Below are 117,695 nucleotides of genomic sequence, written 5' to 3' on the forward strand. Positions count from 1 at the left end.
GCCTCGGTGGCAGCAGAGGCAGTTACAGAGTCACCAGATGTGGGGCATTTTCCCTGTCAGCTACCAGCTGTGTACTTCCCTATGCGACCACTCGCAAACCCCTTAAAAGTGTCCGTCACGGTTCTCCCAGCAGCGCCTCTTGCTCTTCTCTTGCCTGTTCTCTCTGTGTGTCTGTCTGTCTGCCTCTCTCATGTCCCCATACACACACACTTACAAACCCCGCCCACCCACTTACACTAGATCTGTTGCGTGTGGCGTTTTCTCTCAGCTGTGTACCTCTCTAGCGCCCCCCGCAGGTACCATTTCGCTGCTTTATCCTTGGAGGAGTTATCGTTTTCACACTACCCTTCTTAAGTGTTAAATGGGATTCCCGGAGACAAAAACAGGTGAACAAGAGCAAAACAATTAGTAGTTTATTAACATATAAACGCCATGTACACACGAGAGAAAAGTACAGAAAAATAAATAAATCTCTAGAGTAGATTGCAAAGAAAGGGTTTAAGCCTCAGGTTTAAATAGCTTCCTTGCCAAAAACAAAGGAAGACTGGTGTGTGGAAAGGTCTTTCTTTTTTTTAAATGGTTAAGAAATGGGAAGGCAGGCACCTTAAACAAAAATAAGGTTTGCTACGCATAGTTCAGTCAAACTTTCCTTCGGTCTCTGGAGGTCTTGTTATCATTTTCTTCCTGGTACAGAGGGAGTGATCACCTCACAAATGACAATTCCCTTTATAGGTGCAATAGCTTTTCAGAGCTACAGCCTAGTCAGAAGCGTCAGCTGAAGCCTCAAGACTCATAAACTTGGCTGCAGTCAGTTTAGTGAGATAAGAGGTGTGTTCAGGACTAAGAGGAGAGGAGTTGGCCAAGGGTACAGATATCTGAAGATGAGTGTTCCAGAAAGAGGAGACTGATAGAACAAACTCCTTCTGCAGCCCCCACTAGTGCTGAAAGACTGCTCTTTGCTCAAGGGTATTTCCTCCTTCTCTTCCTCCTCTTCCTCCTCCTATCCTCCTGTCCTTCTCCTTCTTTTCCTCCTCTTGTTCATCTCCTCTTCTTCCTCTTCCTTATTCTCTTTCCTCATCCTCTTCCCCTCCCTCTTCTGCTCCTTCTTTTTCTCCTTCTCCTTCTTTGTCTTCTTCTTCTTCCAGACAGAGACTCACTATCTGAAAGTGATAACCTAAGTTGGCCTGAAACCTGTGTTCCTCCTAACACAGCCTTTGACTATAGGAATCAGATCTGATTTACACAATTAACAATATAGAGACTTTACTCACATCTACAACCATTCATATGCAAGTTTTTATAGTATTTTTGATTTACCCTTTTCCTTTATTGTAGCTGTTAGTTCACAAACTGCAGAAGCGTGTACCTGCTGCCAAGTACTGAGTATGGGCCACCCTGCCTGTGAGTCCTACAACCCAGGAGACGGCCGTGAGCAGAGTCTATGTTAGCCCTCCTGAGAAGGATCTCAGGAAGAGCTCTGCTTTTGTTTTGTTTTTTTTTTCTTCCTCAGCTTAACGTCGCATGGCCTTTCCTTTAACTTAGTGACATGATGATGTTTTGTGGCCTTCGCTCAGCTGATCTCTGCCTTATGGTCATCCATTCTCGATCTCCTTTGATCCACTAGATCAGGCAACACCTTCAGGCTTCTGGGAATGCTATTGTCCACAAGGCATAGCCTTGGACCTCTACGCGTTAGATCTTTCTGGCTGCCATTCCAATCTTGCTGTAACTAACGCTAATTGCATCCACTTTGCCTTTTGCTGTTAGGGTCTGCCAAGTGACCCCTGCTGGTTGGGTGCTGTCATTGCCAGTGATACTGTGGAGCCTCGTTCCTATTCTCTCAGCTCCAGCCCCTAGAAGATAGCCATTGTAAAGCTTCTGGTAAAGTGTGGATCTTGACTGTCCCTGAAAACCTGGTACGCTCTTCAGGGGTGGTGGAACCTTTAGGAGGCAGAGCCTAGTGGAATGGGACCAGACCATTGGGCATGCATTGGGTCTCTCCCCTCTTCCTCTCTTTTACTTCTCGGCTGCCACAAAGCGAGTAGGCTCTTGACCACACAATGCTATGTTATGCTGCCTTGCTATTGGCTCAAAGACAACAGGGCCAAATGACTGTGGACCATACCTCTGCAGCCAGGAGTCCAAGTAAGTCTTTCCTTGCAGGTTGTCTGCCTCAAGTGTTTCATACAACAGAAAATAGAATAAGTCAATACTCTGTCTTGCATATATTTTATTTTAACACAGCTTAATTTTTTGATAAAATAGTTACAAGCAGAAGTTGAAACATTTTTCATTTTATATTCTAAACAATTATTTAATACAATTATTTTAGGTAATGATGTATACATAGAATATGAAGAAATGATATAAAATCCAGCCACAAGGGGCAGCGGACGACTGTCCCTAGTCCATGGTGCTGAACCATTGTCGAAGACTCCTTTGTAATACTGTCTTCTAATCTTTGAGTACTCAGGACTCTTGTCTAACTTTCCCCATGTTTATGGAGCAAAAAGAAAAGAGATTGAGCATCATCTATTATCCTAGCCCTTAAATGGTATTTCACAGGACTAAGCTAAATATTCCCACTTTTCCATGCCAAAGGAACGAGTTTCCTTTCCACAGAAAGCAGACTGAAAATACAAAGGAGTGGGAGATTGCAACAAGTCTTCTTTTCATAAAAATAATCTCATTTTGCTGTTGAAGAAAAAACCCAGACAGGAAGGTGTTTTGAAAAGATTCTAATCCTCCTGTTATCATAATTTGATAACCTCATAGCCAAAAATGATTGAAAACAGGAGGAGGGATTTCTGTCAAATAGCATCATACAATGAGGTAGTGAGCCTCCAGGAACTTACGTTAGCAGGTGCCTGGCTCCTTCAGCGACTGTTGGCGGTGGGCTATGAGGGCGTACAGTCACCCCTGGAGGGAGATGTGGAGAGTCTGCAAAACATCGGCCGATGCTGTCACAAATCATTGGTTCGGATGACTCCCATAAAGATGATCGAGCCTGCAGTACTTGTTCCATAAATGATAAAAGAGGACGTTCTCTTCAAGTCTCCAGCCAGCTACATTTCAAATGAACGCAGCCTGGAAAGTCAGAGCGGTGTCAGGACTGTTGAAAACTGGTTCCATTTTTCAGACAAGAAAAAAACTCGCTGATAACGTAGAGCAGCACCTGCTATTGACAATTCGACCATAAAGCCATTAGAAAGCTTAAGGTAGCACAGCAACTTTCTGTAGAGCGTTTCGTTGTTTTAATTTCAACAATTATTTTGGTTTTTTAATCAACGGGTAGAATTTGTATGTACTGTGCAACACAATGTTTTGATATGTGTACGTGATGAAATGACGAAATATTTACTATGCATTGCCTCATATGTTTGTCATGTTTGTGTTTATAATATACAGATATTAACTGTAAAACATATATGTCTGTGTTCATGTGTGTGCAAGGCCATACATGTGGAGGCCTTGGATATCAGTTCTCAGATGCTATCCATATTTTTTAATAGAAGATCTCTTTTTGGCCTGGAACTCACTGGATTACATAGAAAGGCTTGGCAGTGAGCCGCAGGACTGGCTGTCTACACCTTCCCAATAGTGGTTTATAAACTACTCATATCAGACTTCCATCCTTCCTTTCCCCTTCTTCCCTCCCTCCCTCCCTCTCTCCCTCCCTCTCTCCCTCCCTCTTTCCCTTCCTTCCTCCCTCCCTCCCTTCCTTCCTTCCTTCCTTCCTTTATATATTTTTGGTTTTGGAGACAGGGTTTCTCTGTGCAGCCCTGCTTTTCCTGGAACTCACTCTGTAAACCAGGCTGGCCTCGAACTCACAGAGATCCACCTCCCTCTGCCTCCCAAGTGCTAGGATTAAAGGCATGTGATACTACTGCCCAGTGACTTTCAATTTTTAATGTGGTTTCTGGGAACCAAACTTAAGTCTTTATGCATGTAAGACAAGTACTTTATTGACTGAGCCATCTCTCCAGCTCAATTTTATTTTCAAGGCAGGATCTTACCCTCAAATTTGCAATTGTCCTGCTTCACCCTCTCAGGTACTGGGCATTCAGGTATTTACCTTCAAACTTGGTTGTAACAGAATTCTTGGGCTTATTCCACTGCATAACTGACTTTTCTTCCTTTTGATCAATGTCTCTTTATGCCCTTTACTCCTGATCTCTGGTTACAACCTCTGGAGGCCATTTAAAAACTTTCTTTTTCCTTTCTAAAGCAGTATATCTTGGATTATTTGGTACCCTAAAAAGTGAACCATCTGTTTGTGACTATCGGCACCATTGCTAAATTTGATGCTATAAATGATATGCTAAAAGTTTTCTTCAATTTAAGTTTTAATATAGAATTCCATTTCGTAAATATTTAATGAGTTCTGATGCCTAAGAATTTTCCAATCAGTGCAAGGTAGAGAGAGGAAGATAAGCCAATATTATCATATTGTAGAGTGCAATTGATGTATAAATTTAGCATCGTGTCAGCACACAGAGAAATACCTGAGCCTACATACTGAGGGAGGGCAGGCTTCCCAGATAAGATGGGAATGAGCTGCCTCCAAGGGTAGCAGGCATTAGGTAAGCAAGCCAGTGGTAGACAGGCATTCTTGGGAAGAAAAGCCCTACGTACAAAGACAGTGAGGTGCGAGGCAGTGGAGTAAGACCCAGCGATCCTGGGCGATTTGTTAACGTGGTGTGAAGGGTGTGAATAGGAAAAGGGCCACGTAGCACATTTCGGGGGATTTGGGTTTCCCTTAAGAGTAACGGGGAGTTGCTTATTTGCCTTCTCTTCCAAAGGTCATGACAACCACATGGTGGCTCACAAACATCTGTAACGAAGTCTGCTACCCTCTTCTGGTCTGCAAACACACAGAGACAGAATATTGTATACATAATAAATAAATAAATATTTAAAAAAAAAGAGTAACGGGGAGCTACGGAGAGAGCTAAGCATGGAAAGGGGAGAACATCATTTGCATATTAAGAACATCATTCTAACAGCAGCGTAAAGAGTAGATTCACAGTCTCCCGAAGAGGGAGATATTTTTGGAAAATTACTGAAACTATTGAGCTATCAACAAAATCATTAAAAGCAAAGATGGAGAGATGAGAAAGATTTAAAAGCTATTAGCTTATAGAATCAAGGCACTTATTGATCAACTTCGGGGAGAGAGAGAGGGGGGGCAGAGAACAGTTGCAACAACAATAAAGTTGTTGTCTCAGAGAATCCCAGAGGGCTGTGTGTGTGTGTGTGTGTGTGTGTGTGTGTGTGTGTGTGTGAGAGAGAGAGAGAGAGAGAGAGGAGAGAAAGAGTGTGTGTGTGTGTGTGTGTTTGTGTGTATGAGAGAGAATGTGTTGTGAGAGAGAGTGAGAATGTGTGTGTGTGTGTGTGTGTGTGTGTGTGTGTGAGAGAGAGAGAGAGAGAGAGAGAGAGAGAGAGAGAGAGAGTATTAGGAAGCCAGAGATTGACTACATTCATCTATAACCCTGATCCTGGGGTGCTGCTGATTAGTCTAAGTGAAATGCAAGCTCCAGGTTCAGTGAGAAACCTTTTCTTAAAAACAAGATGAGCTTGGTGCCGAGATGAAGGGATGATCTGATGATCAAGGGAACACAGGAAGAAGAAGACTAAAGCTTTGTGAGGAGTGGACACGTGCTCTGAGCAACAGTGGGTCATTCAAGCAGAGACGTCCAGTACGGAAATGTGCAGCTGGTTTCGGAGCTCTGAGGATAAACTTTGGTTCAAGGTACATGTCTGGGAATCTTCAGTGGTAGCTGATGCCAAGGGGAGGACCCTCAAAGAGACTGTAGAGCAAGGCTAGAGCCGGCAAAGGCTCTAGGGGAAGGTATTTGAATAGCAGTTTTTTTTTTTTTAAAAAGGAAATTTTGAAAGGTGAATAAAGCTGGGGAGTCAGAGCTCCCAGAAGAAAACCAGAACAGGGTATCATGGGAGCTGGTACAGCATTAGTCTGAAACACTGAACACAGCCTACAGTGAGGAGAAAAGACAGAGTCTGTGTCTACTCCATTGTCACTTTACCAATTAAAATTTTGCTTTCTTTTACATATAATAGCTATTAAATTTAAAATACATGCTTAAATAGATACATAGCTACATTTTATAGCTATTCCTAGCAATTATGGCCATGTAAGGTATATTGTTCTTTTTGTATTCTGCAGTAATGCCAAAGGCATTTTTCTAGTCATACTGGAAGGAAAGCCTAGAACCATATAAAGAAACTGTTCCTGAGATTTCCCTGTGTAGACATGAAATTTTATGTTAGAGAAATGAACTCTAATATGTGACTGAATGGGTTCTTTTGAGAGATAATTTATAATGCTATAATATAACTACTTTATACCCACAAGTTCAGCCATTCAGTTTTTATATTTGTCATAATGTCAGAAATTACCCCGAGGTGTCCGGAGAGTAGCAATACTTTAAATATGATGGAAACCTGTTCAGAATCTCAACACTGTCGCATAAACATTAAGTCTAAATAATTGAGTGAGAAAATACATTTAAAAGGTTTGTTCCATGCATTAAGTCTACAACATTTTATAATAACCTTGAAAAGGATGGAGAATCTAAATCTCAGATACTAAAAGTGCTAAAAAAAAAAAGAAAGAAAGAAAGACAGAAAGAAAGAAAAAGAAAGAAAAGAAAAAAGAAAAAGGAAAGTCAGTTGAAATTTGGAAACTTCTGTCTTTGGTGTGATGTGCATATGTGTGTGTAGACATTGGGTCAATGCTGTATTTTGGGTCCAGACTGACCCAGAAGCAAGATGGTGCATAGATCTCCTTCCCTAAGAGATCAAAATTTTATAATAGATAACTCTGTTATTTAATATCTAGCTATATTAACCATGATTTTAATTGAATGAAAGTCAACCAATTTATTCACAGTTAGTTAATGTACTAGAAAATAAGTACAGGTTTCACACACAGGGAGAGGAAGCTGGTTTCCATAGACCACCGTTCACAAGCAATGGGAGGGTTGGTTCCCCCGCCTTGTTGTTTTAAAAAAAATAATCAGAAAAACAAAAAATATGAAATGTTTGTAGTATTTTGAATAAGAAGTGTCCTTTGTAGACTTGGGGATTTGAGCACTAGGTCCTCGGTTGGTGGCACTGTTTGGGAACTTAAATGGTACCGCCCTGTTAGAGGAAGACTGTCACGGGGGGGGGGGGGGGGGGGCAGGCTTTGAGATTAAAGGCCTCATGCCATTCCCAGTTCACTCTCTTGGCTTTATGCTCATAGTTGAGGGTGTCAGTTCCCCGCTTCCTGTCTCAGTTACCACGCCTGCCTGTTGCTATGCTGTTCCACCACTTACGGACTCTAAACTTCCGGAACCATGAGCCTAAATGAAGCTTCCTTCTGTAAGTTGTCTCGGTGAAGCAACAGAAAACTAACTATTTTATACTGGTGGGCGTACAATTTTAACCTAGAGCCATCATTTTGTGTATTTGGTCACAGTTGCTTTATCAGTCTGCATGAAGATTTAGGGGAATAAAACCTCCTAGGTGGTACTGTGTACTTCCCATTGCCTGCTTGGCACATGATTGGTGATGTACACTTTGCTCGCCTGATTAAATATCTGACAAAATGCTACCTTAGGGAGGAAGAGCTATTTTGGCTTACAGCTTGAGGGCATAGTCCATCACAGCAGGAGAGGCATGACAGCGAGATACTGGCACTCAGTTGGCTTCCTCCTTTCCCCCTTTTAATTCAGTCTCAAACCGCAACCCATTGGATGGAACTACACCACATTAAGAATGGGTTTTGTCTCTTTGGTTTAACCTCTCAGAAAACGTTCTGACAGGCATGTCAGAACCGGGTGATTCCAGTTGATAATGAGGATTGGCCAACTAACCGGCTAAGCCGGTGCTTGTCTGATTTTCTTCATCACCTGTAAGCAGTCATGAGAACACAGCTAAGGTGAGGATTCGAGCCCTAGTCCTCATTTGGAAGTTGTCTTAGAAGCACGGGTTCAGGGGAGCCTGTGATGGCCAATCTTAGTTGTCATGACTACATGACTACATCTAGAATCACCTAAAACCTAAGTTGCAAGGCACAATTGTGAGGGGTCTTTCTGAACTAGGTAATTTGAGGAGGGCAAACTGGGGGTTTAAATGAGATCGGCACCATGGGCTCATATATTTGCATGCTTAGTCCTAAATTGATGAGATGTCAGGGAAGAATGAGAAGGTGTGGCCTTGTTGGAGGAGGTGTGGCCTTGTTGGAGGAGGCGTGGCCTTGTTGGAGGAGGTATATCACTAGTGGTGGGCTTTGAGGTTTCAAAAGCTCACTCCAGGCCCAGGTGCTCTCTGTCTTTATCTGTCTCTGTCTCTCCCTGTCTCTGTCTGTCTGTCTGTCTGTCTGTCTCTCCCTCTTTCTCTCTGCCTGTTGCTGCCTGTGGATCAGGATGTAAGGCTTTCCGCTACTGCTCCAGCACTATGCCTGTCTGTAGGCTGCTGTGTTTCTCACCATTCTGGTTCCGGACTAACCTTTTGAAGCTGTAAGCAAGCCTCCAATTAAATGCTTTCTTTTATAAGAGTTGCCTCAGTCCTGGTGTCTCTTCACAGCAACAGAAACCCCAACAAAGGCAAAAGCCCACTGTAAATTGGAATCACTTGAGATCAGAAGACCCATCCTGAATCTGGGCCACACCTTTGGGTGGCAGCCTATATTAAAGGACATGGAGCCAGGCAGAGGTGGCACATACCTTTAATCCCAGCATTCTGAAGCAGAGGCAGGCTAGTCTATGTGAGTTCGAGGCCAGCCTGATTTACAGAGGGAGTTCCCGTACAGGCTCCAATGCTACACCAAGAAACCCTGTCTTGAGAAAGGTTCTCATGATGTCATTCAGGGTCTACCGCTCTTCTCGGAGACTTCCTCTCTCTTTATTCTGCCCTTTTGCCTTCCTGATAGAGTTCATCTTTGTGGTTTTCTCCTGCACAGTCAAGACCATGGCAAAGTGAGTGATTCTTGGGGGAGTCTTAGGAACACCTGAGGACCATGTAAGTACTGACTCACACTTTTCAGTTTCTGCTAGGTGAAGCACCCACCAGATAGATGACCCTCGTTGGGACTGACAGCCCATAATATTTGACTCTGGCCCCCTTTCTGTTTTCTATAGCTTCTCTTGCTTCCTTCATATCAGTTTGTACAGAGGCAGTCAATCCAGCGGTGTGAGAAACCGAGCTGCAATAGCCCTGTTCTGGCTTCTTCACGCTGTAGTGGAAAACGGCAGACCAGTGAGATTGGCGGCGATTCCTGGAATGAAATCACCTCGTGGACAGTGGCAAAGACACAAGATCTACATCATTTGCTAGAACAAACCTTCTCTGGGGAAGGGGACTGTTCAAACAGCACACTTAGTTTTTTTGCCCAGTAGTAAACAAAGATTGAAAGACAATAATCTTTATGGGCTGGCGTGCTGAGAGTCTGGCCAAAGCCAAGGAGAGTGGCCAGTACTCTCAATTTTCCATCATTTGCTCAGATAATCATCTTCACCCTGTCTGCCACCTATCTCGTTGGGTTGTTGTGTTAGGACGGACGCCCATTCGTGGTGTGGAATCATGGATGTTAAAGCGAGGGCCAAGGCAGTCAGTCAGTTGCATGATTCTGGCACAGTTCTGGGTGCAGACAACGGGGCTGGTGGGCATCTGTTCATCTCCAGGTGACTGTGATGAAGGGAGGCAGGAACTGCAGTGCTAAAATGATGGCTCACAGATTCTAATCTAAGGGAGAAATGCAGAGAAAGGGACAGGCCAGAGGAGGCTCAGAGGTGAAGCAGTCTCTGCACAATAAAGGTGGGACATGGTAGAAGTCCCTGACCAGGTGGCGTTGACACTAAGAGTTTGTGGCTAGGAGTCATCTGTGTACAGTCACATAAAGGGAGGGCAATAGTAAAGTAGGGGGAAAGGAAAGGGTTAACCCGTAGCTCCCAGGGGAGCCAAGTCACTGATTGGCAGGAGTGTTGGGTAGGCATCATTTGTGTAGATAATGCCGCTGTCAAGACGGCAAGCTGAGGCTGGGTATGAGGGTTAGTGCAGAGAGCAGGAGGAGGAGGAGAAAGTGGTACTGATGGATGCTGCGTGGCTCAAGGGAGAGGCCTGGAACGTGGCGCTATCCCTTCTCTATGGAGTTCCATCCCCCATTTCCATACCCTGTCTGAGACATAATTTCATTATGTGGTATTGGCTGGTCTGGAACTCTGAGAGATCTGCTTGCTTCTGCCTCCCAAGTGCTGGGATTAAAAGCATTCACTACCATATGTGGCCTGGATCCACCGAATCCCCATGGAAGCAGAAGGGCTTCAGGCTCTGCTACCTATTCATGTGGTCTGGGATGCATATCTTAACTTCTCTAACCTCAATTTGCTAATCTGAAAACTGTGACTAACAACATCCCTACTGAGTTTTGTGATAAGCAATTGCTACCTCACATAAAGTGCTCAGCCAAGTTAGTGACAATGACGATTTTCACAAGTCAAAGTGTTTCTGATATGTGTCTGCTATAGCATGTTAGTTTTGCAGATTCCGGGAAGGGAGGATATCTACAAGGATAGTTTACCAGGAAGGTGGGGTAAGGTGTGATTAGTAAATAGACAAAGGTACTTTAAGTTTCTGACGAAAGGCACACGTAATAAAAAACTTTTTTAATCAATTTGCATTCTGGTGAACTTTTAGCATCCACTTGACACAAACTAGAATCACTGTCCTGATTGGTAATTTATGTAGGAGGGTGCAACCTCCTGTGGGCAGCACCATCCGTAGGCAGGTAAGTCTAGACTGTATGTAAGGCTAACTGAGCATGAGCCAGGGAGTGAGCCAGTAAGCGGCGTTCCTCCACAGTTTCTGCTTCAGTTGCTGCCCCAACTTCTCTCAGCGATGGACTGTGAAATCCGAATAAAAATCCTAATTTTCTGTTGGTCGTGATATTTATCACAGCAACAGAATGAAACTAGGGCCTCTATCTATCTATCTATCTATCTATCTATCTATCTATCTATCTGTCTCGGGGTGGGGGGTAAGACTATTAAGTCATGTAAAGGGTGAACCACTTCCTTGAAAAGTCCGTGTAACTTGCTGCATAAACAGACTCTGCCACCATCAACTTTATGACCTCCAAGCCACACCTATGGTGCTTACTCTCTGCCAGGCACAGGAAGCTTCAGAGGTGAGCATGTCACATGTCAGTTTACAATAACGTAAAAGCACACAATTATTAATTTTTGTTGGCATCAGACCTTAGTACTGAAGTAGCACTTAGCATGTGTCATACTGATTTTTATGTGATTACTAAACTCATTATTTCCCTCAGACATAATCCTCCGTGTGATGGCTGAAATAACAAAGAATTCAACACAATGTGTGTTATTGTCAGAGAAAACCCTGGTAGATTTTCAGCGATTATCACAGTTGATGACACAAGTCTCAGTTTTGAAATGTAATCCAAATTCTTTGAGGCTTCTTCAGTTTACCTCTTGCCCCATGACAACAATGGTTATAGTAATAATAAACTTTGTAATATTATAGAGAAGTCAGAAGCCTATACTGGGAAGATAATTCTATAAAGGAGTCAGGTTCCCGTTATGGCTAGGAATAGAACTAGAATGGGAGACTCTGCCTGCTCTTTTGTTAGTGTCTCCTCATTCTGAGGCATCCAGAGCAAGTCAGCCAGTAAACCTCAAAGACCCTACCTGCTCCGGGAGTTAAGATTTCTACCAACTGTAGAAATTCTGCAGGACAAATCCTGATTACAAGAATCTACAGATGCCTGGGAAGTTTACAGATGTAAGACAGAGTGTAGTAAGAGGCCGCTTCTTTGTTTCTGGCTGCCCAGACCACAAAATAATCACTCATAAACTATATTATTTAAATCACTGCTTGTCCTATTAGCTCTAGTTTTTTTTTTTGTTTGTTTGTTTTTTTGTTTTTTTTTTTTTCGAGACAGGGTTTCTCTGTGGCTTTGGAGCCTGTCCTGGAACTAGCTCTGTAGACCAGGCTGGTCTCGAACTCACAGAAATCCGCCTGCCTCTGCCTCCCGAGTGCTGGGATTAAAGGCATGCGCCACCACCGCCCGGCTTAGCTCTAGTTTTTTATGGGCTAGTTCTTAAATCTTAAATTAACCCATTTCGATTAATCTGTGTATTGCCACATGGAGGTGGCTTACCAGGTAAATTTCCAGCACATCTGTCCCTGGTGGCAGCTTCTCTCGACTCCGCCTTCTTTCTCCCAGCATTCAGTTTAATTTTCCCCTCCCCCCATCTAGCTCTACTCTGCCCTATCAGAGGCCACGGCAGCTTCTTTATTAATTAACCAATAAAAGCAACACATACACAGAAGGATTTTGCACATCATTTCTCCTTTTCTGTTTAAATTAAAAAGAAGGTTTTAACTTTAACATAGTAAAATTATATACAACAAAGCAGTTATCAAGCAAGAATTATAGTTACAAGCCGGGTGGTGGTGGCACTTGGGAGGCAGAGGCAGGCGGATCTCTGTGAGTTCGAGGCCAGCCTGGTCTAGAAGAGCTAGTTCCAGGACAGGAACCAAAAGCTATGGAGAAACCCTGTCTCAAAAAATCAAAAACAAAAAAAAAAGAATTATAGTTACAATATTTATATCTACTTTATCTTTTATCATAACTGAGGAAAACTGTAACTCTATTTTTCAACTCCATCAAAGACTCCAGAAGGATATAATATTACCTAAGTAAACAGGAAGTGCATTGTAAGCAACTTCCAAAATTCTAGAATTGACAGAGACATTTTGCTGTCTTGACAGTCACCCAAAGTTCTTCTGTAATGTTGGAGCATTCATATTCAGCCCACAGGCCCATAGTATCTTTCAGACTTTCCCATGAAGCAGGAAATTTTGTTCAAAGACAGTTTCACCTATATTGGCAGTTTTTCAGTCACTTTCTTATGTGTCCTGCAGAATGTCTGGCAATCTCTTTCATAAAGCAGAAACCCCAAAGGACTATCTTATCTTCCTTAGGCAGCTTCAGCAGTCATTTTTCTTTTCTTTCTTTCTTTCTTTCTTCTTTTTTTTTTTTTTGTTTTTTTGAGACAGGGTTTCTCTGTGGCTTTGGAGCCTGTCCTGGAACAAGCAGTCATTTTTCTGTGGGTCCTATAGTCCAGTTTATACAGCATAACATCAAGCAGTCCAGGCAAGAGGCTACAAATGGCTACAAACTCCATAAGGAACCTCTTCAATGCCCATCATCCTCTTGAATTAGATTGGTACTGCCAGGAGCAGATGTGTCTCATTGTCATGAAAAGTCCTAAGCTCTTAAACATTTTAAGTGCCATATTCTGAAGGTCTTTGAAAGATTTGAAGAATCCCTATCTAACTGAAATATATCTCTATATATCTAGAAAGTATAACTAACATGACCACAAACTGGGCTATTATAGATAACTGTCTATTAACCTGTATTTCTTAATTATACATTACATTTTTAAATGAGCTGCACAAATACAATACCTTAATCAAAAGCAGAAATACATTAAGATTGACCTACAATTTGTATCAATAGACCAAGATCCATACCAATGCAAATCATTCATATCTCTAGTATACCCCCTTTAAATGTAAACAAACATTTATAAATAGTATTTGAGAATTTGGGCATATTTCTCTCCAAACTGCTTCCTGCTTTTTGTTGGTTGAAGTATTTTGGTGGGGGGGGGGCATTTCACAGAGACATTTCAGGTAGTCTTGGTTTATCAAACCACGGTAGTCTGAATGAAATCCATAGGTTCTCATCTTCTGTGGAAATAAAAGCAGAACCTCTTTTCCAAACCAACAATCTTTAGACCCAAATTCTGAAGTCAAAATACCTCTAAAATATATATATGTTGGTTTAGCTTAGCAGCCTGTACAATGAAATGTCTCTCTGTGTTTAGCTCATTAACAGTCAAAAGTTAAAGAAAACACAATAATATACATAATTTAGACTCTCTGTGTATATCCATGTTTATGTGGCTTGTTTTTCTTACTCTATTAATTTTTCTACAAGTTTAATATTTATTTTATTATCTTTACTCCTTTAATCTATGACTGTCTGTACTCTTTTATATTACACTTACTGTCTCTTTACCCTTTTTCTTCTCTCTCCCAAGACTACATACATTTTTTAAACACACGGTGTCTCATTTAGAGGTCTTTTATTTCTGAATATGTCCTATCTTGTATCTGAAATCCTTTTCTGTCCAGGAGTGTTTTTTTTTAAATATATTTATTTATTATGTATACAATATTCTGTCTGTGTATATGCCTGCAGGCCAGAAGAGGGCACCAGACCCCATTACAGATGGTTGTGAGCCACCATGTGGTTGCTGGGAATTGAACTCAGAACCTTTGGAAGAGCAGGCAATGCTCTTAACCTCTGAGCCATCTCTCCAGTCCCCCTAGGAGTGCTTTTTAAGATGTGAAGCAGCATTATTAGGACTAAGACTGCTATGCCTTTTGGCTCCACCCAGTCCAACATGGCAGAGGTCCATTCACTGCCTCTGAGAACTATTTTCTCTGCCCCAGATCCAGGGTCGGGTCACAGACAGTCTAAGCTGCTATTAAGCAAATTATAGCAGTCTGTTCATAAACCCCATTTAGATGTTCCCTAGCTGGACCTCCTGAAAGAGTCAGAGTTTCTGCTAGCAGCACAGCGCAGAAAGCAGCTGCTTCAAAACCACGTGTTTGTTTCCTACTGCTGAGTCAGGAAGACCTCTCTTAAAGGAATAATGCCTCTGCTTGTTTCTAGCAAATAGACCAAGAAGCTGTGTTAAACTTTTATTTTACATGGATATAGTCAAGTAGGAGGGTGCTTGTTTGTTTCCAGCTGCCTAGGCCACAAAATAATCACCCAGAAACAATATTATTTAAATCACTGCTTGGCCTATTAGCTTTAGGTTCTTATTGGCTAGTTCTTATATAAATTAACCCATTTTTATTAACCTGTGTATCACCACGTGGCTGTGACTTACTGGGTAAAGTTCTGGCACGCCTGTCCCCAATGATGGCTGTATGACTTCTCTCAACTCTACCTTCTTTCTCCCAGCACTCAGTTTAGTTTTCCCCTGCCTAGCTCTACTCTGCCCTATCACAGGCCAAGGCAGCTTCTTTATTCATTAAGCAATGAAAGCAACACATATACAGAAGGACTTCCCACACCAGACAGTGAACTGTCTAGAAATCATATGGAAACCATGTCTTTGCGTATGCCCATTGTTTTCAGAGATCCAGAGTCAAGAACTGTCATGTGGTCCAAATCACTTTCGAGATCTCTAGTGTTTACTTCAATAAGGGATGGAAGCTGATCATGAAATCCCTTGCTATTTCAGCTCTGTTAGTAGTTGGTAGAATGTTGTGACAAGACAACCCTCACCTATGAGAATGTGATAAATCTAATGCATGTTTTCATAGGGGTGTGACAGGCTTTATATTCTCCTTGCATGTGGATTCAGCCTTATATTTGTTCCATAACATCTGATGAACGTTCATTTCTATAACCTATGTCATCCCTGTAGTGAATGTCCAATAGACACACACACACACACACAGTCACTGTTAATGGCTCTTAGGCCTCAATATGTGTGAGAAATGAAAACTTCCAGTTGATATTTCATTTTGGTCAATTTGGGATCTCTGAGCTTGGGACTCTTTATCATGTAAGTGACATGGCTCCTGATACTGGCCAGAAGTCTTTACTAGGAGATAACACATGTACAAGATGCTATTTTTTCATTTCGGGAGCCCCTCTTCTTTCTAAAACTAGCAGACACGTAATTTTAAAATGTTATTATTAAAGTTTAAAAAGGAAACTACACACTGAAAACTGCCCAGCATGAACAAGCCTCTCGATGAATTAATCATGTAGGGGCACACTGTGTCATCAGCATCGAAGTCAGCAAAAAGGACTCAGCCAGCTTCCCCGGAGACAGCTCACTCCATATCTTTCCAATGCAGAGACCCCCTTTTTCTCCCTAAAGATCCCGCTAGTTTTGCCTGCTTTTGAATTTTATATATATGGAATCATGCTATTATTTTGAGATTTAGAGTCAATTTGTAGACATCATACCAGTTAGTTTAGTAGATTTTTTTTTCCCCTGCTGAGGGTTGATTTTAGGGGCTCGTGTGTGCCAGGCCAGCACTATACCAACTGAGCTATACCCTAAACTTCAAAAATAAGTTAATATAATGATTTCTAATTGGGTGTTGAAGAACTGTGGATACAAAAAGAGATCCATGAAGACACCAAGTTTAGGACACAATCATCGCCTCCAGGGATGATGAAACCTAGGAAAGAAGCTGGAATTGTTAACATTTAAAAGACAAAGGGAGAGACACTGTGGAGGTGAAACTCGGACCTCTAACAAGATGCAGTGATGGAGGAATAACTGAGAACCAGTCAGAACTAATGCTATGAGAAGGTGTGGTCCTTCCTCTTCCTCACTTGCAATTTTTTGAGAGAGAGAGAGAGAGAGAGAGAGAGAGAGAGAGAAAGGTGGGGAGGAGGCAGAAAAAGGCAGAGCACAGAAGGAAAGGTGGGCTTAATGATGTAGAATCTACTATCTATCTGGGTCAGTTTTCTCTGCTCTACATAATGCTTAACCATGCTGCCTGATGAGTCAGTGACTCATTAATCTTTATTGCTATATAATACTGTGCTGCATTAATATAGCAATCTTTTCTTTAGCTTTTAAAAGATTTTATTTTTAGTTGTGTGTGTACATAGAAGGGAAGGTCTGTACATATGAGTGCAATGCCCATAGAGACCAAGAAAAAAAAAAAACCAGGCGCCGGGCGATGGTGGCGCACGCCTTTAATCCCAGCACTCGGGAGGCAGAGGCAGGCGGATCTCTGTGAGTTCGAGACCAGCCTGGTCTACAGAGCTAGTTCCAGGACAGGCTCCAAAGCCACAGAGAAACCCTGTCTCAAAAAACAAAAAAAAAAAACAAAAACAAAAACAAACAAAAAAAAAAAAACAGGCATCGAATCCCCTGGGGCTAGAATTGCAGATGGTTGTGAGCCACCCACCATGGGTGCTGGGCACCAAATTCAGGTCCTCTGTGAGGGCAGTATGCACTCTTGACTTCTAAGTCGTCTCCCCAACCCTTGGTTACCATTTTATTGTTGATAGATACTTGTGGGTTATTTTCTATTCCACACAATTATAAATAATAATGAGAAGAGCTATTCTTTTTGTTTTTATTGAGCTCTACATTTTTCTCTGCTCCCCTCCCTGTCTCTCCCTTCCCCTTCAACCCTCTCCCAAGGTTCCCATGCTCTCAGTTTACTCAGGAGATCTTGTCTTTTCCTACTTCCCATGTAGATTAGGGTCCTCATTGTTGCCTAGGTTCTCTGGAATTGTTATGTTTAAAAACCACTTATGAGTGAGTCACTTATGATAATTGTCTTTCTAGGTCTGGGTTACCTCACTCAAAATGATGTTTTCTAGTTCCACCCATTTGCTCTGAGAAGAGCTCTTCTTAAACATGTTTCTCGGCATGTGTGTGCTTTTGCTTATGTGGATATGGCTAGAAATGAAATTTCTGGGTCATAGGGGTTACTACATATTCAGTGTATCAGGTAAGGCCAAACAGTTGTCCAAAATAGCCCCAAGGGGCCACTCGCACCTCTGACACACGAGAGTGGCCAGCTTCTGCTCATGCAAGTCCACCCTCCCTACTGTCACTCTTCTCATTTTAGTCAGTCTATCAGGACAGCGTCATGTGATTGGATTTCTAATTCTCATTTCCTTGATGAGACTACTGACTATAGTATATATTCTATATACCATTTCATATCGCCCTTTGTAAGGTTGCTACTAAAATATCCCGAGTGGGTTTGGTTTGGTTTGAGTAGACTATCTTTTTCTGATCATTTTGGAAGACTTCTTTGTAGATCTGAATGAAGTCCTGAATCAGTTATGTAATATGCTTTTTCTTTGCTCTGTTGTGCCCTCCATTCTTTTAATAAAAAAAACCAAAATTCTTCTGTGGAGGTTAGGGAACAGTTTTGTGGATCATTGCTCTCCTTCTGCCTTTCTCTGGCTTCTGGGGGATTAAATGTAGGTAGCCAGGCAAGCACCTTTATTTGCTGAGTCATTTTGTTGGTCCCAGAACATTCTTCATTTTAATGAAGTACAGTGTATCATTTTCACTTAATTATCTCTTATTTTCAAAAATATTTTCCTAAGACCAAATCATGAAGTCATTTTCTCCGATGACTTTGAAAACCTGTGCTGTCCAACGCAGAGCCGCCGCCCATACCGGATGATTTCTGTTGACAGTAAATCCATGAGCCATATACAATGAGTGTCTAAGTGCATTAGGTAGCGTAGAATTAATCCGAGAACATTTCCGCCACTTCAGAAAGTTCTACTTTATTGCTCACTTTTCGCATTGGCTCCGCAACCCACCTGGATTTAATTTTCGTGCCCGTGCTTGGTAGTACCCAGGGTTTAACTCTTCCCATATGGTCTTCTAATTAACCCAGCGCTCTGTGCTCTTCTTCCCCACCGTTCGGCAGCACTAACTAGCAATTTAGGAAGTTTCCATTTAAAGTGGGCCTGTTTACGTGTGCTCTCTCCTGCTCCATTAGTCCATTCCTCTACCTGCGTGCCATTAAGTACCACATGGTCCTTGTTAGCATCCTTAATAACTCCTGATGTTCAGTAGCACAACTAATCCCGACTCGTTCTCCTTTGACTGCACCTTGGCTCTTCTTGGGTGTTTACACTGCCATAGGTATTTTAATTTAGTTTAATTCTTTTAATGTTCAAACAATTTCAAGCTCAAAGAAAAGTTTCAAGTACGGAACAGAAACAACTGTTTTCTGAGCCATTTTGGAGTAGGTTGTGTAGTCACTCTTGGGCATTTCAATGTATTTCTACCAAGGACACCCTTGTATAACCCACAGCCAGCCAAATCAGGAATTCAGCTCTGGGATTTGATTGTCAGCCAGCCTCACCAGTTGTTCCAAGGACTCAGCTGAGGGCTTTCGTGTCTCTGTTCTTTATCAGTCAAGAACAGCTTCCTCAGCTGTTCCCTGAACGCTGTGTTCTTGACTGCACGTGACGACTACAGTCTAGCCGCTCTGTCAACTGCCCAGCGACATAGATCCGTCCTTGTTGGATCTTGTTTAGATTTGGGTTATCTGTTCTTGGTAGAAATATCACAGAACCAGTGTCAGCGCCTGCATCGCATCCTCTCACACAGGCCAGGGTTTCAGGGTTCGCCACAAACAGTGATAACAACATCGACAAGTTGATTCATGCAGTGTCTGTCAGACTTCTAACTGTGAAGTCCACCACTGGCTTCTCAGCTGTTCTCAACCTGTGGGTCTCATATCAGCTGTCCTGCATATCAGAAACTTATTACAAGTCTTACAATTCATAACAGTATTTTATATAATTTAACAGTAAATTACCATTATAAAGTGGCAACAAAATAAAAATAAAAATAATTTTATTGGTTGGAGGTCACCACGCCATGAGGAACTCTATTAAAAGGTTGCAGCATTAAGAAGATTGAGATCCACTGATTATCAGGTGGCCCTGGGATCACGCTTTGGAATGAAGCACATTCCCCTCTGTCTTTGATATGCTTTCAAGTTATAACAGTTTTTCCCATTTTACTTTCCCGTTTTACTCAGTGGAGTGTATTCAATTACTATTGTTACTTATTTTGAGCTTTGTGATTGGGTGTGTGTGTTTGTGCGATTGTGCGTACAGAGGTGGACCTGTAGCCCAGAAACCAATCTCCTGTGTCTTCCCTCAGGTGCCATCCCTTTCGCTCTTGAGAGAAGGTCTCTCAGTGGGACCCTTGGGCTCTCCAGTTAAGCTAGGCTGGCTGGTCAGGCAGCTCCAGCGTTTCTTTGTCTCTGCTTCCCTGTGCTGGGATTACACCCCTGCACTGCCATGTCTGCTTTCGTGCATGGGTCCTGGGGATCTAACCTAAGTGATCAAGCTTATGCAGGAAGCAACTTACAGACTGAGCTCTCTCTCTCCCCAGGTGACTTTTGCTGTTTAAATGGACCTACATTTGACGAGATTAGAAATAGCTATGTAAATGTGGATATTGTATTCTCAAGGTTTGTCACCTGGAAAGATCTGGGAACGGAGATCAATAGTGGTATCTGCCACATCCTCGATTTTGGTAGAGCTAATATCTGTCAGCATATGTATATTGAAAACAAGTTCACATCAACATCCAGTTCTGCATATATTCCTCTTCTCTGTCAGTGGGAAATTATGCAAAAGGAAGGGCAGAAAGGAGGAAGAGAAGGGGAAAAAAGAACTGTCTGTCAAGATTGGTGAAGGTCGTATTGGGCTTCTCATTGGCGCTGCATCCACTCCAAACTTCAATGAAGAAGAACTTATATCCTTACATTACAGAACCTTCCAGCCCATGAATATGGCGTAAATTCCTTCATTTATTTCAAACCCTTTTAATCTACCTTGTAATGGTTTTGGTTTTCTATATATTCATCCATCCATTCATCCATCCATCCATCCATCCATCCATCTGTATATCTATCTGTTATCGATCTATCTGTCATCTATCTAGTTATCATCTATTATCTATCTATTTACATCTACCATCTATAATCTATATATCTATCATCTATTATCTACCTTGTAATCATCTATCTGGTATCTCTCATCTATCTATCTAGTTATCATCTATCTATTATTTATATATCTATTTGTCTGTCTGTCTATATACCTACCTACATATTTGGCGTTTGATTTCTTGTTATTTATTTTACATAGTATCTTTATGAACTTTTTGGGTATTTAAACCAGTTTTGTAAGAAATTCATATTATTTTTATAAATTGCTTTTATTTCCAACATTTCTAGAACATTAATTTTTTAAAATAAATTTATTTATTATGGATACAGTGTTCTGTCTGCATGCATGCCTGCATGTCACAGAGGGCACCATATCTCATTATAAATAATTGTGAGCCACTTTGCTGGATTGTCTGACCATTTACCTCAGGTATCCCCCTTCCTTCCCAGCAGTGAGATTATGGGGGGGGCACAGTCCCACCTGGCATTTTTACATGGACATAGAGGATTTGAACTCAGACCCTCATAGCATTTTTATCCATCAACTCACCTTTTCAGGCCCCTGAAAAGCTTTTAACATTAGAATTCCTCCCTCCTTCCCTCCTTTTCTCCCTCGCTCTCCCTCCCTCCCTCCCTCCCTCCCTCCCTCCCTCCCTTCCTCCCTCCCTCCCTTTTCTTCTGAGACATGGTTTCTCTAGGTAGCTTTAGCTGTCCTGTAACTTGCTTTGTAGACCAGGGTGACCTCAAACTCAGAGATCTGCCTGTCTGTGTCTCCCCAGTGCTGGCAATAAAGGTGTGTGTCACCATTAGCCAGCTAACATTGGAATTTCTTAATAAAAATAGTATCTTAGTTAGGGTTTCTATTGCTGTTACGAAACACCATGACCAGAAGGTAAGTTGGGGAGGAAAGGGTTTATTTGGCTTACACATTGCTATTCATCACTGAAAAAATTCAGTTCAGAACTCAAATAGGGCAGAATCCCAGAGGCAGGAGCTGTTGCAGAAGCCATGGAAGGGTGCTTCTTACTGGCTTGCTTCCCATGGCTTGCTCTATCTATTTTTCTTATAGAACCCAGGACCACCATCCCAGGGATGGCACCACCCACCATGGTCTGCACCCTCCCTCCCCCATTGATCACTAAATGAGAAAATGCCTTACAGCTGGATTTTAAGGAAAGCATTTCCTCAACTGAGGCGCCTTCCTCTGATGACTCTAGCTTGTGTCAAGTTGACACACGAAACCACCCAGTTACAAATGTCAAATATGGATCAATAGTCTTTTTTAAAATTTATTTTTAGATATCTTTATTTTATATGTTTGAGGTTTTACTTGCACATATGTGTGTGCAGCGTGCATGTGAATGGTCCCTGAGGGGGTTAGAAGAGGGCATAAGATCCCCTGGAACTGGAGCTACAGATGGGTGTGAGCTATCATATGAAGGTTGGGCCTTGAATCCAGGTCTTCTGCAAGAATAGCACATGCTCTTAATATCTGAGTTCTCTCTCCAGCCCTAGACCAACATTTTTAAAGATGATTGGTCCAGGCGAGGACTCCTGCTCTCTTAAAGCTAACCCTGCAGCTATGATCTCATGGAATGGGTCTATGACCCCAAGTTAATCATTTTCATAAATCCTTCTTTTGAAAGGTGAGAAAAGTAAATGCTTTGTGGAGAGAGGAATAGAATTTCTTGAAGCACTGTCTTTATGAGTTAAAGGACCAAGATAGATAATTACAAGAATTTTTTTTTTTATAGCAATTCACCCTGTAACCTCTTCTTCTCCTCCTGGTTGACTGTCTTATTTGAGTCTTATTGATGCTGACTTCTTCCAGAAATACTCTTGGTAACATGTCCTGTAATTTATTAATTGTTCCCGAACCTATTGACACATGTCAATAATAAAAATCCCCCAAACAGCAGTAACTCGACAAGCCAACTTTTGCTGGGACCACCCCTTGCCACCCTTTCTTTCTCTTTGAGCATCCCACTCACCCATCTCCTTACACACTGGGCTGTTTCAAGAGTTCCCTTTATATCCAGTGCCCAAAACTTTCACGCCTACTTCAGTGGCTATGAGTCGATGGCTGTGGGAAATGTGGATGGGGAGAAGGCTGACTTGGGGACTGTACTCAGGTGTCTTGATGGCATCTGAAAGAATCTCCTCTCTAAACAGAGTTTTGGGGTCTCTATAGACTTTCATCCATAGACCAGGCATTTTTCTTCCTGTCTGAGAAAATGGAATCTTGCAGGGCTGGGGGTTATAGTTCAGTGGGTAGAGTACTTGTCTGGTATTTGTGGAACCCTAAGCTTAAGCTCCAGCACCTTGCAGACCATGTATGGTGGCCTACACCTCTAATTCCAACACTTGGAAGGAGAGGTAAGAAGATCAAAAGCTCGAGGTCTTGAGGTGGAAACCAATATGTGAGAACTTGTTTCAATAAATAATAAAATAAAAAAAGATAAACTGTTTTCTGTCATGGTGGTTCACACCTGTAATTCTTAGGCAGGAGGGCTGCTGTGTATTTTAGCATAGCATAAGCAATGCAGTGAGGGTCAGGCCAACTCAGGCTACAGATTGAGAGCCTGTGTTTGAGAACAAAAAAAAATGACAATAAAAACAAAACCAGAAGAGGAAAGAGAAAATCTTGAGTCTCCATTCCACCTGTTGCTTAAGCCAGCGATGTGGGAGTCATTCTGTCCATTTCTTCTCTCTCCACCTGGTCTGAACCAGCACATCCTGTCTTGCTGGATATCTGTAGCAATCTTATATCTGGTCCTCTTCTCTCTTGTCTTCTTACAGTGGCTGGATTCTCATTCAGAATTGTCTGAACCAGGACATCCTGTCTTGTTGGACATCTGTAGCAGTCTTCTATCTGGTCCTCTTCTTTCCTGTTTTTCTACAGTGGCTGGATTCTCTCTCAGAACTGTACACTATGCAGCCCTCTCATGGTTCCATTCCTTCCTTCAGTGGGCTCCCTCTTATGAGAATACTCAAATCTCAATGCAATGGTCTGAGTCCTACACCTCTTTAGTTCCATTGCCTTGTCTTCCTTCTGGATTGTTGTTATACCTTGTGGTAGTTTGAATGCAACTGGCTCCCATAGATCTATAAATAGTGGTACTATTAGGTGTGGCCTTGTTGAAGTAGGTGTGCCTGGTTGGAGGAAGTATGTCACTGTGGGGGTGAGATTTGAGGTCTTCTATGCTCAAGCTACACACAGTTCAGTTCACTTCCTGTTACCTGTGGATCAAGATGCAGGACTCTCAGCTCCATCTTCAGCGCCATGTCTGCCTGCATGCCACCTTGCCCTGCTATGATGATAATGGACTAAATCTCTGAACTGTGAGGTTGTGGTCATGGTGTCTCTTCACAGCAACTGAAACCCTAATTATGACACATCTTTCTGGATATTCTACTTTGTGCCAGGAAGAAATCATGTTCTCTTCAGCCTCCATGTACCAGAAGGAACTCTTCCCTATTTTACAACCCTTTCTATAAGTCAAAGTGCAGTATGAACTGTTTTCCCAATAAGGATATCTCTCCCCTGATCTTGTAGTTACTTGCCTATTTCTATAATTAGAAACCATGATCAAGGCAAGTTATAGAAGAAAGAGTTTATTGGGGACTTAACATTTCAGAGGATTAGAATTAATGACTTTCATGGCAGGGAACCTGACAGCAAGCAGACAGGCATGGTGCTGGAGGAAAGCTCAAATTTCAGTCTACAAGTCCCAGTGAGAGAAAGCTAACTGGGAATGGCATAAACTTTAAAAACTTCCAACCTTGCCCCCACTGACACACCTCCTCCAAAAGGTCACACCTCCTAAGCCTTCCCAAACAGTTCCTGCTGTGGGACAATGGTCTGTACCCTGTCACTTGTATTTTAAATAAATGCGGATTGGCCAGTAGCCAGGCAAAAAGTATAGGCAGGGTGACCAGAGAGGAAGTAGAGGCGGGGCAACGAGAATTCTGGGAAGTGGGACGTTTCAGTCTGCAGCTGTCACCCTGACACAGAGGAAGCAAGATGTGACTGCCTTGCCGAAAAAGGTACCAAGCCATGTGGCTAACACAGACAAGAATTATGGACTAATATAAGTTATAAGAGTTACTAAGAAACCTGAGCTAATAGGCCAATCAGTTTATAATCAGTGTAGACTTCTGTGTGTTTCCTTGGGACTGAATGACTGCAGGACCAGGTGGGACAGAAGCCTCGGTCAACAAGTTCTACCAACCTAGGACCAAGCATTCAAATAGATGAGTCTATGGGGTCTATTCTCATTCAAGCTACCATACATGCTGAAGGCAATCTACCCAGTCTGTTTTATTCACCAATGCATACCAGATGCTGTATAGGTATTAGATTGCTACTAGGTACCTTTAGAATGTTGTAGAGAAAATATTTTGAATTCCTCTAACATTCTTCTGGCCCTCAATCATGTACAAACCACATCTCTGGATCGGGGGAAAGTCACAGTCTCTTTCCACAGTTAAATCTAGATCTGGGACTTTGGGCAATCAGGGGAAAGGCTAGAGATTTCCATAGAAAGCAGGTCTGAACTGTTAAAAGTCCAGATCTCGGCTTGAACAACAAATAGGGAAGAAGACACTGCAGTAAAGCTATTCTCTGTCAAAAACAAAACAAAATATTCAAGGGAGTAAGAAGTTTATGTCAAGAGATTGAGGGGCAGGAAGCAATTATTCTGTAAGCATGGGTGCTGCTGTTTGCTTCCTGTTAGGACAAGAAGTGAGAACAGGGACCCAGAGTGTTGTCCCTTGAGCCAGTGTGTGTGTCGGGGGGGGGGATGGTGTTACAGCGAAAGAGTGTGGGAGATGACAACTATAGCTGCACAAGGGCTTGATCCACTGACCAGCAGGACCAGACAAAAGGGACATCCGGTAGGTTGAAAGGAGGGAAGTTCCTGATCCTTGAGGGACCCATTCCATCTTAGTAGGTCTTGATGTCCCCCACTGGAGAGACAAAGAGGCCATGTACCTGTGTGTGTTTACCCTGAGGACCAAACTCCTTCTCCCTGAAAATACAATATTGCCTTTCATTGTGTATGCGTGCTTGCATATGTGTGTGTGTGCACGCATGTGCACACACGTGCGTGCATTTCTCTTCCTGGCTAGAAAGAGGTGGGGAGGACAGTGCTTTACCAAAACCCAAAATGACAATGTCCACATTATTTTTCTAGGTTGCGTCAGAACTCTAAGGAGAAGTTGGTGTAAGCTCTAGAGAAGTCAGAAAACGGACATCCGTCTGCCCGCCTGGGCTTTGTGGCTTCCAAGTGCGGCTCAGACTGCAGATGCACGAGTGCCTGACACCCCTGATAGCAGGAGCCCCGGCTTCCCGGAGGTCCAGCTCTGACAAGTCACTCCTGCTAGGTGGATTTCCCTGCTGCTAAAGGTGATTGGACAGACACCTGGGAGGGCTTTTGTATATACGTTTCCATGAATTTCTAATACATCCACCATATGGCATCAAGTCTTCCATCTGTTTCAGAAATGCTGCAGCCTCACAGAGTGCTTTTCCCAGGACCACTGGACATAGTCTGCAATGGCTTTTCTCTTTCATTCCTGCCGTTGACTAGCTTTCCCTATAGAACTTCTCTTTTTCCTTTCTTCTTTCTTTTTACTTTCATTTTCACAGACAGAGTCTCATGTAATCTAGGTAGCCTCAAACTCGATATATATATATATCTGGGTAACCTTGAACCCCTGCTTCTTCTTCCACCACCTCTCAAGTGCTAATGTCATAGGTATTATGACTTTATATCATTTATTATTGTATTGTACATACATGTATACGATGTGTGGGGCGGGGCATGCATGGCCACAGTGCCTGTGTGGAGATCAGGAAACAACTTTATAAAGTCACTTCTTTCTTTCCACCTTTATAGGAGTCTCAGGCATCCAACTCACCTTGTCAAGCTTGAGTGACAAACACTTCTAACCTGCTGAGCTGTCTTAGCCACTCCAGGACTACAGATATTATTAGGTTTGGTTTTCTTTTTCTGTTTACAAAAAATAATTAGCGTGTCTGGCAGGAGCAGATCTGTTGCACCCATGATGCCCAGTGGAACATCGGCCACAGGCGGACTGGCTGGTCTGTCTGTCCATGCGCTACTGCCATAGAACAGTCAGGCGGAGTCATTTCTGATAAATCAAAGTCCATTCGGCTCGTGATCGTGAAAGCTGGGAAGTTCAAGACGGGATGGGTGCATGTGGCAAGGCCATTCTCATTAGTGGGACCTCTACAGAACCCCAAGGGAGCCCAGGGAATGTCATAGTAAGACAGGAAGATGACAAACTTGAGTCTCCCCCTTTCATAAGGTCCCTAGTACCCCACAGTCACGGTCTCATCTAACAGATTTAACTACTTCCCAAAACGTCACCTCCAAACACCATTGCCAGAACTTGGTGGATTAAACCTAATTTCTTTTATCCCTTCATTTTTAGGGCTGGGGGTTGAATCTGGGTTCCATGCTTGCTAGGTCAGTTCTCTGTTGCTGAACTACAGCCTCACCCCTCTTTTCACTTCTCATTCGAAGGCAAGGTTTCTCTAAGTTGTCCAGACGGTCCTCAAACTTGAGATCCTCCTGAGTCAACTTCCTCAATAGCTGAGATTACAGGCCCATGCCACCAGGCCTTGTTTGGGGATTACAGTCCAATATTCATTTCAGAGGGAACAAATACCCAGACCAAAGCAGTTGCTGAGGCCACCACTTCCCGGGTGTGGTGTCCAGATTTGATTTGCTTGTCACTGGCCTGCAGCAAACTATGGCTGACTTATGGCCAGCAAGGCCCACTGGGTTTGTGTGTTACCCCATTACTGGTTTCATGAGGTCCTTGAGCCCAGCGTGTTTTTTTTTAACCTTCTAAAATGATCAGCTGGGTGGTGGTGGTGGTGCACGCCTTTAATCCCAGCACTCGGGAGGCAGAGGCAGGAGGATATCTGTGAGTCTGAAGTGAGCCTGGACTATAAAGAAAGTTCCAGGACAGCCAAGGCCGCACAAAGGAACCCTGTCTTAAAAAAAAAAAACAAAATAAATAAATATAAAATGGGTAAAATGAGAGCCTAGGAAGACAGCTCAGTGAGTAATAGAACTTGCTCTGCCAACATGAGGACCTGAACCTGAATCCTCATCCACCGTGTAGAAAGCTGAGCATGGCCTTGTGTACCTGTAACCTCCGCACTGCGAGGAGTCAGGTGGATCCTGAGAACTCACTGGCAAGGTATCCTAGCAAAAATGCCCAGCTTCCAGCTGCTGTTGAGATGCTGTATCCAATCAATAAGGTAGAGAGCAATAGAGAAAGATATTTCATATCCTGCTATGGCCACTGCGTGTACTTGCCCTGGCAGTCACCTGCAGACACACACACACAAACACACACACGGGGTGGGGGGGGGGGTAACATCGTACGGAACTCATCTTTCAGTATCCAAGTTCTTCTGGACACACCACTGTCTTTTTTTCACCTTCACAGCTTTTACAGGACACCAGTAGGCCTTAGGACACACCTGACATTTATATGGCCCTAGCACCTGCCACTTCCTGCGGCTCCTCCCTGGCCCTCCACCTGCAGTTTGTCACCTTTTGCCTAAACGTGGGAGTTGCAGGTGCTGGAGACGATTCCTACAACACGGTGCTTGTGAGGATTGAAGGAGCACCAGAGTGTGGGCCTCTGCCTGGAATGCACCCGTCTTGAACCTTCTCTCTTTTCCTTAAACGGTCTTGGAGCACAGCACAGAGAGATGGCACCACTAAGTTCTACCAAGGACTGCCTTGCACTAACGGGCCTCCTGGCAGTGTTCAGGCGTCCCTTCCAACCCAGACCCTCTCCCACTGATTTGACACGTCCCTGGGATGCTGCGCAGAACAGCTGAGTTTAATAACCGACGGCTGGTAATACCATCTTCAGAAACCCCCGAGTTTACTTGACGGTGGTTCCCGTGGATCCAGGAGACGAAAAGACAGGGACTTGTCTCTCCAGGATGCTAGAATTCTGAATCCTCCCCCGAAGTGACTCTTGTGCCCACGATCATTCTGTGTTCGTCCGGCCACTAGAGAGCACTTTGAGACTAACAAAGTCTGGGCTGTGTGCCCAGGCCTCCTTTGGACTCTGCTGTCCTTGTGATGGGGGTGGAGGGGTGCATTTTCTCGCCGCGCGCTGCGCCCTCTAGCTTCCAGCAGCGGCTCACAAATGGCCATCAAGGCTGACGGATGCACTCTGCGAAGCTTAGTGACCTGTGGTAGTGATAATGAAGTATTCTGATGCGCAGATACATTTTATTCTGTCACTATGGTTTTCTGCCTCTGGTGACATCACCTCATTTGTCCTGCTTTACGGCATCTTTGGAAGGCAAGCATTTTCACTAGGGCCCCAGCTTCCTTATTGCTCCTATTCTTTTCTGTCAGATTGAATTTCTCTCAAAGAGAAAATATTGCTCGATATTGATTCCCGCGCACGAGATAATTTCAGGTTCTCGCTCGGCGGTTCAGCCGAAGCCCCTTTAAAATCTTGAAGAGGTTTTTCAAGGCTAAGAGGCACAGTTCAAAAGAACAGTTCTTAAATGTGTTTAAAAGACCCTTGGCTACATTTTTTTCTGATGGTCTCATCAGCAGTTTGCACTGATACAGTTTCCATTGTTATCACAACTGAACCGTATCATAGGGAGTTGTACCAGCAAGACCATCAAACTCTCTCAAAAAAAGCTATAAAGCTTTGATGTTTTCTGGCCTATTTCTTACTGTGCTCTTAAAATGTTTAGCTTCTGCTGAGCCAAATATGTACTTGCAAAGGCAAACGCAGTGAAAAACTCTTCAAGCATCCTGGGTACCGCTGTAATATCCAGACGTACAGCAGGAAGATGAGTCTTTACTAGGTTGAATGGAGGTGGGGGGAGCTCTCCGTGCTATGCTTTGGGAATGACTAATGCCGACCTTCAGCTAGGCTTTCGTCCATCAGTGCTGGGGTCTAGCTGTGGACACAGTGACGAATTCGCTTTGCTGATCAGTGCTTATGAACATATCCCAAGGTCATTCCATCATGGCCTTAGTGTTTGCATCAAAGAGAAATCAAAGACATCAGCTCTAGCCACGACTCCTCCACAGATGGAGGCGTTTCGAAGGATAAGCTTTCAGTGGGGTTCTTTGATGTTTTTTCTTTTAAAAAAAAATCCTAAATAATTTTTCCCTCTTTTGAATGACACTTGACTCTCAAGTAGAGAATATTTCTGCACGTGAAATGTCAGCTCCATCTAATAATAACCCACTTAAAATATGCCACAAAAATGACTAATAGAATTTCCCACCATTTTATAAAATGAAATTCTTTTCCTCTGTGCCGGTACCCGGTTCCTAGAAGCTTCTAGAATGGTAGCTATTACAAACACAATGGATTTCTGCTCTGAGATGTGAACTCGCTTTCTCGCCCATTACCAATAGGTGCATGAAAATAGCAAGGGGCAAACTGGCAAACAGGTGATTAACGAAGACTTGTGAGAAAAACACACCTCTGGGTTTCTCTGATGTTTCATGACTATGAAAACATCCAGGGAGTGGGAGCTGAGATAAGAACTGCTCTCTAATTGTAAAGCCATTCTTGGTTTTCAGCAGCCAGGCTTAGTTTTTAGTTATCGGTCTCTAAGCCAAGTACAGCCACTTTCTTCCGCCAATCCTGGAGGCTGAAGGGTGGGCTACCTCATACTCTTATTTCTTTATTGCATGGGATAGCTTTTGTGTGGGTGACAAAATAGTAGTCATCTATTGAAAGGTAATATTAGTTCTGGCATTTCGACAAGGCTGGAATGAGGCTGTGTGTGTGTGTGTGTGTGTGTGTGTGTGTGTGCGCATGCACGTGTGCATACGTGCTTGCCGGCCGGGCTCTCCATGATTCTCAGGAGCTATGGTTGTGTGAACACTTACAGGGGTTTCCTCTTTAAAGGATGCAGAGATGGTATGTGCAGCTCTTCATCCGGGTTTCATTCCAGAAGCAAAATGGATCCCTGCCAGTGGAAATCTTTTTTTTTTTTTTTGAGTTGTCCAGGAATTGAGTAGGACAACTTTTGTCTTCCAGTTATTTTTATTTGTCCTCTCTCTTGGAGATAGTCTTTCTATGTAACCTAGGCTGCCTTTAAATGAATTAAGTAGCCCAGGGTGGTTTCACACTCATGATCCTCCTGCCTCGAGCCTCTTGAAATTACAGGCATGTACCAGCACAGTTAAAACGTGAATGATCTATATGTCTGCCCAGACGCCTATTCTTTTTGTCTTGTTTATTTTATACATACCCACCCCCTCCAGTGAAGGTGGCCTATGAACTGGTTAGGATGCTGAGGAAAAGCAATATCGGATGGAGGAGGGATAGCCCTGTGCTGTTTAGATAGGAGTAGGGGCTTTGTTTTTAGGGCAGAAGACAACCAGAACCTCCAGGTAATCCTGGTCTGTTTGGGGCCAGCTCTTCCATTGTTGTCTTACATTGCCACTTAATCATTAATATTGCAAACACATTACATAGTTTTCTGAGAGAGAGAGAGAGAGAGAGAGAGAGAGAGAGAGAGAGAGAAGAAAGGCTGATTTGACCTTGCGTTCCTCAAAGTCTTCACGTGGCTCCTTCCACAGGGGTGTTTTCAGGAGAGAGCTGTGGTTTGATTCATAGATTCGACGAGAGTGTGGTGGGAGAAAAAAAATCTCCCCAGATCAGTTGTGTGGACTGTAGCAAGCCAAGCAATCTTCCAGGGCCGGTATTTCCTCATCTGTAAAAAGCAGGGGCCGGACTCCATGATTGCTAAGGTCACTTCCAGCTCTGTAAATTCTATGCTTTTAAAAACTGCTCATCTCCTGCAAGGAGAACATCTTCAGTTTCTGGACAATGGCGCCCAGGGTGTATTTATGCTGACCTCCGACCACATTCTGACTTTCGACTCTAATGAATCTGGGCTTATTCTTCGCTGAAATGGCTCAGCTCCAGGAGCTCTTGGTGTGAGTCTAACACTGTGTAGATATTGATTTTTCTTGCAGGCTAGTGGTTACTATAACCACCAAACTATTAAATTCCACTCGTTTCTGGAGGGAGGATTCCACAGGTGCCACTGTGTCCAGCTGATATTTAACTCTCAAATCCGGCGCTCATCTGAAGGCAGCATTTTACTAGGATCTCACTATCTTAGCCGGGCGGTGGTGGCGCATGCCTTTAATCCCAGCACTCGGGAGGCAGAGGCAGGCGGATCTCTGTGAGTTCGAGGCCAGCCTGGTCTACAAGAGCTAGTTCCAGGACAGGAACCAAAAGCTACGGAGAAACCCTGTCTCGAAAAATTAAAAAAAAACAAAAACAAAAACAAAAAGCTTCTTGGCGGACAGCTGTTGTGGGAGGTCCTTCCGCTCCTCCAGCCAATAGCCGCTGAGATACCAGCCCACTGGGGGCGTGGTCTCTCTCTCTTTAAAAAAGCAGCCACTTCCCTCCCCTTCCATCATCTTAGAGTTACCAGACACTGCCTCCGTCAGAAGCGACCACAGATGGGACCTGGGCTCTGTTGGCTATGTTTTCCACCCCCCTTCTGTGCCGGAGCTTAGCGCCTCTCACTGTAAATAGGATCGATGGTTATTCAAACAGGACAGGCTCCCTTCACCATTTTGTTTGGTCTTTTGGCCTCCCCACCCAATGGCATTGGTTCCCTATTGTTGTCAGGGCACAGATGTCCTTCTCAACATACACCTCTCTGGGGAGCTATGACATGAAAACATTAACGGACTCCTGCCTTTTTATTCGAGTTTACCCCCCATTGAGGTCTCCAGCGACTGAAGAAAAGGCCCAATGGGGTATACTAGCCGCTAACTTCTACATAAAATTTAACGGAGCTTTCATTTCAATAATTCTTAGGAGGCCGCCTTGCTAGTCCAGCTAAAACACACACCACAGCGAGAGTGGTGAGGGCAGAGTCGATAGGAACTCCACACACAGAACCGTCTCTATTTCCCTTCAGAAGACTCTGCGGTGACCCCAGAGCAGAGCGCGTGTGTAATGAGGTCGTTGATATTTCTACAAAACCAGCAGTCTGATCAACTCTCTCCAGGTAGGCGCTTCCACAGCCGCAGCCTAAGTGACGGTTCCACATGAACACCATCTTTCCCGGTACAACACAGAAAGCTTACGCGCCCGCCTGACACATCTGAATTTTAAGAAGTGGGGTGATTGGCACTTGGTAACTTACACAGAAGTAAAAAGTGGTACAAGAAAATTGCCCGTTTCTTTTAGATCTACATTTTATGTATTCTTTTCCCCTTTAAGAAGTGGTAAGACACGTAATTTCCATCAGCTTCAGTCAGCTATGTGTGAAAGAGGCTACAGGTTCAGGTCTGCAGAGGAAAAGCAAGCCACCAGGAGAACTGGCACAATGCAAGAAGGCAGACAACCTTCATGGCTGCCTTCACTTCTGGGGCTACAAATGGCTAGTTTGGGGCCAAGAACAAAACCTCAGAGTTGGACTCTTTCATCTTAAAAAATAATTCTGTTTTCTCTTTGTTGCGTGACCCAGCAGCCCCAAAGTCTCACCTGCCAAATGCCCCTCCATGTGCCAAATGCCCCTCCATGCGCCAAACGCCCCTCCATGTGCCAAACGCCCCTCTATTAAAGGTAGAAGAGGAGGCAGATAGAAGGATTAACTAAAGTTTGCAGTTTTCTTTTATGTGTTGGGGACTACATATGGTTTTGCAGAAAGCAATTCTTTTCTACTGATTTATTTCATCAGTCAATATTTATTGGTCAATATATTTACTAATACACAAACAGAACACAGTGAATGGCTACAGACTGTTGTAGATGAAAATCTGTTATATTTTATTTAGAAGTTAAGGGCTAGTGTAGCCTCTTGTCACACTGTACCTTCCCTTAACTCACTGGCAAGACCTCTCTGGGGTCTATGCCCCATATATAATATATAGTTATTTATAGATATGTTTTTATACATACATATATATGCACACACTGAGAGCAAAGCATCTTCACTTTGCAAATGCCAAGTCAACCTTTCTCCACTGGCCTTCATTATAATTATAAAATAATGAAGGTTAATTGGCAATCTTGAACTCGTCACAAAAAGTCTATTTCTAATAGGAATATCCTGTCATTCCAGCTGCTACTTTTTCTACCTCTCATTGAACACATACATACAATAGACCTCATGCCTGAAAACACATATTATGTGTGTGTGTGTGTGTGTGTGTGTGTGAGAGAGAGAGAGAGAGAGAGAGAGAGAGAGAATATACTGAGTTTCTATGTTATCACCACGTTGCTGGTTGTTTTGTTGTTCTTGTTGCTGTTGTTGTTTTTAACTCTTGGGACCCTGCTACCCAGCTCCCAAATAAATACATAGAAACTTATTCTTACTTATGGATGTCTAAAGTTGGGTGGTGGTGGTAGTGTATGCCTTTAATCCCAGCACTTGGGAGACAGAGGCAGGCAGATCTCAGTGAGTTTGAGGCCAGCCTGGTCACAAAGCAAGTTCCAGGACAGCCAGGACGGTTACACAGAGAAACCCTGTCTTAAAAAAACAAAAACAAAACTAATTTTCCCTCTGGGCCTTTTACCTTTCCTTACCCTCTCTCTATATTTCTTTCCTTCTTACACCCTGGCTGGCTGTGTGGCTCGCTGTGTGGCTGGCTGTGTGGCTCGCTGTGTGGCTGGCTGTGTGGCTCGCTGTGTGGCTGGCTGTGTGGCTCGCTGTGTGGCTGGCCCCTGGCATCCTCCTTTCCTTCTCCTTTTCTCACTCCTTGTTCTCCTCCCTAGATTTCTCCTTCTATTTATTCTTTCTGCATGCCAGCCCCACCTATTTCTCTCTCCTGCCTAGCTATTGGCCATTCAGCTCTTTATTAGACTAATCAGGTATTTTAGGCAAGCAAAGTAACGCAGCTTCACAGAGTTAAACAAACACAACATAAAAGAATGCAACACCTCTTTGCATCATTAAAGAGCATAAAAGAATGTAATACATCTTAAACTAAAATTCCAAGCATCATCAACCTTTTTGTCATAAAAGGAGATAATATAATCATCCCTTGCAACCCATTCTAGTTTGGACTGCCGCATGGAAACATAAAATAACCAATCCTTCAAAAACCAGGAACACTGGTACTTATATACACAACGGTTGGGTCATCAAATGAAACACAACTAGGGAATTGGGAATGTAGTTCAGCTGGTGGAGTGCTCATGTGATTACACACCTATACTCCCAGCACTGGGAAGACAGAGGCAGAAGGATCAGGAGGTCAAAGTCATCTCATCTACATAGTATGTTATAGGCCAGCCTGGGTACGCAAGACCCTTTCTCAAAATAAATAGATAGAGATAGATGGTTGGATAGAGAGGTTAGGTAGGTAGGTAGATAGATAGATAGATACATACATACATACACACAGAGATACACAGATAGATATATAAATACATACATACATACATACACAGACAGATGCATAGATAGATAGATAGATACATACATACATACATACATACGTACGTACACAGATAGATACATAGATAGGTACATGCATACATACATAAACAAATAGATAGATACATACACACATACATGCACATAGATAGATAGATAGATAGATAGATAAATAGATAGATAGACCAATAAACTCAAGTAAAAAACAAGGATATTCTAATAGGCTGCTTAAACACAGCATTTAAACATTAAGTGGGTCAGCAGTAAGGCAAGAAGTGGTTTGTTTATTGTGATTTTTACAGCAAAAGTATGTAGTAGAAATTAATATTTAAAGAATGATTAAATGTATATTGTTAATTCAACAGAAGCCCCAAGTCAGTACATTTTGAAGGTCACCAGGGCACTATGAAGTAATTCATAGTCTGGCCTGACTAAAGCCCTATTACCTCCCTCTTGGAACAAACTTGATGCGTGTATTGACTGCTTCCCATACTCAGGCTTCTGTTTCTTTAATTAAAAAGAATTTTCCTTCTCGGCAAACATAAGAGGCAGAATTATTAGGTGATATCTGGGTAGGGCAAATTATCTATGGATGCCGTCAAAGTCCCTTCCAGGGGAGCCTCAGAAGAATTTTACTATGACTGGTCTTTTCAATCTGGGTCCCCCACACTCATGAGCTACTGAAGTAGTTCTAAGTAACGTAATATACATAGATAACCTGACGTTCCATAAGACGCAGAGTGGGCCAAAGTCTGACAAGAGCCTTTACGACCATATTGATGCTGTCTATCCCTTGTGACATCCCCTCATTTTGCCTAGGGAGGTAAAACCTAGATATGGCTGAAAGTGTAGCAAACTCCTGTACCTGTGGTATTAAAGCAAGAGCCTCAATTATAAGCCAAAATGAAAGGTATTAGCGAGAGATTTAACACTTACATTCACACTTGGAGTTACAAGGTGTTAATGAGCAAGACGTCGGAAGGCATGCATTTTTCTCACTTGGCTGTCTGGTTTTACTGTTGGCGCAGAGAATTCGAAACCTCCAGTTGTGAAAGCAGGAATCAGGAGTGTTTCCTGCGTTATGAATGATACCCTCGCTAAGATGAGGGGCTTTTGGGGGGAATGCAGGGAACAGCCAGGGTCACTGTTTGCAGCAAGCAGGATCCGGAATTTATTGCAGAGGCAGATGTGTGAACTGACCAAAATGGAGAACGATGAGAAGTAACTAAATTATGTATGACAGCCTTTACACGGCCGAGGAAGGAAGAAAGCTTAATGATGCTGTGGTTGAAGGACCAGCAGCAACTGGTGATGTATTAGCTGTACGTCGGCAAGAAGAGGGATGAACCCACCAAGACCCGAGGACTACAGATGACGGTGACAGAGACCAAGCTGTGGGTGGGGGAGAGAAACCACTTGCTCAGGACATAATGAATTTTAGTGGCAACATGATAGTCAACTAAAGTTAACTTGACATGAAAAATCATCGCTTTAATCTATGTGGCTCTTTCAAGCCTGTGTTTTATCAAGGCAAAAAAAAAAAATCTATAGTTAACAATGAAATATTTTCCCTTCTTTGCTTTCCTGGCTTCCACCAAGAGCAGTACATAATTTAATTATGGAATCTACAGGCTGGACCATGGAAATGAAGAATGATGTGTCTGGGCTAGTGAGAAATTAGGTAGCCCCAACTGTTTATTCTCATCATTCTTCCCTCTGTGAGGCTAAATTAATAGTTAACAAGCTTTTGTTTGGATTAGCAGTTGAGCTGTGCAGATCAGAATTCATGATTACTACAGTAGCTTTTATTTATGGAGAGATTAGGGATGGAGTGTGGGTAGTAGCCGGTAAGATCCACGGGTAAGACAAACATGGACGCTTGTTTTTGTGTGCCGGAACAAAAGTTCCTCCAGACTGAGGGAGTCCAGTAAAGGACGTGCAAGGAAATGGATGTAGTTCCTTGGGGCATTTGATCTCCACAGACTTTACCAGGGGACTGTCAAGCCAGCATGTGTGCACCTTGACTAACTGAAGAAGGGTCCTTTCGCAGGACTGGAGTAGAAACTCTAACCCAGGTCAACCAAAAGGCGATGCAAATTAACTTTCGAAGTATGAGGCCTCAGGGCACGGCTGCACGCCCTACATCCTCCTCATATGAAACGGACAAACCACCGCCTAGCTAGGAGGACTCAAACTTGGGGCTTATTATAGAGACCCAAACCAAGTCCCTTCATTGCCCGCCCCTTTCAGGTCCGGGGCATCAAGAATCTTTGGGTCTTTTATTCACCTTTCTGTATTTATAGTAACTGCTTAAGAAGGGGGTTATGGGTTCAGAGGACTGGGAGGCGCACTCATCATCAACAACTAAAAAGATCGAGCTCTCAGGCCCGTGGGTGCGGCGAGGTACGGTCCCTTCCTGAGCCCACTCCTGCATCACCAGGGCAAAAAAAGCCCAGTGCAAACCACAAAGGTAAACGCAAAGGTGACCGCAACGCTGGGGTCCCCCGCTGGTTCCACGCTTGTCAGTCAGACTGCCGACCCACTGTGCATCAGGACCCACGGTCGCCGCACCCCGGGGTCGCCGGGGGTCGCGACCGCGCGGAGGTGCTCGCCGCGCTCGTCCCCGCCTCCCCTTCCGCTGCGCGCGGGCTCCGCCTCCCTCCCGACTTCCTTCCACGCGGCGGCGGCGCCCGGGGTCGGGTGGTGCGAGCGTGTCTCCTAGCCCCCTCCGGAGCGGCCGGCCGGCTGTAGCGTCCCCTCGTGGAGGACTGGGCTGAGTGGGCGGCCACTCGCGTGCTTGCGGGCTCGCCGCCGAGGAGGGAGGGTGCTCCCCGAGTCGCTGCTGGCGCGCACGTGGTGGGGAGGATGGAGACTTGAGAACCTGGCGCAGAGTTGGGAGAAGTGGCCAAGACTCTGCGTCCTTTCCCGGCAGAGGTGTAGCGCTTTCTCCCCGGACTGGTGACATCTCAGCCTCAGTTTCCTCGTTTCTGAAGCTGCTCGTGGGTGGGTACAGAGCCCCCAGGGAGTTTTAGTTTGTTTGTTTGTTTGTTTTTTCGAGACAGGGTTTTGGAGCCTGTCCTGGAACTAGCTCTTGTAGACCAGGCTGGTCTCGAGCTCAAAGAGATCCGCCTGCCTCTGCCTCCCAAGTGCTGGAATTAAAGCTGTGCACCACCACCGCCCGGCCCCCCAGGGAGTTTTAAAGCAACCACAGGGCAGCCCGGGGTGGAGAACCAAGTCCTCTCTCGCTGCCTTCCCTTCCCCCTCCAACCCTTAAAGCAGGCTGGAAGGCAGTCCAACCAGCAAGTCTCCCTGTTGAGCAGGGTTGCAAGGGCTATTGTTTGTGGCTCCTCATACCTACTTATCCACTGCTAGATATTGCCCTGAGTCTGAAGGGGAAGTTTGGGAAATGCCCACCTTAAGATCTCAGTAAATGGGGTAACCCTGTATTGCCGTCCTTCCCTAGTTTATTTTTCAAAGGATTCTTCTCTTGGCTGAAGTTCTGTGCCTCCGCCCACCCATTATAGAGACCTCTCAACCTCTCCCCCATTGTAAAGTCCATCTAGGCCAGGTCCTAAAGCCCATGTAAGAGAACCTGGCTTTAGTATTAGCATTTTCTTATTTTTTTTCCATTTAGTTCACTTCTCATAGTTGATCAATTGATTTATTTGAAGAAACGTTAGTTCCCAAACTGACCCCATTTAAAATTTTATTATTTATTTATTTGCACTGGACTTAGAGGGCAAATTTCCCAAACTGGCCTCATTTCAATTTTTTTCTTTCTTTCTTTCTTTCTTCCTTCCTTCCTTCCTTCCTTCCTTTTCTTCCTTTCTTTTCTTTTCTTTTCTTTTCTTTTCTTCTTTCTTCATTTGCAGTGGCTTAGCCGTCAAATTTCCTGAGTTCTGGTCTGTAAGATGTGTTGCTAATGCGTGTTTTAGCTAGACGTGAGGGTCTTAAGTGGATAGGACCCCTGTTTTGTGGTTTCTGCTTAGTGAGTACAGCTGCCGTTTTGCCCAGGGCTCAGGATTGATGCATTTACTTGGAAAGCAGATTGACAGTTGTTCTTCTCCGTGTTTAGGGGCCTGTGACTTCGAGACCCAACATGAGTGACATTGCCTGCAAAAAGCGGGATGACTATCTGGAATGGCCTGAGTATTTCATGGCGGTGGCCTTCTTATCGGCCCAGAGAAGCAAGGATCCGAATTCCCAGGTAAATCGGTTTTGCGGGCGGGTGTTCAGTATTTCATGGTGGTGGCCTTCTTATTAGCCCAGAGAAGCAAGGATCCGAATTCCCAGGTAAATCGCTTTTGCGGGCAGGTGTTCAGATACTTGCAGAGATGTACACAGAGAGCAGGTGAGGAAGTGGGTGCCTGGCAATGTAATTGCAGAACCCATCTGCTGCCCTTAGTGCCCAGCTCCCCCATGCTTCTGCGCCACCTCCCCAGCGGCACACACACCGGCGATTCGGAGTTACCAGACCCTTGGGTGATGTTTCTCTCTAGGTTGGAGCCTGCATTGTGAATACGGAAAACAAGATTGTTGGGATTGGGTACAACGGGATGCCAAATGGGTGCAGTGATGACCTGTTGCCTTGGAGGAGAACTGCAGAAAATAAGCTGGACACTAAATATCCGTACGGTAAGGCATCCGCAGGCTTCAGCCTGATTCCTGTCATAGCTTAGTGAGGGCTTCATTGAAAAACAAAAACGAGGGCTGGAGAGATGGCTCAGAGGTTAAGAGCACTGTCTTCTCTTCCGGAGGTCCTGAGTTCAATTCCCAGCAACCACATGGTGGCTCCAAACCATCTGTAAAGAGATCTTGAGCCCTCCTCTGGCGTGTGGAGGCAGAAAGTTGTATACATAATAAATAAATTTAAAAAAAAAAAAGAAAGAAAAACAAAAACGAGTCTTCCTTTTTAGTCATCAACAGATGGAAAGGGGAAAAAATTTGTAGTGAATTATCCTATCTTCCTGTTTCCCCTTTTTAAGGCAGTGTTTTAATTAATTCTTTGATAATTTTATCTTCTTTTAAGATTTACATATTTATTTTTATTTATATGCCTGTATGTGCCTACATGAGTTTATATGCATCATTCTATCTCTTTTTTTTTTTTAGTTTTTCACCAGCCAGCTCCCGAATCACTACAGAGAGACTTATTAATTATGAAAGCATCTCTGATAGCTTAGGCTTATATCTAAATAGTTCTTACAACTTAAATTAAACCATATTTTTTAATCTTTGTTCTCTTACATGGTTTGGTTACCTTTACTTTGTAAAGCCCACACTGCTTGCTCTGCAGCCCCTGGCATCTCTTCATAACTCTGCCCTTCTTCCCAGCATCCTCTTTGACCTGAAAATCCTGCCTAGCTATTGGCTGTTCAGCTTCTTATTAAACCAATCACAGTGACATAACCTTGCACAGTGTGACCGGGTATCTCGCAATGCGTAGGTACAAGTGACAGCAGAGGCCAGAAGAGGGTGTCAGGTCTCTTATAACAGGAGTTATAGGCATCTCTCCAACGCCACACTCCTGTCCCCATCTCTTAAGTTTCAAAGAGCCACCGATGAAAGCACGGTACTGTTCCACAGACTGGCCCTGAGGTCCTGCGCCTTTGTGGGTCTGGTGTGCTTCACAGTGGTCTGAGAGCCTAGAGATACCAGAGCATGCAATGAAGGCCTCAGCCCTTTGCAGAGAGAGCAGGGTCACATGTGGGGCAGCTCTGTGAGTGGTTTCTTCACTTTGGGAAAACCGAATCAGCTTGCCGAGTGGTGTTTCTGCTAACCATGCAGTAATCCCCTTGATGTGCTGAGAAGCAAGATGGCATTCAGCCTCATGAGGACATGAGTGAAGTTCATCTCTGGGAAGCTGGTACCAGACTGATCTGGGCATCAGGAAGTGGATGGTACGGCTCCATCTCCGTTGCTTGGGTCTCTAGTCCCACCGTGGGCTGTGCCCAAAACCAAAGGCAGCAGTATATAGAAATGAAGCCCTTTGCCTTGGCTCTTTTGCTGTATTAGTTACTGTTTCTGTGACAGAAATGACTTGTGAGCAGAAAGGTTTATGGGGGCTCTCAGTTTAAGAGGGATTTTAGTTCATCATGGCGGGGTTGTTTTGGCTCTGGGGATGGCTCTGTCCTTGGTGCAGGAAGTGTAAGGTAGTGTCTGTTCACATCCTGTGGACCAGAAGCCAACTGCAGAACTGTGTGTGTGGGGGGAGGGGGTAATAGCCTTTAAAGGCTCACCCTCAGTGACTCATTTTGTAAGGTAAACCCCATTTCTTAAACCTGTACACTTGAAAATTAGCTTCACAAGCTATGGAGTTCAGTGCTCAAAACATAAGTCTGTATGGGACCTTCTAGATGGGAACCTGTAGACAGAAGTTTCTGTCCCACCCAGTCCCATGGCATTTAGTCCCAAAGAAACACACAGAGGCTTATATTAATTATAAACTGTTTGTTCTGTTTGCTCAGGCTTATTATTAACTAGCTCCTACAACTTAAATTGACCCAAATTCTTGTCTATGCTTAGCCACTTGGCTTGGTACCTTTTCTCAGTGAGGCATTCTCATCTTGCTTCCTCTGCATCTGGCTGGTGGCAAAATCTCTCTGCCTTTTTCTCTTCCCAGAATTCTCTCAGTCCAGTTGCCCCTCCTATACTTCCTACTTGGCTCCTGGGGTATCAGTGTTTTATTAAACCATTATGAGGGACAAGTCTTTATAGTGTACAAGAGCTTTCTCCCACAACAGAAACCGTAGCTGTCTTTGCCTATCTCAACCCCAGTGGGAATCCCTCCAGAGATGATGTGGAGAAGGAAAATTTGCTTTGCTTTTCCTCCTGTTTTTCTGTCTGGGTAGGTAATCCCAGAAGAGAGTCACATTGGGTTGTTCCTGTCCCTTTCTGGCTTTTTGTCACGTTACACCTGGTATTTATGTCTTAGAATGAACAGATCGACTCTGTAGGAAGCCAAGTAGATTAAGGTCAATTAAATGGGAAGGATTGTGCCTTCCGGGAGTCGGGTTCAAGGTGTCAGTGTAAGACCTGTCTTGTTTGTTGGCTCTTTTGGTAGGCTTTTTCTCTAACTGTTTCTCCCGAGGAAGTCCATGTCTGCCTTTAGTCTAATTTATGTATTTTTCACTAATGTTCTTGGACCTTAATCTTCTTAAGTAAGCCCTGGAAGTTTCTTTTTAAACTGCTTAAGGGCAAATCCTGCATGTTTGAGAGGAAAGGGAGCAAGGTGCCTGAAGAAGAGAGGGAATTGAGGAGTAAAAGGGTAGAGACCACTGCAAAGCATCCAGGGTTTTCAAGGGCATAAAAAATAGTTCCATGATTAAGGGGATAGGAGCAGCTAGAGCACAGGGAAATTGGGAGAGTATGGAACTCTCTCTCCCGAGCCCAGTGACGGCTTGTGGTGATGAGTTATGTGAACAGTATGCTGGCATATTTTAGAAGCGTTGTCACCCTGGTTTCCGTAAGCCTCTGATGGGAAGAAGAGGGGGAAATGATCAGTTGTTTTGAGGTCTATGCCAAGTGATTTTTCACAGTCCAGTTCGATGTCCTGTATAAAAACAGCCAAAGTGAAAGGGTCGATACGTTGAAGATCTGCATTGAAACATGACACTCCAGTCAATGTTTCTCTGCGTCAGGACAGTGACGTATGGGTCCTTCCTCCGGGGAATTTTTTTTTTTTTTTTTTTTTGATTTTTCGAGACAGGGTTTCTCCGTGGCTTTTGATTCCTGTCCTGGAACTAGCTCTTCTAGACTAGGCTGGCCTCGAACTCACAGAGATCCGCCTGCCTCTGCCTCCCGAGTGCTGGGATTAAAGGCGTGCGCCACCACCGCCCGGCCCTCTGAGGAATTCTTATACAGACTATCGGTCTGTGGTACTCAGGCTGGTTGCTAAAGATATCAGTGGATAGAGGGTGCAGCGTTGAAGGTCGCCAGTGGTCACTGGGCACTTCTCGATGTGGGCCTTGTGCCTTCAGTCACTGAGAGGCCTGGGAGTGTTTGTAACAGTGTTATAGAAACCAAACCAAAGACTGAATTACATTCTCACACCCCTCTCCCCGCTGCTTGGTCTCTGTACCCTCAGAGTGGCCGGCTTTATTCTAAAGCTGCTGTCTTTTGTCAAGGGTGGGGAGAGTACCTGTGGAGCGGCTTCCCGGGTGGGTGGAACTCAACCTAAAAGGCATTTGTCCAACCCACTGGTTCTCCTTTACTGAAGAGCTGCTGAGTTTCTGAGTACTGGTTGTCTGTCTACAGGATTTTTTATCATCTATGATACCTTTAGGTTTTCTGAGCTCTTTGCCCTCACTTATCAATTATTCATTTTTATGTGTAGCTGGGTGAGAACGTAGACAATTTTCGCTCACGAGCATAACCTTGTAATTTGATGTACCATAAAAATTGTAGAAGGTATTAAATGGTTTTTAAAAGGCATTTAGTATTACTACCGTCATAATATATACGTAATGATGGGCTTTACGTCTAAATAATGACGGCTGTGCGTGCGCAGTGCACTCATTCCAGACTTTCCAGGGCTGTTCGGGCCACCGAGAAGGGAATGTTCAGATTGCCTAGGATCTAGGAGGCATTTTTTAAAACTTCTGTTTTAAGCGTACAAACTTTAATTTAAAAAAAAAATGAGGCCATAACTGGGTGCTCTAACTCTTCTCTTCCCTCGCCTGTGTTAATGTTGCCCAAGCTAAGAAAGGATGAAACCCTTAGAGATTTTTTAAGAGCTCAATTCTTTGGTTCTGAGTTGCTAAGTCAGCAGGTCCTGAAGACAAATTTCTGTTGTCACCTTGTTGGGGTAAGAGAGACCAGAAACTGTAGTGAGGTACACCTTTGGGTGTGCCTGTGAGGGGGGCTCTGGAGAGAACTGAGAGGGTTAGGGCTCGCCTGTAATGTGGGTGGCTCCTTCTCATAGGCTGAGGCCCTGGCCCGAGGAAAGGGGTTTCGGGGTAGGGGTGGGACAGGGGCTGGATGGACGGGAGGACGGACAGTGGACAGCGACAGACTGAGCCCCAAAGTGACTAAGCCGGGCAGCCTGAAAATCATGGAAATCCGAGTTTACCAATAGTAATGCAGCTCAGCTCCCCATTATTCATTCTGGGAGCTTGGAGTCGTCAGCCTTGATTGACACTTGGTGGGGAGAAGGGAAACGCAGAATGCTTGTAGCAGAAGAGAAAGGCAGCCTTCTCTGGGCTGTCTCTCTAGAGAGGCATCATGAAAGGGTGTTTTTGTTCTCCCAGCCTTAGGATCAAAACTTCATGAAGCTGTTTGATTATGATTAAATTTTAATATGGAAAATGAAAATTCCCCCAGCTAAAGAAACTACTCTTCCATTCATTCCCTTCCCCGCCCCTGAAAAATCCAAGAGTTAGTATGACGTCTGTGCCAGTCAGTGGCAGGAAGAAGGCAGCCTTGTTCAAGCAAGCGCTTCCCGGGTGAGCAGCAATTAGAACACCAGAAAGCAGCAAATTTATCTAATTTGCCGCATAAAAAGACTCGGGAAGATTTTGATTTTTATGAGGAGGAGGAGGTAGGTTGCTAAACTCACGATGAAGTGTTCAGCTGACATTTTTGTGAAATTCATTACGGTGTAACACGTTTCCTCAAAAATACCAATTTCATAGTATGGAGGAAAAATACTCTTGGTAATTCAGATATTGCTCGTTCCTTGGGGTGTCATGGCTGTCGTAGAGTCGAGTTCTTTGCCTGGGTAAGCGTCGGGAAATTTTTACACAGTGGTTGCTACACTCCGGTGATGCCCTGCCTTGCTGTTTACCATTGGTGAAGGATTTGGTGTGTGAGTATGCGTCTTCGTCCGTCAGGAAGCGGGATTGCTATGCTGGCCCTATCACTTGTAGTCCTGATGTCCCTAGGAGTGGGTGGCACCTTTATTCTGAATGCATTGGGCAGAAATGAGGTTGTGGACTTCTGCAAGAATCGGGTCCCATTTCCACAGGAATGCTCTGGAAAGAGACCAGTGCTGCAGAGGCCGGGGAGATGGATGGCACAGTGGGTAAGGGCACTTGCTGCACAAGCTTGTGGCTCAGAATCCAAATGCCAGGTACCCACAGAAAAAAGGCAGGTGTAGCCCCATACCCCTGCAGCCCTAGTGCCGGGAGAGATGCAGACAAGAGGTTACGGGGCCTGCTAGCCACCAGCCTAGCTCCGGGTGTAACGAGATGCTTTATTTCAAGGGAATTAAAGCAGAGAGTGACATAGCAAGACACCCAGTGTCCGTCTCTGGCCCCCATGTATGCACAGGCATGCGGACTCACGCAGACATGAGCATAGGTGTGCACTCGCAGAGAGAAAACGGTGCAGGGAATGAAATGTTGAAAACCCGGGAATTAATTCAGGTGACAGATCCACGTGGCAACTTTCACCACCATTGCCGGCGTGCGGCAAAGCTTCTTTAAATTCTGCATTTAAATTTAATCTTTATTTTTTGTGTTTAGCATATTGTTAAGCATGCAGAGATGTCACTTTAGTGATTACGTAGCCGTTCGCCTCACCCCCACGCACACTGACATTTTCCTGACTGCCGTGCGGGTGATATATTTCTTTGGCATCTAAAAGGTTAGTCTTGAGACACTAATTTATCAAGAAGTTAGGAGACTGATCCTCCTCAAGCCGTGAAGTCCTCGCCGCTTGTGAGAGCTCCGGAGTAATTAAGATCAAATTTGTCCTTCCGGTTCAAACCGGATGCCCGCTGGTTTTGTTAGGCAGATCCGTGGATTTGATGACTTGGTGTCTCTCTTTCTGCAGAATTTCATTTTGTGTGTAGCATCCTGCCATTCCTCCTCTACCTGGCCATCCTGGAGTTGAGGCCTGAGAGAGAGCATGACTGGGGACTTTTGCACAAGTTATCTGTTGGCTCTAGGCAAGTAACCTGTTGGCTGTAGGAAAACCTTTGAGCCATTTATATTACCCAGCTTGAGATAAGACTAATTAATTATTCCTTAAGGTACAATTCTTCATAAGAGGCCTTCGGGAAGGAACAAATAACTTTTACTGATGTATTTGATTTCTGTCAAAGTACATATTTCTATTGGCACAGGTTTAGTTGTATTTAAAACATCAGTGATCATTTCATATGAAAATCTAGAAAGGATGACAGTAGCATAATCCCTGTTCTGAGGAGCAGATGTAGGCAAAGCTAAAATGTCTGTGGCACTTAGACCTTGCCGTAAAAGCCCCCATATATCCCGATGTTACAAAGAGTGATGCTGGAAGCCTGCTCCCCGCAGAGAAGCTGGAGACAGTTGTGGTCCTCACGCTGATGGCCAGAGGTGTGCTAAGGGAGAGTCTTGTCCTCTACCTTGAAATAAAAGGTTTCCCCAAAAGTTAGTATTTTTAAGGGAGTTGGTTAATTGCTTAACCTTCAGCCACTCTTGAGCCGATGGCCCCGTCTTGCCAGGTTGGTTGGTATTGTCGCTCATGAGGTTCCAAGCTGGTGAGACTGTTGATGACACCGCCCCCTTACCCCACAATAGCCCACAGAGCCCCTTCTGGGTGCTGGGGAGAAGGGCTGGTCAATACCAGTTTGGTTTCTCCATGTCCTGTGACACCAATGCCCTCAGTAGTAGTCTTCCCAGTGGGCAGCCGAGAACAGTAGCGGTCATACTCACACCGCAGACCAAAACATTCTCTAGGCAAACCACTCCCTTGGTGGAATCTGGACTCTTAGACTTTGTGTGAGGAATAAACATATCTACTTCTCTGTTCCTGAAATACAAGGTCTGGCTATTAGCCACACCTGTTGACAATAACCTTGAGCGAGCAGAACTGTCTGGTGTAAATCTTGGGGAACCTTTGCTTGAGGTAGAAACACAATAACCTTGACGGAGTAGAGGTCAGTTCCCACTCTCTGACCTTTGGTCAACAGGCTCATGTTTTTGGTCCTCCACAGTCATGGAGTTTTTAGACCCAGGACTTGGCATGTACTTCTCAGTCTCAGTCTCTGTGAACTTAAAAACACTTGTATTGTCTTTGTGTGCACATCTCTGTGTGTGCATGTCTCTGTGTGTGCACGTCTCTGTGTGTGCGCATCTCTGTGAGTGCACATGCATGTTTTTGGGAGAATCATGCTGCTGGATGATTCTCCCGTCTCCACCGCCAGTAAAGCACTTGTTATACGAATGGTGGGGTTATAGATGTCCATAAAGCTACGCCTGGCCTTTTGCATCTATTTGGTGGTTTTCTGTGAGTTCTGGGGTTAAATTCGGGTTGACAGGCTTGCATGGCAGGTGCTTTCCCCTGAGATATGTCACCTTGCCCACCTCTCCGTCTCGTTACGGAGTGGTTCATGCTGAAGACTGCCCGTTCTGCAATTACAAGGAAAAATACTAATAATGCAGCCAGGGGTGTGTGGTTGGTGTGGCTCTGTCTGCCGAATTCTGAAGGCATTCTCAGTCCAAGCTGCAGGCTGTGAACGCTGTTTGTGAGGGGCAAGGAGGATGCCATGATGTACGGAAGGATAGAATCAGGCTTCCGACCTGTTGGCATGCAGGCATTTATACTACCTTGCCCTTGGGGCCTAGCAGGATGCCTCACCAGCAGCAGCCAAGGTGTGACACTGCAACTCCTGCAGCCACTGAGTGGAGTACTCGCCCTGTGCGCAAGGCTATATCCTCTTATAAAAAGCAAGCCCTTCTCTCCCCTCTCTAGTCCTTCCGCTCTTGCTGAGGCTGTTGCATGGTCTGACCTTGTGGTGTCCCTTGGCTCCAAAACACCAAGGTTACCTTTCAGTGTTAAATGAGTACACTACCTCCCTTCCCTTTTGCTTTTGTTTTGATCCCATTTGGGGACACCGGGGTTGAACCTGGGGCCTCGGGCACGCTGGGCAAATTGTCATTGAGCTGCGTCTAGAAGGTAAATATAAACCAGTTAGAGACAATGTTCACAAGTAGAGGGGAGTAGCTAAGGGGCGTGGGCTACGCCCTAAATGTGGAGATTAAAAGGCATTAAATAAGAAAAGGTTTGGGGGGCTGGAGATATGGTTCAGTGGTTAAGAGCTCTGGCTACTCTTTCAGAAGCCTTGAGTTCAATTCCCAGCAATCACATGGTGGCTCACAACCTTCTGTAATTAGATCTGGTGCCCTCTTCTGGTCTGCAGGCATACATGGAGGCAGAACACTGACTGTATACATAATAAATAAATAAATCTTAAGAAGGGAAAAAGGTTGGGAAATGGCGATAGAGGAGAGGATCCGTCTGTGAATGAGAGAATGGGTTTGACACACTAGACCTGCAGGAGGCCTGCTTACAACTGTAGAGAAAAGAGGTGTGTCTAAGACCAGGCAGGAGGAGCTTGAGGAATCCTCCTGTGACTCAAGCCCCAGCGATCCTCATTTGAACAGAGACGCTTGCTGGGCACTGGCAATCACCCGTGGTGAACGCTACCCGAAGGGCCAGCACCGGCTCCTTAGTAGAAGTGCAGATTTTATCTCTTTGCTTCTTTCAAATGATAGATGCCTTAGTAAATTTAAAATATTGAATATGATAACTGAGTATGAATTTTTAAATTCTGCAATTAAAAGGCTTTGTTGAAATGCCATTAATTTTGAGTTTAGGTGAATAAAGGGAGGCAGAACTCTTTGGCGGATTTTTTTTCCCCCCTTCTGCAAATGAGCTATCCCTTTTCAGGGGTTAAAATAAATGCTAGTGGATCACCTATTCTTTTACCAGCCTGAGTTGTCAGCTAATAAAGAGGTCGTCCTCTCCAGTCGTGTTCTTCAGGTTTAGAACTGTGTTATCAGTTCCTGGTTGTGGTAGAGTGCTGTCCCATGTAACTGTTTGCCTGCTCACTCCAGAGCATCTTATATTATAACACACACACACACACCCCACACATCTGTGTATTACATGCCCGGAACTGTGCCAGTGGTGCACAGGATGCGTGTGCTCTGATCTGTTATCACAGCATTTGCAAGTTAATTGTGCAGGTGGTAGGTGTTAGTGTTAATAAAATAAGCTGACATTATGGACTACTCCCTTCAGAGATCTGAAGGGTCAGGTGGGCCAGGGAAAATGGGCAGGTTGGTGTTGGGGGAGGCATCCCGGGAAAGACCGCCTGACTCAGGCTCCCTGATGGGAGTGATCTGTGCTAAGAAAAGAAGCAGCAGCCCAGGCTTCAAGAGCAAAGGGTGGGCTAAGGAGTTTGGATTTAAGAGATGGTTGTTTTGTGCTTTGGGGTGACTGTGTGCCTCTCCCGACTCTTAGGTCGAAGGCTGTCCCTAAAGTGGGGGTATTAAGGGGTTGTTTGATCAGGACAGAGCCTTGAGATTCTGTGCTGGGGCCTGAAGGCTCGCCTAGGAATGCAGGGGTTCCAGGACCTGCATGGCTTAGAGAATCCCGAGTTGGTAAGCTCCTCCCACCCATCTCCCACGCTGAGCTGAGACGGAATCACAGTTGCCAGAGCATGGATCCCGACTCTTGTCCCAGTTTAGCCTTTAAAAGCTGGGGACCCAGCAGGCCAGTTTTGAAGCCCGGCTGTGTGTGCTTACATGACAGGCTGTCAGGGTGGTTGGCGCTCTGTTGCTCCTGGTACCTCTCTAGTGCCACTGCACGTGTGTTTCATGTGAGCAGCAGGTAGGGAGTTGGCCCGGCTTAGCCATGGATGAAATGCAGTTATTTCTACATCCTCCCCCTCCTGACCTGATTGTGTGCCCTTAGCACATAGGGAAGCAATGTAATTAGAGTTCTGGGGGCTTTATTATCAATAATGGAAACACCACAGTCAGAAATGTCTTTAGCCCTAAGCACTACCATTGGGGCTAAGTGGCTCCCCTGGGTGCCTTGAGTTGTTACCAGCAGCTCTATTGAGAGGCAGAGGAAGGGGGTAGAGGATGGGATGGGAACAGAACTGCGGAGGAGAGGAGGAAAACACGTCCTCCTGTGGTCCAGCTGCAGCGTGCCTCCAGGGCCACCTGCTTACTCCAGGGCCACCCTACAGGGGAGGAGACACACAAGCTTCCATTACCGGAGGATCTTGTGCACTGTGCTGGATTCTGGGCTCTGTAGGGTTTCTGAGGGTGGGGGGATTTTTCTCTCCCTGGTCAGGAGGCTGAAGCTCAGACACACTGAAGTCCATCAGAGTCCTGACCCAGGAGTCGGTGGGTGATGGACAGCGATGTGGGCCCCATAAGGGGGAGATAGGGGGGAAAGGCAGAGCCAGCAGCAGCTCTGAGAACTGGGGTATGCTGTTTCACCAGTGGCCCCAGGGAGTCGTTGCAGCAGCGGGGCTTGGGTTGTTCGTGGATGCTATACCAGTTCGAGCCTTGCTCGAAACTTGGGGGACTTCACAGCTTTTGAGCAAGTAGCTTGTGTCTTTTTTATTTTATTTAAATAACTTTTTTCATTTATTTTATATACCAACTAGTTGGCATTTTACATACCAACCCTCCCCTCTCCTCACATCACCTCCCCTTTCCCATCTACCCTCCCTCCCTATCCACTCCTTCTCCATCTCCATTCAGAAAGGGACAGGCCTCCCATGGACTTGCCCATATCCTGGCACTTCAAGTTGTGGTAGGACCAAGCTCCTCCCCCTACTTGGAGGCCAGGAAATGCAACGTGGTGAACAGGTTACCAAAAGCCAGCTAAGAGCCAGGGAGAGGTCCTGTTCTCGCTGTTAGAAGCCTAACTAAGAGACCAAGCTGCCCAGTTGTGCCTTCACTTTTAAATCTGGTTAACTTTCCACCATCATTTCCTAGCAGAGACTTCTCTGGGTACAGGGCGGAACTAGAAAATTAATAGACGTTTGTCCAGACAGACACGGGTTTCTCTGAATTATCTCAGTTTCCTGTTTTTTATTTCCACATACAAACTATACTATCATGTCTCATGCGAAATTGTGTGTGTCCATGATGCTGTAGGCTGTGAGGTTCTATTCCACCATCTTCTGAGGAGAAAGATCCCTGGCTAAATATGGGGCTGGGAGAAGGGAACGGCAGTAGCGTGGACACATAGTCCTTTGGTTGGCCAGGCAAAAATGCTATCCTCTGTCACCTCGGTCATCAGGGAGGCCCCTGGTGACCATCTCCCAGGAGTCTTCACCATTGCAGGGATCTCCTAGGGTTGAAGCCACCCTTTCTCTGACTTCTGACTAGCGGTAACAAAGGTGTCATTAACATAATTCTTTTCTATTGTAAGGCTTTCTCCTCCAGGTTCCCCGGGTGCTCTTCACGTAAGTGTGCACAGAGAAAGGCAGAATGGTATCTGATATTCGGAAAACTCTGATAATTGATCAGCCTGCTACTTCACACAGTTACTGACCTTGCTATAGGAGAAGACCGGGCACAGGGGTGGGGGTGAAGACTGGGTCAGGTGTCTGTGTGTGGTGGTGGGGATCCCTTCAAGTGTCACAGCTGGCAGGGAAGTGATCCAGGCGAGGTAAAACTGAAACTCAGGTTAGCAGGACTTAGCTGGTCCTGGGTCAGAAACTTCTAGAGCAGTGGTTCGCATCCTGTGGGTCACGACCCCTTTAGAGATTAAACTACCCTTTCACAGGGGTCATTGGAAAACACAGGTATCTACATTAGGATTCATAGGAGTAGGAAAATTGGATTTATGAGGTAGCAATGAAAATAATTTTATGGTTTTAGGTCACCGCCGCATCAGGAACCTTATTAAAGGGTCACAGCACTAGGAAGGTTGAGAGTCGCTGCTCGCTGTGGAGAGTGGCACCAGGTATTTTATTGTTAGCGTATTTAAACAGTACAATGTGGGGGAACAGTTTCCTGATGTAATACAACTCGCAGTGCACCAGGAGGATTAAGGCATGACTTCATCCAAAATACATGCAAAATACATGTGACGTGTTGGGCAGTGGTGGTGTGAGCCTTCAATCTCTGCACTTGGAGGCCAAAGCAGGCAGATCTCTGAGTTCAAGCCAGCCTGGTCTACAGACGGAGTTCCAGGACGGGCTCCACAACTACACAGAGAAACCCTGTCTCCAAAAAACAAAACAAGGCGTGTGACCATGAAGATGGGTTCTGTGACTTAGGAGCCTAAGATCTGGTGTCGTTTCTGACTGAGATAGCAGCACGGAGGTCAGCAGGCTGTGAAGTATTTCGGACGCCTTCCTCAAGGACGGGTTTTTCTGATTGAGAAACACAGCTAAAGATAAAAGTTTGGGGAAGAAGAATGGGGATAAACATTCTTAGTGGTGGTGGGGTGTTGGATGGGGCCCTGCTTTACAGAAAGCAAAGGTCTCCTGGGTCCACTCCCAGCCTTCTGGGTGGAAACAGATACTCATTTCCTCTTGAGGAAACAGCCCACGTGGTTAACATTCCCGGTGTCCCTGGTGGTCTGTGAGCACTCACACCTGCTGCGACACAGGTGTGACATTGTTTGGGAGCACATTCTGGAAATGTCGGTTTCAGATTTGGGGGTAGCCATAAAGAGTGAGCCTCTGCGGTCTGGCCGAGTCTTGGGTAGCGGAGGCAGGGGTTTGCCTTCAGAGGTTCGGCTGTTGTTAATTATTGACTGGAAGGGGAGGTATGCGAAAGGCTGGCAGAGACATATGAGCCTTGTCAGGGCGTCTTTCAATGATTAAGAAATAAGGAGTCGAAACTCCATTTTAGTTCTGGACGCTGAAGCAGTTCCTTAAATGGATCACCGAGAGGCGTGTGCCCTTCCTCTCGGTGGCCGTTACCTTCGGGCACTGCGCATTAATTAGTGAGGGCAGAGGTGGGCATAGCCATGCTCCTGGAGATGTGCCCAGACTTAGTGACTCTGACACTCGGGTACCCCAGGAGTAAACTCGCTTAGATTCTAATTTGGAGAATAATGGCAAAGAGTTTGGTTATCAGCTCATAGGTGGGGCAGCCTGTTAATGTGTATAAATCAGCCTTGAAGTGGGGTACCCCGTTTATGTCAGTTCCTAATTGCAAGGTGAAATCCAAGAAAAGAGAATTGGGGCTCCTGTGTTTCTCATCGTGTCTCAGGAGGAGACTAAGATTACGTGGTGTGTGCGTGTGTGTGTGTGTGTGTGTGTGTGTGTGAGAGAGAGAGAGAGAGAGAATGAGAGAGGAGAGAGAGAGAGAGAGAGAGAGAGAGAGACTGGCTGCCAGGTTATGTGTGTAGCACTTAGAATTTGTTTAGCCTCATCTAAATGTTTTCTTTTTCCTATTTTCTTTTCTACTTGAGTAGCTGTAACAGTACCGGTGTCTAAAATAGATATTAAATTAGCCTTACATCGAATGCGATGGACGTCAAATCTATAAAATGTTGAATCTCTTAAATCTAACAGGGATGGAGTACATCCTGTTAATTTGTCAAACTTCCAGAGAACCGCCTTCATGAGACAGTGAGGATTAATCAAGCCCCAGTGAGAGCGAATTTGAAAAATATAGTTTTCTAATTATACAGTCTCTTCTCAGTGGGCCAAGGTTAATGCAGTTCTGACAGTAATAGAAAAAAAGAAAGAAAGACCAAAGTGTATGAATTGTCTCATAATCACCTGAAACGGGCTCGATTCTGATCGCCGCGCTTTCTGTGCTTTTAATCTGGTGTTTTCAGCACTGGTTCTTTTCTTGTTCTATGATGTTGGGGAGTAATTAAGGGGTTCATGTCACTCTTTGTGCTCTTCAGATAGCTGCGTTATTGGGAGGCTTGAGTTTTTGCGTAGCTGTAGATAGGGATTTCTAGTTAATAATGGGAAAATTCGCCTTTTTTTTTTTTTTTGACCCTGTGGACTGCCTTATGAATACTTGTTAAGCATTGTGCATCTTAAGTTCTCTGTCCTGGCCTTGTGTGAGTATAAAAGTCTCATACGAGAACTGCCGGACAGAGCCAGTCATGGTTGGTTTTCAGACGCAGGCATGCTGTGGGCTTCGCTTCAGGTTTTAAGTAGTCCCGTACCACCAAGCAAGCAAGCAGCGCCTGATAACAAATTTATTTAACTGATTTCGTGGCTTCCTGGGTTTGGTTGTATGTTCCTGTAATCCCAGGACTCGGGCTGAAGAAAGGATTGCCTTGAGTTCAAGACCAGCTCAGGCTGCACGGTGAGTGCCAGTCCAGTTAGGACTATAGCAAGACAGTGCCTCAAGAAACAAAATACCACAGAGAGAGAGAGAGAGAGAGAGAGAGAGAGAGAGAGACAGCAGGGGCATGAGAGAGAAGGAAGGGTATTAGAGGCCAAGACTCAGATCAGGGAAAGGAGAGAGGAGGGAGAGGCCGTGTGTGGAGGGCGGGGAGTTAACGCAGGGAGTGGTTATGACTAACGAATGTTCTATGCGTGTATGACAAGGGCACAGTGAAACCTATTGTTCTGTATAATTAATATGCCCTACCCCCCCATTGGATAGAAGAAAACCCGAGGTTCTATCTGCATTACAATGAGACAGTTATTTTTAACATTAGACTAGCAGTTGTTGAAATGATTTCTTTTTGAGAAGGAAGTTAAAAGCCAAGCATCTGACCTCTGCTGAGTGAATGAGGACTGTGGACGTGTTGAAGGAGAAGGAAGCAGAGACGGGGAGGCCGCTACACAGCTCCGGGAGCTTGGCCGAGAAAGAAGCCCCTGTTTTGTTAGTGAGAACCTGCGTAGGGAATGGAGGAACGAACCAGGATGTTAGCAAGAAGCCGGAAGGCGCTGTACTTCATATTTTAAAAATTGCTTTTACTAATTATGATTATTATTATTATCATTATTATCATCTCTGGGGGTGTCTGTATGTGGGGTGTGTCTGGGTGTGTGTATGCACACAGGTGTGGGTGGTTATGGCTTACGTGTGACCGTCTGGGGACAGCCTTGGGTGTCCATCTGAAGATACTTTCCACCTCATTGGCCTGGATTTCAGCTCCATTGACTTGGACCTCAGCTACATAGGCCAGGCTAGGTGGCCAGAGGGCTTCTAGAGATCCGCTTGCCTCCCGGTCACTGTGCCCAACCTATGTGAATCCTTTATCAGCTGAACTGTTTCCCAGCTTGCTTTTATTTTATTCTTTTATTTTATTATTTTTAGTTTGAAATAAACCCTCCCAGGGCTGGTATTAATAGTGCAAACAGCACTCACCTTATTGAAAGCTCACAGGCCTTCTAACGCTGGGCAAGCTGGGCCTTGAGCCCTGAGCTGTTCCTGTTGGAAGCCAGTCTCCATTCTGTCTCCTAGGGAACATTTCCAAGCTGTGGGGAGAGATACCTGGACTTGTGGCCTTCCTATCAGGACTAGGACAAGACGGCGTGAAGCAAGCTTTCTGACTTGAAGCACCCTCAGGGGTCACCGGCTTTCAGTGCATGTGGATAGCTGAGAAATAGGCCCCAAGCATTCCGCTCCGGTGCGCACCAAGCAAACTGAGTGGACGGTTGTCAAGTTGGTCTGTTACCCCTCCTTAAGGACAGTGTGGGGCTCTAGGCCTGAGACCCAGCTGAGTGGCTCTTCACAGATGGATGAAGCCATGATACAGAGGCTGTGGAGACCCCCACCTGAGAGGCAGGGTCAAGTGTTAGGCTGGAAAGACACAAGGCCTGAATGAGGCCCTGAACGGAGCGAGTGTGGGAAGTTCCAAGGTGGGAGTGAGATGGGCAGGTCCAGGGCGAGGGTGTTCTCCCAGGTTGGGGAGTCTCTAGACCCCTTTAGTATTAGTCAGATAGGCCTCAGTAGGATGGGGTTCTGGGGAATAATGTGTTGTGGTTTCTAAAGTTAAAAGGGGTGCAGGACTGAACAAGAGCAGTTAGAGTAGGGTCTGTCGTCCCTCTCCTCAAAGCCCACGGTTTCCCTTTTGGTTGTCCCCTAATCATTGGACTTTGAAGATGTAAGCTTGCGGGTTGGGAGCTGGCCTGTGTGCCGACAGTCGTTCACGTTGCCCGGACGACCTCATCTTCTCTTAATAAACAACTTCCCATTTTTCATCCTGTGAGTTTCAAGAAGATAAAGGACGTCTCCTTAGAATCCTGTGTCTTGTTTCTGTAAGCTGCCCGTTTCCTGCCATGGCAGAGGGTACCCAAGGTGCCCTGTTTCTTAGGGTGATTTTCACCAATGAGCTTCAACTTCTAGTGATAAACTTTGTTCCAGACGCCCTCAGGAGAGTTAGACAAAAGGTAGTTGTCGTCACTTGGCAGTTCTTACAGAGGAGGACACTATAATACTGTGTAGTAGCAGATCAGAGTCTTGGAAGTTCTGAATGCTAACTCCGGCACCATTCCCAGAACCCTTCCCAGATGGGAAAGCCCACTTTTGATATCTGAGTAGAAGAGATTTTTTTTTTTTTTTGCTGTTTCCCAATGTCACCATCAATAATGGGAATCTGCATTTCCTCCTTTATTTACCCAATAAATACTTAACACCATTATGTTCCTGGCATGGTATTAGACCCTGGGGGAAGCGACAAAGAACTTAGAGGGCTGAGCTCTGCCCGCAAGGGGGGCATAAAAGAAACAATTATATCTAATTGTTTTTAACACTGAGCAGTGTTAATGCATCTATCCTGTCGTCTTGGTCACCAGGGGAGAAGGGGCCATGGATACCTCTTGAAGTCCACTGGCCATGTGGCCACTCCCACCCTTTCTGAGCTCTCTGCTTTTCTGTCTTCCCGTGGCCCTGGAGTTTATCAGGCAGTGACACTTAGGGGACAGGACTCAAGCCCCTCTGACCAGCCATTGCTCTCTGGTGGTCTGTGATTTGATGAATCATTGTTTCTTTAGTTGCCAGAGAACATTCCTTTTTCGCTCACGGCTGAGAACTCCTCCTCCATGGAATCAATTCCTAGTTTCAGGATGTTAGTATGCACAGACATTTCCTGAGAGAGCGCTCCCTTAGCTTCCCCGAAAAACATTGCCAGGAGACTGGTCCTTCATCCATAGATTCCCAATAAACGTGCCTGACTCTATGAGCAAAGGGTGATTGTAATGCCTGGAGTCGTGAGCCTAGGCCACTGTTCACTGACAGCCTCAGTGGTTGGAAGTTGCATGAGGAAGCTGTTGGCTGCAGGGGCGGGTAGAGGAGATCTTTGAAGGGACCCATGTTTATTTTCTAGGAGTTACATGCGGTCTGGACTCTGCACTCTGCGGGTGCTTGTTTTAGTATTGTGTGCACAGTATACGTTAGGGATCTCAGAGAATCCTGTAGAGCGGGGCTTCCCAAAGTTGTTTGCACCTTTGAGTCATCTGGGGGATCTCTTAAAAGTTTCCCCAGATGCTAGACCATCACTCTCCAGTATGGAACACATACTCAAGTGGGAGCTCCCCCTGGGGTAATGTTTGAGTAGTTGTCATAAGGAGCATGCCAAGGTAGTTAGAGCGCACACCCAGGTGGAAGGCCAGATGGGCAGCGGAGGGATTCAGAGCGATTTCTTTGCTGGAGTTTTCTTTATTTCACCCCTCTGATGAGGGGGTAGCAACAGCTAGCCTAACAGGGCAGGGAACTGTATCAGCTTTGGGAACATTGAGAGAAAGGAGGGTGCTTCTTTTGATGTTGAACTCGGGCAAGGACGCCTGTGTGATCCTCTGGAATCATTGGTGGGTGGATCTGTGTGTAGAGGGCTTGGCTGCTCATTGCCCTTAGGTGGACCAGGGAGTTTTTAAAATAGACAAATAGCTCATTATCCACTGGCCTTTTTTCTCTTTTCTTTTTCTTTTTTTTTCTTTTCCCCTGTGGGCTGAGCATGATGAGGGGACTCAGAATAGAAATTCTCAGCTTCACTTCTTGCTCTTGTGTTCTTATGCCCCCTGCCCTCTTAACAGCCGTGCTGAATACCCCCGTGTGTGCAGATCAACACACAAATGAGCCGTTTTATGTGGGCAGTTCAATACCCCAGGGTCTCGTGGAGCCGTGAGGTATCGCTCCGCTTAGGGTGGGTGGAGGTACTTGACCTCAGCCCCTCTTGGTGCTCTAGGTGCTTACAAGCCAAGGCCAGCTGCCGGAACAGCTTCCTCCCTGCTAATCACCACCCAGACAGACCACGGGGCCCTTCTTTGGTAGACCTGGTATTGCTGTTTCTAATCAATTCATTCTTTTTCTGGGCTGTTTCTGAAGTGGAGACAGAATGATCTTTCACGAGCTGCAGCCTAAGCCCTTCTCCTTCCCTTTCATAGTGTGCCACGCCGAGCTGAATGCCATCATGAACAAGAACTCGGCTGACGTGAAGGGATGTAGTATGTACGTCGCCTTGTTCCCATGTAATGAGTGCGCCAAGCTCATCATCCAGGCAGGTAGGAACCAGGCCTTTCCCATTTGTCACATTTGCATCGGAGCCTTGCTCCTCAGCAGCTCCGTGCAGGTGTGTTTGATCTCACGTTGTTATTGTTTAGATCTAAATTAATTGCACTATCAACTTTGCAGGATGTTTCCCGCGTTTTGTTTTTGAGTGCTGCCAGGTATTCTAAGACTAATTGCATCCTCTGTGATTCTTAGCATGTTTTTAATTTAGTTTGCAACTTCTTAAACTGCAAGCTGCCAAAAAAACAACACAGGCATTGCATGTAATTACTGTCAGTTTACCGTTCTCTGACATATTGTGCATAGATTGGGGGGGAGGGAGGGAAATGAACTTCTGTCAGGAACGAGGTCAGCTGGGAGTCTCTATATCAAATTTTAATTTGTACCTAATACATGGTAGATATTTGAGGATCTAAGTATACCTTTGCATATGAATATCATGAGATTAAATTGTTACTCTGAGCTTTCCTCTTGTGTAACATCTGCCATAAACCTACCACGCTGTATTCTGTATATTGGACCTGTATTTGAACCGTCACAACTAAGAGTGAGCTACCCTTTGTCTCCATAAAGCTCTCAGTTGGAGACTTAAACAAGACTTAGCATGTTTAGCCAGATGTGTGGGTTAAAGGGACTGTTCATCATGAGCCCCCGGGGTGTCAGAAAGGAAGCCGGTTGAAAGCGGACCACAGCCACCATTAAGTATACCTTAATATGGAAGTATACCTTCATGGGCGTGGGTGCCCATGAAGCTGCCGCCGTGAACCTCTCTCTTTGGAGTGCTTCCTTAGCTGGTCACAGGCGAAGAGATTGGCAGCTGATGCTTGCACAGAGCGCTGTGTGGACGTGTCCCTTCTGAAGGGAGTGCGAAGCTGTCCTCAGGAGAAGATGCTTAGGAGTCCTGGCTGAGGCTCATGCTACCCAGGGAGATCATAAAGCAGACCTGCCCTCCACAGTGATGGCAGAGCCTTTCTTGGAAGCCTAATGCCTCTGACCTCTGGGTTGTCCAGCACCCTCCAGCTCCCCACCTTAGCCTCCTGAGTTGAGTAGATGCTTGGTGAACAAAGAATAGTTGCTTACCTGTCGTGAAGACGATTTGTTAATTGGATCAAGGCTTGACACGTTTTCACTTTGCATTTGTGTATTTAAAAACAAAATCCAAAAAGACTGGAAGGCAGATTAAATGCAGTCCCCTCTGCTGTCCTGGGAGGCCGCAGGTGAGGGGTTCAGTAACTGGACTTTGTCTGCAAGCTCCCTTGGGAAAGGCAATTAATCATAGGCATGAGGCTCTGTCTCTTTTTGCCTGTCTTTTGCATTTTGTGTCCGGGCTTATCTTCCACTGTTATTTTTTCAGGTATTAAGGAAGTTATTTTCATGTCGGATAAATACCACGACAGCGAAGAGACAACGGCCGCTAGGCTCATGTTTGAACTGGCTGGGGTTACGTTCAGGTAGGTTGGGGACTGGCGTAAACATGTATGCGGCCCGCCCTGAAGTCTCCACGCGAGCCAGTGTCTTTGGAAATGTGACGGCATGTTCCTCTAAAGATTATTTTAGGTACGGAGTATTGACAAAAATATCTGGAGACGGCCTGTTTAATGGTTATATTTTAATATTAGTGACTTGCTAAGGCTTAGACTAATTACGCAAGTGGCGAGAAATTTAAAAATTCACAACTTTTGTGCTAGTCCTGCCAAGCCTTTATAAATTTTGCATACGTAAGGGCTCTGGTGGAGATCGCTTAGGATGAAAGCAGCCCGCCAGGGTGAGACACTAGGAATTCTTCTCTGAGCAGCGTTTTGAATTAAGAGCAGAAGCCCTTCCGACTGCTATGATCATCTCTGCAGAGGGGGGGATTATGTTTTACTTGTACGTTTTGCCATCTCTTATGAGCAGCGGGAAATGGTTGCTTGAATGGGGAGCTCTACAAAGCGTTGCCGCATCTCTGGCCAGCGGGGATAAGACCCGTATGATGGGCGACCTGCCCCATTCATGGCATTCTTAGAGATGTTCAATATTTTATTTGTTTTCTGAGACCGGGCCTCTGTATGAGTAGGCTGCCCCTGGGCTTGCCTTCTGCCTCAGTTTCCCCAAGTGACACCACCCACCATGCCCAGTTGGAAACACTATGTTTTTTTTTTTTTGCATGATGCATGTCTTGAATTATTGTACCTTATGTACCCTAGTTTGCTTTCTATTGCTTTGATTAACCCCTGACTGAAGCTAACTTGGGGAGCAAAGGCTTTGTTTGGTTTATGGGTTATATATAGTCTAGCATCCTGGAAGCCAGGGCAGGAAGTAAAGTCTACCTGGAGGCAGGAACTGAAGCGGAGACCATGGAGGACCAGTGCGTACCTGCGCTCTTGTTTCTTTTAAAAGCCCCTAAGTATCTTATAGTAAGTTATGGTAGACGTGTTGAATATGAAAATGTAAAAGACTTATTATTTGCTTCTGTAGAGCTTGGTTTAGAAAAATCTCCCCTTCCTTCAGTGAGCTAGCTGTCTTTGCAGAAGAAAGTGTACTGTGTTTGCTTTGGAGCGACTCTAGTTGGCTGCAGAGATTTCCTAGGGAAATGAGACAAATAAGACGGGGAAACTGTAATCGGCTATCATGTTGTGCCACTAACTTGTTAGAAACCCTTGGACTCCCGGATAATTCATGAACTTGATAGTTGAAGAACACACGAGCCGAGCCGCCCCCTGCCTCGTTCTTGTCTTAGTCTTGCCTGCCCCGTGTTCTTCTCAGTACGGGGCACTATAATTGGCTCCTGTAGAGATAATCTAGCAAGCAGATATTTCTTCTCTCGGCACTGGAGATACTGTTGAAGCTGAAATCAACAATGACTTTAACTACTTGTCGGATAAATTCCTTCACATACTTTGTTTTTCACGTTTAGGAAATTCACACCGAAGTACAGCAAGATTGTCATTGACTTTGATTCAATTAATAGCCGACCGAACCAGAAGCCTCAGTGAGTTCCGCCTCGGTAAATGCCCCGGAAGAAGGCTCGTCTCCTCTAAGAAGCCGCCGGTGCCTTTCATCTTGACGTTGCACATAACTTTTTAACAGCTGGCGTAGCACACGTAGACATCTAAAGAATATGAAACCTTGAATCTTCCTCACTGTCCCTACCGTTACCTGGATCCACATCTGTTTAAGCTGTGGATTTAGTTTGAATTAGAAACTAAGGGTCTATCCCCGGGGCTGGAGCGAAGTCCTTCCCCATCCACTGCCGGTGTGGCTGGGATGAGGGTTAGGGCAGTTAGGGCAGAGTGCCTGCTCTCTCGTCCACCAAATTCCAGCAGCTGCTCCTCGATGCTACATGGGCTAGGACTTACAAATGATTGCTTGTGTTCTAGCAGGAGTGAGCAGACTCACGGTGATGTCAACATCTGGCCCAGAGGAAGCATACCCTGCCACGCCCTTGGAGAAACAAGCAGGACCCAGTGTGACGGTAGCAGGAAATTTTCTGCTGCGGGGTTGAAGGGAGCTGTCATCCAACCCACCTACCCAGGGAAGGGTGAGGACGGCCCATGTCCTGGCAGATGATCAGTTCTTGCTTTCCCGCCACACACACAGTGGTGGCACGCCGTCCCTCTGGAGGGTAGCGACCCCTGTGGCTCCAGCTTCTCATCCTTGGTTTGTTGGTCATGTAGCACTGTTAAATCAATCTGAGTGATGAGTGGCTCTCCAGGAGGCAGCCTATCACTCCCCCTAGACCAGCTGTTGGTGACAGCTGGAGTTGTATGGCTGGGTGGTGTAGGGCATCCCCGCCCCCTCCCCATCCCGTTTCCCCTGCTGTGTGGGAACATCACTGCTCCACGTGCCAACATGGTTCATTTCCAAGGGCACCCTACAACCAGAGGGTACATTAATTCCTGTCCCGTAAGAGAAGTGTGTGTTTACCTATACCTAGCGGTCGTCCATTCCAACCCGCTGGGGATTGTGCCCCGTTTGTATCTTCAGCCACGCAGGAGGCGTCTCCTTCATCCGTGCGGTTGGGGGAATGTTCCGCTGTGTGCTTTGTTTTCAATTTCATCTAACTTCTTTTAAACATGCTCAGTGTTCTTGACTAAAATGGTTTCTTTTAGGGTACTCTTACTTTTTCATGGGTCTTGATTTTGTCCCGGAGATTTTTCTTTTGTTTGTTTTTTACTCTGTGTTATGGGGCCTTTTGTAATTTGACTCTTTACCAATATTATTAAAATTTTAATAAAATCTACCAACACTAAAACATGATCGTTTTTATGTTATATATGCTCAGCTCTGCCTGTATTTTTCTTTACTGTCTGCAAAGCACATTACACAGGTTTGTACTCAGAGAATATCTGAACTGTTAATGCCATGTTCTTTCCAGGATCAGGGATGGGGATGCTTTTTTTTTTTTAAGACAGTATATAGTCTTCTAAAATTGTGGGGGAGGGGTCAGTGTGTACAATGCCACAGTGCACACGTAGGGGTAGAAAAGAACTTCTTGGCCATCGGTTCTTTGTGTCTACCTAGCTCTGAGGCAGGCATTTCTCTTGTCCTTGTCACGGCTCTGCATACCTCTGGAGCTTTGCACATGTGCATGACTGTCACCTTCAGCTTTTTGCATGAGTTCAAGGGCTTGAACTCGGGCTCAAGCAGAGCGTGTTTTTACCAACTGAGCCATCTCCCTGGTCTCTGGTTCTCTTTTTATGACTGGATTTCAGTGGTAGGAAAAGCTCTGTTGCTACCTGGCTTCCATGCCTGTCTCTGGGTAGCCCATCTGATCTTCCTTTCTGTCATACTTCAGGCGCCAAGCCCTACCACTCTCCCTTTTCTCCACGACCTGCTTTCTTTTTTTCTTCAGTGGATTGCTCTTCTTCAAACCCCTTGCCCTTGGTTTGCTCTTATTTATTTACAACCAAAGGAAAGTAGAAGAAATCAGAGAGGAGACAAAGATGGAATACATGTCTAGTTTTCTGTTGCTACAAGTTAAAAGTCCCGTTTGCAGCTAGGTCTAGGGGCTAATAATCATTTACTTAATTTTGGTGTTGTGCTATGTTTTTTTATCTCAGTTACATTGAATTGCAGTGAAAAACCACATTTTTCTTTTCCTCTCGGAAAGAAGGTAGTGACAGGCAGTGGCTGGGTTGCTTGTAGGGTGATAATGCCGTAGATGTAGGTACACAAGTCTCTGCCTCTGGACCCTTGCTGAGCCTGGGTTCCTGATGACTGGATTGTAGGTAATTATGTCTTGGTTTCTGCCGTCACTCCAGGAGGAGTGGAATTGTCCTGTCCAGAGGATTCTGCAGATGTCAGGGCTCTGGCTAATAGAGGGGCGCTTTGAACTGTTGCCTTTGGGGAGAACATTCCAGAAGGAGGGTGTTCTGAGCACTCCTTTGCCTTGCAGGCATTGCTGGGTAATTGTGGCAAAGGGAGACCGTACCTGAGAGCTGTGGTGGCTGCTGTCATGGCTAATCAAGGACAAGGAGGAAACCATCTTTTGCTGAAAGGTGAAAGTTAGAGCCACATGATAGGAACTGTTTTCCTGACATTTTAAACATCCCCTCCCCCCTTTTGCACTTGTTCCTTAAAGACTTCCAAAGTCCAGCAAGACCTGACAATGAAAATGACCTAACTTATTAGTCGTCTTTCCTAATGACATATGAAGCAAAATAAGGCAAGCAGAGACACAGAAAAGTCTCATTAATAAAAACAGATTCCTGTCTCCAGTAATCTGAAATTCTGATGTGTTAGGGGTAACGCGTCATCTTCCAATGTCTATATATACCAGAGGGTTAAAAATTTTAGGATCAAGCCAAATATAGAGGCAGACCTATAATCGCAGCACTTGGGAGGTAGAGGCAGGAATATGACAGGTTCAGGTCCACCCTGTGCTAAACAGACTAAAAGTTTTTTGCTGGTGCATGCCTTTAGTCTCAGCACTCAGGAGGCAGACACAGGCAGATCTCTTGAGTTCGAGGCCAGCCTGGTCTACAGAGCGAGTTCCAGGCCAACCAAGGCTACACAGAGAAACCCTGTCTGGGGCAGGGTGGATGATAAATTCTTGCAAAGGTGTCCAAGGAATTCAGGAAGATTGTCTTGCTTTTGGTACAGAATTCTCCTGTGGTGGGTTGTGGTACTTAACATAGTGCCTTCAGGATCCCTCTGTTGTAGCCTGTGTTACAGTGTTCTCTCTTCTGCAGGCTGAAGAGCATCCTCTTGTAAACACGCCACATCTTGTCATCGATTCATCCACCAATAGATGCTTAGGTTGTTGTTCTTTTGGCTACTGTTCTCTTGTGTTCCCCGTTTACCTGTGCTGTCATCCTCAGCCCTGAGCACCTGCGCTCCCCACCACCACCCCATCCCCGCCCCATAATCTCTGCTAAAGACTTTTCAAGCCAGCCTTTTCCCCTTTATATTTTGTTACTGTTTTGAGACAGGGCTTCATGTGGAAATTGCTATGTAACCCCAGCTGTCCTCCAGCTCTAAACCCTGCTGCCATGGCTTCCTGAGTGCTAGGATTCTAGGGATGTATCACCACACCTGAGTCTTTCTGTGTAAGTATTGTGTACACGTGTGTGCATGTGTGTGCCGTCATGGTTGCCTGTGCATGTGTGTGCAGGGCACAAAAGTCGGTGTTAGATATCTTTCTTTACTATTCTCCACTTTATTCTTTGTGTCAGGGGTTCTGGCTGAGCTAGAACACAGCTGTTTCAGCTAGACCGGCTAGCCAGCAAGCCTCCTAGATACCTCGTCTCCACTCCGCTGATTCGGCTAGGGGGATACAGGCATGTCCCCACCATACCTAGACTTTGGGGGTCGGTTGCAGACTAGTCCTCATGCTCACACTGTGGGTACTCTCCCTCCCCACTGGTGATCTTCTGAACCCAACATCTGGCTTTTAAACCAGCATCTTGTTGACTCTCAATCCATGTCCTTTGACAATTCACACCCTTCTGGACAACTTTCAGGACTGAGCTGGGGTCCTTCCTGTCTTCTCTCTGTATCCCTCAGACTTTTTCCTCATTGAAGCCTTGCCACAGAGAGTGCCACCAACAGCCTTCCTGGTAAAGAACCTTGCTCTGTTTTATGACATCTCTTCCACTGTCTGGAAATGTTATTGAAACATTTCACTTCGTGTTTGTCTCTTCCTGCCTTAACTACATGGTAAAGGCCACAAGAAGACACACATTGCCTTGCCGTGCCCAAACCCCTTCTCCTTGCCATGGCGTACACAGTTTAATCCATGTTTTTTAACATTTCTACTTAAAAGTCATGAGCCTGATCACACTTCCGCTAAGCAGAGCAGCTGTTCAGGAGCCAGCCGACTTCCTTGTGAATGGCTTGTGGGGAAAAACAAAAAAAAAAACAAAAAACAAAAAAAAAAAACCAATTGTCATTTAGAATATAAGAGAAAGAAATCTCCCTGTTAGCATCTGGGGTTAATGGGCACATTTATCTTTGGGAGAGAAGGGAGATTACTATTTAAATGTCTTATTTTTAACTTGTGTGTTTGAGTTAAAGCGCTCTTATATATGGTTTTGAATTAGGAACCTGGCAGTGATGGATGCTTTTGGCAGAGTACCCAGAATGATGTTTGTGCTGAAACCCGTCTGATTGAAAGCCCCCTTAACCTTCCAGCCCTAAATCACTGCAGAACACTTACTGTCGCGTGGCTCTTAATTTTAACTTTTGTTAGTGAAAATGATTGCGTCTTGGCATTGTTTAAGAATTTAAGGGTGTCATCTGGTCCAGGTTTTAAGTAGGCATTTTGTTTGGTTGGGAGTCACTTCATCTGCACGGTGCTGTGTGGCCCGATTCTTGCTTTATTTCTCCTGCCTTTTCCTGAATGAGGAGGCATCGGTGACGGGTGCAGCTGTACACAGCAGTCACCCGACTCAGTGGCTTGAGCGGTGGGACACGCTTCCTGCACATAATAGGAAGTGCAGCTTTGTGTGTTGACTAGATGGAAGTGGGCCAGGGGCCCAATATGGCAACAACGATCTAGGCTGTTCCCCTTAATTTTGTCTTCACTGGCATTTACTTGATATCAAGCTTGTTTTGTAGAGTTCGGGTATCTCAGTCACTTTAAATGCAAGAATCTGAGGTGTGTATGTTGAATGTGTGTGTGTGTGTGTGTGTGTGTGTGTGTGTGTGAGAGAGAGAGAGAGAGAGAGAGAGAGAGAGAGAGAGGGCGTGCATGGTAGTAGTACATGGTAGTTAAGATTCCCATCTCTTATGTGTCCCTTTGGTCAGAAAAGTAAAACTTCCCCAGGACCCCTCAGCCAATACTCTCTTTCATCTCATTGGTCATAGCTGGTTTACATGACTACTCCTAGCTGCAAGGGAAGCTGCAAGAGTACTCAGCATTCAAAGCTCTTATCATGGAGGCTGCGTGGAAAAGGAGGTGAATAACAGCTGTAAGTCATGGTAATAGCTGCTGCATATCATTTCACGGAAAACTGGGTGGCAGTCTGATTATATAACCTCTATCCAGCTTCTCTTCACAGCCTCGTATTTAAAGTCTTTGTTGAGATGAAAAAAAAATGACACTATTTTATAAGTTTTTTGTATACTTTACATTAACTTTCAAACTCCTCTTTGGAAAACTTTATTAATTTTTTTTATTTAGATTATCATAGGAATTTTACACAGAGAGATACAACACTTTTTTGGGGGGAATTGGAGTTACATCATAGCCTTTGTTCCCCAAATACTTAGAGTTTGTTTCCTAAGAACAGAACTGGGGCTATTGGGCTGAAAAGATGGCTCAACAGTTAAGAGCACTGGCTGCTCTTGTAGAAAATCCAGGTTCAATTCCCAGTACCCACATATGAGCTCAAGATTGTCACTCCAGTTCCAGGGGATCCCATACCCTCACACAGACATTCATGCAGGCAAAACACCAATGCACATTTAAAAAAAATACATAAATTTAAAAAAAAAGGAGAGGAATATTTTCAGGCATCATCACAGTGTGTTTATTGACTTTATAAATTTGAGCAAATAATTTTCTTTGTAGCACTTCCAAAGTAAAGTCTCATCTAGGGCTTAGTGTTGCCCTTATTGTCATGTCTCTTTAGCCTCTTTAATATAGGACATTCCCACGGGGGGTGTTGATTCTTCAGAAAACTGCTTTCTCCTGTTCCCTGTATGCTCAAATCCCTTGGAATCAGCAGTTTTCAAACTTTTAGTCTCACGGTCCCTTTACACTCTTAAAAATTATTGAAAATACCAGTGGACTTTTGTTTATATAGATTAGAGTTATTGGTATGTAGTGCATTAAAAATTTAAATTTTAAGTGTTTTAATTCATTTAAAATAACAGTGACAACCCTTTTTTCATGCTTATACAAATAGTATGTTTTTATGGAAAAGGGCTATTGAATTCTCCAGAACCAAAGAGATTTAATAAAAAGAGTAGCATTGCCTTACATTTTGGTAACTTTTTAAAATGTTGATGTGGTGTGGCTATTTCCTCGTGGTTGAAATATTCCCTCTTGGAGGGAGGAGAGGAAGGAGAAAAGCTCATACACCTTACAAGGTGGGGGAAGCTCAGGGAAGTACAAGATTCACAAGGCCTGGTGCCACATAAGCAGTAGGAACTGCTTGGTCCTCATTGTGAGGCTGTTCAAGTGGGGTCTGGTGGGATATGCCAAGACTTGGGCATCCCCATCCTTGTAAGTGATGAATAGTGGGCTCACAGGAGTCAGTTCTCTTCTGTAGTGTGGACCCTGCGGATTGGACTTGGGTTATCAGGCCTGGCAGTAAGCAGCGATGTCTATTGGACCACCTCGTCCAATATATAGGACAGCCCTATATTTTTTCCTGTGAATGGCATTATAGTGTGTTTTGATGATTTGGAAATACTGGTTCAAGTTATATGGATTATTCAAATACTAACACGTTTTATTATTTGATATAAAGAAAAAAGCACTTTGGTAAGTATCACTAATGAGCTCATCAGAACAGAATGGCTAGTTTAGCTCGTAGCTCAAACAACCGCACAATGCTTTTCTTGAAGACAGCCTCTCTTTGGCATCTAGCAAAGGGGCTTTATGCATACTTCCTGTTTCATCCCGGGAGTGTCCAAAGCTAATGACTCCACAGCCAAGGTTTAGCACCATTGGGAGATCCTTTTTAAAAAATTCATTTAAATTTATTTTATGTGCATTGGTGTGGAGGTGTCAGATCCCCAGGAGCTGGAGTTACAGATAGTTGTAAGTTGCCATGTGGGTGCTAGGAATTGAACCCAGGTCCTCTGGGAGAATGGTCACGTGTTCTTAACTGCCAAGCTGTCTCTCCAGCCCTACTTTGGGAGATTCTTAAAGGCAGCTAGATAGCTTCCTTCCTTCCTTCCTTCCTTTCTCCCTCCCTCCCTCCCTCCCTCCCTTCCTCCCTCCCTCCCTCCCTCTCTCCCTCCCTTCCTTCCTTCCCTGTAACAGGTAAGAGTCCATGCTGCTACTTTTGATTTGGTGTGTTGATGCACTTCCTTCACCCAGCATTCCCTTCACCCCTGGTTTTGTTGCATCAGTTCCAGTGACAGCATAGTGCCAAAGGCAGACATGTGATACTGGAAATAGTTCCGCTAATGTGGTGGCCCTGGAGAGTCTGTGAGCTGTGTGGTGCAGAGTGCCTTGGATGATGCCGCTTCCAGCCCGAAAGGCATGTTAGAAAGACCCATTCATTGTGAACTTTACCTCTTTCTATTTGGGCATATCCACAGTTTGGATCTTAAAATTTTTTCACCCTCAATGCCATTGTTTTTGGGGTGAATTCTGCTGTGATCCTAGCCATGGTGGGTTTACACTCACATTTTTGGGCCTCCACACCATTAGGAAGTAGAGGTGGGCCTCGTGGGAGGAAGTTAGGAGTTTAGCCCTTTCCTCCTCTCCTTGCTTCCTGATTACCATGAGGTAAGCTGCTTCCTCTTCCATGAGGAAGTATTACTAACTCCCAGCAGGAAGTACCACTGTGTTCCCAGCAGGAAGTATTACTAACTCCCAGCAGGAAGTACCAGTGTTCCTACCAGGAAGTACTACTAGCTCCCAACAGGAAGTACCACTGTGTTCCCAGCAGGAAGTACTGCTATCTCTCACCAGGAAGTACTGCTTTGTCTTGGGACCTGCTAACCATGGACTAAACTTGGAAGTGAGCAAAAAGAAATCATTCCTCATAAAAAAAGTGTGTATCTGGGTCTGTGTATGTCTGTGTATGTGTCTATATCTGTGTGTGTGTGTGTCTGTGTATCATGGCCGGCACGTGGATGTCAGAGGACAAGCTCGGCTTGTGGCTTATCCTGGCCTTCTGCGGAATTGCTTTTTATTAATCCCTGTGAACTCCAGGCTAGCCGCTGCATAGGCTTCCAGGGATGGTGTCACCCCCTCCCACCTCACTGCAGAGGCACTGGATCACAGAGGGATCCGAACTCAGGTCCTTACACCTGTGTGGCAAGCCCTTTGTCTGCCGAGCTGTCTCCCCAGCCCACCTTTCCTTTTAGGTTGGCTCTTACAGGTATTGCATACAGTAACAGAAATCCGACTAACATTTTATCCTCAGCTGCGGTTCTATTTCCTATACAAAATGTGATTAATATTGTCACTTCAGCAGAAAGAAAAAGGTAGACCAACTTGATCTATACGGAGCCGTCACAGTTTGCTGCTGCTGCTGAATAAAGGAAGCAGTCACAAATTTAGAATACAACGCTCTTCTTGTTAATGCTCCTGCAGACACGTGTTCATAAGAAGCCGCACACCGAGTCAAGTTACAGTTCAAGAGGATGAACTATTCAGCAGCCCGGGCAAACTGCTACAATGCCGGGCTCTGAGTTCGAATTTCAACTGTGGCCACCTAGGGAAACCTGCTTCCTGCCGCCTTTTCCCCTGAAAGGAGACATCGGTTCTTCTTTCTAAGCCCAGGCGAGGCTGTCTGGCCTTTGCAGTGAAGCTTTTCATTACCTGCTGCCATCGTGGGAGAAACTATAAGGAACGGGCCGTTAACACTTGAGCAGCCTGGATGGTTAGTGGGAGGACTAATGAGGCCAAGGACATATGCAGACCCTGCAGCCCGGGCATCCCCGCCATCCTCCGTTCTGTAGCCCCTGCCCCGTCAGCTGCCCCGCAGATGCTCACTGCCTCCTGGAAAGGGGCCAGGGAGATGCCAGCCAGGAGTCAGCACGGGCTCTTTGTGTTTAAAGCCAAACAAAATAAAGACAGGTTCTCTGGTGTGCCACCCCCTGTGATCCCTCTCTAGGAATAGCAGACTTAATGATTTAAATTTAATTTGTTAGCCGTTTGGTGGTTAGTTAAAAAAATAAAAATAAAAAACAAAACCAGCCACAAAAAGGTAATGATGTATTAGCATTTTTATAATAAGCAACACTTAATTTCTATTAATGTGAGTTCAAATGGATCAGCGATTTAATTTCTTAATAAAAGGAATCGGGAAAGTATTACTTAGAAGAAACTCCATACTGTGAGCACATTCCCCGCGTGTTTTGTGACCTTGGTTCTTGTGCGTTGTTAGAAGGGACAGAAATGGAGGCGGAACCTACGATTTCAGAGTTCAGTCCTACCTTCCAAGATGGAGGGATTGGGGGAAGGGTGCCCCTGAGTTTTCATTGACCCCTGCAAACAGCACACTACTAACTGTGAGGTCCCTTTCTTCTTGCTGTATTCCCCCGTAGCGGTGACTGAAGCAGCTCCCTCTCACCTGCAGGACAAGCAAGCTGGGAGAAATACAAAGTGATATTAAAACCTGGGCACCTGTGAACCGGGCACTCCCAATGCTGAGGGGGGAAGACCATGAGTTCCAGGCCACCAAGAGAGCCTTTCTCAAAGAAACCAAACCAACCACTCATCAGCAAAGGCCATCCAGACCTTTGCTCCCCACTGGAATATCACTTATTCAATTAAGCAACTACTTATACTTGAAGCAGTGGAGGGGAAATCAAGAGATACAGGATTTGGAGTCAGGTGATGGTTGCTTATGCCTTTAATCCCAGCACTTGGGAGGCAGAGGCAGGAGGATCTCTGTGAGTTCAAGGCCAGCCTGGTCTACAAGAGCTAAAGCTACACAGAGAGAGAGAGAGAGAGAGAGAGAGAGAGAGAGAGAGAGAGAGAGAGAGAGATTTGGAGATGCAGTCCCAACTCTAAGAAGAGGTAGGAAGCCTGAGATGCGACTTCCCAGGAGACTCGTGTGAATGGTGTGTGTGCGCCCAAAGGGTTTCTGTGGAATGAACATCTCTGCCATCAAACCCCTTGGTTAAGCATCAGCTGTGAGTGTCTAAGCAAAGAGAAGCAAAATGGACAGGGAGCGGAAAAGCCACCAGGACTTCAGTAGGAGTCCTGCAGGCTCCCAACTACCTGGGGTCCCAGCCTTGAATGTGGGTCTCAAAGCCACTATTGATCACAAGAGTAATAAGTCCTGTGGCTTCAGGGCAGGAAGGGAGGCCACCTTGGCAAGACGGTTTAATTGATTCAAGGATGAGTATTTTAGCCACTGGTGCCGATGCCAGTGGACTCCAGAACACCTCAGGAGCTTTGGCCCAATTAGGAAGTCAGCTGGAGGCCCCCTGCGCAGGCAGCCATGTTACCTGCTGTCTGATGTTTTGCCAATGCGCCTCAAATGCAATCACTCTGCGGCACCTGGATGATGTTTCAATTTAGCCTGCTGCTCAGTCAGGACTCTTAAGAACCTCATTGTCCCGGAGTGGGCTTCCTGCCTGTTACCTCGCTCCTCCTGCCTCTCCTCTCTTGGACACAGCTGTGACGTTGCTCGCCGGCCAAGTGAGTTGTCAATGTCCCTGGGCTGTGGGGTTGGCAGGTTTCCACTTCCAGAGGAGCACCAGCCAGCATTCAGGGGAGGATCACGGGCCCGGGAAATGCAAGTCTTGGCATTGAGACTTCCAGAGTTCTCTGTAGGTCTGTGTCGGGGTGGCCAGTGTTCCTTAGCATCCTCCTGTCTTGAGCATATGGGACAAGCAGAGAAGAAATTCAACCAGGGTAAGTGCTGACCCTGCTGTAGGAGGTTAGCGCTGGGGACGCAGGGGGGCTTATGAGAGAGATCTCGGGAGGTGCTGGATGGAGTAAGGGAGAAGATATCAGATTTGAGGAATGATATAATGCCTGACATTTATAAACCAGCCACTTCACAGCCATGCCCACGGCAGTAGCCTTCACAATAGCAAGGAGGCAGAGGTCATTCCTCCGTGGATGGCCCTGTGAACAAACTGGCATATCTGTGCAATGGAATAATATTTGGTCTGAAAGAGGAAGAAGTCCTAGTGTCTGCAATAAGACGATGAATCTGGAGTCTATGATGCTAAATGAAAGAAGCATAAAGGAACATTATCCCGGAGGATAAAATTTTCTGATGCCCCTTTTTAAGGGGTATGCAGAGAAGGCAAATTCATAGAAGCCAAAGGAATATGGGCTGGAAAGAGCCGGGAGGGGAGGGTGGTTAAGAGGTGGGTGGAGTCTCGGTTTTACGGGGAAAGAGTTTGGCTGTTCCTACACCAACGTGCAGGAAGCTAGCGCTGCACGGGTAGGGAGGCTCAGTGAATTTCGTGTTATGTTTCCTGCCACAGCTGAACAAGCAAACAGCTGACCTGGCCCGGAGAATGCTAAGGATGAGCAGCCTGGGGTCAGATCTGGATTGCCTCTCCTGATTTTGACCTCATGACTTATTCTTTATCTACCCCACTTTATACAGCTTTAGCCATTCTAGCAGAACCCCACAACTGTAGCGGGCTTTAACAACAGGCATCTGTTCACTGTTCTGAAGGCGTGAAAGTCCAAGATCAAGGTGCCACGGTAGCCATGTTGTGGACTCTGACCAGCTCAGATGGTCCCATTCTCCCGTGTGCTCATATGACGGGAAGAGATTGGGAGGAGCTCGCTGGTCTGTTCGAAGGATGGTCTGTCAGTCACTTTTGCGTTGTGGTGACTACAGCACCTGACAAAGGCAACAGAAGAGAGAAAAGACTTATTTGGGCTCTCAGTTTCAGGGGCCTTCAGGCCACGGTAAGAAAGTCTGTGAGAGAGCAGCACAGCTCTCTGAGAGGTGGCAGAAGGTGTCCTGGGAGCCGATTCCCTCTCAGTGGGTCAGGGAGCAGAGAGAGCATAACAGAAGCAGGGCCCAAACTATGGCGGTGAATCGTGATTGTTCGCTTAATTGGATCCACTAAAAGACACGCCTTTGGGTGGGTCTGTGAGAGGGTCCTCAGGAAGGATTAACTGAAGGAGGAAGACTGGTAGCTAGGACCTCCATATAAAGAGGCCCTAAGGGAGGGCAATGCTGTTCCACCTGCCTGTCTTCTCTCCTTGCCAGTCAGCCTACCTAGCCTGTTGTGCCCCTACTGCTATATCCGCTGACACTGGCCCCCAGCTCCTTCATCCTTTCCATATGGACCGAAGACCGCTGCTTTTCTAGGAATCCTGCAGACCCACAGTGCCAGACTGGGGACTGTTGAAGCATCAGACCTCGTGGGCTGAGAAGTTTGCATGTTCCTAGTCTCTCCAGCATGCCTTGTTGGCATTCCCTGTCTGTTGTGGGATAATTGTACACTGTGTGAAGATGTATTGCTGTGGTTGGTATAGTAAAAAGCTGAACAGCAGTAGAGAGGCAGGAGAGATAGGCGGGACTTCCTGGGAGAGAGAGGAAGAGGACACCATCAAGACATGGAATGGAGAGAGATAAAAGCCATGTGATTGAACGTAGATGGATATAAATGAGTTAGTTTAAGTTCAAAGAGCTAGTTGAGACAAGCCTAAGCTAAAGGCCGGGCTTTCATAATTAATAATAAGTCTCTGTGTTGTTATTTGTGAGCTGGGGGTCCAAAGAAAACTCCGACTACACCTATCACATTAGCTTATCAAATAAAACTGCATTGCAATGTATATTCATCCTGTCAGTCATGTTCCTCTGCAGAACCATGACTGATAAACACTTCAAAGGCCGAGGCCTAATAACCTATTTCCACCAACCAAGATACCATCTCCTAAAGGTTCCACAGCCTCGCCAAATAGCACCAAGTGCTGAGGCATAGGTACTCAAAGCATGAACTTATGAGGGCTGGTTCAGGTTCAAACATAATTGCCACTAATCTCATCATAATGACAATTCTCCTAAGACGTCATTTAACCCCAACAACTTCCCATAGGCTTTATCTCCAAATACCATCACATTGGGGCTCCAACCAAATTGGTGGTAGGGAGCAGGGGTGGGATGCAAATCAGTTCATGGTATGTCCTTCTGCCAACCACAGATATTCACTGAGCCTCCTCCTGCACGCTAACCCCCATGTCTTCTCTCTCTCTCTCTCTCTCTCTCTCTCTCTCTCTCTCCTCTCTCTCTCTCTGCGGGTGAGTTTCTACCAGAAGGACCCTGAAAGACAGACATGCTGTGAAGACGCTCCCTTGCTGCCCTAGCCCTGTGACATAGCTATGAAGGCTCATGGCTATGCGTAGGACTCAACTCATTTGGACCCCGTGTTCCCGAGAATCCATGGCCGAGCAGTCAGTCTTTCTATTATCACTTGGTGATTGGAGTTTTCAGGCTTGGGATTACTGCTAATGGGAAGCAAATGGGCTAAGAAGCAAGAAATAAGCACTTGAGCAGCCAGCACCACTCCGTAAGCGAAGAGACTATTATATCACTTTATGTGGATAGAGATCATCATTTGTAGGGAGACGTGCAGCAATCTCACCAGCCTCTGGGAACACCACCGCTCCGGCACATTGTCCTGCCTTTCCTGCTCAGGACAGCTAAGCAGCCACCCAGGTGGGAAGCCTTCCTGCAGGACGGTTGTCACCTGGGACTAGCCTCCCTTTGGCCCTAGCTGTCTGCTTCCTCTCTGCTATGCAAAGCTCATAGGAGCTTTCAGAACTCAAGCACAATTCCTGACCCCTCCTCGCACCTCCTCGGATTTATCACCCACCAGAGCCCCAGCAGTGACAGATCTGGGATGGTAGAGCTGTAGGTGAAGAGCCCAGAACGGTGGCAATGGCTCTTGACTCAGGGAGTGATGTTTCCCGGGGTTTACTGACCCCTGGTCTCTCCGTTCATCTTGCCCTTTCTTCTCAGTGGGGTCGCATCAACCATCACCCATTTACATAAGGGGCCCTTCCTCCACGCGTCACACCACCCTCTTCCCGGGTGCTAAAAGGCGACTTAATATGCAGACACTCTGCTAGACAGCATCGGGGTTACGACACGAGAAGCTGGGAAAAAAATCCAAGCCCCAACTCTGCCCTTCACTTGTCCCAGAGAGAGAGAGAGAGAGAGAGAGAGAGAGAGAGAGAGAGAGAGAGAGAACCACCATTGTTGCCCAAGGGCAGAGCAGGCAGGCTGGGATTCTGGATTGCAGAAGGCACCTGGGAAACTGAGGCCTCTTCAGCTGATCTCGAAGGGTTGTCAAGACTCGTGGGAGTTCTTGTGTTCAAGTAGGGTCCGAGGACTCAAGGATTCCTTCCTTCGCCGACGGGGACCTTTCCAGACAGGGAGCGCAAGGGGACATGAACTCTCTTCAGCTTAGCCCGGTGGAAAGATGTTTTCACTCACCGGTGACTACCTCACTTAGCCATTAAATGTCACTGCAGACCGTTCACACGGGGGAGAGAATCTCCATCTCCCAGTGGAAAAAAAAAAAAGGTGATGAAACGAAAGAAGTTATAAAATGACATTTTTTTTTTCCAGTAGGTTTGTCATATCTCCTGCATGGAGGAAAATTGCATTCTGTAAATCTTGGTCCAACAGAACAAAACACTATTTCTTTCCAGTTGGGGAGACAGCCGTTCTCATCGGCATAATGAAGGTATTGTAAGCTGTGACTTTTACAAAGTCGGAGGGAAAGCAATCTGCAATCTTGACAGATATGATCTTTCCGGAATGCACCGTTCGTTTACAGCAGCGAGAGACCTCAATTAATTCATGAGCCAGGACAGCAGGATGTGACCCCACGTGCGTCGTCTAGGTGGAGCTGTCCCTGTCTGAATTTATGTTCTGGTAATTTAAAAAGATTTATATTAAGCTTTTCTTTCATTTGGAGAGTAGATTAAAATTCTAATGGAAACCATTTGTATGCATTTGTTGAATTGAATAGTATTTATGACTGTGGAAAAAAAACACAGCAAAATTCTGCTGATAATAAAGTCAGTGAAGCAAGAATCAGTGTAAAAACAGGAAGGAAACACTCAATAGAAACCATGCTGTATTAGACAAGCATAATGGAGGGAGAAGCCGAGCAGAACCGGGCAGGGATTAGGCCCCCCAGATGGGATCCTTTTCCTTATTTAGAGTAAGGTTTTTATTGCCCTGTTGTGACTTAAAACCAAATTTAAATTTCAAAATAAGCAGGACCGGTCCTTACAGACTCTGCGGCCACGTTGTCCTTTCCCATCCATTCCTGAACTCTTTACCGGTACCCAGGACAAACAGGCAAGAAAGAAAACTCAAGCCGCATCTCCAAGAGAATGTGCTGATGGTGGAGAAAGATGTGGTTAGCAGGCGGCCGGAGGTCAGAGAGGAAAGTCAAAGTCAGCTGCAGGCTAGAGCGGGTGGGAGGCCAGTAGCCTGTGCACCTGGGTGAGACCCGGCAAGTCAAAGTACCTGACCCCCACATTCGTTGCCACGACTACCCGACTGGTGTCTCTACTGGAGCTGCCTCTGTCACCTCCACTGCAGAGGGCAAGGTGTGTGGTCTCAGCCCTGGGAGTGGCCTCGATGAAGGCGGGCCAGACACAGGTGCCGTACCTGACTACAGTGTGCCGTAGCAACCAGCCGAAGGCTCTTGGTGTTGAGGTGAACAGGCAGGAATCAACACTGAGGACCTAGCCTTGTAGAATGAGCAGGCAAATTTGACATGATGTCAACATACCTCCCAGATGTGGTTTCAATGAGACGTACCCCTGTGAGGTGTGTGAGCATTTTTGAGTGCATGGCCTTCAGCTGGTGGAGCTGTTGGGAAGGCTGTGGAATCTTTAGGAAGCAGTCACACTGGAGGAAGGGCAGTAGGGATAGGCTTTGAGGTTTTGTAGCCCAGCCCCACTTCTGTTCACCTTCTGCTTCCTGAGTGTGGCTACTGAGTCAGCTTCCTGCCCTGCCACCACCACGCCTTCCCTGCCTGTCATGTCTTTTCTACAATGGCGGACGATATCCCTCTGAAACCATTAGCTGAAATAAATCCTTTCTCCCTTCAGTTATGTCTGTTGGAGTATTTTAACAGAGTAACAGAAAAGTAAATAAGACACTGGGGTTGCAACTTTTACTGGGAATCTCACATTTTCTCAGAAGTATCGGACATGGTGACATCTCCTGGTCTGGAGACACCAACGTGATGGCTGAACAGCAGTAAGTACAGAGCAAGGGAAAACTTTCAGAGAGACGATTGCTGTTCCCGGACTGTTACCTGCCTCTCTACACGCGTGTGCACTCATGTTCCTGATAAGAGCTGCACAGATGTCATGGGATATCTTGCAGTCCGGGAGAGCAGAATGGTGTGTGAGCACATCTCACAGACCTGAAGCAGTATTGCTGGCTGCCCAGAGCCTGCATGGAAAATAGGGCGCATCTTAATGAAAACCCTGTGTTCTCGTCAAAGCCTGAGATGCAAACAGGCCAGGAAGTTTTGGGAAGCAAAGATCATCTTCATGTTACCCAGACTACGCGCGCCCTCCCAGCCTTGAGTCAGAATCTTTACTTCCTGTCGGTCTGTCGAAATGAGCCTGTCTGGTGATCTGTGCACCCTGGGTACCTGGTGAGTTCTTGGGGTACAGTGAACACTTCATACATCAGTGTTGCATGAGACAAGTATGTTGTGGGCCCCAGAAGGACACAGTGTGTGTGAGACAAAGAACTCTGCCAACAGAGGCCCAAGACCTACGCCAGGATGGCGGCGCCTATGTTGAGTATGCTCTCAGTTCTGGAGCCTCAGTTTGATATGAGGTGACTGGGGACAAATTTTCAGCAGCTTTTCTCCTGTGAACTGCTCTTCACCCCCAATATTATAAAACACAGCTTTATGTGATTTGATGAAATTCCCACCATAAGCCAAGCACGAGGCATTTTGCATATTCTTACCGTGATTAGATTCCCAAATTAATCCTAGCAGGCGTGCGACATCCCTGTCATCCTGTTCCAAGATGAGAGGAGAGGCTGTAGAGGAGTTTGGAATTCTGCCAGTTACTCTAACTGCTGAGTGGGGGGGCTTAAATTCATGTTTGGTCCTAAGGCCAGGTCTCGTTCATAGAATCAAGTGTTTATCAACCACTCACTGGCCACTTACTATGCCTGGCAGAGTGCAGGGTCGGGGTGGGGGAGGGATAATTCATTGCCTTTATCCTGTGGAAATTCACAAGCTATAGGGAGAATCCATACACGGACAAGAACTTATCATAGAGATTGAGAGTGGACTATAAAGTTATGGTCTTGGCCATAACAGCTCACCACCGCATAGAATAGGGATAGCTGGGTTTTCCTGAGAACTTGCACTAACTGTTGTGAATTCTTTTGCCAGGACAACTCCATGAACACCAAGTGTATTGAGGGTGATTAGACTGCACTTGGATGTCACCTGGTCACTGTGGCCTCCTCTGACTGCCTCAGATTGTTCACCTCAGCATCTCTCTATGTTTCAGTTCCCAGAACCTCTCTCTGTGTGTGTAATATATGTATGCTATATTTATGCTATAAATAATGCATGCTATATTACATACATACATACATACTCAGGCACACATAGCTACTTTGGGAACTGAGGCAGGGGAGCGATGCAGAGTTTCAGATACAGGAGGAATAGGATTTTTTTGAAATATATATATATGAATATCACCTTTTTTGACAAAATGAACATTGCCAATATGAAAAATGAAGGAAGTCATCATTCTGGGCTTATCCAGTTGACCCTAAGGTAATCATCCTTTTTAGAAGGGTGCCGTGTACCAAATAAAAGAGATGAAGTTAAACGACAGGCTTTGGAAATGGATGAAGGAGCCACAAGGAGTCACCAGAAGATGACAAAGGCCAGGGAGCCCCCAAAAGAGACCAGTCCTGCTGGCATCCGAGTTCGGCCCTGCAGAACTCATTTTGGATGTCCGACTCTCAGAGCTGTGTGAGAATAAACTTGTGATCTTTAAAGCCTCTAGGTCTCTGGTAATTCGTTGAAGAGGAAATAAGAAAGCAGTGATTCCTATGCTCACTTGCGCGTGCTCCAGACCTGAGTTCCTCTTCTCAAGTACAACGTCCATGAGACCAGACTTTGTTTTGTTGACTGTTGAAGCCTTAGGGCCTGGCTCAGGAATAGGCTCATCATGAGTATCTGCTGAGTGAATGAAGTCAGACAAGAGCAATTGCAGGCAGTCGGACCAGGACATGGAAAAGGCCTTTGAGGCATGAACGATCTGGAACTCAGGCACACAGAGCTACTCTGGAAACTGAGGCAGGGGAGTAATGCAGAGATGGGGATGCAGGAGGAGTAGGAGGTGAGAGGTTATTTTCCTCTGGTCTCTAGGGGAGGAGCAGATTGATGGGTTGTTCATAGTGTGGAGACATGATAGTACCTCCTTATTGCTTTGAAGGCTTTTGAAAATTAACTGACCAAGCCAGACCTGGTGATACCTGGCTTTAAAGATCACAGGTTTATTCGCATACAGCCTCCCAACTCTACAGGCAGAGTCAGGCAGAGCTCTCTGAGTTCCAGGTCAGCCTGCTCTACATAGCAAGTTCCAGGATAGAAGGACCTTAGTCTCAAAACAAAATAACCTCACTTGTGTAAAGACCTAGTGAAGTGGCAAATCAAACTGAGTTTGGAGTGTGTTGGCAAAAATATTTAATTTTCTTTCTCATTATCAAAATTTGGGAAAGAGGCAAAGGTTTTCTTTTAAAATGTCAGTCTCACTGATAGAGTTGACCATTTTTGATGTTTTGTTGTGTGTGTAAGATTTCTTTTAAACCTTTTGAATTGGGTTTATATCTTATATACTGAATGAACTGATTCCCTCCACCCCTTAAAGTAAATTGCCCAGGACCATTAAATATTCCCCTAAAATGCCGCATTTAGTAATGACAGAGACCCAAGCCATACCACGATAACTGTTGATTCAATTGGTTCTTTCTAACTACACATGTATTTTGTGCCCTCAATAATTTTATTTCGAGTAGCAATCATAGCTCTGGCATAGAGCAGGCATTCAATACTTATTGAGTGGATGAATAGATGAATATTTCAGAGAACACTTTCAGATATAAATCTGTGCATGTGAGTCTTTCTTTAGTGGGGAAAAAATTCTTGCAAGCAAATGTGTTGAGAATGGTGGTATTAGGTTTACAATGGTTCTTTGGCGCGGGTGGTCAAGCTGACTTTGAAAACGGTTGGAGCAGACACGGTCCTCCAGCAGATATATGAGCACGTAATTCCACTGCACTGATGCTGCCATTATAATGCTGAAAGCCTGCATTTGTGCTTTAGAAAAGTTTCTATGGGAACAGAGGGATAATGGTGAAGGGATGTCTTGAAGTTCAGGTAGATAATGACGAACACCCGAACTCCAGCAATGGAGTCCTCCCAGAAAGGAGACAGATCTGAAAGTGGCACCAGTTATAGGGTCTATAGGACTTGAAGGCAAACAGATCAAAAGAGGTGTTGGAAGGATCCTCGGGTTCCTGCCTTGGGTAGAGTGTTAGTTAGGATCCTTTGTTGCAAGGGACAAGAGACCAACTCTGACTTAATGAAGCAGGGCTTTTGTGTAAGGATCTGGGGCAACTCAGAGAGTCAGAACTAAGGCACTGGGTCCCGGAAAACTGAGCCAGCAGCATTTTAAGATGTCAGAGGCTGAAAGGACCGGACAATATCTCTTCAGGACCCCGACCTCTGGGAGGGTCTATATTTGTGTCACCTTACTCTGGGTTCACATTCCAGGGAGAAGGGTCAATCCCATCTACTATGGGACAAACGTCCATCCTGTGGCTAGAGGCAGGGGAGTACTTTGATTCACAGTCCCCCCGAGAAGAGCAAGGGGTCTATGCTGTTACTAGAGAAGACCAATTAGGTAACTTCCCAAATGCCAAGATCCGTGGCTGGCCTCTCCATAGGAGCAGTAGTTATGGCATCAGAGAATATACAGATGAGGTATTTCGGATAAAAAGAGTGATCCCAAGCTCACAGATGCATCCCACTTAACGGTTCCTACATGTAGCTCAGTGTTCGGTTGGACACAGAAGCAAAATGGAAAGAGACCAATCCCTTTCATACCCTCCCTGGGCTCCTGGCATAGATCCCCGTTAGTCAGTCCTGGGCCATGAGTCTCCAGCATACTGCCTTTCCTGAACCCATGTGTGACAGTTAGCCAGCTGACCGGTGACATTTTCAAATTGTTTTCTCATGCCATGAAGTCGCTTCTGGGAGCAGCTGCTCATCCTGACACAGTCTGGGTTTCCAGGCCCACTTGCATTGAGTTGGGGCCAGGAGACTGCATCTCACTTGTGGGAATACCTACACCTGGGTGTCTTCAGAAGCAGATGTGCAGGCATCTCAGAATTCCCACCTGGGACGAGCTGTGTGCCAACCGGTGACTTCTCACTGGCAGGCAGAGAAGAAATAAATGTTGCTCATGTTGACTTATCGAAATGTTGGGAGTTACTTGCTTCCATAGCTAAGTGATGACTTTCTAAACACGGGTCGTTACTTGCTTAATAAAGATCTAGAAGAATTTCATGATCAATAGATAAAAATGACCCTGTAAGATTTCAAAGAAGCATGTTTCTCAAAAACATGAGAGATAACCTAGCAAATCTACACCTGGGTCTCTACAAAAAGTTGCACGCGGATATGTACATTATATATGACCATCCAGATGGATACCTGTTGGCCAATGAAGAGGAACAAAACCCTAGTGTATACAATGCAATGGAGGAGCTCTGAACATATACCAAATAGAAGAAATCAGAGCAAAACTCCACGTGTTGTATGCGATTCCACGTCTGTTGGATATCACGGCAAGTGAATCTACAGGAGAGATCAGATTGGTTCTGTACTGGTTGGTTCTAGTCAACTTGACACAAGCTAGGGTCATCTGGGAAGAGGGAACCTTAATTGAGAAAATGCCTCCACCAGACTTGAACTGTAGGCAAGTCATGGGGTATTTTCTTGATTACTGATTGATATAGAAGGGCTCAGTCCACTGTGAGAAGTGTGACTCCTGGGTGAGTCATTTTAGGTTGTAAAAGAAAGTTGAATAGGAGCCAGTAAGCAGCATTCCTCAGGGTTCCTCCATGGCCTCTGCTGCAGCCCTGACCCCTTCCACACCTGCTAGACTGTTAGCTCCCCCACCGATGGACTGTAAGCGCTCTAACAGGTATGAAGCCTTTCCTCCTCAAGTTGCTTTTGTTCACGGTGTTTATCAATGGCAATAGAAAGCAGACAGGGACAGGTGGTTTCCCTAGGGATGTCAGGAAGGAAATCAGAAACAACTCTAATGGGTGTGTAGTTTATTTTTAGAGTAATGAACATTTTTTAAATTTCAAAGTTGTAAACTCTGGGAATATACTAGAAGCATTGGACAGTTTTTTTTTTATTAAGCTATACATAATAAAACTTTTTTTTTTTTCCGAAGAGAGAAAAAACACAGAAAATAAAGCAATGATAAGGAGAAGCAGAGCCTGGTGGATCTTCCTAGCAATTCAGTCTCTCACAGGTCAAAGAAAATACAAAGCAGCAGATTCTAAATGAAAACAGAGATGTGTTTCAGCTCTGCATCAGTCCGCCAAACAGCTGTTCCACGGGGAGCGTGCAGGTTCTGGATTCCACAGACAACCAAACTTTGCTTCCACATAAAGTAGGGGTATTAAGGATAAGGGGAAGTTGACTAAGTTCTATGTCCAAAGCAGAGCAGCCGTACATCCTGTTTGGGAGATCTCGATTAAGTCTCCAAGCCAAAGATGCCTCACGAGAAACTGAAACATTAAGAACAATAACCTTGTCAGTCTCAACAGGCCTGAAGGAGATTTGTGTTGGCTCGGAGACATTTTAACCTTTTTTAGAAACAGCTGAGCTGACCCCCATCGGAGGCTGGGGGTGAAATGGCCATCTTGAAAAATGGCAAAAATGGTCTCTGTGTCTCTGTGGGAGATGGAACTGAGATCTGTGAAAAAATATTTTCATTTGAATGGAGAGAGAAAGAGATAGATAGATAGATAGATAGATAGATAGATAGATAGATAGAAAGAAAGAAGAGCCTTTCAAATGCCCTGAATGTGATCATACTTTGAAAGTACAGGAAGAACAGCATTTTCATAATGACTAATTTAAAACATAATGGACAGGAGAGACAGCCCAGTGGCTAAGATTGCTTGTCGTCCATCCTGATAGTACAATCCCTGGAAACTCATGGTGGAAAGACCCATAAATTGCCCTCTGACTTCATATGTACTATGGTGTGTACACATATACACAGACAAGCAATAAATAAATAGATTAAATTGATGTAATAAGTAGATTAAACATAAAAATGTATCATTCGCCTGACTTGAATCTCAGCACTTACTTGAATCTCAGCACTAAGAAAGGCCGAGGCAGGAGGATTGTAAACTTGAAGGCAGTCTGGGCTACATTGTACATTCCTGACCATCAGCTTTGGGCTACATCATGAGTTCGTGGCTAGCTTGGACTTTCTACAAACAAAATTGCAAACAAATAAAAATACACCTTATTTGGCAATGGAGAAAAAAAGATGCTGAGAAAATGCTGACTCTTTAGTTTTGGAGGGCCTGATTGCATACTTCATTGTAAAGCATCTAGACATCTGGGCCCTTGGATCCTCTGGACTCGGGTTTCCGCAACCCACGCCAGAACTCCTGAATTCCAGCTCTTCCAAGACCTTCTGCTATGGTGTTTGCGAATACCACTAGATTCACCCAAGGGGTGGATTCTGGACACAGCGAGTTTTCATAGAGAAAGAGCAAGGAGCCTCTTTCTGACCTTTACATTTGACGAGAGTTCAGAAAAAGACAATGGTGCCTTGTGCCTAAAATCAAGGGGCTATATGAGTTCTGTAGGGGTGATGTTTTCCCCTTTGGAAGCTATTTCTCTCAGCGTCCCTTGAAGAATCTCTCCGTTGTGTCACAAAGGGAAGGAAGAGTCCAGTGCCCAGTGAGCTCTGTCAGCCTCCCGCACTGTGACAGAGTAGAAGTTATTCCATAGGTGAGGACACTGCAATTCAGGAGTTCATTCCTCTCCCTAGGGCTCCCGGAGTGAATAAGTAGCAGGGGACTTTCCATGTTCACCATCTCTCCATGGCCCCCCATGGTCTCCTGAAGAAAAAAAAATGACTTCCCCTCCTCTCCCCCTCCAGAAACAATGTAGTTCCCTTGTCTTCCCAAGGGGGACTGTGGTGGGAACTACATCACCAGCTGTCACTGTGTTTTCGTGGGTAGTTCATGCTGCTTGTCATGTCGGAGTGTTTGGTCTGGGTCAGGCTCTTTGGCTTCCAGTGGCTTTAATCTACAGTTTGTTTTCTGGTACCAGTTGAGCTAAAGTTCCTATTTGTCTCTGGCTACCTCAGATGCCGGCCGGGCAGGAGCGGAAGAGAGGTTGTCCGTATGGTGGGACTCAAGCTCATAGGTTTTCAGTGGGGTGGTCCTTTAGAGTTTGTGAGGAACTGAGGTGCTGGAATCCGGTCTTTGTAGGACTTGAGTCTGTGTGAGAAGACAGGCCCCACCATGCTATGTGTGAGAAGACAGGACCCGCCATATTGTGTGTGAGAAGTCAGGACCGGTCACACTCATGCTTGAGACTGACCTCCTTGCTAATAGCAGGAAGGGCCACTTAGACCCAGAACATAGCCAGCAGGTGTCTTTGGGGATGTTTTCTGTGCCTTCCTCTCTTAGGACATTTCTTGTGTAAGCAGTTATTTTTCTTCCCTTAGCCACTGCAGACTGCTGTCCTCATAAGCAGAAAGTTCTTTAGATACTCGCTTTAAAGCATGTATTATTAAATCAGTTAGCCTTAGGGTGAGAGACCCTGTCTCAAAAACATGCATATGTATGATGAAGACATGATTGAAGAAGGCATCCCAGTGTTACCTCTTACCAGATGTGCCCACACACAAGGGGAGTCACCACATATGTGAAGAGGAAAAGGGGTGAGAATAGAGCTAACCTGAGTTACATACAGACTCCGTCTGGAAAAAAGAAAAAAAACTAACAGCTAGGGTGAGGTATGGCTCAGTTGGTGGAATGTTTGTCCAGCATACGCAGAACCCTAGGATCAATCCCAGCACCCCTGTGAACTGTGTATACCTGTTATAGGAGCACTTGGAGATAGAGGCAGGAGCCAGAAGTTCAAAGGCATCCTCAGCTACATAGTGAGTTCAAGGTCAGCCTAGAATATATGCCTAGGAAACAGAATCAAGCCCCCCAGTAACAGATGCACCACATCATCCAGCTCAATAACTTATACATACATATGCAAAGGAAATTAAATCAGCACACTAAACAGATATCTCTATGTTCATGTAAATCGGCACACTAAACAGATATCTCTATGTTCATGTAAATGAGCACACTAGACAGATATCTCTATGTTCATGTAAATCAGCACACTAAACAGATATCTCTATGTTCATGTAAATAAGCACACTAGACAGATATCTCTATGTTCATGTAAATTAGCACACTAAACAGATATCGCTATGCTCATGTGCATTATGACCCCATTCAGAGTATCGAAGATATGGAATTGACATAAGTGCACACAAATAAGTGAATAGATAGTGTCTTTGTTAGGGTTTCTATTGCTGTGAAGAAACACCATGATCATGGAAATTCTTATAAAGGAAAACATTTAATTGGGTCTGGCTTACAGTTTAGAAGTTTGGCCCATTGTCATCACAATGGGAAGCATGGTAGCATGCAGGAAGACATGGTGCTAGAGAAGGAGCTGAGAGTTCTACATCTTGATCCAAAGGCAGCAGAAGGAGACTATGTATCATACTGGGCATCACTTGAGCATGTAAGACCTCAAAGCCTGCCTCTATAATGACTCACTTTCTCCAACAAGGCCATACCTCCTAACTGAAACACTCCCTATGGTTCAAGCACTCAAACACATGAGTCTACGGGGGCCATTCTTGTTCCAGGCACCAAAGATGGAATGGTACAAATACTTAACAATATTATTCCATCGTAAACAAGACTGAAATCCTGTCGTCTGAAGCAAAGCTGATGAAAGTAAAAGACTTTCTGTCAAGTGAAAGAAGCCAGGCACTGGAAGACATTTGTTCTTGTTCATATATGGAAACTGAAAACATTAATCCGTGTGTCCAACTGTGGCTGCCAGGGACTGGGATGGACGTGAGTAAGGGCAGAGTAGGAGCAGGGGGCTGGATTTTAGAAGTGCTTGCTCACTGCATGCATGGGCTGAAGTGCCCCCCCCCCCGAGTCCCACAAATATGCGCAAGTTAGACATGCCATTCAAAAATAAAATAATTTTTAAAGTTATTTATTTTCCATGTATGTATGCATATAATATGTAGACATGCATGTGTGTATGTATCTTTGGAAGTCAGAACCCGATGTCAGGTATCTTCTTGGACCACTGTCCTCTATTGAGACAGGATCTCTTACTGAACCCAGTGCTCACCAGTTGGTTACAGTAGCTACTAGGCAGCTTGCCCTGGGGACCCCTGTTTGTCTCTCATGTGCCGGGATGTTCAGGAGGGCTACTACACTTCTCTGAAGATGTTGTAATCCAAAGATACTTTAGGACCATATCCTGATTACATTTTTGTCAATTTTACATAAGCTAGAGTTGCCAGGGAAGAGGATCCAATTGAGAAAATACCTCCGTCAGATTGCCTATAGGCAAATCCAAAGGGCATTTTCTTCATTAATGATTGATATGGGGAGGGCAGAATGTGCTGCTACCCCTGAGCAGTTGGTCCTGGGTTGCATGATCACCGAGAACAGTCAGTAAGTAGTATTTCTTCGTAGTCTGTTTCTCTGATTCAGTGCCTGCTTCAAGTTTCTGTTCTCATTCCCCACAGTGATGGACTGTGATTGAGATAGATTAAGTCAACAAACTCTTTCCTCCCCATGTTGCTTTTGGTCATGGTGTCTTATTAGAAAGCCAAGTACTACAGACGGATAAGACAAAGACCTCTCTTTGTTGACTGAAAAGATAGTTGTCCAGAAGTGAGTAGGGAAAACCTTGCCTGCTGAATGTGAACATATTTGGTAGCCAAGAACCTGGACCATGACTGCTGATGCCTTAAGATAAATGTGTTCCCACTAGAAGGCCTCTATGGGCTTGGGTTTCATCAAAGACATTTGGCACGGAAGGAATAACAGAGTCCCTTCTTCATGCCAGTTTTGACTTGGGCATTTTGATCATCAACTCTATCCCCAGGTATTTATTGAAAAGATACTATGTGCCAAACACTGAGCTAGCTGTAGGGGGATGAAATCAAAGGTCCCGAGGGAACCTCAGCTCAGGCTGGTGGTAGCATATGGCCAGGATACAGAGAGGGTTTCCCAGGCCACTCTCAGGCTTGCAGAAGGGGGATGAGGGAACAAGGTCGATGGGGAAGGGCTTGGCAGGTAGAGGAACAGTGTGGGCTGAGGTTTAGGGGCTGGATGGTGAACATGTTTCTTAGTTATTTTGCTTCGCTGAGACAAAACACACGGCAGAACAGCCATGGGAGGACAGGTCTATTTTGGCCGGTGGATATTGGAGGTTCTTAACTTATCACAGTGCAGAAGACATGGCCAAGTTCATGGCTGCTGGGGTTCATTGCAAAAATCCTTCACATCGTGATTGACAGGAAGCAGAGTGTAGCCTGAACTAGGCTACTACTCAACTGCTGGAGGACCTGCCCAGGCCAGCCCCTCCACGGTCCTTCAAAATAGCCAGGGAGCAAACGTGCAAAATGTGAGCCTGTGTGCCTTATTTCAGATTCCAGCCGCAGCAATGCTAAATAAAGTAATTGGCAGAGCGCTTGCCCGGCATGCATGGAATTCCATGTTCAATCCCCGGCATGGTATGAACTGCACTTGATGGTACATACCTATAGCCCAAGCATTTGGGAAGTGGAGGCAGGAGTATTGGAAGCTCAAAGCCATCCTCAGCTAGGTGGTGAGTTCAAGGCCAGCTTATAGTGGTATGTGACCCATCTTTTAAACAACGGTCGCTTCGTTTTGTTTGCCCATCAGTCAGTCTACACAGAAGAAATCAGAAGGCTGTTTAGCTTAGCCAAGAGACGTATCCAGTCCACAAACTAACACTAGTGACTGATCCTGAATTGTGACCCAGACTCCTACCCGGAAGGAAGGAAGGAAGGCTGGGGCGGTGATTCTTGTTTCATGAGAACTGCTGATTATTATAGTGTTTCCCTAGTTCAAGGCAAACATTTAACAACCGGCAGTTAATTAAGCTTCCAAAGACACCTGAGCGCGAGGTGGGCCACTCTTCAGTCAGAGAGGAGGTTCGATGATGCAGGTTGATTCTGCTTGACCTCACCTCCGAGGCCACGAAGCCCAGGATTCTGCCTCTGTGTGAGTGACTGTGCTTGCTTCACCTCTTCTGCTCCTTGCAGCTTCTGTCTAACGGTGCTGCCAGGTGCTCAGACACCTGCTTTCACGGAGAAAGAGAATGTGTCTCACTGAGGTTCTCATGGCAGAGATCTGGTAGCCAGCAGGGGCGGCCATAGCCTGGGCCACTATTTTTACACTGAATTTCCTTCCCTGGTTTCAGACAGGGCTTGCCTTACATTCTTTTCTTTTTTTCTTTTCTTTTTTCTTTTTTCCCCCACTTTGTGGAGATTGGCAAGATCCCCATAGGTACGATGAGTTCTTGCCAAATGGACCAGAGTGCCCAGGCTTTGCAGAGGAGGCATGGAGAAAGCTGGTGCACAGCCAGTCATTCAGGGGCCTGTGTGATGTGAGCTTCTAGTCAAGGACATAAGTACATAGGGAAGGCTGGGGTCAGAAAGAAATGGTCTGGGAATACGTGGGAAGTTGTCCGTGTGAGCCCCCCAAGAAGCTGTAGAACACCAGCAAGAGTGATGTCTTTTGCCATTTTGTCTGATAAAGGCTGTCAGCTGGCGTGAAGTTTAGTTCTGGTTTGCTAGAGCAGCTGTCTATTATTAGGGTGATAACTGAGAGCCACCCAGCTCATGGTGGCTGTGCTCTCGAGTGTGACAGGCAGGATCAGGCTCTGCCAGAACCCAGCAGAGGGCATGGTGGTCAGGTGTAGAGGTATCCTTTCAGGAGAAAGGTACATTTTTCTCCATTTGGCTTCCAAGTTGCCAGGGAGCAGGCAGCTCTGCCTTCTCAGGACCAGCCTGGCTGAAGTGGCCCACCCGCCGGGTTCTAATGTGGCTGCAGACAGGCTACAGAAGGCAGCGACTCCAGGGGTGGGGAAGAGAGACAGACAGCAATGGGATGACTATTGCAGATGGCCGGCGGCTCTCCTACCTCTTGCCTGCCCTTGGCTAATTACCGTGTGCTTGTGCAAATGGTCCTTCATTCCATACCTCCCCAGGAAACAGGCAGGTACAGAAATGGAGCAGATAGCCAAGCTTCCTTCTAGGCGATTCTTTCTGCTAACTTTCAAAGCCTTGACAAGACACCTCCCGGCCCACGATGCAGAGCATGCAGTAAGTGAGTGCACTTGGAACAAGTTAGTAAATTAAGACAAACAGCATCATGCTGTCAAAACGCTGGCCTTGGACCCAGTGTCCCCTGGCATAAGTGTCACATCTTCCTGATCTACCTTCGTGAGCCCCTGGCACACTAGAGTAGACATTTTTCTATTTTGTGATAGCAATCATGAAGTACATTATCGGTGCTCCGTGATCTAAGGGATAATGGAACATCAGGGCAAAAAGCGTCAGAGTTAAATGGATTCATCAGGAAACCTGGGGTAGAAACTTTGAAATCAAAGAACCCTGGAGAGGATCTAGCTATCCCATGAGGGGAGACAGGGATGCTGTGGCACCTAGCTGAACATAGTGGACAATGAGGACTACTGAGAACTCAAGAACAATGGCAATGGGTTTTTGATCCTACTGCATGTACTGGCTTTGGGGGAGCCTAGGCAGTTTGGATGCTCACCTTACTAGACCTGGATGGAAGTGGGTGGTCCTTGGACTTCCCACAGGTCAGGGAACCCTGATTGCTCTTCGAGCTGATGAGGGAAGGGGACTTGATCGGGGGAGGGGGAGGGAAATGGAAGGCGGTGGCGGGGAGGAGGCAGAAATCTTTAATTAATAAATAAATAAATTTAAAAAATGGGGAGGATGAATGTTCCTATAAACCCAGTGAAAAGCACATGAATCAGGAGGTCATAGGCTCTAGGGGAGACATATTACTGTTGTTCTGATAAATGGTCATGCCAAGCAGCCTCTTAGATGTTTATGATTTTACCCATAGGTTAGTGGTGCTCTCAGATGGTCAGCGAAGACTACATTTGCAGTGGACAGCAGTTAACATAGAGGTTTATGCTGAGCAAGTGTGACTTTGAGGGCACAGCTCTAAATAGGACCTATATATGAAACCCCACCCTCCTCACACTCAGGGAACATTGAGGAAAGGGGGGTGGAAAAAATGCAAGAGCCAGAGCATGGGGAAGGACTGCCGGGAAACACTGTCCTTGGGACCTGACATGGCTATCCCATTCAGGAACTTACTGTAGTAATGATTACTCGCCCAAGATCCAGCCAGTAAGATTAGGCAACTTTCCAAAAGCAGTGCTAATTGTACGTGGTGGGTTATAAAAAAAGAGAGGGACAAGAAGATGGTTGTGGCATATGCGGGGGGATGTAGGGAAAATAGAAGGGAATTGGAAGGCAGATATGATTGATTTCAATTTATTATTTTAAGCATGTATGGCAATTTCAATGACTAAATAAAAGATTATCTTTAAAAAACCTGAATAAAGCATTCACTGCTTTCCTAGACTGACCACGATGACCACTAAGGACCACAAGCAGATGGCTTAAGTAAACAACTGGAATGTACTGTCTCCTAGTACTGGAGCTGGAAAGTCCCAGCTTCCCGTGTCAGTAGGACTGACCCCTCCTGGGAACCACAAGGGGAGACTGTTCCTCTGTGTCTCTACTGCAGGTGTTATAGACAAGAGTGCAAGAAAAATGCAACGTACAGCCAATGGTAGACGTGGGGTCTGCTCCCTTGTGAGCTTTCAATTGAACTGAAAAACAATAATTGAAAACACTAGGAGAATTATTCATTTATGCCATGCGCAAGGTTGAACGTGTCCTATGGAGTAGGGGTTGACCTCAGTGGGAGTTCCTTGGGGTCAACTGTCAGGTCTTACTCAACTCCATTGCTGACTCATTGACTGATGTGTGAAGACAACACTGTGTTGACCTGACTTGTCATAGCAGTGGGATGTCATCCAGATCCAACCCCGTCCAAGCCTCAGCTGTCTCTACTAGTTGACTCCAAGTTGTGCTGGGTACCACAGGAACAGATGACAGAGAAACCTTGAGTGAGCTACTAGGTTCGTGTAGCCAGTTGGACTTAAACGACAACTCTACAGAATCACAAATTCAGTTCTTCAGTCTTTCCAGATACATTCCAAATGTGACTGTGGTCATGTGATCAGATAGAGATGCTATAGAAGGTACCAGCACCATAGAAAGTTCTGCTGGGCAGCATCGGTCCAAAAGACAGTGCACGGTAAGCATGGGACTAATGTTCCGGGAAGTGTCTGTGGGTAGGAATGTTATAGGAGAAGGAAGGTGATGTGTTGGGAGCAGGGCACCCTAGAGCTACAGCCAGCAGGGGACCTTGGAAGGGATGGGTGTTTAAATGGTCTAGAGTCCATGGAGGAAAACATCATGGCTGGAAAATGCCTGTGGGTGAGGAACAATCCGCTGATAAGTTTGGTGACGTTGGAGTTAACCTTCACCAAATAGACCACTTTGTTTTTGTTTCCTCCTCCTTCTCTTCTTCCTCTTCATCTTCTTCCCTGTGTTGGTGTTAAGGATCACATCCAGCACCTCATGCATGCTAGGCAATGCTACAACTCTATCCAAGTAACCTACTTCTGGGCCAATTGGGCTTTGTCTTCATTGCTTCGTGATGCTATCCGAATACCATCCACTCGAGTGTCTGGTTTGGGAAACACTGGTCAGGAGTGGAGCATTGCAGAAGCTTCCTTGGCAAACAAGAGTCTGGCAATCTGGTCTCTCTGAGACGCTGGAAGACATGGAGAAGGAGGTAAATGCCTCCATATTGGCAGGGCTCAGGTAGCCTGGTTAAGTCTGATGAATTAAAAAGCACCTTTCAGTAATAACATAGGTAACATGATTTTAAGGATTGAGTACAAGCTATTTAATGCAGATCCAGGTGGGAGACAGCACAGCAGACAAAGCCCTGGGGACTTGGAGGTCTCTGAAGCAGAATTCCTTAGCCAGTGGGGTAGCAGTATTGACAGAGAGTGAGTGTGGCCAGAAAGAACTGGGCAGGACACAGCAGCAGCAGGGAGCAAGCCTTGGGCTGTCCACACGCAGCCAGGTCAGGCTCAGTGACAGGATGTCAGGATGTCCTGTGGAGCTTGGCTTTCTGAATTTTAAGGGTGAGAAGGTAAAAACGGCAGCAAATCAAAAAGCAGAAGCGAGCAAAGGTTACAAAGGAGCCGGGATTTGTCTAACTTGTAAAAAGGTAAATGGAGGAGAAGTGGGACTCGATCTCACTCTCAAATAAAGACGCTGTGACAGGGCGTGTGAGGAGCCCCTTTTGCATCCGCTGAGGGCGCAGGCGTGGAAGACAACTCAGATCCCTGACTGGAAGGATGGACTGCAAATGTCACCTCCCCTATGACTGGTAGAGTTTTAATTAATAACATTGCCTACAGAGAGGTTAAGCTGCAGGCTAGCCCCGGGCCAGAGCTGGGACTGGCCGGCACTGGGCCTAGCAATCAATATTTCGAGCCTGTAAGTCATCAGCTGTTCTCTTTTCACGACCAGCATCTCGCATGAAGCAGGATGCTCCTCCTGATGTTCCTTACTAGGCAGAGTGCCCCAGTGCCACTGTCACCCTGGCCTCTCCCACCCCACTCTCGCTTGAAGACTCAGGGTCCCTTTGGCAGACTCTGGGTCTCACAGATAAAAGGATCCTATCTTCACGAATCCTGACTGAATGCTCTCTCTACAAAAACCTTAGATGGCATCCTCAGACTGCATCCTCAGATTGCATCCTCAGACTGCCCTGAGTGCCTGTCTTTTCCTACCTTATACTCCTCTCTCTGCCCAGCCCTATCACTCCTGTCTCTTTCTCACTAGTGCTGGGATTAAAGGCGTGCGATCCAAGTGCTGGGATCACCTTTGTATGTGTTCTGTTTCTCTTTTAGACGTATTCAATCTTGTGTAGCTCAGGATGACCTTGAACTCACAGAGATCTGTCTGCCTCTGTCTCCCCTGTGCTGGGATTAAAGGTGTGAGGGATTAAAGGTCTAGTTAGTCACTATGACTCACTAGAGGCTTAGCTCTGCACTCTGATCTCAGGCAAGCTTTATTTGTTAGATTGCAAACAAAATATCACTACGATTCTTTGTGTATCCTTGATGCCTCCTGATCTTCCCCCCCTTGCAGTTAGTATGTCTTTTGGCTCTCTCCTTGTTTAGGCAGCCATGTTGGTGAGACTTCATGGATGTAGCTTCTTTGACTTTCCTAGGAGACACGATCTCACAGCAAACTTTCTGTTTCTCTGGATCTTGTAATCCCTCTTTCAAAATGATCTCTGAGCCTTGGATGTAGGGCTTGTGTTGTAGGTGCATCAGCTGGGACTGTGTTCCAAGATCTGCACTTTGATCAGTTATGATTTGTTGGGAGCAGTGAGACCGCAGATCTTGAATTTCTTGTAATCCCCTGATCTGAGTGCCTACAGCTGCTCTGAGCATGAGACCTTCAGGAGTTCCTGATGGCAGGAGAGTGGTTTCTGGTGGGTTTGGCTGGGGTGTGGCTATCTCTATATAATCTGCCCCTGAACACAATAAAGGGGGCATTCTTGAGGAATTCAAGGATGACCCCGTGTTGCTGTCTCTCTGTCTGTGTATTTTAACCTCCAGCCCCTTGCCTGAAGCTCGGTAACTGGATGCTAGCGCACAGAGCGCAGACATGGGGGGGGGGGCGTGGTGCGTGGCAATGATTTTCCATAATGGTCCCCATCTTTTGCAAAGAGAAATATCTTTGATGAGGAGTGAAAACTACACTATCCTGTGGGTCTAAGGATAAATATGTAGAATGTGGTTAGGGTTTATGCTAACGTAGTGGTGGCTGTAGGTTTGCCTCCAAGATCCATGACTTCACTCATCCCAGTAGCTGAATAGGTTTTCAATACTAGGGACCAGCATGATGTCCCTCTTGTTGAGTGGCCCTTCAGTCTAATGAGAGAGCGACTGGTTACTGCCAAGGTGTGCCACTAGTGCATCCTAGTTATTGTGCCATGCCGGCTGTGGTTATGGTTCAGAGGCATCATAACTGGGTAGCACTTATTGGTCACTTCCTTCCTTTGGAAGCTTGCAGGGTGCCTTCTGGTATCATGAAGCTGGTCCGCAGGAAGGAAGTTTTGAGATCAGACCCAGCTTAAGTACTCTGGGTTCTATGTCATTTAAGCAATATTTTCCACTTCTGGGAGACAACAAAAGGCAGTATCAGTAGTCATTCCTGTTTTGGAAGTTTCTGACCAACTTTGACCAAAAGAGGACGTCTCACGCCTGGTGTTGGAGTTTTTGTTAGGTAGTCTACGGCTCTTGGGGGAAAGAAACATGGTCAGTCCAGATTGGGGAAATTTATATTCTTGATTCCTTCTCCTTCTTACCGTATTTAGGTGAAGAACTGTTTAATTGTTAGTGTTATGATTTATGGTGGGGCTGATGACCCTGGCAGGTCCCACTGCGGGTGGGAGACAGATATTCCATGTGGAGAGAGCTTGGGTATAGCATTTATTTAGTGAGTATTGGGAGAACATAGGACATAAGGGCAAGGGCGTTGTGGAGGGGAGAGAGAAAAAGAGAGAGAGATAGAGGGACAGAGAAAGAGAGGAAAAAGGAAAGGGGGAAGAGGGGAAGGCAGAGACTGCTTCTTCAGAAGAAGAATAGACACAGAGAGAGAGAGAGAGAGAGAGAGAGAGAGAGAGAGAGAGAGAGAGAGGAAGAGAGGAGGTATGAGATCAGCTTGCCGGGAGGGAGGGGGAGATTGGAGTGGGCGGGGCTTGCCTCTTAAAGGGACAGGGTACCCAGGTGACAGGGCAGAACAACAAAGTTATATCAGTTAGGTCTTCATTAAGAAGCCTTTGACTCTGGTACCTGGTCCATCAACAGAGGATGGCATTTTAACTTTCACCTGCCACTCTATTGTTTTTCCTCAAATGTTGCCAAACTCAGCAAGAAAGACGAATGGTTAGCATTTTTTGTTTTCTCCCTTCCTTCCTTCCTTCCTTCCTTCCTTCCTTCCTTCCTCCCTTCGTTGGAAGTGTCACCTCAGCCCCTAACATCCTTATCCAAAAAGAGTCTGCAATGTTTGGTTGGGGGTTTCACCCCAGCTCCTGGCATCCCTTTTGGAATGTTTGGTGGAAAGTTCCATTTCAAGCCCCTCCCCTGGGAGTTGCCTCATCAGAGAAAGCCCACCAAGGTGACCCCTCCCCAGGGAGGGTGAAGACCACACCCACAGGCTATTTAAACTGTCCTCCCCAGAGGACAAACATGTGGTCATTCTGGTTCTCCTTTTCCCCCTCTCCATGTTTTCCCAGGGGCTACCCAGGAGCACTGGCACCGTTAAACCTGGGCTTCTTCTAATTCGGTTGATTTGGTCTGATTTGGATTCTTGCATCAGTGGAGAGGTTTGTTGGTCCAGAAAAACTTAACTCACTCACCCTTCCTTCCTTCCTTCCTTCCTTCCTTCCTTCCTCTCTCTCTCTCTTTCTTTCTTTCTTTCTTTCTCTCTTTCTGTGCGTGTGTACTTTCAAGACCCCAGAATTCTGGTTTCAGGAACATCATAACAAAATCTCTTGCTTTTGCTTTCCATTCTCAATACCTGGGAGAGTGTTGCAAAATTCAAGTCGGATGAATATGTCACTTTGGGGTTAAAATCCTCTCCTGAAACCAGAATGAAACCAGACTAAACTCTCTAAAATCCTGGATCTAGACTCTAGCTACAGAGCTGGAGCTTAAATTCTCTTTCCTTAGCATTCAGTTTTCCTGAGGCTTCAGAGGCTCGGCTGGGAATTTGTGGATAGTTTTGCACTGTTTGAACAATTTTCTGTTGTCATTCCTGTCTTTGCTTCCCGTCTCATGCCTTCCAAATTGGTCTCTACCCTCTCTTTCCCACGATCCTTTTGTTATCTTGATAAGACTCATCCTCAACCTCGCAGTTACTCACAAGCAGACTCTGAATTTCCATCACTTAGTGGCAAGCAGCACTAGTTTGCTTTTTTAATCTAGCCTTGGGAGACCAGCGATAGAAATGAGTTATAAGCGGCTTGGAGATTTTCCATTACCACGGCTTGAAATCTGCCTCCTTAATAAAAATAATCCCCTATCTAGCAGTGTGTTACTGACCACTGAGCACGCCATTTGTCCCACAGGGAGCTGACATATTGATAACGAAATGTTCCAAAGGGAAGGAGATGGCTGCAGAGGGCTATTTCATTCCAGTTCTTTCTGCCTAGCTTCTGCCATCGAGAGAATCTGGCCCAGCCCGTGCCTTGTGTACCCTCAGTGCCTGGCGTAGTCACTCAAATCGTACCTGCAAAGAGTAGGTCCCGGATGTGACAAAAATAGCTCATCTCTGGAGCAAATGCTGTAGCCTGCACCTAGACAGGTGAGACTTTGGGCCTTACCCCACTCTTAGAGAAGTGTGCTCCCCTCTGCTCATCCCCTCCCCCCCTGCTTATCACACAGCCATTGCTGCCTTCTTTCTTCTCAGCAGTGGTGAGTTTAAGAAGCCCCTACTCTGTGGTCACTCTGGAGAGCCCTGGAGAGTCTTGGGGTCTCCTTGAGGCGGGTCCCTCACTGATCTGCTCCCTCCTTTGCATTTGCTTGTTCTCCATAAAAAGTCCGGTTTTCCTCTCATCCTGGGACTCAGTCCCGTCCATCCCCCTCCCCGCCACACACACATTTAGCGCTGCCTCTGAATTACTTAACTGGAAGTGTTTAAGGACAGAGTTTGGAGGGCAAATAAGATAACAAATGGAGCTGCACGCCTAGCATCATTCTTTTTTTTTTTTTTTTTGCTGCTAGGGAATTCGTGAGCTTTTATTTTTCTTAGGCATCTTGACTGTATCCACATAAAGAGGAAAACAAGCCACATACACAAATCAACCCCCCAACCCTGATGGAGTTGCTGCAGCCAAACAGCAGACATTTGAAACGAGAAGATTATAGCTGTGGCTAATGGGGCAGGCACAAGAGACACCTAGTCCCGGACTAGCAGCACCACGCTCCACTATCACCCTCCACCCTCCGCCGAGTGTATGATTTGAATGTTAAACATAGGAAATAGTGAGCAAGTAAAGTTACATTTGGGCTCCCCTCCCCTCTGCTTGTCCTGTGACAGACACAAGCCTTCAGAAGTTCTTGGATGGCAGGGGTTTGCCACTTCCTGCTCAGCAGGCTTTGTCTCCTCCGGTACCTTGCCTTGAACCATGCAATGAAGCCCCCCTTTTACAGCACAATACATTCTCCCCTTCCCTATTCTTCTGGGGCTTTTATGACTCACAACTGACAAAGGCCTCACTAATAGAAATGCAAATTTCCTACCTGTCAAAGGCTGAGAATGCTTTTTGCAAACACTGGCAGGGCAGGAAGTATATTAGCATGCACATATCAGGGAGAGAGCTGGTTCCCATAAATTCGTGGGATAAAAATGTTTATTTGATGCTGGAACAGAAATAAAATAAAATAGGAGCGATTAGATCTCCCATGTAGACAGTACCACTCCCTGGGAAAGCCAAGCTGGTGACTTTGACTTTTATACAAGCATTATTCAGACTCAGACTTGGGGACAGGATGGGCCAAAAGCTTAGATGCCCTCGCTTTTCTTTTATCAACACAAAATATAGCTCTCATCTCCAAGGGTGTAAGAGATAGCTTAATTTGAGCCAAGTATGAATGGCCCAGGAACCATATTTCAGTCGCCTTGAAAGACCCAGTCAAACATGGAATCAGTTATGTGGACTGTCACATCACAGGGCAAAGGAAACTCATAAATCAAGGACTTTCCAACCACATCGGTAGAGACCTGGGGGACAAGTGTTAGGTGAACCTGCAATAGGTTTTCAATGTATTCTGGTTACAGTCTTATCTTGTGGGTTGGTGGGAGGGTTGTCACAATGAAAGACCCTCTGGACACTCCCCCCCCCCCCCCCCCCCCCCCGCCAGAACCCGCAGCTAGCATGCTCCCGGGGGAACGTCCTGTTTGCTTTCATAAGAACATCCCATGTGCTTGAGAGAGCAGGATGTCTATGAGATAGGAAGACTGCAAGGCAGGATATCAATAAGATAGGACATCAACAAAGCAGGTTGACTGCAAAACAGGATATCTCTAAGATAGGAACAGGATGACTGTTGCCAGACATCCATGCTGAGAGAGGAAACCATTCATGCCCCCCCCCCCCCGCCTCATTCCGATAACCACGCTTTTGCTTCTGTAAACTTGCTTTTTGCTCTTCCCTATAAAAAGCCCGCCCTCCAGTTGGCAGGCGCGCAAGTCTTCCGAGAGATCTTGCCGCCTGCAGGTACCTATGTCTACTCAATAAACCTCTTGCGATTTGCATCCGTGCTGTCTCAGCCTGTTCCTTGGCGTTGGGGAGGTCTCCTCCCAACAAAAGGTCCTCGTGGAGGGTCTTTCAACAATAGCATTAGAAGTCTTTGAGGGTGAACTCCTTTATCATGTTGCCCAAAGTCCTTGGTAACACTAAGAAAAGGAAACATTAACCTTTACTCTGCAGAACTCTTGACCAAAACAATGGAATCACCTTGGCCCTGGGTAGAGATGCAGCATTTTGACCTGCTCCAAAAATTAGAACATTGCGTCCTAACGAATTCTTCCTTAGGAGTTAATGCTGCTGGGCCTGTCAATCACCTGGCTAGGAGACCATGCTCCAGGAAAACAAAGTCATCTGATGATACATTAGGGATGTGGGAGGAATAATTATCCCCATAATGAGATAATGCACTTATCACCCCCCTAACCATTCACCCCCACTCCGGTTGCTAGCAGATCTTCATTGTGTAGTACTGAGACTTGCCTGCTTTCCTGAGCAACTCACTTCTACTTTTTCTTCTTTTCTCTCTTTTTTCTTTTGGACACTGGCCAAAGCCTAGGTGTGCTTTTCTTGATACTGTTAGGTTTCAAGCCTGGGACAAATACCTGAAATGCCTGTAATGGTAAAAATAAAACAGTGCTGTTCCCCGAGAGGCAGCAGGGGGAGGTAGGCCATGAGAGTCAGTGGGTCCCAGGCTGGGAGCCTCATGTGGGTGAGAGACCTCGGCCAGTCAGCCTGTCCCACAAGGAGCCACAGTGGGTGAGAGAGAAAGAGACAGATAGGCATGCTATGAAGAAAAGGGGTTTGAATATTTATTTAGTGGGTTATGGAGGGGAAGAGCAAAGGGGGAAAGGGGAGAAGGGGAAAGAGCAGAGAGAGGCAGAGAGAGAGAGAGAGAGAGAGAGAGAGAGAGAGAGAGAGGAGAGGAGAAGATACCTTTTTGGGAGAGAGACAGAAAAGAGAGTGAGCTCAGGCTGGAAGCGGAAGGAAAATCCGCTTGCCTCGGCAGATAGGGGAGTGAGTGAGTGGGGCTTGTCTCTTGAAGGGAAAGGATAGATCATCATAGTGCCTATCTAACATATCAAAGTTGTCTTGGCCCCCAGGTTCTCCCAGCACCCTTCAGTCCCTACCTGCTACAGGGCTTCCCTGGCTGGTATACCCCACCCCCTACCTAAATCTTCTGCCCAGGAGGACTGCCCTTCCCTGGGCTCTTATTTTTACTCTGACTGCTTCACACCCCCCCCATCTCCCCACTTGGCTCAAGGTCATGTCCACTCTGGACTCTCCCAGATGTTCCTACCTCTGACTATGGCCTTTCATATTTCTGTAGTAAACTTCATCCTCCACCACACCTAGGAACAGTCCTTGGCTTGCTTGCTTGCTCACTTGCTTGCTTTTTCTTTCTTTTTCAATCAGGTACTCTGGGCCTTCTCATTTATTTTGTGAAATTTCTGTCACCTTCCACCATGTAACTATTTGCTGAACTCTACTACTGAAACTGCCTTCTTTTTTGGACTCTATTACAAAAAAAAAAAAAATTGCAGCTTTATTTCTTCTTTTCCGTCTTCCTCCTCCTAGTGGCTGGGGAGATTATGCTAACCCTCTCTGTTGTTTTTCTCCCAAACTCAAATAGAATTGTCTTTGCATGTACTTTCATTCGATTTTAAATTATTTCATTAATGAGACAATGAATCCCCAACAGAGAATCTTAAAATTCCCTGATAACAATGTTACCGGACTTAGGGCCACAGACTAATAAGCCAGATTTAGCTATCTATCCTTAAATCAGTTAAAAGAGCCAAATTAACAGTAAAAACCAGAAAAGCGGGATTTATTCAGTGTGACCATATTGGGAAAAGAGGCAAAGGAAAGAGACAAGGAAGTAGAGGCAAGGTGACCAGGCAGGAAGTATAGGTGGGACAACTAGACAGAACAGGAGAATTCTAGGAAGAAGAAAGACTCAGTCTACAGTAGTCATCCAAACGCAGAGGTAGCAAGATGAGAATGCCTCATTGATAAAAGGTACCAAGTCACGTGGCTGACACAGACAAGAATTATGGGTTATTGTAGGATGTAAGAATTAATAAGAAGTTTGAGCTAATAGGCCAACCAATTTATGATTAATTTAGACCTCTGTATATTTCTTTGGGACTGAATGGCTGCGGGACCAGGCAGGACAGAAACCTCAGTCAATATCTAGCAACCCCACAAGTCCATCATCAGTGTTCTAGCTAGAGATTACAAATTAATTAGAAGGCCAGAGATATACATATCTAGCGGCCCTTTTCAAAAAGCCCTTCATCATCTTTAGGTAAAGTGGTCTTGTTGTTGATTACAAAAAAAAAAAAAAAAACAGTCCCACACTTGCTCAGAATGGAGTATAATAAAGGTCTCTTTATTTAGAGGTAGACTCACAGATCAGCAGTCCTCTGCATGAGTGGGGAACAGGAACCGAATCCAGCAGCCAAGGGGTTGCACATGTTTTTACATTTGTATATATAATACATGTGGCCACACCCAGACTGGGCCAGTAGCTTAAAGGCTATTGGCTGAAGGAGTTTCCCCTTTCATCTAAATAAAAAAGTTCTAAACTTAATACAAAACTATATACAGTAAAAACAAATATTAAGTATAAAAATTAGAATTGCAACCAGCATAAACAATATCAAGCAAGAAACATATCCTAAATATTTTAATAGTTATCCTATCCTAAGGAGTCTATGTCTTGTATTTGAAATGGCTTGTCTAAGTCATAAGAGGAAAATATCTATGACTATTTAGTCTTCAACCCCATCAAAGACATGAGAAGGGAAATAATATTACTTGAGTAAACAAAAAGTACAATCAAGCAACTTCCAAAAGGTGCAGTAAATGACAGAGACAACTGGCTCCCTGAGCAATCACCCAAAGTCTCATTTGCAACATTGGAGCAATCAACTTTGACTAAAGCCTAGAGTAACTGACAGACCATTTTTAGAGGCAAGAAAAATTTTCAAACTGTCTTACTCTGTTTTGGCAAGGTTTGGCAGTCTTTTTCCTTGTATACTGTCTGGCACTGTGCATTTTTGTCGGTGGTTGAAGCATGGACAGTTCTCTGCCCAAAGGCCTTTCTTTGTAATTGACAACATAGTTTCACAAGTTGTGAATTGTTTTCTAGAGGAAAAGTTTTCTTTCTGGCTACCCCTGGCTTTATTGGATTTCTTTTCTTTCAGCATGAGATTTCAGGGGAATTGCCATCTGCCTGTCTTCCTGTTCATCCATCTGGACCTGCCTGACTTTCTGTCCTCTTGTCCCTTTGTCTGGACCCAGTTCTGCCCTTTTGTATCTGTAGCTGGCCTCAACTGTAGTTCTACTCTCAAATCTGTGACCTGCAGCCTCATTGCTGGGCTTGTTCTATTGCCAGTAGAGAGACTCTGACATCTCCATCAACTTCCGAGTGATATTGTGAGATATTTGATTACCCTGTGCAAAAGTGTGCCATTGTGACTGGTCTAACAAAAAATTATATGGCCAATAGCTAGGCAGGAGGTATGGTCAGAACTTCTAGACAGAGAGAGCTCTGGGAAGAAGAAAGGCGGGGTTCCCAACCAGACACAGAGGGACCAAGATGTGCAGGAGGAGAGGTAAAAACCAAGAGTCATGTGGTAACATGCAGATGGACAGAAATGGGTTAAGTTATAAGAGCTGGTGGGACAAACCTAGAATGAAGACTGAGCATTCATAATCAGTAAGAAGTCTCCATGTTGGTATTTGGGAATTGGCAGGTAGGACAGAGAAAGACCCAAAGATTTGCTTCTCAGGCTCCTTTCAACCTCTCTGAAACCCCCTTACTATTTAACACTTTGTAGTCATTCTGTAACACACACACCCACCCACCCACATACACTCACATACACACGCACATATACACACACACTTCAATAAACTTCAATATATATATATATAGATGATAGATGGATAGAAACTTCAAAGCACAGATACATATATACATAGGCAGATACAGATATACTCATTATGTGATGTGTAACGGATGATTTGAGAGTTAATATTAGTAATTAAGATCACAATTACAGAAACTGTGTGTGTCTTAGACAGAACTGTCAAGGAAAATGGAAGTATCTGGAATTTATTTTTTTGCCACCGAAACTGCTATAAGTCGCGAATCTGCTGCTTGTCAGGTCTCAAGCTCCAAATGGCAGTGCATATGTTAAAGAACGGCAGTCTTGGCTCCTCTCAAGATGGAGTACAGAACGCTTTCTGATGGTTGCATAAAAGCCTGCTGTCAGCACTCTGCAGCCGCCTGCTTTCTGACTGCCAGAAAGGGCCACTTCCCTTGTGTCCCCGCCATCATATTCAAAGTCCACACTGACGCATCTCCCCTCCCCCACATCTCCTGCACTATGTATGCTAGCTCAGAGGCTGCTCTAGGTTACAGATCACTCTTTAAAATGGACAGATTTCCTCCCTGACCCCACTATTCTCTCTCTCTCTCTCTCTCTCTCTCTCTCTCTCTCTCTCTCTCTCTTTACTACTCACTTCCCTCCCCACCATTCTCTTCTGAGAGATATCCCTGGCCATGGCTGGTCTGCTTCTTTTTTTCTTTGCTCTTCCAGGATGTCTCTGGATATTCTCTTTTTCTTATCTACTACAAAAATCTTTCCTCCTACTCACGGAGCAGCCATGCTGGTGATTCCTTTTTTGCATCCTTGCTTATGCTGATATGCACTAAATTCCGACAGTGTGGAAGCACACGAGCATACATAGTGTATGCATGACAACAGCCCGTGAAGTGTGGTCTTTGCCTGGGATTTTAGTCTTTGAATTAAGTCTGGAGAAGTAGGGTGGCTGCCTGCTTCAGTTTGCTGCGGTATCCCTAACATTGCAGGGTAGATGGCTCAAGATGTCTGAGGTACAGCAGGAGAAATAGCCCAGTGCTTCTGCCAACAGGCTAAGGACTTCTCTTCTTCAAGAACCTCCACTTAAAGCCAGATCCTTGCCTATTCCACAGATAAGAATTTCAGGGCCAGTCATAGAGATAGTAATCAAAGTTAGTGAGTTTATTAAGTATTTAGACAAAACAGCATACAAGAAAAGTGCAGTGCACAGTCCCAAAACATGGGAGGACGCTTCTCAGAAGGCAGCAGTAATGGTTATATAGGGGATCTTATGTCTTTACAATTAGAATCCCCAAAGAATACAATCCACATGATTGGCAAGATTAAGTAAAGCTTGAAATGAAGCAGAAACAAAGAATGTATTTGCTCATTTTTCTTAAGGAATTCTCTTTAGATTTAGGGATGTAAACTAACATAAAATTCAAGGTTATCAACATTCTGGCATGAAACAAGCACAGGTCACGTGCTGTTTTTAACAGTCTCATTTCTGATGTCTTTAGGGAGACACACATTGTCTCTGTAGAAAATTCTGTCTGAATCAGTTGCGTTGAAGTTTCTTGACTCTCAGTCATCAAGAAAGGCTAACTTCACCCCAGGCTGTGAGACTCTTTTCTTTTCTTCCCTTAATTTTTCCTGTCCCTTCATCCTGCCTCCATACAAGAGGGATTATCTCAGTTCTGGGTGTCAGTGCCACAGTGGGAGATGTGGCTCCCTGGATTCACTCAGGAAAAGTTGGGATCTTGACTTACAAAACAGAAAACAATTTTGGGACAAGATTTCACTGTGGTTCTTAAAAGTTTCTTAAGATGTGCTCAAGAAAAAGATCATCATGTTTACGCAAGACAGAGGATGAGTCTAGACTTCCAGAGAGAGCTTACATGACATTGAGGAGATTTTATTTATTCATTTTTAATTTTTAAAAAAAAGATTTATTATATCTGTGAATACAATGTTCTCTCAGCATGTTTGCCTGCACACCAGAAGAGGGTACCAGATCTCACTATAGATGGTTGTGAGTCATCATGTGGCAGCTGGGAATTGAACTCAGGACCTCTGGAAGAGCAGTCAGTGCTCTTAACCTCCGAGTCTTCTCTCCAGCCCTTTGATGAGATTTTAGATAGCTTGTTTAATGAGAAAACTTTAACGGGGTTAGTGATTATTCATGCAGGGAAAAGGTGGGGGGTTCTAGAAATGGTTGAGTTTTTTTTTTCCAGAATAGGGTTTGCTCCCCATTTCTGTCTTCATACGAAGTGTTTGGATGTACAGAAGCAGACAGTTTTGCAAGAGCAGTGATAAGATAGCTCCATGGTAGTGAAACAAAAGTTAGTTGATGGTCATTGGTCAGTCATGTTGGTTGGTCCTGGCCAGTTCTGTGTGTGCGTTTACTGTATTTGCATCACAATGCAATCTGCCCCCTTTTCTCTATGCCAGTCTAGACTACCTTATTTCAAGTAAAAAGTAATAAAAAAAAAACCGGAAATATAATCTCTGCTCATGCTGTCTGAGGGTTGTGAGGCAGGGTCCAGTTGGGCTATCTCCTTGGCTTATAGATGGCTGTCTCTTGACTCCCCATGGCCCATTACACCACCCACTTTCTCTGATTTTTTTTCTGCTTTAATCTCCCTCCCCCATTTTCTGGTAAGGATACCAGCTATAGCATGCAGCACACAACACCTGTCTGCGCTCTATGCACTACCATACAGTTCGCGAGCTTGGGGCAAGGGGCTGGAGGTTGAAACATAAAAACACATACAGACAGAGAGACAGAGACATGGACCTATAGTCACTGGTGAAAAGCCCTTTATTCAACAGCACCACAGAGGCTTATATACCCAACAGTCAGGTGGGCCAACAGGTGAAAACCTTATCCTCTGATCCTCAAGGCCAAGGCAACACTTGCTCGTGAAGTAAAACTGGTAAACAACTTTGACACAGCTTTCAGTGACTCAAGTCAGAAGGAAAGTAAAGATCTCTAGCGGGGAAGAACAGCTGGAGGCCAGGACTCCAAATGGTCCCAACAATAGCAGTCTGAAAGAGAATGGTCCCATAGACCCATGTGTTTGAATGCTTGGTCCCAGTTGATGGAACTCTTTGAGAAGGATTGGGAAGTGTGGCCTTGTTGATGAGGGCGGTCTTTAAAGTTTCAAGAGCCCCATGACATGCTACTGTGCCAGCATCATGCCTGTCTGTTTCCTGCTATAATGATCATGAACTAACCCTCTGAAACTGCAAGCAATTCCCCCAATTAAATACTTTGTTTTTTTAAAAGTTGCCTTGGTCATAGTTTCTCCTCATAGCAATAGAGCAATGCCTAAGACACCAATTTTATCAAATTAAGGCTGACCTTGATCTGGTTTTACTGTGGTTACTTATGAGAAGTCCCTATCTTCAAACGTCAACCCCATCTGAGGTTCAGGGGGTGAGTTTCACACGAGAACATGGAATGGGATGTAAGCCAATGAACGACACTACACATCGAGGTTGTGCTAAGGCTTTGATCAGCTGAGTGTTCCTCTATCAAGGAGAGTAGGCAAAGATGAGAGAAAGGTGGCTGTCCCCTGCCCTTGGGTCCCTGTTCCCTGTCACTGCCGCTTGCCTCCGAAGAGATGGAAGCTTCCCAAGGATCTAATTAATGGGTTTCTCTTCGGTGGCTCAGCAGAAGTCCTAATGTTCGACACAGAGTTTTAATTACTTTTTAAATGCACCCTAATCATGATGACACCGTGGCAGAGAGTCTGATGAAAGTCGCTTTCCTCGCAGAGGACACCCCTCCGTGAAAGCTCTGCTCTCAGGAAACAAGGGAGGTCCAAGTGCGGGCCTTTCAAGGGAAATGAGGGCAGGCCATTGTCACACCCCCACTGGTGGGAAGGATCCTTCTGGGTTTCTTCTCTCTAGTTAAAGGGTGTCAGAAAAGGGGAACATTGCTCAATGGGATACTGCAAGTGGATGACTTGGCCAAGGTATGTTCTCAGCAGCACCCTGGGCAGGCCATGTGATGGACTCAAACCCCTGTCAAGCATCCTCTGAAGCAGAACAATTTGTCTGAAATTCAGACCCGATTAAAAAGAAATTTAATAACCTCATTTACTCATGCATGTCTTCACAAATAAGAAAGGAGATCAACACCCCTTGCCTCGCCCACCAGGTACTGCTCCTTCTCTTGCTTCTTCTTCCTTCTCTTATCTCTCTTGTCTATCTTTCGTCTCTTCTTCCTCTTCTTTCTTCCCTGCCTCTGTCTGCCTCTTTCATGTCCCCCACTCCCATAAAGCCTTTCATTCTTTCACTGCCCCCTTCCTCCCTCTCCCCAATAAACCTGCACTAACTGTGTTGCATGTGGTGTGTTTACTTAGTGGCCGACCTTGGCAGGGCCTGCAGAAAGGTACCCATTTAACCTTTCTATTTTTTATCATTACAGAAGTCCCAGGTCAAAACGTCAACAGGGCCAAATCCCCTCTAAAATCTGCAGGGTGTCCCTCTTGCCTCTTCCCAGATTCTAGGAGCTTCCTAACAGTCTTCATTCTTTGGTGTGTTAGTTACACTTTCCATTCCTGGAACAATAAACATGGTAGAAGCAGCTTAAGGGAGGAAAGGTTATTTATTTTGGCTCATAGTTTCAGAGGCTGCAGAGAAGTCCATTGTGGTGGGGATGACATGGCATGGGAGCTCACTAGACTAAACCAGGGCACTTTCAAATGCCCACCCTAATCACCTGGTTCCACCAGTTGGGGCCCACAACCTTCTAAAATAGCACCCCGAAGTGGGGAACACGCCTGTAGGGGGCATTTTAGATTTAAGCTCTAACACTTAGCTTGTGACTGGCTCTGTCACGTTGACCCTTCTCCATATGGTATTTGTCATTGCTTTGTCTTCACCTGACCCACTTTTTATAATGGCCCAGGACATTGTTTTCAAATGTCTGAGGCCAGAGACTGGGAACGGATAAGTTAGAGGCCAAACTTAGAGAATGCTTCTATTCAAAAGTCTGTAACTTTTGAAGTTTGGTGGATAAGGATATTTGGCTGGAGAGCCAGACCGAAGGACTCTAACAATGGAAAGGGTCTACTTTCTGTTCCTACCCAAGATAATCAAGCCCTCCCTGAGATTGACCACAGATTCCAAGGGTTAGAATGCCACTTCTAGAAGACTGGCGGGGGGCTGGTTCAGGGGCAGACATCCTGGAACAGAGGAGCCTTGTGTGTTGGGCTTCTCAGTGAGTTTCTGCATCCCTCAAAGGGCTAAGACTCTTCTCTGAGATTCCTCGTTTGTATAAACTCCAGTTGTATTTTTATACCCAAATCAGTTTCTGGGCTCTACCAAAGTGACTAAGACACAGAGATTGCTTGTATATATTTTAGTGTTTCTTTTAACCTTACAGTATTTATTTTATAATATAAATTGCATTGGATGCAATATGTTTACTGTATAACACAGGATGTTTATATGAGGCACACTCAAACTTAGGACATGATAATGTGTAATAATATAAACCTGAGAACCACTAAATAAGTTATTTTATTGGACTCTATGAGAATTTACATTTTTTTTTATTTATCAGTGTATGTGTGTATAAGGCATGGTGCATGTGTGGAGGTCAAATGACAGCTTTGTGGAGTCCACTCTCTCCTTCTTCCTTTGCTCGGGTCCTGGGAATCCAACTCAGGTTGCCCTTTGCTTATGAAGCCATCTTGCTGGGCCTTCTCTAGGAGATTTTTACTGCAAAACATTTTGAATAACCAGAAGCAAGGCTGTGCCAGAAAGAGTTCTCTAGAGGAACAAAATTGAATGAGTATGTATTATAAAAGAGGATTTATAAGATTGCCTTATACAATAAGTACTGGGTAAGCCCACAGTGGTGGCCTGCATGCTAGGGGAGGCCTAGGACCCCTGTAGCTATTCCGTCTGTGAAGCTGGGTACCTCAGCAGTCCCGGTCTGGCATTGAAGGTCTAGAAGATTCCTGGAGAGTCATCTGTCGTCAGTCCGTGTTAGAAGGCTGAGGGAGTTGGGTTCTTATGTCTCATCTACCATTCTACTATAGTAGAATGCCTGCTAGTGAGGATTGACAGCAGCCAGGGGCGGGGATAATGACTTCACCAGCAAGAAGGAAGCCAGGGAGGGGAGGCAGGAGCACTGATTTCCCCTCAGGCCTCTTTATGTGTGAGCCACCCTTTGGAAGATGTCACCCCTATGAGGGAGGGTCTTCTCCCCTCAGTTAATAATTTCTGGAAACACACACACACACACACACACATACACACACACACACACACGGAGAGAGAGAGAGAGAGAGAGAGAGAGAGAGAGAGAGAGAGAAAGAGAGAGAGAGAGAATTATGACTTTGCCTATAGGTGGATTTTTCTCTGTCCCTCCAGTCAGTTCCCAAATAAAGACCCGGAGATGTCTTATTAATTATGAAATCTTAGCCTATAGCTTATGCTTGCTCCTAACTAGCTCTTAAAGCTTAAATTAACCTCTATTTTTATTAATCTACATTCTACCATGATGACCCTTTACCTCTATCCCATTTTGTGTATCCAACTCATTCTGAATCTATCTGGAGTCTCTGCCCTTCTTCTTCCCAGCATCCTCTCTGTTCTGAAAATCCTGTCTAGCTATTGGCTGGTTAGCTTTTTATTAAACCAATCAGAGTGACACAAAGAGCATACCAAAAGGTTATTTCACAGCATCTTCCCCTGGCCAGACCTGTGAATAAAGGTACCTGGCAGGGAATATGGTTCATTGTTACACTCCCTCCACGGCTCTCCACAAGGCTGTTCACGAGTGTGAGGGAGGAAGACCGCCTTACCATCTCCTTGGGACCTTCAAGGTGAAGCCATTGCTACTCTGCTGTTGCCGATGGCTGACTCGGAAAGCTCACCCGGACTTTTTAAGAGAAGTATCTGTCATCTGGACAGGAGGTAATGGTGATTTTGACTGGATGGATTCAAATCTTAGGGCTTGAAAACGAGGAGAAAAGTGATGACTGGCGAGAATAAGATAAGCCGTGAGCCGGAAAAAAAACAAACAAAAGCCAAGCGATTGGTACTTCTAAAGAGACTGAACGTGCAGACGACAGCCAGACCCTTTCTGGAAACAAAGCATTGATGGACCCCTGCGACAGCCTGCCCCCGAGCCCAGTGCATTGTCACTAGCTCCAGCTCCAGAGAGCCAGCCTGCTGCGAGTCTGACCATACACTACCCTATAACCATCAGCCTCAAGCATCGAGGACCTGGCGGTAACCGGCAGCTGCTCTCATTTTCCTTCCTGCTTACTGAAAGACCCTACAGACCCCCTCCTCAAAACCCGCAGCTAGCATGCTCCCGGGGGAACGTCCTGTTTGTTTTAAACAAATCTCCGGATCAGCAGCCAGCCTGCTCCCATTAGAACATCCCAGGTGCCTGAGAGAACAGGAGATAGAGATAGGAAGACTGCAAGGCAAGATGTCAATAAGATAGGATGTCAACAAAGCAGGTTAGCTATAAGATAGGAACAGGATGATTGTTGCCAGGCATCCATGCTGAGAGAGGAAACCTTTCATGCCCCCCCCCCCCCCCCCCCCCGCCGCATTCCGATAACCACGCTTTTGCTTCTGTAAACTTGCTTTTTGCTCTTCCCCATAAAAAGCCCGCCCTCCAGTTGGCAGGTGCGCAAATCTTCCGAGAGATCTTGCTGCCCACAGGTACCTGTGTCTACTCAATAAACCTCTTGCGATTTGCATCCGTGCGGTCTGTTCCTTGGTGTTGGGGAGGTCTCCTCCCGAAAAGAGGTCCTCGTCGAGGGTCTTTCACTTACAACTGAGTATGAGTTCAAGAAAGCCAAATGTGCTCCCCTAACTTACTACAGTGAATGTCTCGCTTTTTACTGACCAGCTTGTGATGTCCTCACACCGTCTCCAGCGGGGACAAACTAGGAACCTTCCCTCTGCACTGCAACGCCTGCCTTGGAGTTCTTCCCAGGACAGGCCAGTCCTCTTAGAACAGCCAACTCTGGATGAGGGGCATTTGCTTGTTCTCATCACAGTGGTTTTTCTTTGTTTTCATGTTTCCCGTGTGTGAGTGTGTGTGTGTGTGTGTGTGTGTGTGTGTGTGTGTGGTGCACATGTGTGCATGTGTACATGTACTTGTGTCTAAGCACGGAGGCCAGAGGAAGGACATTCTGCAGTATCACCCTCCGTCTTATTTCCTTGACACAGGCCTGCCGTTGAACCTGTAGGTAGATTGGCATCCAGAACCCTCCACCAGGATGGCCTCCACCTTCCGTAGCGCTGGGCTACATGTACATAACCATGGTAGCTTTTTACATAGGGTCTGGGGGTCCAAACTCCGGTCCTCATGCACATTCAGTGAATGTTCATACCCACCGAGCCATCTTCCCAGCTCCCTTTTTTCCCCTTTTGATGCTTTCTTTCCTGTGATGGGTATGGGCATTGGTGACTTCACATCCAGGGGGCATTTCAAGGCTACCAATGCTACCAGCTGAACCTTTCTATTCCTTCCTCCCTCGGCATTCCCTTGCTCGCTCCTCTGTTTTGCCAGCCCCTTTGCCTTCTTCCTTTGTCTTCCTCTTTGACTTCCCTCAGTCATGACCCAGTCAAAGGCCTAAAGGACTGGATGGAGACCCGGATGCAGCGGCTAATCCCGATTGCCAACACTGTTGCATTGGGAGACAAGAGGAGAATGGTAAAGCAGAATCCTGCGTATGTCTGTAAGAGGACCTAGAGTTGACTGCCCAGCCATTTCTCTTCTTGATCGCATCTATTGCTTCCACCATTGCCTGAGGACATCAGCTGCAGCTTCTATGGCTTTTAGTATGACTCACACCAGTGATTCTGGAAGGCTGGGCCTGCATCTTCGGTGACTTCCTTCTGAGGCTCTCCGCTTCCTGGAGTGAGCAGCTAAGGCATTCCCTGGCTCCAGCATGCAGATGGCCATTGTTGACTCTCCAGCCTGAGGCCGTGGAAGCTAATCCAGTAATCTCTTTTCTGTTTTTCTGTTTATGCTCTGTGTCCTGCTCCTCTAGAGAACCCTACCTAACTAGTCTAGTCATTGTTCGCCATGACAGTCCTTCCAGATAAGAGGGGTGCACAGAGTCCCAGGCTTTCCTGTGACTGGTGAGCCAATTCCTTGAGGCTTGATCGGGGTGACCTAATTGGCCTTTGGTACCTCTGATGTCTTTGGTGGTGTGGACATTGATTTTAGTTTGCAGATGTCGCTTATGACTAATGTGGCTCTGGTGACGAACATGCTTTGGAGGGGGAAGCACACAGGGTGACTGACTTGTTACTGAAAATTAATTAAAACTCCATTCTAGCAGAGAAAAAGGGAAGAGACATGGCAAAGGTGTTGTGTCTCTAAGCCACAGAACACTTGATGTTATAGCATGCACAGTCAGCATCATAGAGGAGAATAAACGTGTCCTTGTTAGTAATATTTAGATTGGAGCTGAATCAGGCTTACAGCTTTGGCCAAATCAGATTTTCCCAAATTCCCATGATTTATGCAAAAGATCCAACCAGAATCAGACTTTCTATTCTAGCAGGGGTTCAGCTTTCTGTTCTTCTCCAGTGGCTCGATGGATAAGGAGGTTGCCATGCACTTATGAAGACCAGAGTTCACACACGAAAGGTGGATGGAAAGTCAGGCATGGTAGGCCATGCCTTTAGTCCCAGCACTTGAGAGGCCGAGGTAGGCAAATCTTTGTCAAGCTGAGGCCAGATAGGGCTGCATAGTGAGACCCTAACTAAAAAATTAAAAAAAAAAAAACCAAGCTGGATCTGGTAATACTACACGTGTGTAAACTCAGTGTGATTATAGCAAGACATGAAGCAGAGACCACGGAATGCCCCAAAGCATTCCTGAAGGACAGCTAGCCTTCTGTGCACAGTGGTGAACAAGAGATCACACCTCAAAATAAGGTAGAAGGCTAGGACTGACACCCAAGGTTGTCCTCTGACCTCCACATGTTGGCCATGGCACATGTGTACACTCACACACATACACGCCATACACGCATAACATACACATGCATAATATTGTTTGCAAAAATTAGCCCAGAGCCCCTTGCTTTTCTGTGGAGCTCAGGCCCCTCCCTGCCTGGAATGTCAACGCAGGTGAGTTTTGCTCAACTTCTTCCCCCCAAAAAAGTGCTCTCCCTGCAAAGCTGAACCAGGAAGTCGTCTGAAACAAGATAAACATTTCTAATTTGGGCCTGTCCTCTTTAGGTGATCTTCTGGAAGTCTCCAAGGCCCTTGATAAATGAGTCCTCTGATAGTAAGGGAGATAGAGACAAACTGTCGAGAGGAAAGGAGTTGGGAAATGCATTGCTTGGCAATGGCCAAAGTTCCCAGCCTTCCCAGGGGCTGGCTCCTTTCATCCTGTTCTCTGGGCATGCGTCCTCGCTGGCATTTGGACAGGCATGCCCTTCTGTGAAGTGCATGGGGTGTCTTGAGTCAGATGGCCCAGGGTTCGATTCCTCGCCTCGGCACTTCTCTGTCACTGAACCCGAGTCCCTTCGTCATAAGGTGAGAATAACAATAGCATCTACTTCACAAGCTTGTTAAGTCATACGAGGAACTTTGAATCAGGATCCCCTTGCAGGATGTGCTAAATTAAAGATGTTTCTCTTTGTGTCTCGTGCAAATATACGCTTCGATACCAGGCTTCAGGAAACAGAATTGGACATTTTATTTACTTAAAATATATTTATGTGAAGGGTTGGGGTGCTCATACCACAGTAGGTGTGTCGGGGAGTTGGCTCTCTCTTTCCATTTTGTGGGACTTGGGGATCAAACTCAGGTTTCAGGCTTGGTGGCAGGCACCTCTACCCACTGAGCTTTATCACCTGTCTTATTTTATTTATTTTTTATTTAACCAGTTAAGCAAAAACTTGAGGTCCAGGACATCTCTGTGGGATCTCCATATATTGGGAATATTTCTTAAGAGGATCCTCTCTGCCGACACAAATAATTCCAATCAGACCAAATTAAACCGAATGAAAGATGCCCATGTTTAATGCAGCGCTCCCAGGTGCCACCGGGAAAGCATGGCAAGAGGGATAGAGAGAGAGAGAGAGAGAGAGAGAGAGAGAGAGAGAGAGAGAGAGAATGCATAACCCGAAGACCACGTGTTCATTCTCTGGGAGACAGCCTAAGTAGCTTGTGGGAGTGGTCTTGACCTTCCCTGGGGGAGGGGTCACTGCTTGGCGGGCTTTCCTGGAGGTGGAATCCGGACCAAGGAGAGGGGGCTTGAAATGGAGCTTTCTGCCCAGTATTCCAAAGATGGGTGCCAGGGGCTGGGACGAGGCCCCCGAATATAACAGACACGCCTGTTTCACGTACTGAATTGTCTGCTATGGTGTTGAAGCAAAGCTGCAGCAGGCAGGCAGGGGCCAGAGACAGCTCCGTTCTGTTGCCTGTAGACGTTTTGGGAGTTCTTTTTGGAGACCCCCACATACAAGTGGAGTTGGGATTCCCGACTTTAGTACAGAAAAGATTTTCGGGACAAAGCGGCATGAAGCAGAGCAAGAGTTTATTAAAAAGAGATTAAGCAAAGATTTGAGTGCAGACTCATGAAGGAGAGGCGCTTCACAAAAGGAGCATGCATAGCCAGAGTGTAGCTCTCTGGGAATGTGACCTCAGAGTTCACACACAGGGCAAGAGGATGTCAGCTGTCGGAAGAGCATTCACGTCTTGGGGTGAATTTCACACAGCTGTCTCTTTTTCCAAACTGTAATCTCTGCCCAGATCTGCTTCAAGTAAAATGAGACCCTTAAACACATGTACACCTCAGACAACGGAACGATCTCTGGAGGGTGGTACTCTCACACTGGATAATTTCCAGAGCTTTCCAGAGAGAATCCAGGATGGAGGGCACCAGAGGAACCGTGGTTGCATGCTGGAACCTCGCCTTCTGGACACCTTGTCAGGATGATCTAGCCTCTTAAAGAAAAGCTACGGATACTTACATCACTGGCAACGGTCAGCCTGAGCTTGAGAAGTTTCCCCAGATGATTCTTCTGTGCTAGTTCAGGCTGCAGACTCTAGAGGTGTTTAGGACGAGGTGTGCAGAATAAGGTAAAAATCCCACGCTGGATAAAGGCATCTTCGAACCTAGAACCTGTGTTCAAATCCAGCATTTTTTGAGTGACATTTTCTGTGAACGTGAGCAAGCAGGTTAACATCACCAGCTTTCTTTGATCGTTTACGGAATGAAGGAAGCAATCACGTTTCTCTCCCCCTCTTCCCTTCTCTCTTCCTTTATTTTCTCCCATCTTCCCCCCTCTCCTCCTGTGGTTTGAATCTAGGGCCTTCCACATGCTAAGCAATTGCTTGGCTAGTAAATTATACTTTAAGTTTGTGAAAGCTAGGGTCAGGAGCAGATAGCAAACACTATGTAACAGCATGGTAACAGGGAACCGGTGGTTTAAGTAGCAACACTGTCACCTTCCCAACACTCTTGGCCCTGAAAACTGCAGAACTTTAGTAAGGTCTTAACCATGGACTGGCTTATGTCATGGTTCCGATCCACTGGGTTTGAAAAATACTATAGGTGGTGTTTCTTTTCTTGCTTTTTTTTTTTTTTTTTGGCACCAGTCAAAGGGTACCAAAGTGATGCTGAGTCTTAGAGTTCTTCCTTCTGGAAAGAACATCTTCCTTGATCTTTGGGCTATGTTTGAGTCCAGCGTGGCAGCCCTTCTACCCCTGGGGGATCAGCTGAGCCAGGACCAATTGACACACCATTCACTTGGCTTGTATGGCTATCCATGTGAATAGGTTAGCTCTGGTGTCAAGCCATCTTGTCTTTTGGGCCCAGGTGACAATGGGCTGTGGGAGTTCCTCTTCTAGGCCACAGATGGGGTCCCCTACCCCCGGAGGGCAGGGAGGGCTCTTGGCTGAGGGCTCCAGGCTGTGCAGCTGCTGGCCAGCTTGGCTGAGGGGCCAGCCTGCGTCACAGAGCCTGATCCGGGTAATGCTAATAAAGTCGAGCTGTCGTCTTCCACAGCGTGCTGCATCTGTCTTCACTGAAGCATGCTCTCGGTAATTTCACTGTGGGGTTTTCCATTAAAAAGTTTGATTAATTCCATAAATATTAAAATAAGACAGATAATTAGAATCCAGGTACTCATTGTTACACAAAAGTGGTAGAGTCTGCGGCAAATTATTATTAATAATAATAAGAAGCACCCACACAACGCTGGTAATAACTGTGCAGAAAAAGTGATTCACGGTCATTGTTATTAATACCGTCCTCCTTGGGACAGTCTGGGCCAGTAGCTGCAGCTCGCTCTGTGTTCAGGAATCAAGATGGAAGCCGAAGCCAGGTGAATCGATCTGCTAAGACAAGCCGTTCCTGCAGGAAGGGAAGCGAGGTGGTGGTGAGTCTTTGTGTGTAGTTTAAGCTTTGACCCTCAGCAACTTAATCAGCTCTCTCAGTTTCTGGTCCCTGGAGATGATTTCTTTCCCTCTCTCCTGACCAATTTCCTTCTGTGTTCAGGAGATGCCTTCAAGCTTTCTCTACTCGCCCCCCCCCCCCCACCGATGATGAGAAAGATAGGGGGGGGGCAAAGAGACGAGGGACACAGTCCCTGGGGTGTTCGCTCGAGAGCGGAGCTGAATAATAGGTGTCTCCGAGCCTGTATATAAATCATGTAGACAAGTTTAAACTATGAATCATTAAGGTAGAAGGGGAAGCACACAGAATCAATAAACAGCAAAGCAAGAGGAAATCTCTCGTAGCACTTAAGTGGAAGGAGCGAATGTTGTTGCGTTAGGTCATGGTTGTAATTGTCTCACTAATCACTTTATGGTGGATTCCCTAAGTGGGCAACCAGGAGAATGAAAAACGCCCTGTTCTTATTTTTAATCAGAGGAACAAGTCAACATATAGAACACCTTTCTGTTTTCATATAAATGCACTTGCTATTTTTTTTTAAATCCCAAACTAAATAGCCTTCTCAGCAGCCAAGTGAAGAGCTTCAGCTCCCTGTGTGGGCATCAGGAACTAATCCCTCCCTTGCTGTGTGCGGCCCTTGAATGGAGCATTGCTAACTTATCGTCTGGATAAATTGCCAAAATTAGAACCCATGAAGACCATGAAGGATTATGTCCTGGATTTTTTAAAACTTCTAATAATCCTCCCTTTTGTAACAGTTTGCCTTCCATGTCTTTGGTTTTGACCAACCATAATGTAAAAATATTACATAGAAAATGCTAGAAAGAGATAATTGAGAAGCTTTATATAATTTTATCGCAGTATTCTACGTGTTCTATTGATATTGTTGTTCTCTTATTGGGTCTAATTTAGAAATTAAACTTTATCGTAGGCATATAATATGAAGGGAAACCTGCCAGGTGCTTTTAATTCCAGCACTTGGGAAGCAGAGGTAGGCAGATCTTTGTGAGTTCAAGGCCAGCCTAGTCTACAGAGAGTGTTCCAGGACAGCAAAGTCTACACAGAGAGACCTTGCCTTAAAACACACACACACACACACACACACACACACACACACACACATATGTACACACACAATACATATATATACATACACGCATATATATATACATACATACATATGCATATATGTAAAGGGAAACTCACTATATTTAAAGGGTTTGGTTTTATTCAGGTTTTCAGGCAGTCAGTGGGAGTCTTAGGACAAAGGAGACTTTCCATATTGAATTAAAACTATTTATTTGCGTTACCGGATCTCTTGGTATGTCCTTAGACACTGAACCATAATCTAGGCTAGAGAAATAGTACTAAGTCGAGTCCAGTTGGAGGACCCTTCACTGCCTGATACAAAGGAGGAGGGAGCAGGAGGAAATCTCACAGGGAATC

The 117,695-nt window shown here is 45.5% G+C and overlaps 1 protein-coding gene across 3 annotated transcripts; it reads left to right on the top strand.

Moving 5' to 3' along the window:
- The first annotated feature begins 5,468 nt into the window (after positions 1-5,468).
- Dctd (dCMP deaminase) lies at positions 5,469-62,443 on the top strand. 3 transcript variants are annotated; one of them, XM_041673799.1, is made up of 8 exons: positions 5,469-5,752; positions 25,788-25,999; positions 26,493-26,590; positions 39,120-39,251; positions 39,544-39,679; positions 58,092-58,208; positions 59,570-59,666; positions 61,112-62,443. In XM_041673799.1, exons 4-8 carry the CDS (start codon positions 39,144-39,146, stop codon positions 61,188-61,190), a joined length of 537 nt encoding a protein of 178 aa, XP_041529733.1. In that variant the 5' UTR covers positions 5,469-5,752; positions 25,788-25,999; positions 26,493-26,590; positions 39,120-39,143; the 3' UTR covers positions 61,191-62,443. The 3 variants fall into 3 exon arrangements, with proteins under 3 accessions (XP_041529733.1, XP_041529735.1, XP_041529732.1); XM_041673801.1 differs by lacking the exon at positions 26,493-26,590; XM_041673798.1 differs by lacking the exons at positions 5,469-5,752; positions 25,788-25,999; positions 26,493-26,590 and adding an exon at positions 37,717-38,047.
- The last annotated feature ends 55,252 nt before the right edge of the window (positions 62,444-117,695 follow it).

The sequence above is a fragment of the Microtus oregoni genome, unplaced genomic scaffold (genome assembly GCF_018167655.1).
Source record: "Microtus oregoni isolate MIOR12 unplaced genomic scaffold, Mior012 000024F_ref0000369, whole genome shotgun sequence".
In the NCBI taxonomy this organism is placed as follows: Eukaryota; Metazoa; Chordata; class Mammalia; order Rodentia; family Cricetidae; genus Microtus; species Microtus oregoni.

Excerpts from the sequence above, each read along its gene's own strand:
- Dctd (XM_041673799.1), top strand. The coding sequence starts at position 39,144 with ATGAGTGACATTGCCTGCAAAAAGCGGGATGACTATCTGGAATGGCCT. Across the intron at positions 58,209-59,569 it reads CAAGCTCATCATCCAGGCAG|GTATTAAGGAAGTTATTTTC; the intron begins GTAGGAACCAGG and ends TTATTTTTTCAG. Across the intron at positions 59,667-61,111 it reads CTGGCTGGGGTTACGTTCAG|GAAATTCACACCGAAGTACA; the intron begins GTAGGTTGGGGA and ends TTTCACGTTTAG.